This window comes from Talpa occidentalis, unplaced genomic scaffold (genome assembly GCF_014898055.3).
Source record: "Talpa occidentalis isolate TD23 unplaced genomic scaffold, MPIMG_talOcc4v2.1 talOcc4.7, whole genome shotgun sequence".
NCBI lineage: Eukaryota > Metazoa > Chordata > Mammalia > Eulipotyphla > Talpidae > Talpa > Talpa occidentalis.
The window spans coordinates 86924862-87048726 of record NW_023605083.1 but is presented as its reverse complement, the minus strand read 5'-3'; the positions used below and the strand labels follow the sequence as shown (position 1 = coordinate 87048726).

Below are 123865 nucleotides of genomic sequence, written 5' to 3'. Positions count from 1 at the left end.
GATTTATTCATTTATACAAGAACCGGGGTACAGGCCAGATGTACAGGAGGGTGAGAGGATTCACCAGAGACAGAGAGGGGAACAGAACAGGCAGATTGACTGAAATACACTGCTGAGGGGAGCAGCAGGCGAGTCAGGAGAGGCTGCGCCAAGTGGGAATCTCCCTGGCCAGCCAGGATCCAATCCGCACTGCATTGGCTGAGGACAGCTTCACAGTGCTAAGTTCAACCGCCTGCATCACCAGGGAGGCCCACTCTTTTATTTTTTAAAGCACTTAAATTTTATTTAGAATTTTGAGTGAGTACTAGAGCCACATGACTCAAACTTCAAAAAGTACAAAAAGGAATGCAGTGAAAGCCCTCACCTGACCCGGCACCTTGTTTCCCTTCCCAGACTACCAAGTTTACCGGTTCTTTTATATTCTTCTAGATAGACCTATTCTTTGTATACACAAGAACATGAGCATATATATATATCTTTCCCTTTTGTAACACAAATGGTAACATACTGTACCTGCTTTTCTTCATCCTGATTTTTTTATTTAATATATTCTAGAGATTGTCCTATATTAGTACAGAAAGAACTTTCTTGTTCCATTTTATGGCTGGATAATATTCCATTGTGTGATTGTACCAGAATTTTTTTTTTAGAAATTTTTTAGAAGATTTATTTATTTATGCATACAAGAGCTGGGTGCAGGCCAGAGGTACAGGGGTGGGGGGTGAGCAGATTCACCAGAAACAGAGTGGGGAGCAGAACAGGCAGAAGGACCCAAGTACACTGCTGAGGGGAGCAGTGGGCAAGACAGGAGAGGTCTGCTGCACCCTATGTGGGTTAGCTCAGGCCTTAGCAGTGATAGCTCTGAGACTTAACCCCTAGGCCACAAGGGAGGCCCCCTTCTTAACCTTTAAAGCCCACTTCAGAGTTGCCTCTCCCTGGAAATATTGGACACGACATTGCTGTGTGTACTTCACTTTATCCACTAGATAGAAACTTCGGGCAGGGACTGGGTCAGGTTCATCTCTGATTTTCCTGAGGCACTCAGCTCTTGCAAGTTGTGCTTGAAAGACTGAGTGAATCAGAGTTTACACTATCTAAAGTGCTTTGATGACTAATCTCATCCCAACTGCTAGGTGAGACTAGACAGAGGAGTGTTTTTATTTGTAAAAGGAAGCCCCTGAGGTTCTCTGAGGTGAAAGTCAAGGGATTTGCTCAATGTTACAAAATGAGACAAGTGGGATGAAGATCTCCAATTCAATCCCCCATTAGGTTTATGCATCTACCCTGACTGCCTGCCGTCCAACTATACCCAGTTAGTCGGATCTTGTTTTATTTCCAGGCTTCTTGTGCAATTGTCCAAACACCTTCCCCAGCCAGGCTCAGTCCCCTTTAACCTCCATACAACAGCCTAGACATTTTTCATCTCTTTTTCTCCTCTTAAGTGCTAAAAGCCTTTCAATAGCTCCCCTTCCTACCACCTGTACTCAGGAAGAGTCCACTTCCACTTTCCTTTGCCACTTTTACTTCAGAGGCCCTAACACCCAGCCCAGCCCAACTCTGCAGCTTCAGCTTCACATTTTTCATGAGATCCTGGCAAATGTCAGGACTATGCCTAACTGCTTCCAAATGGTTCCCCAGCCTGCGCCTTGAAGAACTCTGTCTGGATGGAGAAATTGAGCTCACTGGTTAAAACCTGGTAAAACGTCAGCTGAGCAGCATTCTCTGACCTTACTTCTCAGTCCCCAACAAGCACCAAACACCTGAAAATAGAACTTCTGTTAAGTGTCCAGGCTGTGGATTTAGCATGGCCCAATTCTACTTGCTCTCTGTGTGACCTTCATGTCAGTTTTCTCCACTGTAAAATGGGTATACTGTACCAGCCTGGAAGTGAAGGCACATCTGGTGGAGGCTGGAGGGCGGGGAGGAGAGGATCGAGGCCATCGGCCATCGGTAGGGAGCAGTCCCACTGCGGTTCAGGACAAAGTTTGGTGGGTCCATTTCTGACACCTCATTCCCATTAGCCACTTGCCACCCCTAGGGATGCCCTCCACTCTCTCTTTAACAAACCCCACCCCCTTCGGCGGGAAGCTTGGTAAACCGGGCACTGAGGGTCACGCTAACACCGCAGATTAGAGACCGCGTGGTTATCTGGCAGATTTGCAATAGGAAGCAGAGGGCCATTGGGGGAGGGGACGGTAAGCAATGGCAGTCCTAGACGAGTCTCCACCCAAGGTCAAGGCGCCCGCCCGACCGGCAGCAAACGGCAAGGACGTCTCTCCGAAGCCCCGCCCCTCGAGGGGGCCCGAAATCTCTTTCTCTCCCGAGTCTGGCTACGTTCTCTTTAAGGCGTTCGGGAAAGTCGCTCGGTTGGTGGATGGCCAAGGAGGCGCGGTGCATTTTGTCCCTGGCGGGCCACCGTGGGCCGAGCCGGGCGCGAGGGCGGGGCAGGGGAGCGGCAGTGGGGTCAAAGGCTACAGCGCGCACCACGTGGGCCGGAGACTCCGTCCTTCCCGCAGCGGCCGCGGCGCGCAGGGCACTTGGGTTAGTGGCGCGGCGGGCGGCGCGGACAGCCGAGCCGGACGCCCGCTCCCGCCGCCATGGTCATCAAAACGGACGAGTTACCGGCGGCCGCCCCGGCCGACAGCGCCCGGGAGCCCAGCTCTCAGGCCGGTGGCAAAGGGCGGCCAGGCGCGGCCGGTGAGCGGGGCCGGGACCAGCGGGCAGCGGGGTGGGGAAGCTGGACCGGGCCGAGTGGGCGGGCGGGTTCGGGGTTGCGCGGGGACCGCCGCGTTTCCTCCGCGCCGGGCCCGGTTGCATCTCGCCGAGCTCTCCACCGGGCCACCCCCGCCCTGAAGGTCACCTTCACTGTCGCCCCCGGTTGCGGCCCGGGCTTCGCACGTGGGGTCGCGGGCACGGCGGTGGCAGCGGGCAGCAGCTGTGGGCACACGCGCGCCAGGTGTAGGGGGCACGTGCGCGCACACGGTTTCGGGGTGCGCGGTCGCCGCAGACGGATGGAATCGACGGCCCCACCCCCTCAGCGCCCGGCTAGGGGAGATCTCCCGACTGGGGTCCCTGACACTTGCTTCGTCAGTTACTCTACCGTGACAGGGTCCCAGGTAGTTCCTGTGCACAAGTCTGCAGTCCTGAGAGTAAGGCTTAACTTGGGACTTCCCAGGTTTGGTCCGTGCGAAGAGTGGGAGTTGGGGTGTGTGTTGTGCGGGGGTTCTCTGTTTCACTCCCAGAGGGAACCTCAGATCTTCAGGCTCTGATCTCTCTGCTCTGCTGGGTGTTGGCCTAGTCCGCAGACCTAGGGGTCTGCCTTTGTATGAGGGCAAAGCCAAACTCCTTGGCAGGAGGAGGTGTTTGTGCTAGAACTTGATCATTAACCCGCCTTATTGCGAAAAGTGGGTCAGCCCAGAGTTGCTGTTTTAAGGCAAAGGTCAACAGTGTGGAGTCGGCTCCCCAGCTCTCCCCCATGGGGGCTGTGTGGCCGTGGCTTTAGGAGTGGCTGCAGCTTTTCTCCAGTGAGGGCTGTGTCTCCATTTTTCCTGGACTTCCTCTGTTCCCTCCATTCCTTCTATCACTTCTTATACTGCTGCCTTGGGACTGGAAGCCCCTTCCCAGCCCCTCAGTTGTCATCTCCAAATCTTAGGGTTGGTCCCTGCCTTGGGTGGTCATGAGAGTGCAGAACTACCCGTGTGTCCCACTTCACAACTCTCCATAACAGGAATGTGTCATCTTTATTTCCCGTCCCAATTTCTCCAGTGAGTCAGGACAGGAACAGCATTAGGCACGATCTCTGTGTTACCCATCACAATGGGGTTACCTTGCAGGGCATAAGTACTGTTGATTGCCCAGACAAGGCCACGGTTTGGGCAGAAGGACAGATGCTGATGACTCCAGCCTGAATCAGTAATAGGGCCACCAGATAAGAGGAGGTCGGGGCTGACCAAATTCCTCTCCAGCAAAGAGACATAAGGAGATGAAGTGACTTGTCCAAGGTCACACAGTGATTTAGTTGTTGAGAGAGGAACATTTTAATTTCTAGCTAGCGGTCAAGTCTATTCCAGCCTGTCCCAAAGGAAGCTGGCAGGCATGTTGGTTTGGATCATATACTGAGAAGGTGGAGGCTGAGGGGAGTCTTTGGAGGATCTCTGAGGGTGTAAGTGAAACCCCCTCTTAGCTGTGTACTGAGAGGCTATGTCTGGGTCAGCCGGGACCAGGCAAGGGCACAGCTGTTGATTTTGGGGAAACCGAGCACATTTGATTCCTGACTTCACTGGGAAATTAGGATAGGTAGCTAGGGCTTGAATTATAACCAGCCTGAACCTATTCAAAGGAGGGGGCCTTAATGGAGACTCCCAGCAGGCTCTCAACCATTCTGATCTCAGAATCCAGCTCTGGAAGGCTCTCTAGTCTATTTGAGGAAATGATCAAGGCCTTTTAGGGGGAGGGGAGAAAGCAAGGGTCAGTTACCTTCTTGAGAATAAAGTTGCTTTTAGGGATTAAGAGAACCGGCAGGTTTTTCAAGTTCAAGGTAGTGAGTTCCTTCTGCCTAGGGGAGGGTTCCTTGAGTTTGAGGCCCAGAGGGGAGGAGGACTGCAGCCTAGGGAGGAGCTTGGGGGCCTTAGAGGACTCCTCAACAGGATCCCGAAGGTTTCTCTTGGTAGGAAGAACAACTCAAGGAACATTGGACTATCCCTAGACCCTTCTGTCCTGGAGGGACAGGGAGGAGGCAAAGAGGTGCCCACCTCCTTGGGGTCTTCCATAGGCTGCCCACTTGCCCTAACTTCCTTCCCTTGAAGTCCTGGACTCTTGGGATGGGGTGTAGAACTTTTAGGACCTTATTTCCTGCTGGGGCCTCATCTGCTCAGAGACCTTGCCTGGGGCGGGGCCTGCCCTGGCACCTTCTACTGAATGCAGCACACAAAGGCCTCTCGTATGGTCCAAGTTTCTTTTTTAACGGCTTTTGCTGGCTATGGGCCTCCTGTGCAATTTCTTTATTTTGGACTGGCCAATAAAGACTGGTGTATGTGCAGTGCTATTTGGGTAACCCATTTCCATTCTGTGGAGGACCACCTTTCCCCCTCCCTACAACCCAGATCCTCAGGGCTCCTGGCATATGCGAGGAGGCGCCAACAGAGGGGTGTAGAGACTTGGGGGCTCCTGTGACTGGAGACAGATCTGCCTCCTGGACTGAGACTTGAGGCCTGGAGGAGGAAGGGGATACTGTTTACCAATGGGTTCTGTAGCCTAGGGGAGTGGCACTTGGGCATGGGCTTGGGCATCTGATGAACCTGTTTTTTTCCTTCATCTGGCTTAGCTTCTGTGGCCCTGTGGCTGTGGGAAACTTGCTTACTAGCATTCTAGAGCTTCAGTTTCCTCAAGTGAGGTCAGCTGGATGGGTTGATCGAGGGACCTGCTTTTGGCTAGTCCTAGAATGAGCATTGACTGTGGTAACCAGAGTGGAGGTGGCCATGCATACTATCAGATCATAGCTAGGCTGCCCTGCCCCACCCCCTTTTCCAAAGAGCTAGGGTATGTTTGGGGAAGAGAATAGGATCAGAGGGCCTCTGCCTGGCCCTGGCCCTTCATTCCATCTGGTCATTGATGAGGACTGGAACTGTTGGTGGGGGCTATGGAGAGGCTGTTGGCCTTGCTGGGAAGGATGGGATTGGAGGGGAGGGGGGCTTGGAGTGAGCCTAGTTCCCTACCCCCACCTTGGTTAGTATGGATGCCTGAGCAGTCCTGACTGGGCCCTGGCAACAAGTCAGAGGCCCTGGGAAGGCGCCCTGGCGAGGCTGGGCATGTTTCTTTTGCACAGCTGAACGGCCTTCGGCCTCTTGCTGCCAGCTCTGTTTTCCCCAGGGGAGAGACTTGGTTTTCTCCTGGCAGCACAGGGGCTGCTGGGAAGGGAAGCTGGAGCCTGCCAGCTTCTTGGTGGAGCTGGAGGCCTGGGGCATGGATGCAGTTGTCCTCTGGGAGACTGGAGGCCCCTCCCCCACTTCTACCAGAACCAGTGACTCTCAGGAAGGGGAGAGCTGCCAGGTCACCTGCAGGGGGCAGCATGAGCCAGAGGCCCAAGTCAGCTACTTGACCCAGGAGGCAGGCGGGGTGCTCAGTGTCTGCGACTGGTGGACAGGGCTGGCTACCTCATGGCCTGGGCCCGGGTCTGCACCAGCTGTTGCCGGCTGCTGGCTGAAGCGGTTCTGCCCACTCCCCCTGGGGTTGGAGCAGAAGAGAGGACCCCCTTGCTGGGCTCTTCCTCTGCCAGCCAGTGCCCAGGGCCCTCTATCCTGAGGGGCCCAGGTACCCCAAACTCTGGGCTCTCCTGTCCCCTTAATGACTTCAGCAGCAGTGACCCCCATTTGGGGCAGTCTGGGGAGGTGGATCCAAGTGCCGGTAGTAGCTCCACCCGGGGTCCTGGAGTTACCGAGGCCTCCTGGCCCACAGCCGTCCTTCCGGCCGACCTTGAGCAGGATGCGAGACAGGGGGAGTGTGCCCTTCCTGGGGCCGCCCCAGCAGGCCTGGCCCCACTGAAACCCGAAGCCAACCGGAGCTCCAGCCCAGGGCCGACCAGCTGCATGGGGGTAAGGGTAGTGGCAGAGACCGGAACGAGGGACACTGGCAGTGCTAGGCCTGAGCCTGAGAGCCGGCAGCCACACTGCCATGGCAGTCCTGAGACTTCGGAGCCCAGGAGAGGACAGCAGCCAACTGCACCAGGTGGGCTGTAGGGGAGTGGGAGCCCCACTTGGCCTTAATCAAGTGGTAGGGAGCCTTTCAGCTTCCCTTGGAGGAAGCTAGAGAGGGAGTCGGAGAGGGTGGAGGGTGGATTGTCCTGGGGGGAATGGAGGCCCAGGAAACCTGGGAATTGGAGACCTGGGGCAGGAACCTATACAAAGTATCTTCTGGGCAGGCTCCCTGGCTTGGGTCAGGGAACTGTGATCACCCTCACTTTGTCTCTCATCCCTGCTCCTTGGACTATCCTGGGAGTGCAGGCTGCTGGCCTGGGTCTGGGTCTCCGACTTCCCACCCTTGGGCTCTCTAACTGTAAAACTGCTGTTCTTTACTGGGTGGGAGTCCCTTACTGCACCTCCTGTCATCCCCCTGACTTACCAGCTAGCTAAGTTTTCTCAAGGGTCCAGTGGGGGAAGCGCCTCCTCATATCTGCCATCCTTTTTGCTGTCTTTTGAAAGCTGACCTTCTCCTTGCCCTCCTGTCCAGACTGCTTTGCATAGAATTGGCCACATTGTCCCTTTGGGCCTGGTTGCTCATTTTTGGGGACTTTGGGTTGCCCTGACTTGGGCAGTGGGGTCTGGAAGGAGAGATCCTTGTATGTCCTGTGGTTCTTGTGAGTCGCACTTCAGCTCTGGAGAGGTGTGCGGGGCACGGGCACGGGCTTGGGCTTGGGCTTGACGACAATCATGGAAACTCCTGAGGTGGCCAGAACTGAGGGCGGTGAAGCAGTGAGCTGGTGTGGACCCTCCGTGGAGAAACCAGGGCCTTTCTTGACTCCTGCCCCTGGGCAAGGCTCTAAACTTTTGTGGGCCTCAGACATCCTTATTTAGACAAAGGTGGGGAGGACTGTATCTGAACTCCTGGCGGCCTGTTTATCACAAAGTTAAGAGGGACACAGGGAAGAGGGAGGAGTGACTTCTCTCCAAGTCCCCCTGGCATGTCCTTCTGTGCTGGGCTTATCTTTTGGCCCAAGGCCCCTGCTCCTTGTTTCTTGTGGCTCTGAAGAAATGCAGCCTCTCCCCACTCCTAACAACAGCTGGGTGTAGAAGCAATGCTGGGGTCTAGAGGGCTGGTCTGGTGAGTTGATCGGTCCAAGTCCATCAAAGGGCCAGTTTGGTTGTCAGGCAGAAGCTGTGTGCCATATAGGCCTCTAGGCAGGCCTCTCTTTGCTGGTTTCTGTGAGGAGGTCCTCTGTTCCCTAAGGCAGGGAAGGGACTCCTTTGTCCCTCTTGGTGCCTGGACGAAATGGAAGGTTAGTTACCTGCCCCCCTTCTCTCCCCACAGCATATGAGTTGGGTACTGTTCACAAATACTGAACTCAACTACGTGTTTGCATAATTCATGAATTCAGTGCTTTTCTGTTGAGTGCAGGCAACACAGATGGAGGAACATAGGGTGCTGGCGAGCATGGCTGTCAGTGCAGCAGAACATGTCCTCCAGTAGGTGGTCATCCTGTCTCTGGGGGACAGCGGGGAGGTCATAGTTCTGTCAGGGGTCATTGGGCAGACTTTAAAGAGGACTTATTTCACCTAGACCTTGATGGCTGAATAGGAGTTTTCCTGATAGGATACCATGTGATAGAATGGTATGTGGGAACAGTATAAACAAGCACAGAGGAGGGGAGATGTGTGATCTGTCCTCAGACTTCCGAGTAGTTTGGTATAGCTAGACCTTGACAGGAAGCTGGGCTTTAGGCTGTTGCCTCAGAGTGTTGGTCTGAGAAGTTCCTATCTTGTGAGCACTGAGAAATATTAGGAAGGGGTCTCCCTGGTGGCGCAAAGAGGTGACCCACATGGCACAGCAGACCTCTCCTGTCTCACCCACTGCTCCCCTCAGCAGTGTATTTCAGCCAAACTGCCTGTTCTGTTCGCCACTCTGTTTCTGGTGAATCCTCTCCCCCTCCCCCCGCAGCTCTGGCCTATACCCCAGTTCTTTTTCTTCTTCTTCTTCTAGATTTATTTATTTATTTATACAAGCACTGGGTACAGTCAGAAGTGCGGGAGGGTGAGAGAATTCACCAGAGCGGGGAGCTGAACAGGCAGAAGGACAAAGCACACTGCTGAGGGGAGCAGTGGGCGGCAGGAGAGGTCTATTCGCCATGTGGGACCTTCGCCCGTGGCCGGGGGATCGAACCAGCGCTGCAGAGGCTGCGGGCAGCTTCGCAGCCCAGCGCTCAACCGCTGCACCACCAGGGAGGCCCTGTACCCCAGTTCTTGTATAAACAAATAAAATCTTTTTAAAAAAGAAAATATTAGGACGGTTTCAGGTGGTCCACTTGAGATAGGGGAAATGTCTTACGCCGGGGTTGTGGCTGCAGAGGCCAGGTTCTGTGAACAGTTTGGAGATTAGGTGGGGTGACAAGGAGTGAGGCAGCAGTCATAGAACAGAGGCTGGTTTGTAGAGGAAGATGAATTTGACCCCAGCAAGATGAATCTTTGGTAACGCCTAAGGGATGGTCACATATTAGAAAATTTGACTGAGCTGTGCCATGGGGGGGGGGGGGTCAAAGGGTGTTAAAACCATAGGGGAGGGGAGGTAACAGCGAGGAGAGGCTGGGGCGGGGCCGAGGGACACCTACAGCTTGGACCCCTGCAAGAGGGTGGAGCTGGAGAGAGAGGAACAAGAGAACTGATGTCTGTCAGGGATGAGGAGGAGGAGGAAGTGAGGAGCAGCAGGGTGCTGCTGAGTAGCCAGATGCCTTAAGGCCAGAGCAGACCTTTGGGTTTGGCCTTAGGGTGGTGTTGGTGACTTAAGAGGATAGTGGTTTGGGTGGTGTGCTCACATGGCAACCAGACAGTTAGACTGAGGAGTGGGTGGAAAGGAAGGGCCCGGGATGTTGAAGGGAAAGCGCAGTTACCTGCAGTTGGCCAGGGATAAGGGAAATTTTGAACCCGGGTTGAGGTGGTACTGTGGTGTCCAAGGTAGAGCCTCAGGGGGACATGCAGGTAGAGCCTCAGGAGGACATGCAGATGCCATTCTGTAAGGCATGTGCCTACTGAGGTGGGTGAAGCGGAGAGCCCCACCTGAACCAGCTAGGTTTGTCTAACTCATCTCCTTTCTCGCCACCCCCCAGAGCTGCCATCAGTCATGCTACTTAATGGGGACTGCTCAGAGAGTCTGAAGAAGGAAGAGGGAGCAGCTGAGGTGCCCCGGGAAAATGGACTGGATGAGGCCGAGCCAGGGGAGGAGACCACTGGGCAGGAAGTCATTGTCATTCAGGATACCGGCTTTTCTGTGAAGATCCTGGCACCGGGTATTGAGCCCTTCTCCCTCCAGGTAAGATGGGGCAGGGATGGGGGAAAACCAAGTCTTGTGCTTGCTCATCCTGGCCCTGTGTTGTAAGGAGGAAAGCTGAAGGCCCTGAGCCTTGCCCAGGTCACTCACCAGGTGTGGTGGACAAGGAAGTCCAGGTTCACGTCACTGCCCCATTGCTAGGGGCAGCTTCCAGCTGGGATTGCCAGCCCTGTTTGAGGAGAGGTGTGATAGCAGCTTGGTAGAGTGGGGTCCCATAACTTCCCAGCTTTCTGCTCTATGCCCTTAGTAAGTCAACTCTCTCTGGCCCTGGTTTTACCATCTGCCTGAGTGGAGGGTAGTATTGGAGGGTCTCCAAGAGCAGATCCAACCCAGAAGAGACTCCAGCTGGGTACCTCATTGGGGAACCAAGTAGACCTGCTTATGTCCTTTGTGCTCACTGACCTGGACCCCAAAGTACCCCTTCTGAAGGGGGAAGCTATTTGCCTGGGAACTTTGGCACTGGGCAAGAGAGGAGGCAAGTTACCTATTTTCTTTCCCCATTCTTATATGTCTCCCACTGCTGTGCAGGACTTGCTCTTGGTCTGCATAATAGTTTAGGCCTATGGGCAACAGTGCCAGACTTTGTCCCACAGACATGTATATACTCTGTGCACACAGACAGGTAGAGATGGGCATGCTATGTATGGGCAGGGCATTAATTCTAGGGACCCAGATTCTTTGGGCTGGAGAAAGCAACGTGTCCTTGCTCCTACCATATGGCTTCTCATCAGGGCAGTTGGGGCCTTCTTCCTGGCAGGTTTCCCCCCAGGAGATGGTACAGGAAATCCACCAGGTGCTCATGGATCGTGAGGACACTTGTCACCGCACCTGCTTCTCGCTGCACTTGGATGGCAACATGCTGGACCACTTCTCAGAGCTCCGCAGCGTGGAGGGGCTACAGGAGGGCTCAGTGCTACGTGTAGTGGAAGGTTGGTCTGGAAGCTGGGCAGCCTGTGTGGGAGGGCACACAGGCAGGGCTGTGCCACACTCCCCCACCCTGGAGCACAGGTCTGCTTTTAGTCTATTACCTGCGCACCCTCCAAAGTCATGGGTTAACTATCAGAGTCATGATTTAAATAAACAACAACGTTATTCAGCAAGAGCTTGAAATCAGTCCAAATTCTGTAGAGATAAAAGCTAATCTTCTAAGGAAACTAAAATTTCATGACTCTCGGGTGGGGAGGTCAGACTTAGTATGGGGCCATGGGCTTTTGTGTGGGACTATGGAGAACATGCTCGGGTTCCACTAAATGTAGGGGGAAAAAATCTGCTAACCCAACTGTGCCCAAACTTACTTGATCACAGAACCCGTCCCTTACTTCAAAGACTCCTGTTAAAATTCTACAAAACAATATTGGGGGCAGTGTTGTAGATTGGGGTCCTGGGAATTCAGGCTGCCCCTGAGCAAGGGCTGCTCTGAAAGAGGACACAAGCTACAGGGCCAGCAGCTCTGCCAGCCTGCTTGCCTGTGAGACTTGTGAACAGAGTACAGGTGGTTTTTGAGTCTCCTTGAGGCCTGTGTACATTTTTAGAGGTGTTTGCCAACATTTGGCAAAAGGTTTTTTGCAAACAGGATGCTTTCAAAGCAGACAGATGTGTTTGTTGCACCTGGAACTCCAGTTTGTGTGTTTATTCCGGAATTTGTACATAGAAGCCTACAATTGAACATTAAGATCACCCATGGCAAACTTCTCTATGCTGGGAAAGTTGTCTGGGGGTTCAGAATCCTGGTAACACAAACACCCTTCCCCCAACGCAGAGCCGTACACAGTGCGAGAGGCCCGAATCCACGTACGCCATGTCCGAGACCTGCTCAAGAGCTTGGACCCGTCAGATGCCTTCAACGGTGTTGACTGCAACTCCTTGTCTTTCCTGAGTGTCTTTACTGACGGTGACCTGGGAGGTACGGGAGGCACTGGGGCTGGGGGTTGGACAGAGGGCCTGGAGCAAGGAGATCAAGGGCTGGTGAAGGGGCTGAGGGCCAGCCCTTCCATCTGGTGGGGGCAGGGAACGCACGCAGGGAGATGGTTGGCCCCCGAGAGACTTGTGCTGACCACCCGCCTTTGGTCCCTCAGACAGCGGGAAGCGGAAGAAGGGCTTAGAGATGGACCCCATCGACTGCACACCACCCGAGTACATCCTTCCAGGGAGCCGGGAGCGGCCTTTATGTCCCCTGCAGCCTCAGAACCGTGACTGGAAGGTGGGACTTCTGGAGTAGAGCTGGGGAGTGGGTCTGGCAGGGTAGGGGGCTGCCACTTCAGGAGGCCTGGCCTGCTCATACTTGGCCATTTTTGCAGCCTCTGCAGTGCCTGAAAGTACTCACCATGAGTGGCTGGAATCCGCCTCCAGGGAACCGCAAGATGCACGGGGACCTCATGTACCTGTTTGTGATCACAGCTGAGGACCGGCAAGTCAGCATCACAGCTTCCACGAGGGGCTTCTACCTGAACCAGTAAGTTCCTGTGTGAGCCTGCTCCAGGGGCCAGAGGACAGGGCTTGGGACACCCTGTGCAGCCACTCCCTCTTCCTTCAGGTCCACAGCCTATCACTTCAACCCCAAGCCTGCCAGCCCCCGCTTCCTCAGCCATTCCCTGGTGGAGCTGCTCAACCAGATCAGCCCGACCTTCAAAAAAAACTTTGCTGTGCTGCAGAAGAAAAGGTAGTTAGTTCCTTTGCCCATATTTGTCCCTGCCTGGTCTCTTCCCCTGGGGGTATGGGGTGAACTGGCCAGCCTGAATGCCAGTGCTTCTACCCTAAGAAACTGTGTCCTCAGCCACCAGTGCCTAGGGCCCACTCCTGTTTATTTCTGTTGGTTGGTGAGACACTGGAGCTGGTGGGGACCTTGAAGGAAAAGGGTTCCAGGGCAGGCCCCTGGACTCGGCAACTGGAATTCTCTCTCCTGACTCAGGGTCCAGCGCCACCCATTTGAGAGGATCGCCACCCCATTCCAGGTGTACAGCTGGACGGCTCCCCAAGCAGAGCATGCCATGGACTGTGTGCGTGCAGAGGATGCCTATACCTCGAGGCTGGGCTACGAGGAGCACATTCCTGGACAGGTGCCTGCGGCCTGGCCCTGCCCTCACTGGGCACCTTACTTCTGCTCCTTTGAGAGGGGGTGGCTGGGCCGGGTTCCCTGTGCCTCCCTGGAAGCTCTGTTTGTTTGTCTTGTTCACTTGGGAGTGTGGAGGACTGTCCATGAGGAGGTGGAAGAAAGGACTGCCTAGAGCAGGTTGTGAGGCTCAGGCTGAGCTGGTGTCTCCTCCTTTGTCCCTCTCCAGACCCGGGACTGGAATGAGGAGCTGCAGACGACGAGGGAGCTGCCCCGAAAGAACCTGCCTGAACGACTTCTTCGAGAAAGAGCCATATTCAAGGTCAGTCAGGGTGCCCATGAGGTATCTTGCTAGCCCCTCCCACCTCCCAAAGACTCTCCCAGTTCCTTTTTCTGCCCCTCTAAGACTCAGAGTCCATGGGACAGGGAGGGACCTGCCTCCAATGTGATGGGGACTGACAGTCTTCCACTCTCCACAAACTGCAGTGGGGCCCTTGTCTGGGCACACATGTCCTGCTATGATTAGTACTTCTTTTTTTTTTTAAGATTTATTTTTATTTATTCATACAAAAACCGGGGCAGATGCAGGGGCGGGGGTGGTGGTGAGAGAATTCACCAGAGACAGAGTTGGGGAGCAGAACAGGTAGATCTACTGAAATACACTGCTGAGGGGAGCAGCAGGCGAGGCAGGAGATGTCTGCTGTGCCATGTGGGTCAGCTCCCTGGCTGGGGATCGAACTCAGGCCATGGCAGTGATAGCACTGAGACTTAACCCCTACCCACCCAGGAGGCCCCTATCATTAGTACTTTTGCTGCAATGAGGAAAAAGTAGTGCATTCAAAATATGTGTTTAAGATACATCTTCTTATCACTTAGATATAATAGTAAAGTAAGATCTAAATGTCTTAGGTGCTAAGAAGTATAACGGGGGCTTTATAGACAGTATCTCCTGTAAAGGTCAGTACTGTTTTATAGACATGCAAGCTGGTTTGGAGGTCCAAGTTCACCTAGTATATAGTTGGTGGATCCCAAATCCACTCCAGTCTTATACGCCTTGTTAATCACTAAGCTCTGCTGAGTTTATAAGTTTTGAGTTTGTTTTTTGAGTTTCCTGCCCTTTTCCAAATGTGAGAAAACTGAGACTAGAATCCCTTGGCCCAGAGCAGTCTGCTTGCCTGGGTGAGCTTGGCAAGCCTCTCACCCTCCCAACCTCGGCCCCACCTAGGTGCACAGCGACTTCACGGCGGCAGCCACACGGGGCGCCATGGCTGTCATCGACGGCAACGTGATGGCCATCAACCCCAGCGAGGAGACCAGGATGCAGATGTTCATCTGGAACAACATCTTCTTCAGCTTGGGTTTTGATGTCCGTGACCACTATAAGGACTTTGGTGGGGACGTGGCGGCCTATGTAGCACCCACCAACGACCTGAATGGGGTGCGCACATACAACGCCGTGGACGTGGAGGGGCTGTACACCCTGGGCACGGTGGTGGTGGATTACCGTGGCTACCGCGTCACAGCACAGTCCATCATCCCTGGCATCCTGGAGCGGGACCAGGAACAGAGTGTCATTTATGGCTCCATTGACTTTGGCAAGACGGTGGTGACGCACCCACGGTACCTGGAGCTGCTAGAACGCACGAGCCGGCCCCTCAAGATCCTGCGGCACCGGGTGCTCAATGACCGTGATGAGGAGGTGGAGCTCTGCTCCTCTGTCGAGTGCAAGGGCATCATCGGCAACGATGGGCGCCACTACATCCTGGACCTGCTGCGCACCTTCCCCCCTGACCTCAACTTCCTGCCTGTGCCCGGGGAGACGCTGCCTGAGGAGTGCACCCGCGCCGGCTTCCCCCGCACCCACCGGCACAAGCTCTGCTGCCTGCGCCAGGAGCTGGTGGATGCCTTTGTGGAGCACAGGTGAGAAGCTGGCCTGCAGGAGGGGCCGGGCCCGCTGCACCCAGCCAGCCAGCCGCTCTGGGGCCTGATGCTTCTTTCCAAAGCAGGAGGCTTTGGAAAGAATAGCCAGCTCTGGCCACAGTCGTTATAGCTGCTGCCCCCGTCTGCCACACCTTCAACCATCTTCAAGCTCCCCAACACTATAAGAGCTTTATGTTGGTCACAGACTAGCTACATTGGTATTTTTGAATGTCCTGGTGCCAAGGGCTTGGAGGAGGGGCAGGGTGTTGCTATTGTTGGCATTTAGTGCTTAGGAATCAGCCACACAAATGACCCACACCACAAATATTTTTCCCTCTCAAAATGTCAGTGGGGTTCCTGTCTCTCTTGAGAGCCCTGACCTGCATGTTGAGCCAGTTCCTGTGCCCCTAGCTGTCCTCTTTCCACATGGGGAGATCTTGGTATTTGCTAGGACCTGCTGCCGCCTGCTGGAGTTGCCGGGGTGTGCACGCACAGGCTGACACTTGCACACCGGGCAGGGAGAGTCCCCGGCTTCACTGTGTCCTGCCCCAGTACGCCTGGAGCCTGGGACCTAGTCTGGTCTCCAGTCAACAGGAGGTGCCCAGCCAGTGAGACTTGCATATACCCTTTCCTGTCTGTTACTCTGCCACTTTAGGTATCTCCTCTTCATGAAACTGGCAGCCTTGCAGCTGATGCAGCAGAAAGCCAGCAAAATAGAGAACCTCACCTCACTAGAAAATGGTGAATCTCCTTCCCTGGTGTCCAAGCCTGAGGATCCTGCAGGACCTGAGGCAGGAAATGAGGAGGAGGGTAGCAGTGCTAGTGGCCTAGCCAAAGTGAAGGAGCTGGCAGAGACCATCGCCTCGGACGATGGGACAGGTGGGGTTGCTGTGGATGCTGGGGTGCGGCAGTCCTGTCCTGGCAGCTGGTGCTTGCCTGGGGTGGCTCATGACCCAGCCCAGAAAGAGGCAGCCGCCGTTTCCAAGAGGGACCGGGGGGAGGCTGGGAGTAGACCAGCCCTACATAATGGTGGAGTTGGGCTGCCCCCCAGCCTGTCGTGTCTCCACAGCAGACCCCCGAAGCCGGGAGGTGATTCGTAATGCATGCAAAGCGGTGGGCTCCATCAGCAGCACGGCCTTTGACGTTCGCTTCAACCCTGACATCTTTTCTCCAGGCAAGTTTTGGGGCTGGGTGGGCAGAATACCGTGCACTTGTCTTGGGACCTTGCGGGCCCACCTGAGGGCCAGCATCTGTCTGCCATCCCTACATCACTTGCGCTTGGTTCAGGCCTGTGCTCTTCCTCCTGCAGGGGTTCGCTTCCCTGAGTCCTGCCAGGAGGAAGTTCGGGACCAGAAGCAGCTGCTGAAAGATGCTGCTGCCTTCCTGCTCTCCTGCCAGATTCCTGGCTTGGTGAGGGAGGGGAAGCCAGGGAGGGGCGGGGTGAGCGGAGGGTGCTATTACAGGCCCTGCTGCTTCATTATCTCCAACCCCAGAAGCTTACAGAACTTTAGCAGAAGTGATTTCCTTAGGCCTGTTGCCCTGCAAGGCAGGTGGGCAGAGTGCTCATCCCCAGTGTACAGCCGGGGCTGCTGACCCAGAGAGGCCAAGGAGGCATCAGGTGTTGGTTCTGCCCTGCCGTGCCTTCCATGTGGACTGACTGCTGGGTCTGGCGTGTGGCTGACAGGAGCAGAGGTCCAACAGAGGGCCTGGGGGGTCAGCTGGAATAAAGGGTATAAGAAGCCATGTCGTCCTCACCCTCACAAACTTTGTAGCTAGGCCCCATAGATGATGGGTGCACTTGTCCCTTCTAAGGGAGCCCTGTGGTCTGGTTATGTATTTGTCTCAATTTGAGCCAAGCCTGCTGTGTGGCTGCTCTGGTTCCCTGCCCGGACCTCCAAGGCTCAGCACAGGGGTGGGGCTGAATCACCTCTGCTCCTTCTTGTGTAGACAGAGGGGAGCCTGTGCTCTCTCATTTCATTATCGCGCTCCTTCGTTTCCCATTGGGTGCAGCTGGCAGTCACAGGGGTGACTGCTGTCCTGTTTTCCTTGGCTTGTGTAAAGGGTTGGGGACATGTTCTCAAGCCCTTGCTGCTGCTTTGTCCCCTTCCCTCTTCCTGACTGGAAGCTGGGGCTTTAGTCCACTCCTTTCCTCAGGGCTCCAGGAAAGCACAAGCTCCCCTGGGGAAGACCCAGGGCAGGAGGGGGCAGAGGGCCCAGGCTGGGGGTGCAGGAGAGGCCTGAGCTGCTGTAGCCCACAGGTGAAGGACTGCATAGACCATGCAGTGCTGCCGATGGACGGGGCCACGCTAGCTGAGGTGATGCGCCAGCGAGGCATCAACATGCGCTACCTGGGCAAGGTGCTGGACTTGGTGCTCCGGAGCCCGGCCCGTGACCAGCTGGACCACATCTACGTGAGTGGTGTCTGGGGTGGGCCGTGAGGCGGTGGGGCTGGGATAGAGACCAAGACCTGATCAAGGTTTTCCTCTTTGAATCTACGCAGAAAATTGGCATTGGAGAACTTATCACCCGCTCTGCCAAGCACATCTTCAAGACATACTTACAGGTACCAGCCTTCCTTCCCAACCTGGGTGGTGTGGTTTTTAGGGAAGAACCCTGGGTTGGGCCCTGAGGCCCTATGACTGATACAAACAACCCTCCAGGGAGTGGAGCTCTCGGGCCTCTCGGCTGCCATCAGCCACTTCCTGAACTGCTTCCTGAGCTCCTACCCCAACCCTGTGGCCCACCTGCCTGCTGATGAGCTGGTATCTAAGAAGAGGAACAGAAGGAGGAGAAACCGGCCCCCAGGGGCAGCAGATAACACAGCCTGGGCCGTCATGACTCCCCAGGAGCTTTGGAAGAACATTTGCCAGGAGGCTAAGAACTACTTTGACTTCAGTCTCCAGTGGTGAGTGCAGCTGGGGTGCAGCAGGCTTAGGGGGCTGGACTCCCAGAAGGCATCTGATGATACTGGCCTGTAGTCACAGGGCAGTGGGACAGGGACGAAGAGGGAACTGGATGACCACTTGTATTCAGGAGTGGGGATGAGGGTTAGAGTCCTGGCTCGAGGGAGAGAGCGACTGGGAGGGGCTTTCAGGTAAGGAGGCAGCATGGAGAGGGGGCTGAGGCAGGTGCTGGGCAGCTCAGGCCCACCTGCCACTTCACCCCTAGTGAGAGTGTGGACCAGGCTGTGGAGACCTACGGCCTACAGAAGATAACGCTGCTGCGGGAGATCTCCCTGAAGACCGGCATACAGGTGGGCCCGTCTCCCCAGGGCTCAGGTCCATGGGGAGGAGTGAAAAGTCGGGGGTGCTGACCATTTAAGTCTGGGGCTGAGGCCGCCTGTGGCTGTTGGACTGTGTCCCCAGATCCTGCTGAAGGAATACAGCTTCGACAGCCGCCACAAACCTGCATTCACCGAGGAGGATGTGCTCAACATCTTCCCCGTGGTCAAGCACGTTAACCCCAAGGCCTCGGATGCCTTCCACTTCTTCCAGAGCGGACAGGCCAAAGTACAGCAGGGTGCGTGGCCAGGTGGGGCTGGTGGGAGGGGGGTCCCCTGGCCGGCCCTGACCTTGCCACCCTTGGGGGTGCCCTGCAGGCTTCCTGAAGGAGGGCTGCGAGCTCATCAATGAGGCCCTGAACCTGTTTAACAACGTGTACGGAGCCATGCACGTGGAGATCTGCGCCTGCTTGCGCCTCCTTGCTCGTCTCCACTACATTATGGGTGACTACGCCGAGGTGGGCCTTGAGCACCCTCCGGGCTGTCAGCAGAGGCCCTGGGGCCTGGCCTGGCATTGGGGGATGGCAATTGAGGGAGCTGGGGCTGTGTTCTCACCCTCTACAACAGCAGGAAATAACAGTCCAGGACTGCAGAATTGGACCCCCTATCAGAAGGGCTTAGAATACTGCTCACCTCAGGGTCTCAGGGGAGAAGCAGGCAGAGACCAGGGAGACCCTTGGGAGAGCTTGAGAGCCTGGTGTGCCATGGATACCGTTGAAGTGATGGCAGGGCATCCCCTCACAAGGACATCGGGAGGTGTAGATTCTGAGACTTAGTTCCCACTTGCCAGTGCCTTGTGGAAGCTGCTAGCAGTGTCTCTGCTATTGTCTTTAACCACTATGAGCCTCGTGGTAATCACCTGGCTGGTCAGTCCCTGGGACTTTGAGAAGTTTTCATGGCGCAGGTGAGCTACAGGCGCCCCACTCCCTAACCCCCTCTTGTTTTCCTTTCTCTCTCTATGTGTTTGTTTAAATTATCATTACCTCACTTTTAGATTTATAGGTAATGTACTTACATAGATTTTGTTAAGTGGAAGAAGGCTTAAGATGAGTTTTTTCCCAAGGTGAAACCATCTCAAAGCATAGACCTTGTAGTCGCAACAGCTAAATTCTGACCCCTTTCCAGCTGTGCACAGTGAAAATAGAAAATACAGCTAGAGCTGCTGTGGGGGCAGCAGACTTGGTGTGGGGGGACCCACCTGGAATGACAGCTTCCCCCTCTCCCAGGCCTTGAGTAACCAACAGAAGGCAGTGCTGATGAGCGAGCGAGTGATGGGCATCGAGCACCCCAATACCATCCAGGAATACGTGAGTAGTTATCAGGAGTAGGGGCTGCACAGGGCTGCGGGGCCTGTGGCCCCCCCGGCCTGATGCAGCTGCCTCCACAGATGCACCTGGCCCTGTACTGCTTCGCCAGTAGCCAGCTGTCCACGGCACTGAGCCTGCTGTACCGCGCCCGCTACCTCACACTGCTCGTGTTCGGGGAAGACCACCCTGAGATGGCACTGCTGGATGTGAGTGCTGGGCGGGGGACAGTGGGACTAGCCACACCCCGTGGCAGTGGGAGCTGACCAGGGACCCTCTCTATTGTCCCCAGAATAACATCGGGCTGGTGCTGCATGGAGTAATGGAGTATGACCTGTCACTGCGCTTCCTAGAGAATGCGCTGGCCGTCAGCACCAAATATCACGGGCCCAAGTCCCTCAAGGTGGCCCTCAGGTGAGGCTGTGCTGGGGAGGAGAGAAGCTCAGCCCCAATACAGGGTCCTGGGAAGCACTTGGATTCAGGGCGGGCGTGGGATCCAGTGTTCTGTCTTCATCTGACGCCTGAGGGAATTCCTCTCAACTTCCATCTCCCCTGTGAGTCCTGGACTTGTTTCTCACTGGGAAGATTCTAGAGCGGGGTCTAGAGTAGTCTCCACACCCCCTGTTAAGACCCCATTACCTCAGCCCCACTCATGTCCCTCCTTTGCCATGTGCGCCACTTCTCCTTACAGCCACCACCTTGTTGCCCGGGTCTATGAGAGCAAAGCTGAGTTCCGGTCAGCTCTGCAGCATGAGAAGGAAGGCTACACCATCTACAAGACCCAGGTGGGCTGCAGCAGAAGCTGAGGGGGTGGAACTGGGCCTGTGGGCCTCGGGTAGTCCTGATCCCTTCATCCCTGTGCCACCTCTCAAATCCTGTAGCTGGGCGAGGACCACGAGAAGACGAAGGAGAGCTCGGAGTACCTCAAGTGCCTGACACAGCAGGCCGTGGCCTTGCAGCGCACCATGAATGAGATCTACCGCAACGGCTCCAGTGCCAACATCCCACCTCTCAAGGTATGTCCCAGGTGGAGTTGACTGGGTCCCACACCCCAGCCTCCTGGTACCTGCTCACTGACTCATCTTCCCTGCCCCCCTCAGTTCACAGCCCCCAGCATGGCCAGTGTCTTAGAACAGCTCAATGTCATCAACGGCATCCTCTTCATTCCTCTCAGGTGAGACCCGCTCTACCTGTATTTTACCCCACCTGTGATGCAAAGTTTCTTGTGAATCCTTCCAGAAACACTTGATGAGGAATCAAGCAAATGTATAATCCGCCCCCTCCTTTTTTCCGCAAAATTGCAGCAAACCATGCACGTGGGTGTTATTTTTCTTCATTGAACATGTCTTGATCTTTCCAGATCACTATATATGAAAAGCGGCTTCATTCTTTGGCTTCGTATTGTTGTAGTGTAGGGGTGTGCCTACGCCCCTGCCCTCAGGGGTTTTAGTGTGGCGCTTACAAAGTGCTGCCTTCGTGATCGCCTTGCTCCTGCCCCCTACCCGTGTGGGACACGGGTTTGTCAGCCACTATACTGTGGCTGTGCCCACTGTGAACCAGCCCTGCGCCGCTCCGTTTTCTGTGTCTGGGGTCCTCTGTAGGAGCAACCACAGTGCAGCCGGTTTGAACTAGGTGTGAAGACTGAGTGGGAGCAAGGCTGTGTCAGTTCTGACTTTTTAGCACTTCACGGGCCTTTCTGCTTTGGAGAGGGAAGCACTTGTTCAATGCACGTCTCTCTGATGAAAGCACAGGCCCTATCTTGTCACAAGTGTAAGCAGAGCTAGTGTGGTGACAGAGGGCCCAGCCCACACTGACGCCTATCCTTTATGCCCGTTCTTCTCCACAGCCAAAAAGACTTGGAGAATCTGAAAGCTGAGGTGGCGCGGCGGCACCAGCTCCAGGAGGCCAGCAAAAACAAGGAGAAGGCCGAGGAGCCCATGGCTACTGAGCCTGAGACAGCGAGGGCCCCGGAGGACGCAGATTCCTTGCCCAGGGCGGCCAAGGACCCTTCCCTGAGCTTGCAGGGGTAAAGGAGAGACAGATGGACAGTCAGCTGCCCCGATACCCAGTGATCCAGACTCCAGGAGAAGGGGGCATGCCCTGCAGATCGGGAGAGGAAACAAGTCCCCTTCCTCCAAGTTTCCAACCCCAACCCCACCCCCAACATCCTCCTGGGACCCTGACCTGGCCTGACTGCCCCCCGCCCCCAAGAAGTTTTTGCACTGGTTCAATGAATATATGATGCAGAGGCCTAATTGAAGACATGTGAATGGAGTATGTGGGCACCAGTTCCCAACTGAGGGGCAGATGCCCCTCTCAGACCCCCCCATCCTCAAGCAGGTGTGTGCGTGTGTCCTGCCCGTGCGTATCTTGATCCGTCCTTCCTACCTTGTACATAGCCCGATCCAGTTCTGAGTGGATGGTGTGCAGATGAGATTTCTCAGGTCATTTGTATGTTCGACATTATGGCTGCCGCTTTTGCTGCCACTACCCTTGGGCTCAACTTGGCTTAAAGTCTAGGTTTTAAGCCAAAAAAAGAGGGGAGTGTTCCTGCGTCCTGGGATGGAGAGCCAAAGCTCTGTGGTATGGCTGGAGGTTGGGGTGCACTTTAGCTCTGTGACAAGAGGAGAGCTGCAGCTGCTTCACTAATCCTTGTTAGGCCTGACTGCAGCTGGGGAGGAGGGGGGATGGGGTGGGCCATGTTGCCAGCCCCTGCCCGACTGCACACCCTTGGGCCCCAGCAGGATGTACTTGCCTCACCACTCCCTGCACCCCAGCTGGGCATAGCCTTTGGGGGGCTGTGGTCTGAATGTATCCTCCCTGTTTGAACCTGAGCTGCCTAACGCACAGTGGGGGTGGGGTATGTGAGGAGCTAGGGGAACCGGGGCTGTTTCATGGATTCTGGGGGGAAATTACCAGACATAGGAGTGATTGTCACTTTTTTGTGGAGCCCAGCTCCCCACCTGGACCTTGCCACACAAGCACTTCTACAGAGTATCTCGGCGGGGGGGGGGGGGGGGGCTGTGGGGGGAGGGAGACACATTGAAGGTGGTGGCCCCCACAGGCCGCCTGCTCCCTCTCCCCCTGCCTGTGCTGCTTCTCTGTGCCTGCTGTTGGAGCCCTAATGGGGGTGTGGGGGGGGGATGACAACACCCTTGTGAGCAGTAAGGGGATTGTTCACAGAACGGGGCCTCTGCTTGGGGGCTTTGCGGGGAGCTGCTTATGGGTATGGTCTGTCCAAGCACCTTGTTTCAAAGGGAGTGGGGCGTGAGCTAGCAAGTGAAGCATCCCCACAGCTGATCAAGAACTTTTTCTTGTTTTTAAACCATCACGTCTTCATTTCACATTGGAATAAAGTGAGTTTTTGAAACCTGCTGTCCCAGTCTCTCCTGTGTGTTCTGTACCAGTCTCATTTGATTGTGAGGGGAGAGTGTGGTTGCTAGTAAGAGTTTAGAACACATGAATGTGTATAAATTAGTTTAAATTCAAGTTTACCCCTAGCTAATATTTGAATAGAGAAAGGGGGTGGAGTTACAGGTAACCAGGTAAGGTTCACCAGTTGCTAGTTACTATACTGTGGCTGTACCCACTGTGAACCAGCCCTGCACTGCTGTGTTCTGTGTCTGGGGTCTTCTGTAGGAGCAGCCACAGTGCAGCTGGTGTGGCTTATTCACCTCTAGTTTCAGCTACCAAATCAAATAAAGCATGCGTAATCAGGATGCTCGTCGAGAACAGGTGGCTTTCCTCAGGTGGGAAGTGAACTACCCTCCATTAAGTAAGCAAATCCACTGATTAAAAAACACTGACGGGCCTCCCTGGTGGTGCAGGAAAGACAGTGCTGTTAAACGATCACCAGCCAGTATGGCATGACTTCGATTTATGGCCAAGCAGCTAACCCACATGGTGCAGCAGACCTCTCCTGTCTCACACCTCTCCCACTGCTCCCCTCAGCAGTGTATTTCAGTAAATCCGCCTGTTCTGCTCCCCATTTTGTCTGGTAAATCCTCTCACAACCCCCCCACCTTTGGCCTGTACCCCAGCTCTTGTATGCACAAATAAATCTTAAATATATTATGTGTGTGTGCGCACACATACACACACTGAGATACAGACCATTCAGGGCAGTTACCCTGAGAAGAGTTTCATATAGAACGACTATCAACCTTGAGTTGCAAGCATGCATTCCTAGTGTCCACTCCTAATGGTCACACCACAGAGGAATTAGCGCGATAGGTGCTAGAGAGGAACTCGGGCATGGAACAACTGTTCCTGCAATACTAAAAATTTGTTTACACTTACACTTACTACTATTGCACTTTAATTTTTTTTAATGCATACAAGAACTGGGGTGTAGGCCAGAGATATGGGGTAGGTGTGTGAGCAGATTCACCAGAGTGGGAACAGAACAGACAGATCTACTCAAGTATACTGCTGAGGGGAGCAATGGGTGAGACCGATGTCTGCTGCGCCATGTGGGTTAGAAACCAGATCAGGGGAAGAGCAAGTGCCTGGTCACCAGCTCACCCTTTCATTAGCTTCAGCCTTTGGCCTATGACCTAACCTCAAGTGGGTCTTGTTCTGTTCATGTAAACACTAATATTCACCAACATGGGCTATGTGAAAATAAATATGTTGAAAAAAGGCATCTTTGCACCTAATAAGCAGTGATATATTAGCTGTTTTTGCTCCCTCCACATTTGTGTGTGTGTGAGAAGAACCTGGGGTACAGGCCAGAGGTGGGGGTGGTGAGAGGGCTCACCAGAGACAGTGAGCAGAACAGGCGGATCTACTGAAATACACTGCTCACCTTAAGACCAGGTGGGAATAACCATGCATAATGCTGATTTAAAAAAAAAAAAATTCATGGTAAAGAGAGGGTGAAAAAGATCCAAATTCAAACGCCAGCTGTGGGGCCCAGGGCACAGTGACTTTTGTCCGTATTTGAGTAGCTGAATCATTTCAGATTAGTTCTCAAACTTCAGAACCTTGCATCAGAATCACCTGGCTGTTTTAAAACAGATTTGCCGAGTCTCACCCTGTTCCAGTGGGCCTAAGCGCAAGTATTGCTAACCCGTTCCCAGGTGATGCTGATGGCTCAGAGAACTACATACCTAGAGGAGCCTAGGGTCAGCTGAATCAGGTGTCACATAGCTGCCACACTTGGGCTGCAGTACTGTTCCTTCTCTTTTCCTACCCCTCATCTTACATGTTACAGACACAATCATGAACCTTCCATGTGCGTGTACACAGGTGACAGCTAATTGCACTTCAAGATAGTGATACAAACATGAGATCTCTCTCTCTCTGGAGTCTCTTGGCCAAGCTCCCATATAGGGGAAAAGTTACTCCCAACAAGACAGAACAATTGGGCTGTACGAAAAGAACCGCCATATCATCTGTGCACTTTATACATGGAAAAGGCTGAGACTTCACAGGTGTCCTAAGCATACTAGGGACAGTAGCTGAGCAGTCTGGTGATGAAAGGCAGGACAGAGCCACATTTATAAAACACATAAAAATGCTGGAGTTTCTGGGGCAAGGATGAAAACTTTTGGTATATTTCAACCCAAATTTGAAATAATCACCTAAGACCACTAGGTAGAAAGAGACATTAACAGAATCAGGCAGCCCTGATGACAAGTCTAGACTTTGTTAAGGGGACTATAAACCTCAGTTGTACAATCACTGTCAATAGGTTTGCTGGAGGGGAAAGGGGAGCCTTAAAATCCCCTATAGGCCACTCCTAGCTCCTTCCAATAGGGGAAGAAAGCAGGCAACACAGATAAGTCTTCCATCAAGGTCCTGCTATCAATTTGCATCTTACTCTTCCTGTGACAGGTAGGGCTGGACAGTCCTACTTTCAATTAGGATTCAGACTTTAAATCTGTGCACAAGGAGACCGCCCCCCCAAAAAAGAAAAATCACATCTAGTTTTATAGGCATTTAATAGTTTACCAATTGGTACAATAAGATTTTTTAATATGCAGAAAACATGAATAAATTTTGTTTTACACAGTCTGAGAGCAACAAATCTTACTGTAAAACACAAGAGCAATATTATATACATTCCTTTACTGATTTTTTAAAACTGTCAATATCTTCAGTTAACTCTTACAATCTGGGGAACTGTTTTCTCCAATCACTACCTCTGCAACGTTCATATGAAATCAACGCTTGCCTTCATGTCAGTGTCAGCATCAACTTCTAACTCGAAGATTTTTGTGTATATTTCTATCTTCTGAGTGAGCTCTAGGGATGCCTGAAGGATAGGCAGGACAAGAAAGCAGCTACTTACATGATATAGTGGAAAGATAAAAAGGCCAATTTAGTCCAGTTGACTTGCAAATCCAGCTTGCCCTCCCCCCACCCTACTGAAGAAAAAAAAAACTTTTCACCAATTTTGTACATTTCGCTTCTCTACCAAGAGATTCTTCTTTGCATCATCTAGATTAACACATTGGACTTATATACAGCTGGACAGAAAGAGTAACCATTTTAAGTGCCTTTCCCTTCAACAATTTCAACTTCAGTTGCTTAAGGATTATCAAGCCACCACTGTCAACAAAATATCCTCTACCTTTAAATAGTTTTTCTTTAAAGTCCTTTAAGAGACTTTTAAAGAAAAACTATTACTATTCATTGCGTGATATTACCTGGAAGTTCACATAGAAACAGAAAGAGGCAAACAGGAGAGCAGGGCACTGACAATAAGGAGACTGGGCTTGGTGATCTAAAGCCAAAGCTTCCAAAGACTACAGTGAGCGCTTCATAGCCCGGACAACTTGCTAACACTAGTGATTTTTAGGGCAGTGCTCTGGGCACACGATTGGTCACACCACACACAGACAAAAAAAAGGACGGTCTTAAGTCTCCTAAAGTGCAAGATGCCATGTGAAAAAGCAACTATTCTCCAAGTGATGTCTAAATCAGTTTCCATGGCTTGCACTTTCAAGAGTGCAGCTAGGACTTCTTGGGCACATTATTATATATAAGATGGCACTGGAATGTCTGTTTCACACACACACAAAGTCAATAATCATCTGAGGATGCAATTCTACCAGCTTTTTATTTCTTAAATAAGTGGCCAATTAAGAAAGTGACAAAGCAGCAGTGAACCTCTAAACCAATTAATAAATTCCTCTACTTACAATCCAAACCAGTAACCTCATCATTGTACTTATCCCAGGCAAGGCACAGGGTCAGACAGCAGACAGAGAAAACGAGGAAACAGGAAGAAAGGGCATCAACAGGGCAGTGTCAAACAACAGTGCAGGAAATCTCTGCAAATCTGATTCCCGATTGTGGATGGATCACTCTTGCCCACCCCCTTTCGTTATTCAAACAGGGCTCGTTACATGTGGATCCAGTTGCGGACCATCCCTGAGATTCAATATTCGCTGCTTCTCAAATGGAGGATATCTGGTAACTCAACTAAGCAGCAGGCTGTGGCAATCTCCCAAGTAAGGAAAACTTTGTTTACAGAGTAATAGTTTCTCCTCCTTTGTCAACGAAAGTCACTGTATGCTGCAGGGGAAAAACCCGGTGGACAGCAGCTTTGTTTCCTCCTAAATCGGTACCATTTTTTTTCCTTTATTGTTCATTATCTATGAGTGATTTCTAGATGTTGTGGCTTACCCTTAATTCGTGTTGCTACATGCTAAAAAATGAATTAAAATACATTTATACATGTACAAACAAATGTTAAGATGCACCATTTCTATGTATTTATATTTCTTAAAATAGGACAGGAAATAGCAGCAAACAAGAACAAAGATATTTTCCATAGCTTTTGTAGAAAAATCCAGTCAGAACAGTTAAAGGGAAACAAAAAAGACTTCTCAATGTGAGCAGGGTTGTGAGGCAATATTGTCCTGAAGTTATTCTACTGTATTTAAGGAATTCTACCAGCTTTTTATTTCTTAAATTGTAATTTTTGTCCTCAAAAAATAGCCATCAGTTCTCAAAAACACTTTTCCTTCCGGAGAGGTCTCTCAGGAATTATTAAAAAAAAAAAAACAAAAAACAAGCAAACAAAAAAGACACAAGCTAGACATAAAGCTGCTTCTAGTAACTATATGGCCTAGTCTCTCTGTGTGTATCTACAGGACATTAACTCTAACCCTTTGTCTTTTTCAGGAACCAAATGTCCATTAAGTACTAAAAGGGACATTTGGAATATCACATGTTACACAGATGAATAAAATGCAATTATTTTGTTAAACTGTTATTTCATTGTTCTGTTAACTTTTCAAATGACCCTCTTAAAAAACAAAACAAAACTATTGGTTAGCTAAGCAATGGAATTATTAATAATCTGCAATGGAATATTGTTTCCAAAGTCACAGACTACAAAATTCTCATAAACCTACTTGTAGTAACTTTGGATCACAATATACAATATATCAGGGATGTGTAAAATGCTAAACAGCCAAATTGCAGGGGTGGGGATCATAATGGAAGTGATTTTCCTTTAGGTGGGAACAATTTCCAAAGAGTCAGACCTAGTTTTAGAAGCGTTAGGATAAAAAAGGGTTTGTTTTAAAGCATGTAATTCCATAGCAAGATCTAGCAAGTTTTAGCACTTCTTCAAAAACCCAGGACCCAAGAACATGGAGGTTGTATGTGTGTGATAAACATATACAGACTTATCCACTTATAGATAGGCCCATATACTTAAAAACATTTACATATAAACAAAAAAAAAAGAAAACACAGTGTATTTTTACACACGCTCCATTAAACCCTGTTTTTAACTTGTAAGTTAAATACAGTTCAAATCGGTATCAGATCATGTGGAAAAACAACTGCTGTATTTCTCCCACTCCCTTAAATGGGTAGACATAACCTTTTCGATATTTCTGTCATTATGTAACGCACATTGCACATCCCTAAAAAAAACATCAAAAACAAATAGTGATTTGTACCATGACACACTCGAATGGAAGATTAAATTCTACTGGGAAGTCACATCACTAAACAGTCTAATATATGGAGAATACACCTAGAAGTGTGTCTAGTTGGAAAGAAGCTTAGAGTATTACAGTGTTTTTAAACCTGTTTACAAAGCATTAAGAACCAAATGAAACAAATGATTTGCTATTAACTGCTGAGATTTTTCTTGAGATTTACAGTCATTTGCATACATAAATATACCACTAGCCTTTGCTTGATAGGCTGCCAAAACAAATGTATCCTATTGATTTGGCAAATGTGTCATGACAAAAATTCCAACGTGTAATCCCCATTAATTACATAGATGGTTCAGAAAATTTTGAATTGTAGCCTTATTATCTAACATCCTTAAAGATTTATTAAGCACACTTAAGTGATGTTACATAGATACACATTTCAGAAAAAGCCCTAATAACCACCACTTTCCCCCAAATGAGGCCATCAAGTCAGGCACCAACAGATAGCAGAAAGAAAAACAGGAGTTAATAATTCAACATAAAATGACACTGTCAACTATTCAGTTTAGTGCCCTAATTCAATTTATTTATCTTCTGCCTTCTTAGGCCTGGTGTGACCAATGCCAGCCCAGGTTTGGAAACCCTATGGTACTTCTAGACAACGTATGTAAATTTACAGTATACAATTTGGATTCACCATGCATGAATACTTTGTGTGTAACATTTAATAAGCTCAATCTACATCCAGAATAATTTACATGAAAGGACAATATTTATTTAAACGGAGCTCAATGGGGTAACCATGGTATCATCAGAGTGCATCCAGAGGAAAAAAGGGAGGAGGGGCCAAATGAGACTCAATCAACGGCACTCCCACACCTTTACTGTTTGATCTACACTGCCAGTAACCACATATGGGGCCGTCTTATGGAAATCTGTAAAAAAAAACAAACAAAAAAGGCTTATTTTAATGTCAAACTGGGCCAAATACAATTTTTAATAAGCCGCAAAATAAGCCAGGTCAAGTACCAGGAATACCCATTTTTTTTCTACGCACACCCACATATCCAGCTCTAGAAGGTATCACACTTACCAACTGGGTTAGAGAGCCTAAAATTTAATTATTAAACCCTATATTAACACCTTAATAAAAACCCTGCCCCCACAACCCCTCTAAATCAACTGGGGTTGAACAAACACTCAAACTTAGAATAACAAGGAGAGCCTCAAAGTATTACTAAACACCTGCTATGTTTTAGGCTTCGTACTAGTGCTTTATATTCACATTTAATCCTTGTAACAATTCTGTGAGATAGTTATTAGCCTTATTCTTCATCATTCAAACCATCATACCCCAATGATATGTATTTTACTGTATACAACTATTTTACAGACTCAGGTCCAGTGACACAGAGGATGTTTATTAAAATTAAATACAATTCTCTGAGTTCCCAGGACATGATAGTAATACCTGTCAAAGGAATAAAGCTCAGTAAGATTTCCTCTGAGAAACGTACAAATTAGTCAAGGAGAAAAATTACCCATCAGAATGATCACTAAGTATCCTTTTCATAATGCTTGTTTCCAAAATCAAAGTTGTTCAACAGAGATTTTAATTTTTTTTTTTTTTTAATAGAGGCATGTTTTTTTATTTATTTATTTGTTTGTTCGTTCGTTTTGTTTATACATGCACTGGGTACAGTCAGAAGCGCGGGAGGGTGAGAGAATTCACCAGAGCCAGAGCAGGGAGCAGAGCAGGCAGAAGGACCGAAGTACACTGCTGAGGGGAGCAGCGGGTGGCAGGAGAGGTCTGCGCGCCATGTGGGACCCTCCTCCAGTGGCCGGGGAGCAGCCGGGGATCGAACCGGCGCCGCAGAGGTCGCCGGCAGCTTTGCAACCCAGCGCTCAACCGCTGCGCCACCGGGGAGGCCCCGAGATTTTAATTTTTTTACTATAAGGCTGATGATGGAGAGTGTCAAGGAGAATTTAAAAAAATGGTAACAATCCATAAAGTTTTTTAACCTGTTTTCTTCATTCTGTCCTAAATGCTAATGGTTGTTTCTTACCTGGAAAAGTCCATGTGATTACTTAAAATTTTGTTATGTCTAGTACTCCAAAATCTAATTGCTTAGAAATCTCATAACTCATACATACCCAAGGAGGTAACAAAGTGTTCATGCGCATTGAGGGTCTTCATGCATCGCTTATTCTTGTAATCCCATACACGTAGGGTCTTGTCATCAGCACAACTCAAAATAAACTTCCCCCCAGAATGGAACAGAACTCCACGTACCCAGTTATCATGACCCACCTGAAAACAAAAAAGTTTATTACTTAGTAAAGGAAAAAAATAATTTAAATATAGCAGTTGTGAAAATAGTAAATCATTACTCAAAGCACAGTGAAACTGCATGCATCAAAACATCAACAGCAGAGCCAAAAAAGAAAACTGGAAGTTAACAATATATAACCAGTAAATTCAATGCGTGAAACTTGACTGGCTCCTGCATAGATGTTATTTTATTCTTTTTTTTTTTTTGCATAGAAGAACTGGGGTGTAGGCCAGAGGTGCAGGGGGTGAGATGATTCACCAGAAACAGAGTGGGAAGCAGAACAGGTGAATTTACTGAAATACACTGCTAAGGGGTGCATTGGGCGAGACAGGAGAGGACCGCTATGCCATATGTGGGTTAGCTCCCTGGCCGGGGATCAAACACGGGCTGCAGAGGTGATAGCGCTGAGACTTAATCCCCAGGCCACAAGGAAGGCCCCTATAATTTATCTTTTCTAACAGCAATATACAGAAGTATATCTGAACTCAGCTCAGAATACCACTAAAGAAATTTAATTTCTATTAATTCTCAGTGATACTACCACATGTATCTATCACAACCTACAAAGAAGGTATGGTTAGCACCTAAAGAATCTCTAAAACATGAATATCAAACTATAAAAAATGCTAGTGGACTTATGTTCATAGTTCCCCCTGGAACTCCTATAGGCAAACAAGGAAGTACATAACCCTGTTAGGTCACTTATTTACCTACTTTACCACTTAATACCTACTGAAATCTAGGTATTCCTAATATCAAACAAGGATTTCCAAGTCAAAAAACTAGCACCATTAATTTCAGAAAGGTGAAACAAACCAAATAAACAGAACCATGTAAATAAATAGGCAACAAATAGTTAGGAAAATTCATAGTAAAGTCAAATATAACAGAAAAAGAGCTTCAAAAATACTTAATAGGTCCCTAGGAGTGGAATTGCTGGGTCATATGGCAGCTCCATTTTTAGTAGACTGAGGAACCTCCAGACAGCTTTCCATAGTGGTTGGGCCAGATTGCACTCCCACCAGCAATGTAGGAGAGTTCCTTTTTCACCACATCCTCGCCAACATTTGTTGTTGCTGGTTTTTTTGATATGTGCCATTCTTAATGGTATAAGGTGGTATCTCATGGTGGTTTTGATCTGCATTTCCCTGATTATAAGGGATGCAACATGGATGGAGCTAGAAGGAATTATGCTCAGTGAAGTAAGTCAGAAGGAAAAAGAAAAATATCGGATAGTTTCACTTATAGGAGGAATACAGGGGAACCAAATAAGACATCAGGAGAAAAAAATATCAACAATACAAAACAAAAACAATTATAAACCAGAGACATCCTGCAGGGGAGGAGGAAGAGGAAGTGGGATCAGAGGGAGGGAGGTAGGAGCACAGGGGACTGTGGTGATGGTGCATGGGTATATTAGTGAAGGAAATTCTATAGGGACTGTACCTGAGGGTGGAGGGGGAAAGTAAACATTGTTTAAAAATGAACAATGATGTAAAAAATATATAAATAAAATATATATAATAAAAACTTAGTAGGAATGACATTGTTTTTAAAGATAGAGTCAGTTAGGATCCTCCTCCTAGCACTACCAAGTGCCACATACCTGGATTTATAGATCCTTCATATACCATGACATTCTAAAGGAATTCTCTCTATAACAATGGAGTTACATAAATTTAAGAAAAAAGGATCTTTATTAAAAAGTTATTTAAAAACCTGGAATAATTCAGATTTATTTAATATCATTTACAAGGCATCTAACCCAAAAACATTTAAATACAATAAAGATGCAAAAAAACAGTGGGGCCGTGTAAACTTACAAGAGTCATAAGGCACATGCCAGTACTGACATCCCACATCTTAATAGTCTTGTCTCTGGATCCAGACAGTAAGAATGGCCCAGGCTTGCCACTTTTTTTAGTCTGTAGAAAACATAAAAATTAAGTTCCCATGTAAGAAGTTAAGTAAGAACTTTAGAGATGACTTCTATCTAGCAAACATCCATTTCCAATTCTGAAATATGCAGTTTTCTGGATATAATAATTGTATATATTTAAGGTACACAACTTGATGTTTTAAAATACATACATTGTAAAATTATCACCAAAATCAAGCTAATTAATATATCCACCAACTTACGTAACTACTACACCATGACTCCCCTGCCTTTGATGGTGAGAACATTCACACTCTACCCTCTCAGCACATTTCAGATATACAATGAATACAGTACTATAAACTATAGCCACCACACTGGGATATTAGATCTTCAGGACATATTAATTTCGTTTTACTCTACTGAAATACACAAGTCTTTGACAGCCTAGACTATACAGAAAGGACCCAAAATAATATAAAAAATAAAAATCTCCACTTAGATTAAAGATTCAGTTTCTACAATAACAACAGATGATATATTTACTGCTCAAGACCTGTAATCAAGGATTTCAACACTACTGAATTCAGTCTATATATGAAGTTCAGCTAGAATTAAATTTATGACATATGTTAAGTAACCACCAGCAGAGGGCAGTAAAAAAGAATTTGAAAATGCAACCAGCAGACCAAAATATTAGGTTGTCAGAAGTCATGACATATTTTTTCTGTTTTCAAGCAAAAACACGTTATGACTTTTCCAATAACCCATTATAAACTATAATGGAAAATTCATTTAGAGAGAAAATGGGGGATATTTTTCTCCATTGGTAAGTTAAAAAAGAAATCTACGATTTTGAATGTCTATTAAAAAAGTGTGGCTGATTTTGGATCATCATCTCATTCCCATAAACTATAATCCATGTTTTTTAAAATTTATTAATCATAAAGAATGAAATCACAGAGGACAAATTAAGAATCATTAAAAAATATAATAAAACTCCACACTCAGCTAATGCTTCTACTGATGAAGATCAGAGGTCTTCAAATGAAATGTTCTTCATTTAAAATAAATACTGAACTGTGTATCACCATAAATTTATAAACAAAAGAATTATTTTCACTAAAGGCTATTCTTTCGAAATACAGCTTTAAACCTCTCCCATAAATTTTATTTTGCATTAGCATACTCCTATAAACATGGCATTTTGATACTTAAGTGACTATTTTTACTATTCAGGAGAACCCCCACCCCACCAAGGGTCAGCTGACAGCAATAATTACCACTGGTTAAGAAATACAAATGCATCTGTCAAATGAAAAGAATAAAGGGTTTCAAGATTCAGAATGGTAGGGCACAGATTTTTTTTAATGCATTTAATGGCCTAAAATTGAGAATCAGTAAAGCTATATTTAAGGTTCTGATATACCAGCAAGAAAACATGAAGTGCCATGTAAATCACAGAGTACCTCAGATCCTGTTGCTTCAGAGATGGAAGAGTATGAGCTTTCGGGAGCCCAGGAAATGCATTCTACAACATGCTCATGTTCTCGAAGCTCAGCCTTGCATTCCTTTGTTGCTACAACCCATACACGCACAGTCTGGTCATTGGAACAGCTGGCTATCAGAGTGCCATCCTGATTTGGCCGCACCATGCGTACCCATTCTCTGTGTCCTGTAAATGTCTTCACACAGTAGCTGTTAAAGTAAGTAACAAATAAGTAATAAATTACACTGTAAGTGGTGGTCATTGGGACACTTCCCAGAAGTGATAAACAACTAGCTATGCACTGGAATGAAGAGAATGGCACAAAGTTAGAGAAATCATATGCAAGTCAACAGAGTAAATATGCACTCCTGGTTAATAAGTGATGAGGACAGGCTGGAAATAAAATAAGTTGATGAGAACATCATTAAGAAGCTATAACCAAATCAACAAAATCTAGAATATAAAATACAGAGAGAAATAAATCTTTCAAAACTAAGCACACACAATATATACCTCTAGCAATGGTGGGGAAAAGGCATGCTCTACTAATCTGGTAAAACCAGTAGGTTAGGTTTTATTATAACAATCATCTGTAACTGGAAGCACAACCAAATTAAGCCTAACAGAGGCATACCTGCACATGTTATTTACATTTTATTTCAACCCACAGAGAGATCACCTAAAAGAAGACCACAGAAAAAATAAGCCATTACACAGAAAATGGCTCTCAAGGAGATAGTTTCTTTGGTAACTTGTTTTATTTCTAGGGGATATTTAGGGGTCAAAATTTAGTTTTAAAGGATATAATACAACTGTCACAATGACCATACTAGGTTACAGCAAAAATTACTGGAACATTCAGAATACAAATTTTGTCTTTTTGCTTATTATCTCTTTAGCTAACACTTCATTTTTTTTAATAGCTAAGGGGAATGGGTATAGAAAGTGAGATTGAGGGCCTCCCCGGTGGCGCAGCGGTTGAGCGCTGGGTTACGAAGCTGCCCGCGGCCTCTGCGGCGCCGGTTCGATCCCCGGCTGCTCCCCGGCCACCTGAGGAGGGTCCCACATGGCGCACAGACCTCCCCTGCCGCCCGCTGCTCCCCTCAGCAGTGTACTTCGGTCCTTCTGCCTGCTCTGGCTCTGGTGAATTCTCTCACCCTCCCGCGCTTCTGACTGTACCCAGTGCATGTGTAAACAGAACAAACAAACAAAAACAAATAAATAAAGAAATAAACATGCCTCTATAAAAAAAAAAAAAAAAAAGAAAGTGAGATTGAGGCAAAAGAGGGAACATGAAGGATAAGAATGACATGGCAACTAACACAAGACACAAAAACCATGGAAGAACTAATTCATTAAAAGTAGAACCAACAAGAGTAGGAAGGGATACCGTAACACAACTAAACACAGTTTAGGGCCTCCCTGGTGGTGCAAGAGTTAAGACCCAACCTATGAATCTATCTGCAGCCACTGCAGCATGAGTTCAATCTTCAAACAGGGAGTTACACACATGGCACAGCAGACCTCTCCTGACTTGCCTGCTGCTCCCCTCAGCAGTGTATTTCAGTCAATCTGTCTGTTCTGTCTGGTGAATCCTCTCATACCTCTGGCCTGTACCCTAGTTATTGTATGCATAAATAAATAAATCTTTAAACACAGTTTAGTGCAGGGGAAGAAAAACTAGAACCACCTGCCTCTACTTTTTTTTTTTGCATACCAGAACTGGGGTATAGACCAGAGGTGCTAGGGGTGAAAGGACTGACCAGAGGCAGAGTAGGGAGCAGAACAGATGATCTACTGAAATACACTGCTAAGGGGAGCAGGGGACAAGCCAGGAGCGGTCTGCTGCACCATATGTAGGATAGCTACTTGGCCAGGGATCAAAAAATAGCTTGGCTGGTGATTGACAGTACCATAGAGGTGATAGCACTGAGACAACTCCTAAGCCACCAGGGAAGCCCTATAGCCACCTGTTTTTTAAATAAAGTTTTAATGCAAGACAATCATGTCTATTCATTTACCTATTGTACATGTCTGGTTTGCTTCGACAGCTGATGTGACAGTTTTAATAGGACTCAGATAACGCACAAAGCCAAAAATATGTACTATCTGACTCTTGAGAGCAAGTTCACCAACACTTGCCTGAGAAAAGCACTTTATTTTAGTACAGAATAGTAATGTTCCTTTATAGTAAACATAAGTTGAACAAGAAATGCTAAACCCTATTCATTATGTTTTAAAACAGCAGAAAAGGGGCCTCCCTGGTGGCGGAAGGGGTTAAGTCTCAGCACTATCAAGCTATCGGCAGCCAGTGAAACATGAGTTCAATCCCCAGCCAGGCAGCTAACCCACATGGCACAACAGACCTATGGTCTCACCTACTGCTCCCATAGCAGTGTATCTCAGTCAATCTGCCTGCTCTGCTTTGCTCCCCACTCTGTCTCTGGTAAATCCTCTCACCCCCCGCACCTCTAGCCTATACCCCAGCTCTTATATGCAAAATAAGTAAAATTAATCTTTAAAAAATAAATAAAATAGCAGAAAAATGCAGTCAGGCCGGAGATAAGAGCCAGATACCCCAACATGGCCCGGGTCCTGGGCAGGGGGCCCCAGCACACTTCCACTTGGTGTAAGCTACAGGTGGGGGTGGGGGCAGGGGAGCCCTGTGTCACCTGGATCTTCGGGTCTCAGGGTCTTGGGATGGGGGTATTCGCCCCTGCCTCCATGTGGGCCAGGGAAAATTTTTTTTAAACATATATAATAAAATAAAATAGCAGAGAAGTATGCACCATTTTCTAAGGAGCCTTACATGAAGAATAGTTTAGAAATAAAGTTTGATATTCAAGCATGATAGTACTGGGTAACACTGATAAATACTGCACAAATTCATTCATAATTTTCCTCAATATGCTTACTGTTACAGGTACCAGAAACCATAGGAAATCAGACTAGGAAAGCAGGGTAGAGATTTACAAGTCTAAAATTTAGCATATATCACTCTTCCGATTATAGAAATTATACATGCTCAACACAGGAAATCTTAAAAGGAGGCAGAAAGAACAATGCCCATTCTCACAAACTACAACTGCTAATATAATTCTGTCTTCTTCTTCTTCTTCTTCTTCTTATTCTTATTATTATTATTATTATTAAGCTTTTTAAAGAAGATTAAAATCACACTGCAAAGAAAATTTTGTATTCTAACTTTTGGTGTTAATATTATGTTTTTCTAGATTCCTTAAAAATATCTGTATATATTTTTAAGTAACTGAATAAGGATTTACCATATTTTATTTAACCATCCACTAATTTGAACACAAGTTTATCTCTACTTTAATAAACATACTATTGTGCCAAAAATATTAGTGAATCCTTCTACATTTCAATTTTGTTAGCCAAGATACCTTAAATAATTTAAAAACTTCTTCAGAAAACCTGTGCTCTTTTAATAACTCTCTAAAGAACCTAAGGAAGTGCTTAGGTCACTCAAAATATTCTTACCAAAATGACAATTTTGGCTATTTTACAGGCCTGTACCAATAATTGGTAAGAAAAACTATATGCATTTCTAAATCCTGAAAGCTATTAACTTTTTGACCACTATGCATTATCAACCTTTAAAATTAGTGCATTCATTATAAATTATTTTATAAATCAGTAAGCAATAATGTTATATATCAACCAGAGAATATCTCCCATATAAAGTCAACATTCAATAGTATTTTGCTTCTGGCCTCCCCGGTGGCACAGCAGGTTGAGTGCAGCTCTGAAGCTGTCCGCAGCCTCTGCAGTGCGGGTTCAATTCGCAGCCTGCCAGGGAGATTCCCACATGGCACGGTAGAACTCTCCTGCCTTTTCCGCTGCTCCCCTCAGCAGTGTTCTCGATCTGTCTGCCTGTTTTGCTCTCCGCTCTGTCTCTGGTGAATTCTCTCACCCTCCCACGCCTCTGGCCTGTATCCCAGTTCTTGTATGAATAAATCTTTAAAAAAATAATATTTTGCTTCTAATAAGTTCTATGTAGGTGGTCAGAAAAATCACCAAGTACAATGTCAGTTATAAGTACTGTTTCCTAACCAAAGCAATTTTATATCTGAGTAGATTGCCAGGTAAAATTATTAAGAGTCTAAAAACTATTTCCTTAATTTGGAGATATCAAGAATAAATATTTTTATAAATATATCTGTTTACAATGCCTTTTTTTTTTTTTGCATAGAACTGGTGTATAGACCAGAGTTGCAGGGGTGAGAGGATTCACCAAAATGGGGGCAGAGCAGGCAGATTTACTGAAATACACTGCTAAGGGGAGTAGTGGGTGAGATGTGTGTGTTAGTTCCCTGGCTGGGGGTTGAACTCAGGCCCTCATGGTGATAGCACTGAGACTTAACCCCCAGGCCACCAGGAAGGTCCCTACAAAATTTTCTTTTTTTTTTTTTTTAAAGATTTATTTATTTATACATATATACATACATACATACATACATACAAGCACTAGGTACAGCCAGAAGCGCGGAAGGGTGAGAGAATTCACCAGAGCCAGAGCGGGGAGCAGAGTAGGCAGAAGGATGGAAGTACACTGCTAAGGGGAGCAGCGGGCGGCAGGAGAGGTCTGCGCGCCATGTGGGACCCTCCTCCGGTGGCCTGGGAGCAGCCAGGGATCGAACCGGTGCCGCAGAGGCTGCGGGCAGCTTCGCAACCCAGCGCTCAACCGCTGCGCCACTGGGGAGGCCCCCTACAAAATTTTCTTAAGCATTCCTCTTATTAGCAAATGACTTAAGGTAAAAAGGCACAGACAAGGCAACTCCTTGGTTTATACAGGATTTAAAGATTGAACTCCTTAAGGAATGCAAATCCTATAATTAGACTTTCAACTTCTGCACCTTTATCATTTTTCTTCATCTCAATTACCACAAGAAAGAAGTAGTGCAGCTTTATACCAATTACAAATAAATTTTTAAAATTCAAAGAAATCTTTAAGTATCTACAACAAATTTCTCTTCAAGATGACATTGATCCTTTTCAGATTAAACTAAAGGCTCTCCTCCACCCCCAGCTATTTTCCCCTACACAATGGTTCACAAAATGGTTAAATTCTATTTGGTAGTTATTTCCTGAATTAGATGATTTTAAGGTAGACATACTTTCTTCTTCTTCTTCTTCTTTTTTTTTTGTGGGACCCTCGCTGGCGGCCAGGGAACGAACGGGCACTGCAGAGGCTGCAGGCAGCCTCGCAGCCCAGCACTCAACCGCTGCACCACCAGTGGAGGCCCTTCACTTATTTTCTTTTTTAAGGTTTTATTTATTTTGGTGTAGAAAAACTGGGGTGTAGGCCAGAGGTTGGGAGGGGGTGAGAGGATTCATCAGAAACAGAATGGGGAGCAGAGCAGGCAAATATACTGAAATATACTGCTAAGGGGAACAGCAGGTGAGACAGAAGTCTGCTGCACCATGTGGGTTAGCTCCCTGGCAGGGGATAAATCAGGCTTTAGCAGTGATAGCACTCAGACTTAATCCCTAGGCCACCAGGGCAGCGTGGCATACTTCTTTGTACAATAACATCTAGAAAACAAGTCAAACTCAAGAGGACTAAATTTACCATCTAACTGGTGCTTTTATTTAAACTTCATTTAAATAAAAATTAGTTACAGTTTGTTATAGATCATATATAGTTATATCAATAGCCGAAGAGATGCATATGGTTAGTACAAACATTAGGCAGAAAAAAAAAATGTTAAAATGTATGCTATGACTTGCCATTAAAGCAAAATTAAAACTCACTGGTAATTGCAACCTGGAAAAACAATTTTAACATAAAGGAAATCACACACAAAAAAGAAGGATTCATTGAGAACCGCCCCCCCCCCACAAAAATATACTTTCAATCTTGATTTTAGTTGTTTAGTTCACTGTTGTAAATCCATTATGGGATACTAACAGCATGTATCAACTATTTCAAAAGGTTCTACCTTTCCATTCCAAAATACATCATCTGTATCTGCCAAATACTGTCTCAATTTTATCAGTACATTACATAAACCTAATTCATTGTTTGCTGAAATGTGTAACTATTTCATCTTACTTTGAAATAGCTGACACTTTTAAACAAAACCCACTTACCCAGTTTGCACTTCCCACATTTTGATAGTTTTATCCCTTGAGGCAGACACTATATGATCTCCATTGGGCATGATGGCTACTGAAGAAACGTTGTGATCATGGCCTGAAACATAAAACATATGAATATATTTAAGTGATATTCTACCAAGAGCAATAAAGCCCCAATTTAACATGAAATTTCATTAGGGCATTTCAAATATCACAACTTTAAAGGTACTGGACTTAATATAAATTTGGTAATAAACTTGAATCTATACAAGAAGGAATTATAACTTAATAAAATTTATGATTACACTGCAACCTGCACAACTGTTTGAGAAATCACAAGATATCAGTATCATCAGTATTTTAGTACATTATTAACATGCTGAATGTTTATATGTGAACAATAGAAAGATACTATGTTCCCAGAGTCTAAGATATAAGATATACAAAGATAAATATACATTATCCACATTCCTAATTAGTTATCCTTTGTGGGAAAAGTCATGGAGGGTCCTCATAAATTTCCTATCATTTCAAAGAATATATGATTATTGAAAAGAACTCTTAAGTAGAGCAACAAGATATAGAGTACTTAAAGAAACATACTGTTTTATAAAAAGATTCAATAGAATTCTAGTTGGTAAGCTTTCCAAATGGATTTAATTTGGGAGGAAAAACACACCCTTCAAATTATACCCTCTATATAATCACATAGCTTACTCATATACTAACATTACAAGATAATCTATTTTAAAAGTATGTGTTGCTTATATGAAATCCAAACACTCAAATTTCATCATGCTTAAAGAAACAATAAACATCCTTATTTAGTGAGTCTTTCTATGAGCCAGGTACTAAACCAATGTGACTTAAGTATATGATCTCATTTTATCCTCACAACAATCCATACAACTTAGTAATGTATTACCTCTACCTTGGAGATGAAAGTTTAAAATTTCCTAATACCATAAGTAAATAAGTAGGAATCTGAACCCATTCCAAAGCCCATGTTCTTCCCATAAAGCTAGACTGCCTCAGAGAACAGTCTCTGTGATAAGATCCAAGAAAGCAATGTAACAACCAGACGACAATATATATGAAACATTTAAAAGTGAGCAAGGAAATGTGGGTTCCAGTTTTTACTACATCTATTCTCTCTGGACTTCACTGTACTAATGGAGAAAAAATTTAAATCTACTAACTTCATTTTCTCAAAGGTACAAATATCTTAGCAGTTTTTCTTAGCCCAAAATAATTGTGAAAATAAACTTGTTAAAAGATACTTAAAACCTCTCAACAGAAACAACTCTCAACTGCTGTGGCTTACCCATGAACTACTATTATGCATCACATTCTATTTCACCAACACAGACACTAGGGAACCTGTTACTACTAAAAAACAATACTCTTTCCTTCTCTGGAATATCACGTTAGAAATCAGTATCAGAATACTATTATTTTCTATCCTTACCATGCATGGTTCTGATGCATTCAAAGCCCTGAAAATCCCATAGTTTAATGGTCATATCTGCAGAACAGGAAGCCAGAAGCTTGCCACTATGATCAAATGAAATATCCTGTACAGAGTCTGTGTGCCCCTTAAGAGTTCGTTCAAAATCTCCAGTCTCATAATCCCACACCTGTCAAGTGAAAAAAAAAATTGGTTAACATAAACCCATTACTCTTTCTTGATTTACATAAGTAACTCAGCAGGCCAGTATGGCACCTTACTAATTAATTGAGCAAATGACAAAAGGTAAATAAATATCTTAGAAATAGCATATCCTCAAGTATAAATTGATCTTTACAGAGAAAATTGGTGTTGCAATTACAGAGAAAATTGGTGTTGTAGTAGACCTCTACTACCCTATTTACGATAAACATCTACTATATACCTATTTATGCCAGTGACTAAGTATATAAAGCTACAAGAAAGGCAAAAGACATATAAATAAATTTAAGCGTGGAAAAAAAAGTCTCAGGGTGCTATGACAGGCATTTTAAAATGTAGACTCTAAGACAAATGGTGAGGAGTATTCAATTCTACAAGACAAGCAGGATTTAGAAATTTAAGAAACCAAGGAAAAATTTTATGAATAGCAAGACTGCAAAAGCATAAATCATTCTAACGCAAAAACATGAAGTCATAATCACATTTTGAAGATAAATTTCCTAGGACAACAAAATAACAAGCCATCAAGAATAAGTATTAATGCTAATCTGAAAATCATGTTCTAAAATCAAACAACTGATTTTATTCTTTCCATAAGTTCAAAGTTTTCTGCGGTAGGATATATATGAACCAATAAAGAAACTAGAGAATGCATCGTGAAAACTGTGTAAACAGCCACATTTGGGTAATGGTTAAGTAGATATAACATCTACAACCTTAAAAAATGTGTTTATGGCACATAATAATGTAAAAAAAGAACACAAAGTTCACACATATGTGATCACAACTACATAAAAAACTCATCTAAGGAAAGTATCTTTCATAAACAATGTTTTACAGAAAACTTTCTTTCTTTTCCTAATATAAACAGATTTTACTCGAACATTTAAATATTCAAGTTTTTTTTTTTTTTAAAAGATTTATTTACTTATTTTATACAAGCACTGGGTACAGTCAGAAGCGCGGGAGGGTGAGAGAATTCACCAGAGCCAAAGCAGGGAACAGAACAGGCAGACTGACGAAATACACTGCTGAGGGGAGCAGCAGGCAGCAGGAGAGGTCTGTGCACCATTTGGGACACTCGCTGGTGGTCGGGGATTGAACCAGCGCTGCAGAAGCTGTGGACAGCTTCGCAGCCCAGCACTCAACCGCTGCACCCCGGTGAGGCCCAATGTTCAAGTTTTACATGGAAGTGATTACTCAGTTTAATTTTGTGTACATTTTGTTAAGATTGATCCTTAAGGGGGCCACCCTGGTGGTGCAAGGGATTAAGACACAGCATTATGAAGCTATCCGCAGCCACTGCAGCACAAGTTCAATCCCCACCCAGGAAGGTGACCCACATGGTGTAGTGGACCTCTCCTGACTCATCCACTGCTCCCCTCAGTGTATTTCAGTCTATCTGCCTGCTCTGTTCCCCACTCTGTTTCTGGTAAATCCTCTCACCACCCCCCCACACCTCTGGCCTGCACCCCAGTTCTTGTATGTATAAATAAATCTTTAAAAAAAATTGGGGGCCTCCCTGGTGGCACACGGGGTTAAGCATCTCACTATGAAGCAATCTTCAGCCTCTGCAGCACGAGTTCAATCCCCGGCCATCCAGGGAGCAACCCACATGGCGAAGCATACCTCTCCTGACTGGCCCTCTGCTCCCCTCAGCAGTGTACTTCGGTCAATATGCCTGTCTGTTCCCGGGTCTTTCTCTGGTGAATCCTCTCACCCCCCTGCATCTATGGCCTGCACCCCAGCTCTTCTATGCATAAATAAATATTTAAAACAAAAAAAATTGATCCTTAAGTATTTTGGTTTTTTTTTAATGCTACTATGTCAGTAGCATTTTTAAATTTCAATTTTCAGTTATTCATAGAAATATTAGTGTATAGAAATGCAATTACTCTTTGTATATTAACCTTACATCCCGTGATTCTGTTAAATTCATGTTTTTTTTTTTTAAATCTTAAAAGAAATAAAAGATTTATTTATTTATACAAGAACTGGGATAACAGGTCAGAGGCACAGGAGGGTGACAGAATTCAGAGACAGAGTGGGGAGCAGAACAGGCAGATGGACTGAAGACACTGCTGAGGGGAGCAGGGGGCGAGGCAGGAGAGGTCTGCCTTGCCATGTGGCTATCTCCCTAGCCGGTCGGAAATCAAACACGCTGCAGAGGTTGTGGACAGCTTCCCAGCATGGCGCTCAACCTGCTGTGCCACCAGGGAGGCCCCACATTGACTGATTTTTCAAAAGTGGATCTAATCCTGCATTCTGGGGTATACCCAATTTCATTATGAAGTATTAATTATCCTTTTTAAAAATTGCTGAGTTCAATTTGCTTATAACTTGCTACAGTTTGAATCTATGTTGTATTGTATCTAGTATTGTATCAGTCTGTAGTTTTACTGTAATACCTTTATTTCATTTTGGTACTTAAATGTTTTATTTTGACAGGAAAAGTTCAGGTGAATATTCTACAAACTGAAAATAAGCATTGGTATTTAACGTCTATATTATTATAAACATAACAAATGCTCACAATGAAAAATCCATAATCTACTGATACAAAGACAATCAAAAATATTTGTAATCCTACCAATGGTATCGCTTTTCCACCTTTCTATGTTCTTCAAGTGTCACCCACCATGTATATTCATTATCCTATTTCCATGCCATTAAAACCTTAGCATTCTTTTAAAAGGCATTAATTTCCATTGCTAGGAGGAAAATTTTCTAAATTTTTTATTATATAAAACACTATAAAAATCTGAGTATTAAAAATATCCTAGTTTTGCAATACTTAGGTCATAATGATGGTGAAAAAGGGTTTGGTCAAAAGCATAAACTTCTGAGTCCTTCATATGTTTGGCTAAATAATTCTCCCATAAGACTGTTTCAAATATATTAAGGATCCTGCTTCATCAAATTCCTGTCACTACTGGGAATTCCTTTTTAAAAAGTGAAATATCGGGCCTCCCCAGTGGCGCAATGGTTGAGCGCAGAGCTGCGAAGCTGCCTGCAGCCTGTGCAGCGCCGGTTCGATCCCCGGCCGCCAGCGAGGGACCCATATGCACACAGACCTCTCCTGCTGCGCCTGCTGCTCCCCTCAGCAGTGTACTCCCTCACTCTCCCTGTTCTGCTCTCCACTCTGGCTCTGGTGAATTCTCTCACCCTCCCGCACTTCTGACTGTACCCAGTGCTTGTATAAATAAATAAATAAATCTTTTTTTTTTTTTTAAGTTTTATTTAAAAAAAATAAAATAAAAAGTGAAATATCTTAGCAAATTTAATATTGTAATTTTAGTTTGCATTTCTATTATTAGCAGCAAGGTCAAAACTTTTATTGGAGTTGGTTAGTCATTTTTTTCTTCTCTAAATTGACTGTTCATGTCCTACAGTTCCCTTTGTGTATTGAGATATTACTGTTTTCCACATTTGAACTCTTTATTAAAGCTAGCAATCCTTCATATTCTTTATTACTTGAACTTATTTTTCAGTTTTAATAGCTGTTGCTAATTTTTTAACATTGAAGAATTAGTTACAAATAACAAGCAGAAACAGTATTTCAAAAATGAAACTAAACTACAGTCATGAATTAGCTCAAATATTTATTCATTACCATTTTTCCCTAAATTATCATAGTTTAAATGTTGATAAATATAAAGAATGTTTCTAAAAGGAACAAGGCTGTAGTATTCAGACGCACAAGAGATATTATTTAATATAATAAATATTTTAATTTTGTTGTTGATAATGTAACAATTAGCTAGGTTTGAGACCTTATCTGTCAGGCACTATACTATTATGTATACTTCGTTTTAAGCGAAGGACTTTTTTTTTCCCCCCAAAGAACTGGGGTGTAGGCCAGAGGTGCAAGGGGTGAGAGGATTCACCAGAGACAGGCAGATTTACTGAAATACTATGCTAAGGGGAGCAGCAGGCCAGATGAGAGGTCTGCTGCACCATGTGGGTTAGCTCTCTGGCCAGGGATCAAACCCAGGGCATAGAGGTGATAGCACTGAGACCTAACCCCCAAGCCACCAGGGAGGCCCCTTAAGCAAAGTACTCTTAAGATATAGGTTGTTTTTTTTTTTTTTTCCTTAAAAGATTTATTCATTTATGCATACAAGAGCTGGGGTATAGGCCAGATATGAGGGGGGTGAGAGGATCCACCAGAGACAGAGTGAGGCACAGAACAGGCAGACTGACTGAAATACACTGCTGAGGGGAGCAGCGGGCGAGACAGGAGAGGTCTGCTTCGCCATGTGGGTTTCTCTCTGGCTGACCAGGGATGGAACTCATGCTGCAGAGGCTGCGGATTGCTTCACGGTGCAGTGCTTAACCCCTTGCGCCACCAGGGAGGCCCAAGACATAGGCATTTTTAATCCCAAGTCCCATGAGAAAATTGAGCCTTAAACATACCAAGCACTTTGCTCAAGATGATCACAAAATTTAAAAAGTTCTTTGTTTCTTCTTTTGAGTTATGGAAAGGAGTTCTACCAAAATGATAATTTAGAAATCACCAACTTTACCAAAAATGAAGGGAAAAGCATGGAAAGGAATAGAAACTTTTTTTTTTCATTTCAAGCAAAATATCCAAGGTCATTTTTGAGGGAAAAAAAGGCTTTATGTATAAAAATGAATACATTATTTATAATAGCTGATTGTAAATAACTCAAAAATTCCAAAGAAAGATTTGCTAATGATGCTGAAACAACTGCTGACACTGCACTCCTTTATTGTTAGCACTGCTTTAAGTAGTTTCTATATATTACATCATTTAATCCTCTGCAAAACCCAGTGAGTAGGTATTAACTATCTTCATTTTACAGAAAAAAGGAAGCACAAAAAGTTAATTTGCCCATGATCACATTCATTATTAATTGGCAGGGTCACAACTTGAACAGAGGCTTTGCTCTTGACCTTAACTACCCTGTAGTCTTCATAATTGTTTTTAGTTATTAAAAATGATAAATCACTAAAAACAAAGAGGTATTTAAAAATTTAATCCAGGGCCTCCCCGATGGTACAGTAGTTGAGCGCTGCGCTGAGAAGCTGTCTGAAGCCTCTGGAGTGCCGGTTTGATTCTCTGCTGGCCAGGGAGAACCCCACATGGCCCAGGAGACCTCTCCTGCCACGCCCACTGCTCCCCTCAGCAGTGTCTTCACTCTGTCTGCCTGTTCTGCTCCCCGCCCTGGCTCTGGTGAATTCTCACCCTCCCACGCTTCTGACCTGTACCCCAGTTCTTGTATAAAATAAATAAATCTTAAAAAAAAATTTAATCCAAAAGGAAACAAAACTAAATACAAATGCTTTTCATTATGAAACAAGCACATGTGCACATTAAATATAAACTGAAGGGAGAACATTAGTAGTCGTGAGGTATGCGGCATAATTTACAGATTAAAAAATTTTAAACTTTGTAGTATTTTAAAGTTGACTTAATAGATATTTTAAGTTCATAATTTACCATTTTGCTTATACTTTTACACTACTGCTACAAAAATCAAGGCTGGGTTTCCAACCTACAAGAATGTTTACCTCCACCTCTATACCTTGTGATAGTAAACAAGACCATCACAAAATCAACAATTTAAATACAAGTCTATGTACATTTGAAAAATAGCAATATATAAATGTATTAGGTATGTATTTGTCTTAGCCTGCAGATACATGAGAGTTTAAGACTCTTTTCCAATTACTCTGAAGTACACCCCGTGGATCACCAAGAGTCCACAGGATAGAGGGGCACCGAACTACACAGAAAAAGTATAAAAAATAATTTTAAAAACAGGCTAAGTACAGTCACATTAAGTAGTTCTATATTTTACAGTGGATTGGTATGTGATCTGTATTTCACATTTTCTTAGTTATACCCCTAAGAATGAAACTGAATATCTAGAACTTAATTTGAAGTGTTAGAATAGAAAAATCTTCCCAGAGCTTTTAACTCTATTTTACTTATCTTTAAAAAAAAAAAAAAAAAGATTTATTTTATTTATTTATACAAGCACTGGGTACAATCAGAAGCGCGGGAGGGTAAGAGAATTCACCAGAGCCAGAGCGGGGAATAGAACAGGCAGACTGATGAAATACACTGCTGAGGGGAGCATCGGGTGCCAGGAGAGGTCTGTGCACCATGTGGGACCCTGGCCAGAGGTCAGGGATTGAACCGGAGCTACAGAGGCTGCGGGCAGTTTCTCAATCCAGCGCTCAACCGCTGTGCCACCATGGAGGCCCTATATTTTACTTATCTTACTGCAGGTGGTTTGTACAACTGTTCTTCTATTGTGTCTGGATCAAAGGAATTATGAAAATATTTTTACTGATTAAAAGATAAAATATTAAAGAATATATATTTATAAAACATACAAAATATATTTTATAAATATAAAATATATATTTATAAAACATACAAAATGTATTTATAAAACATACACGTAATTTATAAAGTAAAAACCATTTCCACACCCATGGGGAGAACTATTTAGCTTGGAATCAACATTAAATACATAAAGTCCAATTTAAAGGTGTTTTTCCACTGAGTTCTTTTGCTGATTCTAGTCAGTCCTTGAATTATTAGTTTTGAAATTCTATATTTTCATCTATTGCCTCTGCTGAAAAGGCACACACTTATATTTAAATCTTCACTGTCCAAGCACAAAAATTATTAAGGCAATGAGTGATCTATTGTTCAACACTAAATTAGTGAAACCCAATTTTCTCAAATTCATCAGTGAACTTATGTGGCAGCTGTCCTCTTGGGAGTGAAAATGAAACATATGCTAATTCTGTCCTTCAAAGTTTAGAACCAATCACAGTTTCAAGGAATCCCTTCTATCTCTCTATGTAGGTCCTCATTTTTAGGATCCTTTTATTTCATTCACCAAATTAGTGGTCAATCTATTTTTAATAATTATCCTGTTGTATATCTTTCAGTTTTGAAAATACTACCTTAATTGTAGCATCCTCTGAAGCAGAGACCATAACACTGAACACAGGATGGAAAATGACTCGAGTGACTGGACTCCTATGACCACTCAATGCATATTTTTCTGGTGGACGGGGAATCCATTCTTTTGGGTCTCGTTTCTGACCAAGAGGTCCACCCGACGTAAATTCTTCTTTTGCTTCATTTAGCTTTGATTCTAATTCCATAACCTTGAGAAGGAACACACAGTTATGTACAGACAGATTCCAATAAAAGATAGCATATTTGGGGGTTTTTTTAGCACTGCCTTTACTTTCTCTATATGCAGGATACTTGGGAAAAAAAAAAGTCAGTAATTTACAAAGCATTTGTCCCATATTTAATTGAAAATGATCAATTATTTCACCACCGAAATTTTAGTGGTGTGACAAAACTGCATATTGAGAAATATTGAGTATAATTATATCTTAACTATTTAATTCAAAGAAAAGTTCATTTTTTTGAATCAATTTATATCTACTAATTAGATGAAGAGCACTGTACCTGTCTTGGTCACTTGAAGTGTGCTACTCCGAGTAAACGCCTTCCAAACCACAATTTTCATTATGTATGCTTATAATAACAAACACATTCATAATAAAAGCTAGTATTTATTGAGCATCTACATGTTAGGCACTTCTGTAAGTTTTTATGGATTAATTCATGTTATAACAATGTTATTTATTCATTCATTCAAATTTTCTCTACTGAAAGTTTAGAGTTTAGGACCAGAATACTATTATTGCTTTCATTTTGCAGATGATTAAAAGTTCAGAGCTGACTGATCTGAGACTGATCAGAGAGCATCCTGATCTGAGAGCATCCTTTTAGTTCTCTTTTCCAACATCCTATAGGCTCCATGTACCCTTCTCAGGGAAATCAGCAAATGAATTCTTTCAGTATCAACTCTTGAAGTCAGGGCTGTGTTGATTCAACCCAGACAGTCCCAGGGCTGCATGAGTTAGCAAAGACTGCCTAGATCAAAGTTTTTTAAAGCATGGAAATGTATTTTTATTTGCCTTTTCAAGATTAAATATAATTAATGCTGAAGAATGTCAATATTTTAAGAAAATTTATCTAGAACACTCCCAACATAACTTTCAAGGGGAAAAAAAAAATTCAGTTACCTTCTTTTGTAATCTAATAACTGATGTCCATTTTTTTTCCAAAAGACCAGCATACTTCTTATCTAGTTCTTCATTCTGGAGGAAAAAAATGAGAACATATAAAAATATGGCTCGGGCCTCCCAGGTGGCGCAGCGGTTGAACGCCGGGTTGCAAAGCTGCCCGCAGCCTCTGCAGCGCTGGTTCGATCCCCGGCTGCTCCCCGGCCACCAGAGGAGGGTCCCACATGGTGCGCAGACCTCTCTGCCACCCGCTGCTCCCCTCAGCAGTGTACTTCGGTCCTTCTGCCTGCTCTGCTCCCCGCTCTGGCTCTGGTGAATTCTCTTACCCTCCCGCGCTTCTGACTGTACCCAGTGCTTGTATAAATAAATAAAAAGAAATAAAAATAAAATCTCTTTTAAAATAAATAAATAAATAAAAATAAAAATATGGCTCACCTATGATAGTTCAAACCACCCAGCCTGTTCATCCCTAAGCTTAAACATTACTTTAAAATAAACTAAAAAAAAAATGAAGGCTACGTTCAATGCCACCATAATAATAGTAAGATTGGAAATCACTATGGTGACTTATAACTACTGACACTTGAGTAATATCCACTACCTATGAATAATTATAAAAAGTCAAACATACCATATCTAGTTCAGCTTCCTTTTTAAAAACGGAATATGCCTCTTCATAGCCATTTGAACGAAGATAATCTGCTATAGCTCGATTTCTGAAAGAAAACAAATTCGAATTAACTTCTAGCAAAATCTCATTTCCATTTTGAGTGTTTTTAAAAAAATCTCCAAGGTCTTAAGACACACTTGTTTAAAGAGTAATCCCTTCAAAATCTTACAATTATTTCATATTTACTGGAACCCCTCAAAAAGCAGCCTCTAAGACATTTAGCCCTGTCATAGTACATTAGTAACATATTACTCTTGTATACAAGCTTACAAACTATGGGCACTCTATAGACCAAGATATGTCTTATAAAATTAGGTTTCCATTTGTTCCAGTAATCATCAATTTTGTATTATATCTAGCCTTCCCTTACTGCTCATTAGTTAAGAGACACTCAAGTACTAGCAATTAAAATTTATTTTATAGAAAGAAATGTACTGATAAAATTGAAATCATTTTTTTTAATATTACAGATAACCTTAAACCAATACAAAAGTGGGTGAAAAATAAAAGGCACAAACTATCTTAGCACCCTATCACAAAATGAGTCATTCATTCAGAATAAAGAACATGAAAGTTAGAGAAGCTGAACTAGCAGATGTGTCTTCATGTTCTTGTATTTTTTTTTTTAATTTTTTTAAAGGACAGGTTTATTAGGAAAAGGAGAAAAAGAGGCACTTCACTAGCACAGTCACAGGTGGGTGGGAGAGTTGGCCTCCTTCTATTCCTTCAAAGAGAAGATCAGCTACCTCCTTCCTAAGGTACCCTATTTCAGTAACTCAAATTCTTTAAGGCTTAAGTTCTACCATGATAAAAATAGTTGTCCATTTCGCTGGGATTTTCTTTAAATTACTTTAAAGGTAATATATACACACATCTAAATGAAATTTAAATATATGTTTCCTTCCCACCAATGACCCCTAAATATTCCATCGCTGAGGCAAACAGTCTAACCAGTGGTTTTTCAAGTATTTTTTTCAGATCAATCTACCTATATAAACACACATCTGCATAGTCTTCCAGAGATAATCATTATTTGTCTCAAAAACAAACTATAGTGTGCATATATTATATTGGATTGTCAGAAAAGTCATGACATTTTTTCTATGCTTTTCAAGCAAAAATGTGTCATGACTTTTCTGACAACTCAATATAATGTCCTATACACAATGTCACATAAATTCACGTAATCTTAGCAATCTAATTATCAGCAAAAATTTGCTTCTTTCTTGGGATAAAATATTCCATCATAGAGACATATAATTTAACTACTACAAACAACCCTGGTATGATTATCCTTGCATAAATGCCAATGCTACTACCAACTTACTGCTTAAGGCAATATAAACACTCTAGTAATACTGAAGAATTGGTGGGGTTAAAGTTTTTTTTTTTTTTAAGATTTATTTATTTATGCATACAAGAACAGGAGTACAGGCCAGAGGTGTGTTGGGGGGATGGATTCACCAGAGACAGAGTGGGGAACAGAACAGGCAGATTGAGTGCAATACACTGCTGAGGGGAGCAGTGGGCAAGACAGGAGAGGTCTGCTGTGCCATGTGTGTAGCTCCCTGGCTGGGGCTTGAACTTGTGTTGCAGCAGCCGCAGACAGCTTCATAGGTTGCATCTTAACCCCTTACACCATCAGGGAGGCCCGGGATTAAGTTTTAATTCTATGATATTTTAAAAACTAAGAAAAACTAAAGATAATAGAGGATTGAAACAAAAATACTTTATATGCCAGATAATTACTAGCATGCCAATGATTAAAATGTATTAAGTAGCAGGAGACTGTTAATGCATCATATTTGTGAACATGGGGGTTGAGAAAAGATAGAATCTTACTGATACTGTGAGTCCTTGTATGTAGCGCTTATCACAGTCTGTACCTCCCTGCCTGTTACACTAATGGATAACTTGATTCATTAAGAAGTTATCTTCTTTACACAGAACTGAAATCTGTTTCTTTTTAACTTCCACCAAGCAGGTATATTTGGGCCCTCCAAAACACCACAAAATAAGAAGGCAACGCTCTCTCAAAATAGTCCATCCAATATTTTGTGTTCTCAAGGCATGTATCACAAACCCTCAACAAAAATAAATTTCCCTTTGGTTAGAATATCCTGAATAATAAGGGAAAACAAAGAGGCTAAAAGGTACTTTCTTAGCCTTATTCTCTGCTTTATATAATCTAGAAAAAACCAACAGCAAGCAAATAAAAGGGAAATGTCAAGGGTAAACAAATCATATATAGTATTTGCCGATACTTAATGTTTCCACCTAGTTCCATTCCTTGACAAGAGGGTTAAGTCCTAAATCCTAAAACTTTGCCTAAATACACTTCAAGCAGCACACACAACATCCAAGGTCATGTAACAGCTGATACACATGTAACATGTGCACAAATTATAACAATTATGGTTTCCATGGACTGGAAAATGGAGATGTTTCCAGATAAAAATATTAAAAGGAGAAAAATGCAAAGGACTGTGCCTTTATCCTTATTTTTAAAAAAAAGTCCAACACCGTGAAATTGTTACTACTAAACCTTTTTAGTATAGTCTTCTCATACCATGTTCACATCACCATGTATAGTTTTTAATCAAATAGCTTGGCATGCTGATTTCATTAATACATTATGAAAATATTTCCTTGTCAGTAAATATTCATTCACAACATTTATAGTTACTAATACTCCACTAGTATTCCATATATAGATGTAACAAATGGACTTTCAGGTACTTTCTAACTTTTCAACATTTTAAACAATGTTGCAAACATACAATTCATATAGAGGGAGCCTTCCTTACATTTTCCTATTTGAGTCAAAAACACTATCTGAATGCTTGTGTCCCCTCCCAAATCCCCCACATGATAGTAATTAGAAGTGATATCTTTAGGGGTGAATAAGTCCTGAGGGCAGGCTCCTCACAAATGGAGTTAAGTCCCCTAATAAAGACCATGAGCCAGGAACAGACACCAAATCTACTTATGCCTTGATCTTGGACTTCCCCGCCTCTAGGACTCTGAGAAATCTCTGCTGCTTTTATTTTTATTTATTTATTTATTTATTTATTTGTTTGTTTGTTTGTTTGTTTGTTTATTTGTGGGAGCCTCGCAGCCCAGCGCTCAACCGCTGCGCCACCAGAGGGGAGGCCCTCTGCTGCTTTTATTTTATTTTTTTTAAAGATTTATGTATTTATTGATACAAGCACTGGGTACAGTCAAAAGCGTGGGAGGGTGAGAGAATTCACCAGAGCCAGAGCGGGGAGCAGAGCAGGCAGGACCGAAGTACACTCCTGAGGGGAGCAGCGGGCGGCAGGAGAGGTCTGCGCTCCATGTGGGACCCTCCTCCAGTGGCCGGGAAGCAGCCGGGGATGGAACCGGCACTGCAGAGGCTGCAGGCAGCTTCGCAACCCAGCGCTCAACTGCTGCGCCACCGGGGAGGCCCCTCTGCTGCTTTTAAACCACTACATTTATAGAATTTTGTGGTAACAGTCTAAGCAGACTAAGGCAAAAGACACATTCATTTTTGGGACACTTTGACAGTTACTGTCAAATTGTTCCCCAGCATTATTCCAATTTATAGTACCACTACTTATACCTTTATCATACCTTTAAGTATTTGGGTTAGCACTTACTGACTTGAAGAAGACGGATAATAATCCTTGGTTTTGCTTACCTTTATTTTCAAAATTTCTACAATAGGGGTCCCTGGTAGCCTTAGGGTTAAATCTCAGCACTATCACCTCTACAGCCTGAGTCTGATCTCGGCAGGGAGCTACTCCACTTATAGGCCAGCAGACCTTTCTGTCTCACCCCTTGCTCCCCTCAGCAGTGTATTTCAGTTGATCTGCCTGTTCTGCTCCCCACTCTGTCTCTGGTGAATCCTTTCACTCCCCACACCTCTGACTTGTACCCCAGTTGTTGCATGCATAAATAAATAAATCTTTAAAAAAAAATAAAAACTTTCAAATAAAGATTAAATATAACACAAATTTAGAATGCTTTAATCTTCTTTTGAAGGTTCAGAGACCCTCTAAAGTCTTAACTCAAAGCAAAAATTAGAAACACTAATCATTGCACATAAAGTGGTAACAGACAATAGTTATAGGTTTCATGATTACATTTAAAAGTTTAAAAAGTAGAACCTCAATCATAAGCTGGATGAAACCAATATTTTAATAAGTTTATGAGTATATATATACACACACATTTATAGTAATTCAAAATATGTTGTCATTTTAAAAATATATAAAAACCTGAAATTGAGAGCATGTAAATTATAATTAATCTCATTTCTGCTCAAGCACCCAATTCATTAAACCATTTTGCTTTTGTTACCCAGTATTAAGAAACTTCTAATGCATAAAGGTAGGTAGTGCAAACAGTAGAGGATTTCAATGCAGTCTCAGAGTATCCTTTAGTTAAACTAAGCGAGAAGATCTAAAAAGGAGTGTGAATACCTGTCTGAAATCTGAATCACTAACAAGAGCTAAACAATGCTCTCATTGCTTATTACAGATCCTAAAAGTAAGACAAAAAGCACCCCAAACTTTAAGGCCTAAAACTAGTTGTAACAGGATAATGCCGCAAGATATTATGCCCACACTTGTCTCTACAACTACTTACACCATGATGACAATGAGTGTATATATGCCAGATCTTGTCTGGTATTTAACTCAATTCCATGAACATGTATCACTACAGTATATTCTTACAGACAGTTTCAAAAGTGGTAGGCAAGTACGATCACTATTTAAAAAAAGAAGTCAAGGCAGAACTACTTTCTAATCAATGCTCAATATATACAGTGTTCAAATATATGCACAGGAGAATTAAAACACTTCAATTATAAAGACAAAACACTGCTTAAAATACATTATAGTTATGGAAAGATATAGGTGAACCTTAAATGCATATTGCTAAGTAAAATTCTGAAAAAGATATCTGCCATATGGTTTCAGCTTTCTGGAAGTGTCAAAATTACAGACATAGTAAAAAGATCAGTGGTTGCCAGGGGTTGAGAAATAGTGAGGGATGAATAAATGGGTAAAGTACAGGAATTTTTAGGACAGTAACACTATCTACTCAAAGAGCAGAATTTAGGAGAAGGATAAAGAAAATTAGCCAGCACATGTAACAGAAATACACATTAAATCATCCATAAAGATTTGACTGAGATCACTTTAGGAAGGTGTGCTCCCTGCTGAGGGAGAACTGGGAAGCTGAGAGGCAACATGCCCCAGGACAAAGGACTGTACTAAGTGATTAAAAGGTGTTATAAAACAGCACACCTGATTTCAAGTTATTTCATTTCAGTCGTTCTTTCCCACAAACAGAACTGTCCTCAAAGATGACTAATAGGGGGCCTCCCTGGTGGTGCAGCAGTTGAGCGCTGGGTTGCGAAGCTGCCCGCAGCCTCTGCAGCAATGCTTCGATCCCCGGCCGCTCCCAGGCCACCGGAGGAGGGTCCCACATGGCACGCAGACCTCTCCTGCCGTCCGCTGCTCCCCTCAGCAGTGTACTTCGGTCCTTCTGCCTGCTCTGCTCCCCACTCTGGCTCTGGTGAATTCTCTTACCCTCCCGCGCTTCTGACTGTACCCAGTGCTTGTATAAATAAATAAATAAATAAATAAATAAATCATTTAAAAAGAAAAAGATGACTAATAGGATGAAGGAAGGAAGCAACATAGGAATCATGCAAATTTTCTTAAGGTAAAAAGTAACAAAGCAAGTAAAATAGAGAGGAAAGCATGTTTTACAAAGGAAGGTTAACTACAGGGAGCAGCAGGAAATTATAAATGAATTGTCTTACTGAAATAAAATTAACGCAACATAAAACTGAAAATATCCCACAGAATGGATGTACCATATTTAACATATCCCTACTGATGGATGAAAACTTTAGGTTGTTACCAGTTTTTGATTATTTAAAGCAAAGCAATAAACATCCTTAAACACAGCTATTCCTAGAGTCATATTTGCAGTGCTTAAAAAAAAAAGCTCTTTATAAATATAACTGTTAGATCAAGTAACATGTTAAAAAACACCACCGTCAGATTGACCTTTAAAGAAATTATACTAATAACATAAACGCACACTTGGTTGCTAGCACAATTATCATCAATATTATTTCCACTATGCTTAGAGAACTTGTTTTGTTTAGATAAATAAATGCCATTTCAGTTTACTGCTCAATTCTTCATGTTTTGTTGTGAATGGTCTTAAAATTATCTTTTCCTCATTTTGCTATGTTGTCTGTGATAAATTTTCTCATGTTAAAAAGTTTCTTCACAGGGGCCTCCCCGGTGGCGCAGCAGTTGAGCGCTGGGTTGCGAAGCTGCCCGCAGTCTAGGCAGCACTGGTTCGATTCCCCCACCAGGCGAGGGTCCCACATGGCGCGCAGACCTCTCCTGCCGCCCACTACTCCCCTCAGCAGTGTACTTCGTCTGTCTGCCTGTTACGCTCCCCGCTCTCTCTCTGGTGAATTCTCTTACCCTCCCGCGTGTACCCAGTGCTTGTATAAATAAATAAAATCTTTTTTAAAAAAAAAAGTTTCTTCATATATTCCAGTGTCATTTCCTTTGTTACATGTATTGCAAATACTTTTTCAAGTCATACTAGTATATTTTAATTTCATTTGAGGTCTTTCTTCATATATAAATTAGTTTTAATATTATGAAACATCACTTTTCCATTCAGTTTCCACATTTGGTATCTTTAGGAAGTTCTTTCTTACCAAAGGCTATATTTTCTTTTACCACTTCTACATTTTCTTTTTCTTTCTTTTTTTTTTTTTTAAAAGATCTACCTACCTATGCATACAAGAGCTGGGGTACAGGCCAGAGATACGGGGGGTGGTGAGAGGATTCACCAGAGACAGAGTGGGGCACAGAATAGGCAGACTGACTAAAATACGCAACTGAGGGGAGCAGCGGGGAAGACAGGAGTGGTCTGCTGCACCACGTGGGTTGCTCCCTAGCAGGCAGGGGATCGGACTCATCCTGCAGAGGCTGTGGACTGCTTTATAGGCTGCGTCCTAACCCCCTGCACCACTAGGGAGGCCCCTCTTCTATATTTTCAATGTGTTCACTAACCCTTTGCACTCCGAACCATTTTACGATATTTTGATTTAATTTCTTGTGCCATTTCAAGATAAAACTTCAGGGAAACATGCATGTCTCAAAAAGTTGCGTTGAAATAACCTCAATTCCCCGTAATCACTAATAAATTGCAATGTCCCCTGAGAGGGGACATCTGAGTGATATGCTAGAATTCCGATGTCCCCTGAGAGGGGACAGTGGAGTGCAAAGGGTTAACATCTCAAATTTTCCATCTCGTTTCAATTTTATTTTATCTAGCACAAATGGCTACAATAACAATTTGCTGAACTACATATATATTTTCCCAACACTACATGAAATGCCACTTTATCCTATGCTAAATTTCCATATAGGTAAACGAGCCTGGCTCTGAACTTTATCTCCTTCCCTAACTTATTTGCCTATTCCACAAATATTTTACTTACTACCTTTATAGTAACATTTGGATGTCCGATACAATCAGTTTCTTTCTCACTGCTGTTCTAAAAGTTTTTCTTAACTGCTTTCCTGCATTTTTCTTTCAGGTAATTTCAGAATTAATAGTCAAATTCATAAAGATTGTTCGAATTTTGACTGGGATTGTACTTTATTTTATTAACGAGAGTTCTGACATCTTCCCATAGTTCACCTGCAGAGCCTTAATTAAGAGAAAACAGCCTGTTTATTTTCTAGAGGTTTTTAACAATCAGTAATGAGTATTAAAGTACTACTTCTGTATCTTTTGGGTTGATCATATGGTTTTTCTTCTATTTATTAATATAGTAATTATATCAGTAGGTTTTGTAATTTGAAAAACCTTTGTATTACTTGAATAAATCATACTTGGCAATGATTTAATTTTTTTCATACACTACTGAATTCAACTGTTATTATCATTCAATTCAACTGTTATTATCATTTAGTTATCTATATCTGAATTAGAAATTAACTTGTAATGTTCTTTATTATTTTCCTCTTGACTAGTGTTGCTATCAAAACTATTTTAGACTCATGAAATGAACTCTTAACTTTTCCACCTCTTCTTTACACGTGTTCTAGAAGTGACAATGTCATAGGAAGTTACCAGTCCCTGAAGACTTGACAGAATTAAGAATTCTAAGCTTGAAAAGCACATATATTTGAAGTTTTTAAAATTTCCTCTAGGGGCCTCCCCAGTGGCGCAGTGGTTGAGCGCTGGGTTGCAAAGCTGCCCGCAGCCTCTGCGGCGCCGGTTCGATCCCCGGCTGCTCCCCGGCCACCAGAGGAGGGTCCCACATGGCGCACAGACCTCTCCTGCCGCCCACTGCTCCCCTCAGCAGTGTACTTTGGTCCTTCTGCCTGCTCTGCTCCCCACTCTGGCTCTGGTGAATTCTCTCACCCTCCTGCGCTTCTGACTGTACCCAGTGCATGTATAAACAAAACAAACAAACAAATAAATAAAACATGCCTCTAAAAAAAAAAAAAATTCCTCTAAGTGATCTATTCATGTATTCTATTTCTTTCTAAAACAATTCTATCATTTATATTTTTCTAGAAAACAAAGTGATTTTTATTTTCAAACTTAATAGAAAATTTTCATGATTTTGAAAAATCACCTGAGTTCATTTGTGTCTTTATTAATCACAGTTTTGCCTATTTTGCAGGCCTTCAAATGCTAGTTTCAAATTTTACTATCAAGTTTAGCAAGTTTTTCTTTTCTATTTTATTAATTTCTATGTATGTTAACTTTTTATTAATTTCTTCTGTTTATTTTGGGGTTTTTTGGGGGGTTTCTTATTTTTACACTGAAATTGTAATTACTTCTGATCTGATTTTTATTTTTTTAAAGGTTTTTTTTTTTTAAAAAGATTTGTTTATTTATACAAGCACTGGGTACAGTAAGAAGCGTGGAAGGGTGAGAGAATTCACCAGAGCCAGAGTGGGGAACAGAACAGGCAGAATAAATAGAACAGGCAGATGAAAAATGCTGCTGAGGAGAGTAGCAAGCGCGGCAGGAGAGGTCTGCACGTCATGTGGAACCCTCGCCCAGTGGCCGGGGATCGAATCAGCGCTGCAGAGGCTGTGGGCAGCCCAGCGCTCAACTGCTGTGCCACTGGGGAGGACCTGATCTCTGATTTTTAAAAAAACTCACTGAGGACTATCTAATTTTCTGTATGTTACATTGGCTATAGCTCACAGGTTTTGTTATGAGTATTCATTGTTGATTTCTTTACATCCCAAGTTTTGTTTTGTTTTTTTAAAGATTTATTTTATTTATACAAGAGCTGGGGTACAGGCCAGAGGCACATAAGGGTGAGAGAATTCACTAGAGACAGAGGGGAAAACAGAACAGGCAGACAGACTGAAAGGACTGCTGAGGAGAGCAGTGGGCAAGACAGGAGAGGTCTACCACGCCATGTGGGTATCTCCCTGGCCAGCCGGGAATCAAACACATGCTGCAGAGGCTACGGACAGCTTCCCAGCACAGCGCTCAACCCACTGCACCACCGGGGAGGCCCTACATCCCAAGTTTCACTTTGATTTCTTAATTCCAGTTATTTGTAAGTATATTTTAAAATGTCCACATGAATAAGATTTCTCTTAGGTCTTCTTCTGTTATTAATTTTCATTTTACTGCATTTGGTTATCAAGTGATACCTATGTGACATCTGCTTTACAAAATTTTAGATTTTCTTTGTAGCCTAATCTACATGGCAATGTTTTCCTTAATATTCATAATTGAGGGGCCTCCCTGGCAGAGCAAGGGGTTAAGTCTCAGCACCATGAAGCTATTGCTAGCCACTGCAATATGAGTTCGATACCTGGCCAGGGAGCTAACCCACATGGCGCAGACCTCTCCTGTCTTGCCCGCTGCTCCCTTCAGCAGTATATTTCAGTAGATCCGCCTGTTCTGCTCCCCACTCTGTCTCTGGTGAATCCTCTCATCCCCCCCAACTCTGGCCAACACCCAAGCTCTTGTATGCACAAATAAACAAAATAAATCTTTAAAAAAATATATTTATAACTGAGTGGGGTGGTGAGGAGTGTAATCTAAGAATTAGCCGCCTAACTTCTACTTGTCATTATTTATGGGAGCAAGAAAAAATTATTTCCTAGCATGTAAAGATTCATTTGAGTACATCAAAATTAATTTCAATTCTACCCCAAAACTTATGTAGAAGGCCATTTTGAAATACTGCCCTTATAAAATCCACCCAATTGAGTACTCAAAGTAAGAATGTAAGAAACTAGATGGAAAATCTGAGATGTTAATGAACACATAGTGTTCATAAAGGAAATGATATAAAATGTTAAAAACAGATAGACAAAATAGTGTATATATGTAAATACTGTAAATATTGTGGTAATCTTACAGCTTTTGTAGAAATGTGAAATTATTTCCAAATAAAGTTTCTTAAAAGACAGTGGACATTTTAAAAATATCTAGAACATGGAAGTCAAAGATTTTCCCCTGCATGTTTCACCTACAAAAGCAGAATGCTCCAAAATAAGGGATGCTAGAAAATGCTATACATTAGCAGTGGGCAAAATCACTTCATGCCTCTTTCATTAATGAATTTGCATCCAATATTCTAATTTACTACTTTATGAGAAAATTTCTTTTAAAATAAAAAGTACAAAACAGAGAAACTTACAGTTCATCTCGTTGTCTCTGGGACAGCACCATTTTGGCTGCAATGTTAAGCTTATCTGATATAGTGGTATGTCCTTCCTTTGGAAAAATCAAGAAACTTTGCAATCCGTGGATTTATAATTAAATATGCCACTAAGTGGCTTCCACTCGGTGTAAAATGATCCTTTTACAAGTGAATCCAACTAGTAACCAGATGTTCAACAAGTAGCGTTCATTCCACCTAAGGAGAGAGGAAAAAAGATTATTTCACTTAGAATTTAAATTATTTCTAAATTATTATTTGCCAGTGCACACTTTCAAAGATGAGTGTGCTGCAATGCTAATGAATATTAGATGCTTTCCACCTACCATGAAAATTAGTGCAAAAATATGTAGTATTTAAGATGTATTTTAAATTATCTACAGTTTACGGAGCCCAGTTTACGGAACACTATTTCTTAATTTACCCACCCCTGTTAGGTCACCTGCCTGATACAGATACCAATTCTATTAAATTTCAAATGTTGACATACAACATGTCTAGAATAATTCTCCATTTAAAGGCAACAAATAAAGTTTTCTAATTTATAAAAAAGGTATAACCTGAAAAAAGATAGAGAAGGACTTCACAATCTTTCCACAATCCAAAAGGTGCAATCATAACTGAAGTAAATTTCAAGGCTGAAAATCAGTTACCAATCTTAGAATAGTTGATATTATTAAAATGTAAATAAATTATTTAGCAACTTCATGTTCTTTTAACCACTTAATAGAGATAAAATTTAAGCATGTTTCAAAATAAAAAACTGAATGAACTACCTTACTTTTTTTTTTTTTAAAGATTTTTTAGTTTACTTATTTTTGCATAGAACTGGGTGTGTAGGCCAGAGGGGGTGTGGGGTGAGAGGATTTACCAGAGACAGAGTGGGGAGCAGGGAGAAAGATAGGAGAGGTCTGCTGGGCCATATGTAGGTTAAGGTCCCTGGCTGGGGATCGAACTCACGCCATAGAACTCAGGCCATAGCAGTGACAGCACTGAGACTTAACTCCTAGGCTACCAGAGAGGCCCTGAACTACCCTACATTCTGTGTGCTCTAACCTAGATTTTAGATAATATAACTTAGTATTTCAGAGCCCTTTAAAACTGCAACACTATAAAATCAATTTCTACACAATATCTAAAAAGTGTTGTGATCAGCTCAATGAGAAAACATAAGGTACAAGAAAAATCAAGACTTGTTTCTTAAAGAATTATTCTTCAAATCTATTTTAGAAAAAACATTTAAGGTTAGTCTATCTTATCACATTGAAAAAATGTGATACAAAATTCAACTGGATGAGATATTTCAAATAAATAGGAAATCATTCTCCAAATGAAATGAAATTAACATGTAACAAAGAGCCTGTGGGACCACCTACGAAGCCATACATCATGGACAAAGAAAACAAACACCACTTCCTGAGTATCCTTCTCAGGCAATGCCAGGCACTATTTAGGTACTGAGGGATAGAGAGTGGTAAGTCAGTAAGGAAGAATAATGAGAGAGCAAACTCTGGTTTTAAGTAAGTGCCCTGAATCAAAAAGTGAACACTTATTTATTCCCAATGAGAGCTGCTGATTTCAATGGAGATCCTTCTCCACTAAGCAATTCTAAATATAAGGATTTACTTTACGGTCTTTAGTGATTCTTCTAACCTGAAAGCCCAGATAGTTCAAAATGACAGTTGAAAGCTATTATTACCATTACCATTCTCTACATCCAGAGAAATATGACTGACATGAGTGATAAACAGAGGACTTAAAATGAAACAAAATGACAACCCAGAAAACCATCCACTTTTGTATTTAACAACTAATTATTTAAGCTTCTTTTGTAAGTCTGAAATGTCACCAAGCCAAAGCGAGTAGGGATTCATATATTCTCACAAAGGTCACAGAAGAGTAAGATTATCTAATAGTGGTGACTATCTGAACTGTCTACAGGCTTATATTATTTGGAACAATAATCCACTTGACAAGAGAATCAATCATATAAACTAAAGTGGAAAAGGAACATGACAAAAATTCCTATCTATTCAAAAAATTCCAATATATTATCTATATTACAGAGTCCAATTCAATTATGGAAGGGACTGCTGTTAGTCAAAAAAATTAAATCATTGTACAAGAACAACAAGAGTACTGGAATACCAAGATAATCTACTAATGGTAAAAACAAGACATAGCAAATCATTCTGATATGCTACACAAATTATTCATTCAATAAACATGTACAAAATGCAATGGCAGGCACTAGTGTGTTTTGAAAAGAAAAGACTTAGTCTTTACACTCAAGAAGTTAGTCTACTAGCAGTCAAGAAATGAGCATTTAAAAACAGTGTGACGGGCCTCCCCTGGTGGCGCAGTGGTTGAGCACTGGGCTGCGAAGCTGCGCGCAGCCTCGGGAGCACCGGTTCGATCCGTAGTCACCGGGCGAGGCTCCCACATGGTGCACAGACTCTCCTGCTGTGCCTGCTGCTCCCCTCAGCAGTATATTTTGGTCCATCTGCCTGTTCTGCTCCCCACTCTGGCTCTGGTGAATCCTCTCACCCTCCTGCGCTTCTGACTGTACCCAATGCTTGTATAAATAAATAAATCTTTTTATTTATTTTTTTTAAATCTTTTTTTTTTAAAGGGGCATGTATTTTTATTTATTTATTTGTTTGTTTGTTTGTTTGTACATGCACTGGGTACAGTCAGAAGCGCGGGAGGGTGAGAGAATTCACCAGAGCCAGAGTGGGGAGCGAGCAGGCAGAAGGACTGAAGTACACTGCTGAGGGGAGCAGCGGGCACGGCAGGAGAGGTCTGCGTGCCATGTGGGACCCTCCTCTGGTGGCCGGGGAGCAGCCGGGGATCGAACCGGCGCCGCAGAGGCCACGGGCAGCTTCGCAACCCAGCGCTCAACCGCTGCGCCACCGGGGAGGCCCTAAATAAATAAACCTTAAAAAATAAAAATAAAAAATAAATAAAAACTGTGACAAATGTGACAAATACCAGAAAAATAGCAGGAAATGGTTTAAAATGGAGCTGAGGTAAGCAGGACCAGATCATTGAATGAGCTCAGTCTTTTAAATATGTTCTAGTGGAAATGGGAACCATTCAATACGGTTTTTAGAAAAATCACTCTCACTTACATAGTAAGGAATGAGCAGGAGGTTCTCCAACCCGCCTATGACTATACAGGTGCCTTTTTTCCCCACTCCTTTTCCAAATAAACCTGCCCTTTCAAAATGTTAAAAAAAAAAAAAGGGGGGGGGTGGAGACAGTGAAAGTGAGAGAGAGCGATCAGAAAGACTGGAAAGGAAGAGACTAGAGGACCTCCCTGGTGGCGCAGAGGGTTGATCGCAGCACTGTGAAGCTGTGCTCAGCCTTTGCAGTACAGGTTCGATTCCCGGCTGGCCAGGGAGATACCCACATGGCATGGCAGACCTCTCCTGTCTCGCCCGCTGCTCCCCTCAGCAGTGCTTTCAGTCCGCCTGCCTGTTCTGCTCCCCACTCTGTCTCTGTGAATCCTCTCACCCTCCCACGCCTCTGTCTCACCCTCCCACGCCTCTGACCTATACCCCAGCTCTTGCATAAATAAAATAAATCTTTAAAAAAAAAAAAAAAAGGAAGAGACTAGAGAACAAGTCTGCAGTAATGAAGGTGATAAATGATGGGACATCACACTAACATAACAGCAGTAAATGAAGAGAATTAGATGCATTTAAGTTATCTGCCAGGGTTGGTAACTAGATGTGGGCAGCAAAGTGAGAGAGAATGGTCAGTCAAAACATAAAGACGCGTCTCAAGAATTCTGGTTTAGAACTATGTTGAACAGGAAATGTATGTGTGAGGGAACGATGACAGTAAGAATGATTCATTCCATTCCATTTTGGATATGTGGATTTCAAGATGCCTATGGAAGACAGCAGGAAAGTTGTACAAACAAGTCAGTTGTGAAAAGAACCAACTAATTAAGAAAAAAAAGATTAGTATTAGCAGTTCAGCTGAAGACATGGACTAAGATGATTCATGGAGGGCCTTCCTGGTGGCACAAGGGGTTAAACACAGCACTGTAAAGCTATCTGCAGCCAAGTTCAATCCCCAGCAGGCCATGGAGATACCCACATGGCACAGCGACCTCTCCTAGTGAATCACCCCCACTACGTCCCTGAGCAGTATATTTCACTCAGTCTGCCTGTTCTGCTCCTCACTCTGTCTCTGGTGAATCCTCTCATCCCCCACCCCATGCCTCTGGCCTACACCCCAGTTCTTGTATGCATAAATCAATACAATTAATCTTAAAAAAGAAAAAGAGTACAAACTGAGCTTGAGAGGAAGCAGTTATGGTAAAGGTAGAAGCCACAGAAGCCAAGGGAGTATTTCAAGGACAGGCAATCAACAGTATCCAAAGCTAGCCAACAACTAAGCAAAATAAGGTCTGAAAAGGGTATGCTCCATTCCAGTGAAGAGCTCACTGATAACCTTCATGAGAATGGTTTCACAAGACAAGACACCATATTTAAATGGCTAGTGAGTGCAAATTGATGAATCAGTATCAGAAATGTTTTAGAAATAATGATGTTGAAAGCACTTTTTCTCAACCAAATGAAATGTATAAACGCTAATGGTGGAGAAAAAGGGAAAAAATTTTAATTTAATATCACATTTTTACCCTTAATTAACTAAAGGCTGCGAACATAATAATCAGATATGCTGTATCCCTTGACAAAGTACCACTAACCCACCTATAAAAATATTCTTTACCACAAAATCAAATTTGAATTTCCACAAGTCTCTGGCTCCAGCTACCAATTAGCAAGTAGAGGGCAAAAGAATATGTAAAAGGCACCAGGGGAATATAATTGGTAATATCCAAACTGTGAAAAGCCCTAAGAAATAATCAGCCAGTTTCTTCAAATAAACTTCAAGAAAAGAAAAAGAGGTGGAAAGGAACCCTGTAGATTAAAAAAGACAAGTAACATATTAATAGGTTACTTTTATTTACGATTCAAAAAATTGTAAACGAAACAATAAATCATAAAGACAATGAGCAAGTATTTGGGGAAATTTGAACACTGATGACATCAAATAAAAATTGAATTTTTCAAGTGATAACAGTTTTGTGGCTATTTTTAAGTCTTTTACAAATATACAGTGAAAAAAAACATCAGTAAAATGAATGTCTGGCAACTGCATCAAAAAAATTTGGGTTCAGGGACTCCCTGGTGGTGCAAGGGTTAAGTTAAGTCTCAGCACTATGAAGCTACTGGCAGCCACTGCGGCATGAGTTCAATCCCAGGCCAGGAAGCTACCACATGGCGCAGCAGACCTCTCCTGTCTTGCCTGCTGCTCCCCTCAGCAGTGTATCACAGTCAATCTGCCTGTTCTGTTCCCCACTCTATCTCTGGTAAATCCTCTCACCCCCTGCACCTCTGGCCTATACCCCATCTTGTGTATGTATAAATAAAGTAAATCTTTCCAAAAAAAAAAAAAAAAAAAAAGGAGGGGAGTTCAAAGAGAAGGGAGATAAGTAAGGCTGGCCTTGAATTGATAATTACTGAAGCTGGGTAACAGGTACATGAGGTTTCTTATACCATTTTCTAAACTTATTTAAAGGTGTGATTTTTTTTTTAAAGATTTATTTTATTTATACAAGAACCGTGGTACAGGCGAGATGCGCAGGAGGGTGAGAGGATTCACCAGAGCCAGAGCAGGGAACAGAACAGGCAGACTGACGAAATACACTGCTGAGGGGAGCAGCGGGCGAGGCAGGGTAGGTCTGCTCGCCATGTGGGTTCCTCCAAGGCGGGCAGGGATGGAACCAGCACTGCAGAGGCTGTGGACAGCTTCACAGCACTGCACTCAACCGCCTGCACCACCAGGGAGGGCCTAGGTATGATATTTTCCACAATGAAAAGTTGTTTTTTTAAAAATCAGAAGAGGAAAATACTGGATGGAAAAACACCTAAAAGGGGTAGAAGGGGGTGCAACTCTCTTTTTATGTTTCAGGGGAAAATGGAAAGTGAGGGTCATTTGCTGAGCAGGGAAATTAAGGAAGATGGCATTCATTATTAAGAGATTTGAAATACTTGCTATGGAGAATGAGAGCAAAGAAGTGGAACAGTAAGTACAGAAAGGGCATAACTTGGGTTGGAAATCATGCATTTTTACTGACATCAGCCTTCAAAGACATGTCATTTTTCTTTAATGTCTGGCAGCAGACAGAGGAAAGTTACACATTTACAAATCTAGGGCTGAGATGAGTATCTGCAAGTATTGTGTGATGAATACATGATGAGGGAAGTTGAAAGACTGGATCACTGAGCCTAAACTGTATCGTGCAGAAAGTGAAAACAGGAGAGGCAAATAGAAAATAGAAGGAATGGGGAACGCAGAGGTCTCTGTCCCGGGAAAACATCTGCAAGTATTCTATAGTCAGAGTACAATAATTAAATTTAAGAACTTCCCATTTATTGTGAAGTATTATTTACTTTATGTTATTAACTAAATGCTAACAATACTCTTACTACAACTATTTTTATTTTTTTTAAAGATTTATTTTTATTTATTTATACAAGCACTGGGTACAGTCAGAAGCGTGGGAGGGTGAGAGAATTCACCAGAGCCAGAGCAGGGAGCAGAGCAGGCAGACTGAAGTACACTGCTGAGGGGAGCAGTGGGAGGCAGGAGAGGTCTGTGCACCATGTGGGACCCTCCTCGGGTGGCCGGGAAGCAGCGGGAATTGAACCAGCCCTGCAGAGGCTGCAGGCAGCTTCGCAACCCAGCGCTCAACTGCTGCGCCACCAGGGAGGCCCTCTACAACTAAATTTAAATTTAACATATATGGTAAAAAGAGACAATGAATAGGATGAGCATTAGATGTAAATTTAAGCAAAATGTACATTCAAGTCTTTACCAACTCTTTAACCCTGAGTAACCCATCTAACCTGTGAAAAGTGGCTAACAATTAGGGTTCCTTTTAATTTCAATACAACTTCATCCTCTAACAAATTCCTACCTTTAAATTTTCTACCTTTATTATTTTATTCTGCTATTAAAAAGAACAAGTATGTGAATGATGGGCCTCCTCTGGTGGCACAGCGGTTGAGCACTGGGCTGTGAAGCTGCCCGCAGCCTCTGCAGCGCCAGTTCGATCCCTGGCCACCAGCGAGGGTCCCACATGGTGCGCAGACCTCTCCTGCCGCGCCTGCTGCTCCCCTAAGCAGTGTATTTTGTCGGTCTGCCTGTTCTGTTCCCCGCTCTGGCTCTGGTGAATTCTCTCACCCTCCCGCGATTCTGACTGTACCCAGTGCTTGTATAAATAAATAGATAAATAAATCTTTAAAAAAAAAAGAACAAGGGGGCCTCCCCAGTGGCGCAGCGGTTGAACGCTGGGTTGCGAAGCTGCCCGCGGCCTCTGCGGCGCCAGTTCGATCCCTGGCTGCTCCCCGGCCACCGGAGGAGGGTCCCACATGGCGCGCAGACCTCTCCTGCCGCCCGCTGCTCCCTTCAGCAGTGTACTTCGGTCCTTCTGCCTGCTCTGCTCCCCGCTCTGGCTCTGGTGAATTCTCGCACCCTCCCGCGCTTCTGACTGTACCCAGTGCATGTATAAACAAAATGAACAAATAAATAAATAAATAAATAAATAAATAAATAAATAAATAAATAAATAAAATGCCTCTATTTAAAAAAAGAACAAGGATGTGAATGAGCTGTTACACTTAAGAATACAGAGAATATAAGGCATTTCTCAGATTTATAGTAACTCTTAGGTTAATACTTAACATAATTACAAAATATCATGACAACAGAAATGGTTCTCAAATAGAGCAAAAGACAGTCTAGAATATTTTACAATGAACAATCCATATTTATAGCCAATCAGAAAACTATACCAGGCAGTATGTTCAAACCACCTGATGAAGGAGTTCTTAATCTTTTTTATTTTGGGGGGGCTTCCTTTGAGAATGTGATAAAGGTTAAAACCTCTTTCCTCAAAGAAGCATATATGAAGATTAACAAAATATTACATGCAGAAGGAGGTACACAAATCCTTCCTAAGACACATACTGAATGAAAAGATATATTTGAAATGTATTTGGGCAGCACTTCAATAATTCCTTCTGAGCTACTTGTATACATTACAAATACATTTCTTTTTCTTTTTTTTTAAAGATTTATTTTTATTTATACAAGAGCTGGGGTACAGGCCAGAGCTGTGAGTGAGAGGATTCACCAGAGACAGAGTGGGGAGCAGAACAGGCAGGCGGACCAAAGCATCGGGCGAGACAGGAGAGGTCTGCCTTGCCATGTGGGATTCTCCCTGGCCGGCCGGGAATCAAACCGGCGCTGTGGAGGCTGCGGACAGCTTCACAGCGCTGCGCTGAACCCTGAACCCGCTGCACCACCGGGGAGGCCCCATTACAAATACATTTCAAAGAAAAGGGGCCGCCCCTGGTGGCACAGTGGTTGAGCACTGGGCTGCGGATGCGAAGGCTGCCTGCAGCCTCTGCGGCTCTGGGGTTCGTTCCCCAGTTGCCAGCGAGGGTCCCACCAAAAAAAAAAAAAAAGGAAGAATCCTGAGTTATTCATTTGCATGTTAATATCCAGACATTCTTTTTTTTTTTTTTAAGATTTACTTTATTTACACAAGAGCTGGGGTACAGGCCAGAGGCAAGGGAGGGTGAGAGGATTCACCAGAGACAGAGTGGGGAGCAGAACAGGCAGATAGACAGGGAGCACTGCTGAGGGTAGCAGTGGGCGAGGCAGACCTCACCACATCATGTGAGTATCTCCCTGGCCGGCCAGGAATTGAACCGGCGCTGCAGAGGCTGCGGACAGCTTCACAGAGCTGCGCTCAACCGGCTGCACCACCGCCACCAGGGAGGCCCAATATCCAGACATTCTTAAAGATTGGATCTGTGTTGCCTAAGTACAAGGAACAGAGGCTTCAGTATGCTTTTTGGAATGTAAAATTCTTAAGCATCCTATATTCTAATATTATATCTACCTGTCTGTTACAGAAATGCAGCTCTCCTAGACAACAGTGTTTATTGCTTGAGTAATACCTCACACTGCAGAAAGTGGAAAAGTAAAAAAAAAAAAGAAAAAGAAAGAAAAGGAAAAGGAATAACAAAGTGTTAAAACACAACCTTATAGCTTAGTTCATCTTCCCATTTTAGGTACCTGGGCAACTAAGGACCTCAATTCAGGGCACCAGAGGTAAGTCCAATCAGTGAGCCCCCGGCCCTGATCTCCACTCGCCTCCAAGTGTAGACATGGCCAAATACAAAAATCACATCACATACAATCAGTCTCAAAAACGGTATTAAGAAACTCCAATCACAGGGCCTCCCCAGTGGCGCAGCAGTTGCGCGCTGGGCTGTGAAGCTGCCCGCAGCCTCTGCAGCACTGGTTCGATCCCTGGCCGCGGCCGCTGGCAAGGGTCCCACATGGCGCGCAGACCTCTCCTGCTGCGCCCGCTGCTCCCCTCAGCAGTGTACTTCGGTCCTTCTGCCTGCTCTGCTCCCCACTCTGGCTCTGGTGAATCCTCTCACCCCCCACACCTCTGGCCTGTACCCCAGGTTCTTATACGCATAAATAATCTTTTTTTTTAAGGTTTTTTTTTTTGGTTTGTTTTTTAAAGATTTATTTATTTATTATTTATACAAGCACTGGGTACAGTCAGAAGCGCGGGAGGGTGAGAGAATTCACCAGAGCCAGAGCAGGGAGCAGAGCAGGCAGAAGGACCGAAGTACACTGCTGAGGGGAGCAGTGGGCAGCAGGAGAGGTCTGCGCGCCATATGGGACCCTCCTCTGGTGGCCGGGGAGCAGCCGGGGATTGAACCGGCGCTACCGAGGCGGCGGGCAGCTTCGCAACCCAGCACTCAACCGCTGCACCACGGGGGAGGCCCCGCCTAAATAACCTTAAAAAAAAAAAAAAATCACATGTCATAATCATGAGTCAATTCCTTAAAATCTCTCCCCAAACCCTCCCACCTCACCAGAAAGAGAAAGAAACATTAGGAGTCACCTTTTTATTTTAAATACATACACACACACACACACACGCACACGCACGCACACACATATCCTATTGGTTCTATTTCTCTGGAGAACCCTAATATACCCCCAAAAATCCAATTCTGTTATAACGTATACATAGCAGCCTTTACTGCTGAAGACTTAGTCTGTTACTAAACTCAACTAGACTGAATACTCTTCACCACCCACAATGTTTAAACTCTACTTCCTGGATACCCTACAACAAACAAGACAGATGTCCTGAACATGAGCGACTGAGATTAAAACAGGTAAACACATAGTCTCCCCTTATATACAATATTTTCAGAGACCACATTCACACTTTTATTATAGAATATGGTATATTATTAAAATTGTTATTATTATTATTATTTTTAAATACACTGCTGAGGGGAGAAGCAGGTGCGTCAGGAGAGGTCTGCTGCACCATGTGAGTTGCTCCCTGGCCAGCCGGGGATCAAACTCGTGCTGCAAAGGCTGCGGGTTGCTTTATAGTGCAGTGCTTAACCCCCTGCGCCACCAGAGAGGCCCACTGTATGTATAGAAAAAAACAGCATATACAGGGTTCAGTACTACTGTGGTTTCAACATCCAAAGAGATCTTGGAACACATCCCCTGAAGATATGGGGGCTCCACTACCATAACTGAGAATCATCCTTAGTTATCCCTCTCCCCAGCATGAGTTTCCAGTATTCTAGTTTCTAGTTGTTATCACAACTCACAAGAACCATCTTGTTACTGTTCTTTCTTCTCTTGTCTCTTGTTTCTTCCTTCTCGGCCTATCTACATCATCACTTCTTGACTCTCGCTTCATGGAAATTTATCATGACGTATCCTCATTCCCATGGCGTGCACATCAAATACATGCTAGATATAATCTTTGTCCCAGGTAAAGTTCGCTTGCTCATGCATGCTCAGAGACTGCTTCTTTATTGATTTAAGTTTCCCCCTTTTCTTTGACTTAAGATACAATGTCATTTTGAACACCAGAAGGTTGCAAAGAAACTCAACACTACCTTGCTTAGAATTTGCTGTATCTGGCTCTGCAGTGTTTGCTTGTTTTTTCTTATCTCAAATCAGTTGGTTTGAGATCTACTTATTATATAGTTATTGTACAGACATGCAGTCAGACAGAAACAATGACAAAGCAAAATGGTTTTGGAATATAAACTAGTCCTTAAAATGTTGGGTTTCCTGTTTTCTGCCTCATCAAACCCATTATTTTCAGATTCACTGGGATTCAAGGACACAAAATAACTCACAAAAATGAAGGATATTAAGTTATATTACTTGTTGCTTGACTTAAATTCTGTTATTCCATTAGTTGACTGACTTCAAAAGAAAAAAAAAATTCATCAAACTAACACTCCTGACCTCTTAGTTTTCTAAGTTTAGGAAATGACTCAAAATGAAAAATCCCTCCAGTATTTTATATTTTTTTTTCCCAAAGTAAATTTACAAAAATAGTTGAAGGAAGTAACTAGGGTACACATTACCATCACCTGAGCAAGGAACTTCCTGAAAATAATGGTGAGACTTCAACCTCATCGATTCTGAGTAGGCATCTGAATGCTTATTAATTTCCCCAGGTCATTTTGACACACAACCTCATTAGAGACTCACACACCAAAGTGTATAAACCACAACTAGTACTAAAGGGTAAAAGAGCAAAACTACTGAGAAAGGGAAATGGAAAAATTTATGAGTGCTAGAAAATATTACTTGGGCTCCAAAGGCAACAACCAGATTGGACATCCAAGGTACTCAAGCTTCAATAACTGTAACACTGTCACTCAAATTCAAAGAAATATCTACAAAATCCCTCAGATATAACCTTGATAAGATGCTATATCAAGGGGTGGGGGAGGTCAGCCAGTATTTTGAAATTAGCATTTTTCATTATTGTTAAGCTTCTATTAAAGATGTGTTTTAATTCTTCAGACTATACATAATGCTAGTCTTCCTTCTATGTTCTAGTAAGATACATTCTTTCTGCATCTTCTTTAACTTTGTTGCCTATTATCTTGATTGTATCTTCTTCCCTTTGTCCCTCTGTATCTAGACCAAAGTTCAGGAAATTTTCTATATACAGAAGGTCAATGGGGAGTATTTTAGCTTTTGCTTTATAGGTTGGTTATTAATTTATAAATTTAATTTTATAAATTATTCCACATAAATAAATTTAACCCCAAAAAATTACAGAATACCATCTGACAATATTATTCTTTTGCATTTTTTCATCCACTGAAAATTATCATCATTGATGTCTGCAGGACAAAACAAGTAGCAATTTGGCTTGCCAGTCATAGTCTGCAAACCCTCTTAACTAGACAGTTATCAGAACAGGTACTTTAAAAAAAAAAAAAGAATGATTTATTTATGCATACAAGAACTCGGGTATAGGTCAGAGATGCAGAGGGTGAGAAGATTCACCAGAGACAGAGCAGGGTGCAAAACAGGAGATCTACTGAAATACACTGCTGAGGGGAGCAGCAGGCGAGACAAGGAGAGGTCTTCTGCACCATGTGGGTCAGCTCCCTGGCCAGGGATCGAACTTGTGTTGCAGAGGCTGCAGACAGCATCACAGTGCTGTGCTTATTAACCCCTTGTGCCATCAGGGAAGCCCTGGAACAGTTATCTTTTTTTTTAAAGATTTATTTATTTTATTTATATAAGCACTGGGTACAATCAGAAGTGCGGGTGGGTGAGAGAATTCACCAGAGCCAGAGCGGACAGCAGAACATGCAGACTGACGAAGTACACTGCTGAGGGGAGCAGCAGGCAGCAAGAGAGGTCTGCGCACCATGTGGGATCCCCGCCCAGCTGCCGGGGATCGAACCGGCGCTGCAGAGGCTAAAGGCAGCTTTGCAACCCAGCACTCAACCACTCTGCCACCGGGAAGCCAGGAACAGGTACTATTAATGAATATCTATGTCAGGTTTTTCAGGCATATCAAGTGTTTGATACATTTTAAATGTTTAGAACAGTGCCTGGCACACAGTAATGTACCATTATATATATATGTGTATGTATATACATGTATGTATATGTAAGCATATATATTGTAGTCATTGTAATGCTATGCTTAAAATCTGATATTATAAAAAGAGAAGACTGGTCATTGCTGAGGTAGAAAAAATATTCAATTACGATTCATTGATTTTTCCTAGAAACTAACTTTCTAATTTTCTCAAAAATCCAAAGTAAATATATCCACCTGCAATTTACCCACAATAGTAGGTAGCACCATTAATTTATATCTAAGGCCAGAAAAACTTACCTATCAACAAAGACCCTAAAAGAACATAAAAATTTCCAATTTTCAACACGAATACAACTGCATTTAGGATGGAACTGTATATAAATGCATCATGTGCCTTACAAATTCAGGTCTAGAGTACTTTTTCCCTTTTAGTGAGTCAATTTAATTAGTCAAAGAGACTTTCACCTCAGCCTGGTCCAGCCTAATACTAAATTGCAAATCAAATAATGCACGGAAAAGTTGCCTACAGGAGGTCATTTATCTCCAGAAAGGAATAATAAAAGGGCATATGTCTATGTCTTCATTATTAAATTTTCACTTTGTGTACATGCTCCTCACCCATTTCTTGCAGTTTTCCATTACCCTTTAAGATTTGACCTGAAACCTCAGGTCACTCCCTAGACAGAGGTAGATACTCTCTTTCTTTAGTCTGTGTCATGAACATATAATCCTAATAGCTACCCTTTACTGTCGCGACAAGAGAGGCTCCTTTCTGATGTTTAATTCTTTTAACACCCAGCAAAGAAACTGTTAGGGGGAAAGGATGTCCTAAGCAAACTCCATACAGACTTTGTGGATTCCACCCCTACTCCATCAAGACACTGGGAACTACAAATCCCATTATCACAGAAGGGAGGATTGTGAGGACCTGAGGGTGGAGTTAAGCAGCCAGGTTCTCTATCTGAGTATTTAACCAGCCATGTGGGGATGGGGGGATGGAAGGTGGGGGGTGGGGGGTAGAGTCGCTCTCTTGGTCTGAGGGCACGTGGTTTTTCCCCAGCTCGGTGGGTCATTGGGATTCCAGATCAGCGGAATGGGTAGGACGCATTTATGAACTTATCTCCCTCTTTTTCTCCCTGAGTTATTCATTTCCCCATCCCTTGTAAACAAACCTTTTATTAACTGATTTTTACCTTGTGCAGCCTCCAACATTCAATGTAACTTATGTACATGTCTCCACTACCGTAGAGGTCAGTCTGTACCAGGCACAGTGCCACACTTAACAAATATTCGTTGGAAATCAAACTTTAACAAATATTTGTTGGAAATCAAACTTTAAATCAAACATTCCAAATTAAACAATTATATTTCTACAATTAGAGCTAATTATAGAATAACATAACAACACAGCAACTTAATTAAAAAGAAACCAAATTGAACTCTTTAAAACGTTTTCCCAAAAAGACACTATTTATAAAAGATTTCTTTATTTATATGCATACAAGATCTGAGGTGTAGGCCAGAGGTGCAGGAGGTTAAAAAGGACTCACCAGAGACAGAGTCAGGAGCAGAACCGGCAGATCTACCAAAACACACTGCTGAGGGGAGCAGCAGGCAAAATAGGAGAGGTCTGCTGCACCATGTGGGTTAGCTCCCTGGCTGGGGATCGAATTCTTGGGGATCAAACTCATGCAGCAGTGGCTGGCAATAGCTTGATTAACAAATGCTAAGACTTTAATCCCTGCACCACCCTGTAGGCCCCAAAATAGCACATTTTAATAAAATAGCAATCATTCAACAACTAAGTACCATTAGGGTTAAACCACATAAAATAGTCAATTGCAATTACACAGGTTAACCTAATATTCATCGATGGTATACAGTATTAGAAAAGCTCTCAGCAATGAGCATAAACAGCAGAACTTGAGGGATTTATATGCAAAGAGAGTAACTTCCTCCTCTGTGATTTCATAGTTCTTTGTACATAACACATATAACACTTTTCATACTGCACTGCTTGATAATGCCTCATCAACAACACTCCTCCAAAGCTACAACCTTGATATACAGACTTTTGAGCCCTCATGGTATCTCTGATAAATATCATAGTTATTAACGCACAGTAGGTAGCTAGAAACTGTTTCTAAATAACTACAAGCATCACAGTAACTATGATAAACATTTACCATGTTTCTAGAACTAAAGAATTACATTTCTTTGTTAAAATTTAACAAAAAATTCTGCAATATGGGCAATAAGAGAGATCAAAGTCCAACTGCTTGGCACTGATCTGAGTTTTTCTTTTTAAGACTGAACACTGGGGCCTCCCTGGTGGCACAAGGGGTTAAGCACCACACTATGAAGCAATCCAAAGCCTCTGCAGCATGAGTTCGATCCCTAGCCATGGCACAGCAGACCTCTCCTGTCCCGCCCACTACTCCCCTCAGCAGTATATTTCAGTTAGTCTGCCTGTTCTGTTCCCTACTCTGTCTCTGGTGAATCCTCTCACCCCTGCATCTCTGGCCTGTGCCCCAGCTCTTGTATGCATAGTAAATAAATCTTTGTATGCATAAATCTTGTCTGCATAAATAAATAAATCTTTTTTTTTTTAAAAAAAAAAGAAAGACTGAACACTGGGCCTCCCTGGTGGCGCAAGGGGTTAAGCACCGCACTGTGAAGCTATTCACAGCCTCTGCAGCAGTAGTTCGATCCTGGCCAGGGAGCTATCCACATGGCACAATAGACTTTTCCTGTGGTGCCCGCTGCTCCCCTCAGCAGTGTATTTCAGTACATCTACCTATTCTGTTCCTCATTCTGTCTCTGGTGAATCCTCTTACCCCCCACACCTCTTGCCTGTACCCCAGTTCTTGTGTGCATTTATGCATAAATATTAAGGGGCCTCCCTGGTGCCACAGGAGTTAAGCACTGTACTATGAAGCAGTCTGCAGCCTCTGCAGCACGAGTTTGATCCCTGGCCAGGGAGCAACCCACATGGCGAAGCAGACCTCTTCTGTCTTGCCCACTGCTCTCCTCAGCAGTGTATTTCAGTCAGTCTGCCTGTTCTGTTCCCCACTCTGTCTCTGGTGAATCCCCTCACTCCCCACATCTCTGGCCTGTACCCCAGCTCGTGTATACATAAATAAATAAATCTTTAAAAATATAAATATTTAAAAAAAAAAACACTGAACATTAATATATAGCAGAGAAAGTAATGCCATTTTAAAAACCCTTTAGAAAATCAATGGGTAATTTCAACTTTATATTAAACCTTCAAAAAGTAAACGTTTTTACTTTCTAACATGCACATTACTCTTTTGGTTTTGTTTATAAATGCTATATAGCCAAGTAACAATTAAACAAACAAAAGCTCTATAAATCTGATTTTTTTTTTTTAGAGGCATGTTTTATTTATTTATTTTATTTGTTTGTTTGTTTTATTTATACAAGCACTGGGTACAGTCAGAAGCACGGGAGGGTGAGAGAATTCACCAGAGCCAGAGCGGGGAGCAGAGCAGGCAGAAGGACCGAAGTACACTGCTGAGGGGAGCAGCGGGCGGCAGGAGAGGTCCACGCGCCATGCGGGATCCTCCTCCGGTGGCTGGGGAGCAGCCGGGGATCGAACCGGTACTGCAGAGGCCGCGGGCAGCTTTGCAACCCAGCACTCAACCGCTGCACCACCGGGGAGGCCCTAAATCTGATTTTTTAAGTCAAACTAATCACACACACACACAAAAGCCATTGCCTTATAACAAGGAAAAGGCTTGCTAATACTTTCAAGCATACAAATAATAGAAGACATGCTGTTCTGTGTGTCCCGCTTTTTACAGTACAAGGTAAAGTGAGTATTAATGCAGATAACCCCAAAAAATTATGACAATACAAAAATCACAATTCTTAGTGAGGGAACAACATTCTAAAACTGGTATTTCCGTGGTGATTGTTTTGGAAATAATGTATAGGATGCATTAAAGCAAGAAAAGGTTGGAACTAGTAGATAACAGAGGCCAACAATAGGATGGAAGCACTGGGAATAATATTTTTCAAAAAAAAGAGCTTTATGGCCAAAACTTGCCTTTATGAAAAAGTGCAAATTTTTTCTGACATAATCCATTATTTGATCTTGGTCTTGAAGACGATCTTCTCTAAGGTAGATCTCCTGTTTACATATAAGCACAACCACCCATGTGTTAGGACCACCCAACTTCTGGAAAGCCTGCAGCAACTCAAATAAACTGATTTCTAGTTTACTATTATCCGTGCCAATATTTGCTTCAACTGAAATAACTGAAAAACAACGATTTTCAGTGTCAAAAACTTATTCACTGAGGAACTACCAAGTACTCAGTGTTTAAAATCAAACAATAGGTATTGTGTCCCACCTGTTAGCAGAGTCAACTATAGAAAAATACAAATCACCTGTAAGGGAATATACAATCTAGTTAGAGTGGGTTGGGAGGGTGGGGACTAGAAAAAAAGGTAACCAAGAGAATATAACATGAGCTGAGGACTGATGCCAAGTGAGTTTTATAAACTGAAAAACTAAAGATGAAAATGACTGGCAATTTTAAAGGCAGATTTGAAGGAAAGTAACATACTGAATATAACATGACAACAAAATATCCAAATGCAAAATTATCCTAAGCAATTGGAATGCAGAACAGTGCTTAAAATTTTAAATGAAAGATAGCAAACTAAGAAATACAAAGAACAGCCATCAATAAGAAAAACAGAGTGTTTTCAACTGTATTTACAAGAGATTCAGCAGTGAAGATTACAAAATAAAGAACTGTAGTTCCAGTAGGATTGAAAAAGAAAATCTTGGTTTTTGTTTTTTTTTTTTGGTGGGCCCCTCGCCGGTGGCCGGGGATCGAACTGGCGCTGCAGAGGCTGCGGGCAGCCTCGCAACCCAGCGCGCAACTGCTGCGCCACCAGCGGAGGCCCAGAAAATCTTGTTTTTAAGTGGAGTCTTGAGCACATGTAAAAAGGCAGAGCTATATGTAACTACATATACTAGTATGCGTCTTGAGGGTACACACCATACTTATTGCAGACATAAATAAAAACAGTATCTCTTTACATTTTAATCTATGACAAACTGAGTCCTGATACATAGGAACTGTCTTCTGCTGAAGCAATTTATTTCCAGGAGCATTAAACGGGGTAATGTGCATTACAGGTCCCTTTTCTTCTTTCTAATTGGTTCGCCTTTTTATAGAAAACTAAAGAAAAATGATTTTTACTATTTTGGCTACTTGAATTAAACAAAAAGACAGAGTCAAAATATTTTCTAATAAAAATCTTAACCTGCAAACACTCCTATAAATTATACTTGGGTAAAACTATGTATTCACAAAAATTTTTAAATCCTATATGTGAATGGCAAACATCCACAATTTAAATATTTGCCAAAGAGCTTAAGCTCAACATTTACCAAAAAGAGGGTTGAGGGAAACTATATCCATTGATCAGATGGATAATTTACCCACTTATTCACACTGACTCTCAATGATGGGGTTGTTCTTCCCATATTGAATGTTGTCAAGTACTAGATATCCTTCTACCTTAATGATGTTGATGAGGAAAAAATGATAATCACACATAACCTTCTTTATGAAGATCCCCATATGAGAAATTTTATCTGATAATGTCGGGTGGTTTGTTTTCTTTCTGAACTAATTGGTTCACCTTTTTATTTTTTTTAAGATTTATTTATTTATGCATACAATAGCTGGGGTGTAGGCCAGAGGTGCATCGGGTGAAAAGGATTCACCAGAAACAAAATGGGGAGCAGAACAGGCAGATCAACTGAAATACACTGCTGAGGGGAGCAGTGGGTGAGACAGGAGAGGTCTGCTGTGCCATGTGAGTCACCTACCTGGCCAGGGATCGAACTCATGCTGCAGTGGCTGTGGATAGCTTCATAGTGCTGACAAACCCCCTTGAGTCACTGGGGAGGCCTTAGGCTGGGTGTTGTTTTTTTTTTAAATAAAGATTTATTTATGCATACAAGAGCTGGGGTACAAGCCAGAGATGTGGGGAGTGAGAGGATTCACCAGAGACAGAGTAGGGAACAGAACAGGCAGACTGAGATACACTGCTGAGAGGAGCAGCGGGCAAACAGGAGAAGTCTGCTGCACCAACTGAGTAGCTCCCTGGCCAGCTGGGGATCAAACTGGTGCTGCAGTGGCTGTGGACAACTTCACAGTGCTGTGCTTAACCCCTTGCACCACCAGGGAGACTGGGGTTTTTAAAAATAAGTCCAGAATCACTTAGTAGGCAAAATATGTTTGCAATCTCAATCCTAGATCATTCATTTGTAGTCTCTGCACAAGGCACCAAAATTTAAAAATAGGTGATAGGTAGGATGGTTGAGGAGATTAAGTCAGTTTTCAATGCCACTGCTAAAATCTTTCTGGAACAAGGGTATACAAAACAGCAAGAAGAATAGGTGAATACTGTGCGCTCACTCAAAACTTCATGTTTTACAAACTGTCTCTATCTTTTTGATCTTCAGCTGCACTATTAGGCAGACCTCACAGCTACTTTCACAAAAATGCACAGACCAAAAACTCATGCTGACAGAGAACAAAGCAGGTGATATAAATGAATGAAGCAGGCAAGGCTGTAATCTTTCCATGTGAGACTCACTTTGTTTCATTATTAATCACATTTTTAATATAATCATATTATAATATTACTTTCAGAGAAATACACTCTGTTCTACTCGACTACTGCAGTTGATCTAGCTACACTTTATCCATTTTTTAATAGAATCATCAATAGGGAAGCATTTCTTCACTATAATGAACAGTGCAAGGGCAATAATAAACAGTAATAAGGAGTGGTAGGAACTTGTTATGCCCATCTAAAGGAAAGCAGCTGTGACTCAGCTTGGACCAACTGTTGCCATGGGAAAATGTGGTCCCCACCATCGCCAGAACTGCTAATTTTTCAGGATAATCTAAAAATAGAGGCTCTACACAAAATAGCTAGTTTTTACATATTGACTAAAAAAAAATTAGCCATGCAAAACCAAGAGAAATGCATTTACAGGCTTAGTTTGGCCTGCAGGCTGCCAGTTTACAACCTCTGGCTGGGTAGTGAATAAAGTAGCTTTTTAAATAGCTGTAAAGACTGAAGAAAATAGGACAAAGCTTAGGAATTTATGTTCTAAAATCAATTCCAGCAATAGTGTACATTCCATTTATTCAATTCAAAGCTCTAAAATTATTGAAGAAAAAATATTTAATTAACCTTAAGATGAATTCTGCAAAGAAAAACAAAAATCAAATTTTATTACCTTATCTACAAACATGTTCATTTTCATTGCAATATTATCTACATTGGTGAAAATTTGGAAATAATTTCACTGCCCATTTCTGTAGTAAAGATACTAAAAAAAAAAAAACCCATTGTAACATTACATAGTGCTACATCTAGAAAATGTAAGGTTAAAAAAAGCTATAAAATGATATACAGTATAACATTCATGTAAATTCTAAAAAATTTTTTTTAAAGATTTATTTATTTATTTATACAAGCACTGGGTACAGGCAGAAGGGTAGGAGGGTGAGAGAATTCACCAGAGCCAGAGCGAAAAGCAGAACAAGGCAGACTGATGAAGTACACTGCTGAGGGGAACAGTGGGCAGCAGGAGAGGTCTGCGCGCCATGTGGGACCCTCGCCAGGCAGCCGGCCAGGGATCGAACCAGGGCAACCCAGCACTCAACCGCTGCGCCACCCTGGGAGGCCCTCTAAAAATTATTGTACATTGTTAATGGATACACATTTGCATAGTAAAAGTATTAAAAAAGAACAAAAGGATGTATCAATTTTAGGAGGAGGTTTACCACTGGGAGCAAGGAGGGGGGGAATGGGAATGGCAAGTGACACAAAATGGACATCAATTGTAACTACTTACTTTTCTTTAAAACACTAAAGCAGGGCCTCCCCCATGGCCCAAGGGGTTAAGATACAACCTATGAAGCTATCCACAGCCACTGCAGTACGAGTTCAATCCCCAGCCCGCCAGGGAGCTACCCACATGGCGCAGCAGACCTCTCCTGACTCACCCACTGCTCCCCTTAGCAGAGTACTTCAGTCATTCTGCCTGTTCTGTTCCCTACTCAGTCTCTGGTAAATTCTCTCACCCCCCCACACCTCTGGCCTGTACCCCAGTTCTTGTATGCATAAATAAATCTTTAAAAAAAAAAACACTAAGGCAAATATGACAAAATGTAAACATTTGTCATTTCTGGTAGTAGTTATGTGGACTTTTTAGATTAATGCAGGTATATTTTTCCTGCATATTTGGTATTTTCCATATAAAAATAAATACATAAAATAAAATTTAAAAGAAACAACAAAAAGCACTTTTCTGATATAGGGCCAAATGATAGACCCTCTGAAAGTAACTGAATATGTAGATGACAGGAAAGTACTGAAAGAATAACCCAAACATTTAAGGTTCTATTGTGTAGAATTTTTGGAGTCAAGGAGCAGAGATTCAAGTATCAGCTTAGTCACTTAAAACGATGTTACTGCAGGCAAATGTTCAAACTTCCTAAGCCTATTTGCCCATTTACTAAAGGGGCTAATACTGCTACCTACCTCAAACAGCCATGGTGAAGCTTAACAAAATAATCAGTGTCATGGCCTTGTCTATCATTTTACTTCCCTAGTAGAGCAAAGGAATAGTAAAGACATACAAAGACAATAATTTCACTCTGAAGTTGATGATATGGCACGTTACCTTTTGCACGTTTAAAGACATAAGGAAAGAGATACCACTTTTCTGGTGTCCAAAAATAGAAAACAAATTGGTCTTGTCATAACAAGAAGGCAGGCAGAAGAGAAGGCAGATGCCCTGTTACTAATACAATCAATTCATCCTAATCACCTTCATCAACAAAGACCAAATTTTACTGTTGCTAGTTACTGTTCTCAGCTCTTTTAGTGTATTAATTCATTTTATACATCAGAAAAAATTACATAAACTGTATAACAAGAGAAAAAGTGATACATGCCATAAGATTATGAATTCAGAGAAAAAAACATTTCTTTCAGGTGGAAAAAAATCAGGGAAGGCCACCTAGAAAAGGAGAAATCTGAAGATTGGTCATGACTAGAGCAGAAGAAAGTGATTAAATACCATGAGGAACAGAAACTATCTTCATAAAGCTGAATCACAAGATACACCGAAGGCAATAAGAGAAGATTAACAGGTAAACCAGAACACATAAAAAATGTCCTTGTATGACCACTTAGGGTTAAACTAATGCCTAACAAATACCATGCTTCTACTAATGTGCCCTTTCCATTTTCATCTACACAGCTTACCAATGATAGAAGAAAGCTGGCAATGGGTTTTTGGCAAAAAAAAAAAAAAAAAAAAAGTGACATGAGAACTGTGGTTCAGGAACATTAATGGCTGTTTTACTGTAATATCCCACACAATTTCTCCTCTTATTCTCTATATGGCTAATGGTCCCCAAGTCGATCGCCAGCCAGGGAGATAATCCACATGGGGCAGCAGACCTCTCCTGTCTCACCGCTGCTCCCCTCAGCAGTGTATTTCAGTAGATCTGTCTATTCTGCTCCCCACTCTGTCTCTAGTGAATCCCCTCACCCCCTGCATCTCTGGCCTGCACCCCAGTTCTTGTATGCATAAATAAAAATCTTTTGGAAAAAGAAATACTCAGTCACCCAGCTACATATCTGAGTTGTCCTGCAACATTTCTTTGTCCCAATCACACTACTCACAATTCTACTTCCTATGGCTTTCTCCAGTCAAGAACCTTCACTGTCACTATCTTATTTCAAGCACTTATTCTTTCCCTAAAATCACCTCCATTCCAATCAATATTCCTCACTGCCACTCATAATCTAAAACACTCTGATGAGGGCCCCCCCTGGTGGCGCAGTGGTTGAGCACTGGCCTGCAAAGCTGCCCGCAGCCTCTGCAGCACCGGTTCGATCCCCAGCCACCAGCGAGGGTCCCATATGGCGTGACAGACCTCTCCTGCCGCCTGCTGCTCCCCTCAGCAGTGTATTTCGTCAGTCTGCCTGTTCTGTTCCCCGATCTGGCTCTGGTGAATTCTCTCACCCTCCCGCGCTTCTCACTGTACCCAGTGCTTGTATAAAATAAATAAATAAATCTTTAAAAAAAAAAAAAAAACTCTGATGACCTCTCACCTTTGCTTGAAATTATTTCCAAATCATCTACAAAGTATACACAATGTAATTTATAAATTCTATCAATATCACTGACATGTACCTTTCCAGACTCACATCCAAGTATACTCTACAATCTCTTCTGCCGTACTGTCCAGCACAGTCTTTCATGTTTTACAAGTATGTTGCTAGTCCTTCCACCTAAAATGATCTTCTCCCATGTCAACTCCAATTATTCATTCAAGATTCAATATTCTCAAAATACTGACAAATCTAGGCCTCCCAGTGGCATAGTGGGTTGAGAGCAGCACAGTGAAGCTGTCCACAGCCTCTGCAGCGCGGGTTCGATTCCAGGCTGGTCAGGGAGGGACCCACATGGTGCAGCAGACCTCTCCTGCCTCGCCCACTGCTCTCCTCAGCAGTGTCTTTGGTCCGTCTGCCTGTTCTGCTCCCCACTCTATCTCTGGTGAATTCTCTCACCCTGCCTTGAACCTGTATCCCAGTTCTTGTATAACAATTAAAATCTTTTAAAAAAAAAAAAATTCTGACAAATCTAGAAATAGGGAGGGGAGCTAAGATTTAGCCAAGGAATAAATAAGTGAGGAAACATTCCCCTTATCAAAGTTTATTTATCACATATGAATAAACAACAAAAAGAAGTGGTTATAATTAACATTTTAATATTTTTAATGATTCAGACATCTCAGATTTTTAAAGTTTTCTGTTTTTTGAAATTTTTTTTATTTTAATTTTTGTGGTCCATATTGAGTTTTGGATCACGTTTGTTTGTTTTTTTTTTTTTAAGATTTATTTATTTACACATACAAGAACTGGGAAATAGGTCAGAGGTGTGGGGGGTGAGAGGATCCACTAGAGACAGAGTGGGGAACAGAACAGGCAGACTGATTGAAATACACTGCTGAGGGGAGCAGCGGGCAAGTCAGGAGAGGCCTGCTGCACCGTGTGGGTAGCTCCCTGGCCGGGGATCAAACTTGTGCTGCAGTGGCTGCAGATAGCTTCATTAGTTGCATCTTAACCCCTTGCGACACCAGGGAAGCCAGCCATGTCTTTTTTAAACATTTATTTACTTATGCAGACAAGAACTGGGGTGTGTAGACCAGAGATGGGGGAGGGGGATGGCGGGGACAGGGGGCGGTTGTTGAGAGGATTCACCAGACAGAGTGGGGAGAACAGGTGGCTCTACTGAAATACACTGCTGAGGGAAGCAGCACATGAGGCAGGAGAGGTCTGCTGTGCCATGTGGGTTGCTCCCTGGTGCTGCAGTGGCTGGTGATAGCTTGATAGCACTGTGTCTTTAACCCCTGCACCACCAGGGAGGCCCCCTTCAGATTTTTAAATGTGCTGTATTACATGGTGTTATTATCTTTATAGTCAGAAATCTCAACATAAAGATATAAAAATATAATAAAATCATTTAAGGGTCCCAAATGGCGCACAGACCTCTCCTGCCACGCCCCCTGCTCCCCTCAGCAGTGTATTTCGTCAGTCTGCCTGTTCTGTTCCCTGCTCTGGCTCTGGTGAATTCTCTCACCTTCCCGCACTTCTGACTGTACCCAGTGCTTATATAAACAAAAAAATAAAATAAAATCTAAAAAAGAAAGAAAGAAACATCCCATTCCTGTGGCGGGGGAAAAAAAGGGAGAGAGAGAAATTTATCTTTATGTACTGAGAAAATAAGCAAAGACCTATGAATTTCAAAAATTAAAAACTATTTCAGGTCAGTAGATCTCACTTGCATGGAAGCACCGCAATAAAATGTGCCCCCAAAGCCTCAATATCACCAGCACAGAGGGCACTAAAAAACTAAAGAGAGAACTTTGAAGGGCCTCCCCGGTGGCGCAGCGGTTGAGCACTGGGCTGTGAAGCTGCCAGCAGCCTCTGCAGCGCCGGTACGATTCCCGGCTGCCAGCGAGGGTCCCACATGGCGCGCAGACCTCTCTTGCCATGCCCACTGCTCCCCTCAGCAGTGTATTTCATCAGTCTGCCTGTTCTGCTCCCCACTCTGGCTCTGGTGAATTCTCTCACCCTCCCACAATTCTGACTGTACCCAGTGCTTGTATAAATAAATAAATAAATCTAAAGAAAATGACAGACAGACAGACAGACAGACAGAAAGAAAGAACGAACTTTGAAGAGATAACTTTAAAAATGTTAGAAACAATATACTATGCAAGTCAACCTTCACTCTTTTCATTCTTTTTCTATATACAACCAATTACCTTGATCTGCAAGTTTACCTTCTCAGTTTGATTTCCTTCTGTATATCTTTACCACTACTACCATAGTTCACACATCACCTCTTATCTAGAATAATTAAGAGGTCTTGCCTTATGTCTGGTCTTAACCAATTAACATGCATCCCCTACACAGCCTGCAGAGTCATCTATTTATAATACAGTCTGACCATATCACTTATCTGCTTTAAAATATTGATTTTTAACGGGGAAGGTTCCCTATTTTTATTTATTTAACAAATATTTATATAGTACTCACTACATGCTAGGCACCTCTTTAATGTTTGGCAAGTGCTCACTTACTCCTCATAATTACGTATAAGAATTTAAGTAGTCTATAGATATATACACGCATATACACACACACTACACACTATATATACATAATATAACACAGCTGCAGACGTGGAGAAGGTGAACTGGCATCTAGGCTCCAGGGTCAAGGCTCTTAACCACTGTACTGCGTGTGCTGCCTCCCCATTTCTTAAAGTCCACATGCTTTATTAGTTTAAAAGGTCTTTGATTAGTATCTGGTCCCTGCCCAGATTTCAAGTTTTATTTTTAATTAAGCCTCACTTTGCTCACACTCCTGGAAAACTGAGCACTTAAAGTGTGAGCCTTCCCTTTCCCCATTCTGACTTAGGATTCTACTCCTGCTGTGACAATAATAAAATGTCTTTTCCATTATTAATTACACTAGTAGACATATAAAACATGAAAATACCACGTTTTAGAACTCAACTCTCCAATACCCCCTTAATGATTATGCTGTTAAAAGACAAGCAAAGATAACAAAAATAATCTGGGTCCCCAACCTGGATCCTCCCTCAACTCTTGATTCTTCACAAAGACCCACAACCACTCCATAGCCCAAACCAAAGCAAAACAAAACAAGAAAGAAAGAAAAAAAAAAAAGTAATTCCTCAATGTCTACATTCTTCCTCTCCCTCACTACTAATTTTGAATTTGGTTACCACTAATTTTTGAATTTTATTCATTCAACTGGTTACTGAATCACTCAAATCCATTCTTTCAACCTGCATTGCGTCATAGATCTATCGCCAAACACTGCAGTTATACCTTCCACAATGCTGACATAATGTAATAAATGCAATTTTCAAGAATTATCTTCTCTCAAATTACAAATTCTCCTTAGTGTAAAATAAGTATCGTTCAGGACCTAGCTCTACCAATTCTATTTTTAAAATAAGAGTAAAATCAATAAAAATTATTTCATTTTCTGCTGCAGTATTTAAAACTTATTTGAGAGAAAAGAACAAGATATTCAAATACTAGCATAAAAACAATGAATAAGATGCTTTGCTTCTCAGATCACAGGAGCCTTTAAAAAAGCCCCAAAATGAGCTTTATGAATAATTACTAGAAAATAAAATTCACTTAAATGTAGCTTCTTCAAATGTTATATCCTCATTCTCCAAACAACTCCTAAACATTTTTTTGAAAATTTGAGGACTACTTATATTATTAATATTTTAAATTCTAGATTTTCTTTTGGTCTCTTTGGTCACATCTGCAGAGGAAGAAGACTAAGAAACAAAATCATCACAGTAACGCCCACATATTGTGCAGCCTTTATGGCTCCAAGACCAACCACCTTTAAAATTCAACCTGTGTTAAATTTGGCTATCCTGCCAAGTAGAAGAGCAAGATAACTGCAGTGCCAAGACAGAAGATGAAATACCACTAAGAATGATCAAATGAAGCACCTAAAAATTGCATACCACAGGTTCAGGCTTGGATTCTGTGATGGATCAACACCTAAACCCAAGAGGGCAGCTGTTGCAGCATCCAGTTCTGAAGGATTTCAATGATTAATCACACAATAAATGTTGCCTAGTTTAAAAAAAATTAAAAATAAAACTGTTCTAAGTTAAAAAAATGTGAATTGTTTTAATAAATTGCAGAGAGAAGAAAAAGCCTTACAGAAGAATTCCAAATAATATACATGGAACTTGAGTCACTTCCAAAGGATAAAGAAGCAGAAAGGAAAAATAACTTTGTGGTATGGAAACATCAACCAAGTAATAAAGATTAAAATCACCAGTGATGGTCTGTGAGTATCATGTAGCCCCTGACATGATGTAATGAAAATAACTTTATCTCTGTAGTATTTTTCCTCAAAATCCATAACACCAATCTAAGAATGAAAAAACACTAGTTTAGGAGAACATTTCACAGAACACCTGACTAGTACTATTAAAGATCATCAAGATTATGAAAAATAAGGAAAGACTGAGAAATTGTCATAGACGAAAGGAGACTGGTGAGACATGACAACCAAATACAATATGCTACCTTGGATTAACTCTGAAACAAAAAGTATGAAATGAAAATAAAGTCTAAAGTTTACCAATAGCAAACAGCAAGAATGACAAGTGCCAATCTTACAGAAGTTTAAGATGTTAACAATGGGGTAACTAGTGCAGGGTATATACAAGAACTGTCTGCATCATCTTTACAACTTGTCTATAAATCTAAATTATTACAAAATTAAAAGTTCACTTAAAAACACACATATAGAGGTAAAATATGGGGCTATTTAAACTAATAATGTTTTAAAAGTACGTTTTCTGATTAAAATAAAGATGTAAATTATACTTAAAGTTTAGATAAAATGCTTACTAGCAACAGAAGTTTATGTTAAAAAAAAAAACAACATTGAATATTTCAATTTGGCATTTACAATGAAACTTTGAAACTATCAGTAGTTTCAGATAAACTAGTTTCCCCAAAGGGTAAAGACTGAATCCTTAATACCAATTCTTAAGAAATGCACTTAATTCCACTCCTAGGTATTTATCCAAAGAACACAGAAACATTAATTCAAAAGGGCACCTGCACCCTTATGTTTATGGCAGCACTATTTACAATAGCTAAACTATGGAAACAACCCAAATGCCCAAAAGCAGATGACTGGATCAAGAGATGTAGTACATAGACACAATGGAATATCACTCAGCAATCAAAAAAGATAAACTCATGCAATTTGCAGCAACATGGATGGAGGGGAAGGGATCATGCTCAGTGAAATAAGCCAGAAAGAAAAAGAAAAATACCAGATGATCTCACTCATAGCAGGAATTTAGAAAACCTAAATAAGGGACCAGGAAAAAGACCAATTAAAATAAAATCAAAATCAACAAGCAGCTATAAACCAGGGACACACTACAGAGGAGAGAGACGGGAGTAGGATCAAAACAAGGGTGGTGGGAATTGTATGGGGACTATAACAAAGATGAAAATGCATATATTGTGTGAAAAATGATGTAAGAAATATATAAGATAAAAAAAGAAATGCAGGGCCTCCCCTGTGGCGCAGCGGTTGAGCGCTGGGTTGTGAAGCTGCCCGCAGCCTCTGCAGCACCGGTTCAATCCCCGGCTGCTCCCCGGCCGGCCAGCGGAGGAGGGTCCCACATGGCGCGCAGACCTCTCCTGCCGCCCACTGCTCCCCTCAGCAGTGTACTTCCGTCCTTCTGCCTGCTCTGCTCCCCGCTCTGGCTCTGGTGAATTCTCTCACCATCCCGCGCTTCTGACTGTACCCAGTGCTTGTAGGTATGTATGTATCAATCAATCAATCAATAAATCTTTTAAAAAAAAATGCACCTAAAACTACAAAAGCTATTTTAAAATGTTAATGCTGCTTATTTATATGATTAAACTAGATGCTAAATCCTTTCTTTAAAAAGTCCAACAATAAAAAGCATGTACTGATATATTTACACGCCTTTCATCATTCAATATTAGTAAACACTCTATGAGCTAGATACTGTCAAAATCGTCCATTTACATGTAAGTGAGGTTTTTGCTCAAGGCACAGAGTTGGCAAATTGCAGAGTCCAAATTAGAATATAAATATTCAGGGCCTCCCTGGTGGCACCAGTGGTTAAGATGCAACCTATGAAGATATACGCAGACACTGCAGCACAAATGCAATGCCCAGCCAGGGAGCAACCTACATGGCGCAGCAGACCTCTCCTGCCTCGCCTGCTGCTCTCCTTAGCAATGTATTTCAATCAATCTGCCTGTTCTGTTCCCCACTCTGTCTCTGGTGAATCCTCTCACCCACCACACCTCTAGCCTGTACCCCAGTTTTGTATGCGTAAGTAAATACATCTTTTTTTAAAAAAAAAAAAAGAATATAAACATTCACTTATGTTTTGGTAGTTTAATTTAATTTTTTCAGATAATATTAAAAGTATAATTTTTCCCCATCCTTAAAAAATGTTTGACAAAACTAATTAATAAAACTGACTCATTATCTTCACCTTCCCTTCTGCAGTCAGCATGTTTTCAATAAAATAAAGGAGGAAAGATGAAAGAACAAAACATGCTTTATACACACAAAACACTAATTTCATAAAACATATCCTTCTGTTTTTGACATAGATTAAAAGTACATTAATCAACTAGGTAAAAAAAAATCTTAATAAACTTATACAAAGCTTTCAAAAATCAAATTCCTTAAAAATTTCCCAGAATTTTAACCTTACTGTTATCTAGACAGTCACTCAGAGAAAGTTAATAGCCTTAGTTAATAATTCTTGTCAACACAAAAGAGCTCAAAGAGCAGATAATCAAAATGAAAAGAACACATAATTACAAAATGCAAATATAATTTGTCCATTGGGTTAATTCACTTCTTATAGTTGAAACTTTATGAACCTGATAGAAGTATGTCAGAAGTGTAACCCATTTCCTTAGGACAACGTAAAATCTCTGTAAAAGAAGTGTAAACATCTTAATTCCTCAGGTCAATGAAAGTTAACTATTACCAAGAAATATAGAATAGCACATTTCCTTTCACATAACCCCACATTCAATCAAATGCAACAAGTATTTAATTACTTATTAATACTACTGTAAGGCAGTATTAGGCACTTTCTGGAGTCCCAACTCAAATGCCTTAAGCAAGCAAAATAATACACAACCGTACGTTAATAAACAACAATTTAAATGATGCAGGTAATAAATGCCAACATTTTTTACAATTTTAAAAAAGAAATAGTTATAAAAAGAAGTCAATTTGTCAAAAGAAAAACGGAATGTTTGTTTCATCATATAAGGCAATACCTAAGCATTCCAGTGACAGTAATATATGCACCTCATTCTAGTTACAAACTTGTGACCTTACGGGAAAAGTTATCTGAATTTTAGTTTTCTCATCCCATAAAATACCAATTTGCCTCAAAAAGATCTGACAGAACAAATGAAGTACCTCATTTAATACACTCAAAAAGTATTAGGGAAATAAATGTTTATGTCAATGTGAAATAACAACTTTAAAGGATACTTTTCCAGAAATATCCTTGACAAGTGTACAGATCAATCCTTACCAGGTATGTTTCAACCAAAAGCCACCATCTTTTAAAGAGAAAACAATAACTCAAAATAATAAGCATTTATGATGCCCACATCCAATGAGTATAAAGCATTTCACAAATATCAATTAAAATGTATAGCTGCCGTAGCAAGGCCAAAAATAATACACACAGGGCCTCCTGGTGGCAAAAGGGATTAAGTCCCAGCACTATAAAGCTATGGGCAGCGCTGCAGCAAGAGTTCGATCCCCAGCCAGGGAGCTGACCCACATGGCGCAGCAGACCTCTCTTGTCTCCTGTCTCGCCCACTGCTTCCCTCAGCAGTGTTTTTCAGTAGATCTGCCTGTTCTGTTCCCCACTCTGTCTCTGGTGACTCCTCTTACCCCCCGACACCACATCTCTGGATTCCACCCCAGCTCTTGTATGCATAAATAAATAAATCTTTAAAAAAAAAATACATATAGCAGAAATTAAACTAAGATTCCATTTAAATGACCAGCCAAAGTGTCATACTAAACCAGCAACAAAGCCGAAACAATCCAAAAACCTTCACTGCAGTTAACTTTCAGGCTTATGTAATACAACATCTTTGTTGGGAGGTACAAATTTCTTAAAATACTTGGCTTTCCACAAACACGATTCATTCTTCAGCTAAGCATCTTAAGGAAAACCGTAGGTATGATTTTTCTTTTCAGAACCTGTATTATATGTCATTATAGTTTTATTTTAAATAGAACAACTTTTAAAAAAGAAAATTATAGTTGTATTGTAGACCTAAAAACAGTGGCAAAGAATTTTCACTTCAAACTTAACTCTTTCTTTCCAAAGAAAATGAAAACAAATTACCTATCATAATGAAACAGTTTCACAATAAAGACTTAGAAGCATGTAAAAGAATCTCTTAGGACCACAGCCGACATGGTCCTCTGGGTTTAAAACCATCTGAGCCTCAAAAAACCTTCTGGCAGGGCCTCCCCGGTGGCGCAGCGGTTGAGCGCTGGGTTGCGAAGCTGCATGCGACCTCTGCGGCGCAGGTTCGATCCCCGGCTGCTCCCCGGCCACCAGAGGAGGGTCCCACATGGCGCGCAGACCTCTCCTGCCGCCCGCTGCTCCCCTCAGCAGTGTGCTTCGGTCCTTCTGCCTGCTCTGCTCCCCGCTTTGGCTCTGGTGAATTCTCTCGCCCTCCCGCGCTTCTGACTGTACCCAGTGCATGTATAAACAAAACAAACAAACAAACCAGCAAACAAATAAATAAAGCATGCCTCTATAAAAAAAAAAAAAAAAAAAACCTTCTGGCAAAAGAGTGCATGACTCACTGCTTTAGAAAGCAATGGGGAGAATTGGTAAGTTCACTCTGACTGCCCTAATATTTCACTTTGGGTTTGTTTTTTAAGACATCTCTATACTAATCGTGACAATTTCTATAGCTTATCAAGATGATAAGTTGTCAGTGATATGAACTGCATGTAAACAAAAAGGCCCTGTTTTATTCTGGATACTTAAAATATGACATATAAAGGTATACAGTATCTATAATCCTACCTGTTATATAACAATTTTATATATATTACTTAGTAAATATGAAGGAAACATTTGTAGTGAACAAGTAAAATACAGACAATGAAACATGGATATTCTAGCTAGAAAACCGAAAATTATAACATACTGGTTCTTCTCTTCCAGAAACATCTCCAGATCTCATATATTATCGTTACTTTATCTGGAAAAAAATATACCAAGCAATTTTACTAAAAAACGAAACCCATCCCAATCTCATTAAAACTTTTTAAATATATAACATTATGAAGAATTTTAAAAAGTGATCCCCAAATTAAGCCAAAAGTCTGCCACGTGTTTCAAACATATACAGAAGTTTGGAATAAAGCTCTCTTAGTCAAAAGAGCTTTATGTTTCTAATCAATTAATAATCTGAAAAATCACAACTCTTAAGTGTGCTCTTACAGCTATAAATACTAGGAAAGGAGATAATGTCAGACACCTAACAGTAAATTATCATTCCTAACCTTACTCAGGTCTTACCCAAAACCCTTCTAGTTTCTATCACACTTTAAAAAAAAAAATGTAAAAATATATCATACACTTACAATCATAAAGCTCATCAAAATTACATTTACATGATTTTGACATTCTTTTGATGAAGTCTATTCACATGAATGCATGATACAAACATTAACATGACCTACCCTCCCTTATGGTAGTTTCTTACAAAAAGGTTCCTTTTCAAGGGAGAATACAAGAGAAAGGATCTACAGAGTGTCTTTAACACAAAATAGCTCACCCTTTTTCACTTAACTTCTGATGTTTATTATTTAAAAATCACAGATTTACTATTGGAATGCAAACTAAAGTGAAAGAAAACATCTGTAGTTATTATATTTTGGCAATATTTCTACTACTGTATTTCTGGCATTCATTAATTTACACTTGCGTACAGATGTGTGTATGTATATAAACACAGAGATCGACAATGTATCTATCGTAGAGCAGGAACACTGCTTTTTACCCTAATCATTCAATACCCACCTTGCAAAAAGGGTAGAAACTAAAAACATGAGATTTTAAGATTTACTACAGAGGAATGTCTTTGTTGTAGCGCCTGTTAGCATCAAATAACCTTACAAAACATAAGAAAAATGCCAAGAAAAGGCAATGGAGCATTTCACAGCTTCTGCTCTCTTACTCCACCCAGTTTCCTCGGTTCAATGGCTGTTCATAGCATTCACAAATATTAGCCCATTTTTTTAAAAGGTGGTAGGGGGGGGGGGGTTGGGGAGGCCAAAAAAGGCTAGCTCCATGAAAACCAATATATACAGAAATAATTTTGTGGAAAATTGAGTCCCTCTTATTTAAAAAAAAAAAAAAAAAAACCTTCATATTTGAAGAGATTCTCTCCTTCTGAACAATCCAAACAATCCAAACAATGATCATTTACAATATAGAACCTGAGAGAATAAAACATCCTAAACACAAATTACTCTTGTGCTTTAATAAAAACTGCAATTTGCAACTGCCAATTATTTTGCAAAACTGTGTGTCAAAGATGCCCATGAAAGATTTAATCTTCCTCAGAACCAAAGCAGAATTTTTTAAGGAAAAGCCTTTCACAAACGTTCACTGCAAACATACCCAAACAGGAAATTTTCCTGATTGAGACTGAAGCCCGCAGCAACCAAGCCCTGCTGCAGAGAGAGAGAGACAGACAGAGAGAGACAGAGACAGACAGAAAAAGAGGAGGAAAAGGAGGCGGATGGAGAAGAAATCAGCAAATACAACTGTGGCAAAAGGAGAGGAATGTCATTATCACTGGTATGAAAGGCCCAAACACTGTCTCCTCCACCCTGGCCTCAAAATTAAATTCACACAAAACAATCCACCTCCCACCAAAAATAGAATTACAAAAAAGGCACAAAATTTTTGTTTAGAGTTTAAAACGCTATGAATTTCAAGGATTGTGTGTTAAAGAAGAGGTCAGAATAACAGTAAAATCTTTATTCTCTCCCGGTTGCCTCTTAAGGAAAGAGGGAGGGGGAGACCTTGGCATGACATCGCCCATTGAGAACGAGACCACAAATCTGGTTCTTCTCTTCAAAAGCACAATTTCTTAATCAAAAGAACCCAAATCAATTGAACCCAAATCCCAACAGAAAAATGTCCTACCCTCCTCCCAAGGAGTTTCTTGCTAAGTCATTTAAGAAAGGAAGAATAATAAAAGCCAAGGCACCTTGCTCTCTCTTATCTCAGCTATAGAAACCTACTCTTCCTCTCTACTCTCACGTTTAGTTTAGAGAGCAGGAAGAGTTAAAATCTGCCCACCACCTCAAAAGCATTTTCTCACCTGGGAGGATAAAGAAGGCACTGCGTTTCCTAAAGGAAGGGAGAGAGAAGATGAAGGGGAATGGTTGTGGGCCTCGAAGCTCAGTGTTACAACGTCAAAAGGCAACTCCCGTTTGAGAAGCCGGTGGCAGAAAAGAAAAATCGGGCCTGATTTAGTGGGAGGATGCTGCAGATGCTTCGGTGGGTAGGGCCGCTCCTCCTTATTGGGTGTAGACCCTGGACCAAAGCACAGGGGCGCCACGGGAGAGGTGGGCCATCCTCCTCAGGTCAGCGCCCTGCTAAGGGCAGGAGGGGGTCCGAGCCCCCGGAAGGCAGGTCGGTGCCGAGGCGATGCGGGACTGAGCCCGGGCTCCGAGCTGCCAGCAGCGGGGGGGGACTGCGGAGCTCGCCTTCCGCGCCCGGAGAGAGGCGGGCCGTCCCCTTTCCCCAAGATCAGAGAGCGACCTGCTCTCCACGCCCTTTCTAACCAAGAATACTTTTCTTGCTAAGTCACCGGAGGAGGAGGACGATCCCGTCCCAGGGAGGGCCGCGGGTGGAGTCGCAGCGTCCCTGGCACCCCCCGAGCCGGAGCCGGGAGAAGGAAGGCGAAGGCAGCGCCCGCCCCAGCCTGTCCCCCCTCCTCCCGAGTCTCTCACTCAACGGCCGTCGCGGCCGCCATTTTGAGAGCGAGGAGAGAAGAAGAAGGAGGAGGCGGCGGCAGGGGGAGGGGAGAACGGGAGGGAGGGGACCGGCGCAGCCACATCGTCAGGCCGCCGGGCCTGGCCCGCCGCCGCCCGAGCGCGGTGGAGAAAACACAAGGGAGGGCGGGGACCCTCGCCGCCTTACCGGAGCGCTGCACCGCCGGCTCCGCAGGGCCTCTTCCGTCCTTCACTCCCATCCACCGGGGGGAGGGGGAGAGGGAGAGGGAAGGGAGGAGGAGGGAGGGAGGGAAGGAGGGAGGGGGAGGATGGCGCGCTGGGCCCGGGCCCGGGGGGGGAGGGGAGGGGAGCGGGCGGGCTCCTCAGTCGTTCCGGGGCTCGAGCCCGAGGCCGGCGCTCGCGGTTTCTCTGGCTCGCGCCTGGGCGCTCCCCTCCTTCTCTTTCTTGCTCCCTAGACCTGGGGGCCGCTGCTCGTTCGCTCGCTCACTAGCTATCTCCGCCGCCGGACTCCGCCGCCGCCCCGCCGCTCCAGCTCCGTCTGTCACAGGAGCTGCCCCAACGCCCTGACGTCACCGCGCCGCCGCCGCCGCCCCAGACCCGCCGGAAGAGGGAGGGGAGGGGGCCGGGAGCGGAGGAGGGGCTGCGGCGCATGCGCCGCCGGGGCCGGGCCGGGCGCCGAGCTGCCTTCCGCTTAGCGGGCTGGCTGCCCGTGCGGCTCCGCGGTACCAAGGGGCCGGCCGGCGAGTTTCCGCGGGAGGCCCTCCTCCTCCTCGCGCTCGCACGCTTTTGTAGCCTGGGAGAAAGGCTCTCGGCTCCCTTTTCCTGGACCCGTGTCAGACTGTTTTGTCCCCTCACGAACGCCGGCTCTGTGTACCCCTGCTGTGCGCTTGCACACAGGGCAGCGCGCCTCTGCCTTCGCTAGGCCGGTCGCTGGGACTGTGGACGCCGGCCCCACAGGCTCCTGAATAAAGCAGAGCCGGAGCCAGGCGAGGCCCCACTTTCCCTTCGGCTTTCGGGTTTATTTCCCAGTTCGGAGCGAGGGGGAATGGAGGGGAGTAGTTTGGGTTGACTTGGGAAGAGCTACTGAGGTTAAAAGGCTGATGAAATACCTAATTGTCTTCATTTTTGTTATAGATTTTTAAGTGGGAGGATTCGCTTTTAGATGTGATTCAGCTATTCTTTTCCTTAGTCACAAAAATATCCCAGACTCTCAAAGTCATCCAAACTGACGCCCAAAGAAAAGCCTGGAACTGTATCCCTGCAAGACGTGTGTATTTTCTAAATGATGGTCTTAATGGCAGTGAAGCGCTGGGAATTTGTAGTCCCTTTATTCCATATAGATACATTTCACTTAGGAGCCCAGAATTAAGGATCTAAATTATTCAATAAGGAATAATCTTTTAATAAGAGGTCTCTTATGATTACCTCGTCATTAATTTGTTTTGTCCAAAGAAACTCCCTGAAATATAGGCTAATTCTTAAATTTATTGTCTTTTATTATTTCTCTTTCTGTAGATAAACACATTATCTTTGAGAACCTACTGGGTTAATGAAAGAGAACTTGGATATGAAACCTGAATTAGCCACTTATCAGGAGTATGACCTTAGCTATTTTATTCATTCTGGCCTCGCTTTCACTATAAAATAGACCATATATGATAGATGTAATATATGTATTACTAACTGCAAGACTTTTGTGAGAATTAGAGGAGATGCACTTCATGCGTAAAGTCTGTCATCTTAGTGGGGAATTGTAGGTAACTCATAACTATTATCGTTGCTTGATACGAAAACAAGTTTCCTTTTATCAAGATAGGTTGTAAGTCTCTCTCCCTGGAGTTGTTTAAAAAGTACATAAGCCAATTGTCTGGAGAATCTGGCTATTCTCCTATAAAACTTGAATTCATTGACTCCTGTGTTTAGAAAAAGTTAAAATCTGTATTATGTAATTATGCATGAAATTGAGATCAGGTTTTATTTCTATAGCAATCCTTCAAAAAAAAAAAAAAACCCAATAAACTCCCTTGGGAGTAATAAAACTTTCTCCCTGGCTTATAATTTTCCTGAACAGACATAAAATTGTGTTATGTACTTGATATGAAGCAATGTGTTATGGTTCTGTGCACTTTTCAGTTACTAAGATGTTCAATTCATCTTAATAAACACTTGTCTGTTGAGAAAGGTGAATTAGGACATCTATGCTATCAATCACAGTTCATTAGGACTTATACAGAAGCTACTACATATATCCATTCAAGAAACATTTAATAATGAATAATTTGGTTGACCTTTTCTGAAAAAAATTAAGTATACATACCCATTATACTTAACCACAGTCTAACAATCTCCACATCCATTTGAATAGAAGTCTTTATTTTACCATCAGATATTTTCAAAATGCAATATTTGTTTCAATTGATGCAGTAAAATTAGCGTTTGTTTAAATGCTTCTGCAAATAAGCTGTCTGGAAGAAACACTCCAAAAATACTGCTACTGGGAGAAATCAAAATGTTTCTAAAAGAACCAGTGCAAAATATAATCTGCTTACAATGAGCACAAATATTAAAGCATTATTTTGAGAATTAAAATGCCCCCTATTTACAGGGAAACATACATGGTTTTATGTGCATATTTGATAGAAAGCAATTAGCAAGTGGTGAGAAGGTAGCTTTCAGGCATACAAGTTATATGAATTAAAAGAGAACTATGACCCAACTAGCAAAAGACTCACTCTAGGAACTTGTAGCTAATTAATTTGTATACCTGCCTTTTCCCCAAAGCAAAGGCAAGTCAATGAGGACAGGTCCAACTAGACCAGTCATTCTTCATCTCAGCATCATGGCATCTTCATGTGTCATGAACACTAGGGAAGCCATAGAAACTAGGGCTATTAAAAGAGGTGAAACTCTCAGCCTGAATATAGAAAAAATGTTTAGAAACAACATGTTGTAATCTCAAGTTAATCTGAAGTTTCTGAAAAAGGTATAGAAAATAAGACTGAAGCACTGATGTAAAAATACAAAAGGCCGTATTCTGTATATCATCACAATAGATCAGGTAAAGGTAAAGCAAACTTTCATCTCTGTATGTCTGTTTGTACACCTTAGGGAGCAAAAGATTCGTTCTTTCCTAGAGGACTTAAAGAAGGCTTTATGAAAGAGGTGATTTAAAGCAAACCTTGAAAAATGACAAATATTTATTGAGTGCCTTCTATGTACCAGAACTTGTACTGGGTGCTGAGTTTACACAATGAACAAAACAAACAGAATCCCTGAGCTCCTGGAGTTTATATTCTAGCAGAAGACACACACACACACACAAAAGCTGACACAGCTACACAGGCAATAAACAGTATTGAGATGGAGAAATATAGGAAACACTATATTAGTGAGGGTGGTAAGAGAAGACATTTCTGATGAATGAATGACATTCAAACTGAAACTTGAGTGACCAAGAGATTTCAGATTATGGAACAGATTAAGGACAAAAACCTTGAGGCAGGAAACTGCTTTCTGTATCCCAGGAAATGAAAAGGAATTCCAGGCAGATGGAATGAAATTATGGTGTAGAAGAAGGCCTCTTGACTGCACTGATCAAGGGGACACCATTCACATATTATTCTTCGACTAGCCCCAGCAAAGGAAAGTAGCAGGAAACAAGATGAGCTTTGAGAACATAGTAGGGTGCTTGGATTTTATAGATGTGGATAAAGGTAAGGTTAAAAAAAAAAAAAAGCACATTTAGATCCTGCCTTTTGATCTTAAGAATGTAAAAAAAAAATGTGCTATTATTTTACCAAAAGGTAGCATGGAAATTTTCAAATTATACAAAGGTTGACAAAATGATATCATCAACATTTATACACACCCAACTCGACAATTATAAATTCATGGCTAATCTTTTTTTTAAAGATTTATTTATTTATGCATACAAGAGCTGGGGTACAGACCAGAGAGACGGGGCGGGGCGGGGTGTGTGTGTGTGTGTGTGTGAAAGGATTTACCAGAGACCAAGTGGGGAACAGAACAGGCAGACTAACTGAAATAAACTGCTGAGGGGAGCAACGGGCAAGTCAGGAGAGGTCTGCTGCACCATGTGGGTTGCTCCCTGGCCTGCCAGGGATGGAACTCCTACTGCAAAGACTGTGGATTGCTTCACAGTGCAGTGCTTAATCCCTTGCACCACCAGGGAGGCCCAGTTTGTGGCTAATCTTGTATCATCTATGTTACCACTCATTTCCCCCTCCATATTTTTTTTGAAGATTTTATTCATTTATACATACAAGAACTGGGGTACAAGTCAGAGTTGTGGGAGGTGAGAGGGTTCACAAAAGACAGAGTGGGGAACAGAACAGGCAGATCGCCTGAAATACACTGCTGAGGGAAGCAGCAGGCAAGTCAGGAGAGGTCTGCTGCACCATATGGGTTTCTCCCTGGCCGGGGATTGAACTCGTGCTGCAGTGGCTGTGGCGAGCTTCATAGGTTGCATCTTAACCCCTTGCACCACCAGGGAGGACCTCCCCCTCCGTATTTTGAAGCACATCCTAGCTGTCACATTATTTCACTCATTTATATTTTATATGTATATCTAAATGAAAAAAAAAATTTTTTTAGAGGCATGTTTTATTTATTTATTTGTTTGTTTGTTTTTGTTTATACATGCACTGGGTACAGTCAGAAGCGTGGGAGGGTGAGAGAATTCACCAGAGCCAGAGTGGGGAGCAGAGCAGGCAGAAGGACCGAAGTACACTGCTGAGGGGAGCAGCGGGCGGCAGGAGAGGTCTGCGCGCCATGTGGGACCCTCCTCTGGTGGCCAGGGAGCAGCCGGGGATCGAACCGGCACCGCAGAGGCCGCGGGTAGCTTTGCAACCCAGCGCTCAATCGCTGCGCCACCAGGGAGGCCCTAAATGAAAATTTTTTTTATAATTTTTTTAAGATTTATTTATTTATGCATACAAGAACTGGGGTACAGGCTAGAGGTGCAGGGGGGAGGGGGTGAGAGGATTCACCAGAGACAGAGTAGGGAACAGAACAGGCAGAGTGACTGAAATACACTGATGAGGGGAGCAGCGGGCAAGCAGGAGAGGTCTGAGGTGCTATGTGGGTAGCTCCCTGGCTGGCCAGGGATCAAACTTGTGCTGCAGTAGCTGCCGATAGCTTCATAGTTTGCATCTTAACCCCTTGCGCCACCAGGGAGGCCCAGAAAAAAATACTTTTAAAACGTACTCACAGGGGCTTCCCTGGTGGCGCAAGGGGTTAAGTTCAGCACTATGAAGCTATCGGCAGCCCCTGCAACATGAGTTTGATCCCTAGGCCGGGAGCTAACCTACATGGCGCAGCAGACCACTTCTGTCTTGCCCACTGCTCCCCTCAGCAGAGTATTTCAGTCAATTCCACCCATTCTGCTTCCCACTCTGTCTCTGCTGAATCCTCTAAAACTCTCAAACCTCTAGTCTGTACCGCAGTTATTTATGCATATAAGAGCTGGAGTGCAGGCCAGAGGTGCAGGGTGGTGAGAGGATTCACCAGAGACAGAGTGTGGAGCAGAACTGGCAGAGCAACTGAAAATACACTGCTGAGGGGAGCAGCCCGGGAGGACAGGAGAGGTCTGCAGCGCCATGTGGGTCACCTCCTTGGCCAGTGGCTCCAGATAGCTTCATAGTGCTGCAATTTAACCCCTTGCACCACAAGGGAGGCCCCTAAAATAAATCTTAAAAAAAAAACAAAAAAAAAACCATAATCACAAAACCACTATTGCACCGAAAAGAACAGTAATTCCTTAGGGACATTTTTATCCTATCCTTTGACCTTTGCCTTGCCAAAGACATGTGGTTATCAGAAACAATATAGCTACGGGCCTCCCTGGTGGCACAAAGGATTAAGATGCAACCTATGAAGCCATCCACAGGCACTGCAGCGTAAGTTCTATCCCTGGCTTGGGAGCTACCCACATGGCACAGCAGACTTCTTCTGGCTCACCTGCTGCTCCTCTCAGCAGTGTATTTCAGTCAGTCTACCTGTTCTGTTACCTATCCTGTCTCTGGTGAATCCTCTCACCCCCTACACCTCTGGCCTGTACAGCAGTTCTTGTATGCATAAATAAATAAATCTTAAAAAAGTATAGCTAAACAATCTTGGACAAAAGAACTATCCTGAGTTGAGATCTGCCCACAATTTTCTCATGAATAAATTTTAAAATTAATATAAATGATTTGTCTTTTATTCAATTAAAATGAATGTTACTAATAGAAATTATTTGCACAGCATTTAAGTGGCAATGGCTAAAACTGCACACAGCAAAAATTATCTGCAAATTTTGACCCAGGAAAACTGTCTGCAGTCAAAATCATGACCACAAATGGGTACTCCAAGTAACAGAAAGCAAGAAAAAGAGACTTAAACAAAGCCTGATAAATGAGTCAAGTTTCCTTTATGAAATTACTAGAGGATGGGTCTGACCCCAGTGAAAATAATTTTATGAAAATAGAAAGATTGGTAGCAGTTTAACTCTTTTAAGTAGAGAATTGCTCGAATGATTAAAGAGAGCTTGTTCTGATAAGCATGTCTTCCAAAAAGACTCATTGAAGTTTGTGTAATTCTGGGCCTCCCTGGTGGCGCACTGGTTGAGCGCTGGGTTGTGAAGCTGCCCTCAGCCTCTGCAGCGCTGGTTCTATTGGTTCTATCCCAGGCCACCAGGCGAGGGTCCACATGGCCAGCAGAACTCTCCTGCCGCCCGCTACTCCCCTCAGCAGTGTACTCCCTCACTCTGCCTGTTCTGCTCTCTGCTCTGGCTCTGGTGAATTCTCTCACCCTCCCGTGCCTCTCACTGCACCCAGTGCTAGTATAAATAAATAAATAAACCTTTAAAAAAGAACGAAGTTGTGTAATTCTGATTAAAACACTTGGATTCACAAATGCTGGGCAATGTTTCCCTATGGATTATATATAAGGGCCAAAATCTCATAGACTTAGAGATATTAATATAATTTTAAATTTTGTAGTAGCCACATTTTAAAAAGAGGTGAAAATAAATTTATTTTCCATTGTACTCTTTGAAATCCACTGTATATTTTATACTTCTAGTATATCTCAGCTCATACTAGCCACATTTAAAGTGTTTCATAGTCTGGAGCTACAATATGATCCAGCCATTCCACTCCTAGGGATCTACCCAAAGGACACAAAAACGTTGATTCAAAAGAATACCTGTACCCCTATGTTTATTGCAGCACTATTTACAATAGGCAAAACTGGGAAATAGCCCAAATGCCCAAAAATAGATGACTGGATCAAGAGGATGTGGTATATATACACAATGGAATATTATTCAGCAATCAAGAAAGGTAAACTCGGGCCTCCACTGGTGGTGCAGCGGTTGAACGCTGGTCTGAAGCTGCCCGCAGCCTCTGTAGCACCGGTTCGATCCCTGGCTGCCAGCGAGGATCCCACATGGTGCGCAGACCCCTCGCCCGCTGCTCCCCTAAGCAGTGTATTTCATTGGTCTGCCTCTTCTGTTCCGGCTCTGGCTCTGGTGAATTCTCTCACCCTTCTGCATTTCTGACTGTACCCAGTGCTTATATAAATAAATAAATAAATCTTAAAAAAAAAAAAGAAAGAAAAAAAGAAAGAAGGAAAGGTAAACTCATGCCATTCGCAGCAACTTGGATGGAACGAGAAGGAATTATGCTCAGTGAAATAAGTCAGAAGGAAAAAGAAAAATATCGGATGGTTTCACTTACAGCACAAATATAGGGAAACCAAATAAGACAACTTTGTAAAAAAAAAAATAATAATAAGGGCCTCCCCGATGGCGCAGCGGTTGAGCGCTGCGTTGCGAAGCTGCCCGCGGCCTCTGCGGCGCCGGTTCGATCCCCGGCTGCTCCCCGGCCACCAGAGGAGGGTCCCGCATAGCGCGCAGACCTCTCCTGCCGCCCGCTGCTCCCCTCAGCAGTGTGCTTCGGTCCTTCTGCCTGCTCTGCTCCCCGCTCTGGCTCTGGTGAATTCTCTCACCCTCCCGCGCTTCTGACTGTACCCAGTGCTTGTATAAACAAACAAACAAACAAATAAATAAATAAATAAATAAAACATGCCTCTATTAAAAAAAAAAAAAAAAGAACACAGATGTTTGACTGACTAGTTATAAAAAAAAAATAATAACAGTGCAAAACACAACAAAGCAAAAACAGACAATTATAAATCAGAGACATACTGCAGGGGAGGAGGAGGGAGAGGAATTAGAGGGAGGGAGGGAGAAGCACAGGGGACTGAGGTGATGGTGCACGGGTGCATTGGGGAAGGAAATTCTATGGGGACTACACCTGAGAGGGTGGGGGAAATCAAATATTGTTTAAAAATGAAAAATAATGTAAAAAATAAAAAATTTAAAACATAAAGTACTTCATAGTCTGTGTAATTAGTAGCCACCATACTAGACATTACAGGTCTCTGGGAAAGCTAATCTATCAGTAGATGGACAGAATGGCTTAAGAAAGGCATAAAGTGGGCCTCCGTGGTGGCGCAGCGGTTGAGCGTTGGGTTGCGAAGCTGCTGGCAGCCTATGGGGCGCCGGTTCGATCCCCGGCTGCTCCCCCGCCACTGGAGGAGGGTCCCACATGGCGCGCAGACCTCTCCTGCCGCCCGCTGCTCCCCTCAGCAGTGTACTTTGGTCCTTCTGCCTGCTCTGCTCCCTGCTCTGGCTCTGCTGAGTTCTCTCACCCTCCCGCGCTGCTGACTGCACCCAGTGCTTGTATGGATAAACAGACAAACAAATAAATAAATCTTTAAAAAAAAAAAAAAAGGAAAGGCATAAAGTTATGAATATAGAAATCAAGATCTGAACAAGGAATGGTTCCAGTATAGCCAAAAAGAAGTATATATGAGAGGGAGTGGAAGTAGATGGAAGGTTGAAAGAGAAGAAGGGACAAATATGGACTATTAGACTGGAAAGATTATATGAACTGGAACACTTTGAATACCTAAATTGCTATGGGGCTGCTTATATAAGATCATGAGCCAATCTTCCAAAGGCAACTTTCCCCACTTCCTTCAATAACACATTCTTTTCCCCAAGCAGTTGCTATTTCTACTGACTTCCTTATCCTATTTGCCATACAGAGAAAGGTAACCCTGAATTCCAGGTCTCCAAATGATGGTCTAGAAAACCACTGATGCTAAGTTTTATCAAGACATACAGTAAATCATGGTTTTCTTTTCTTTTTTTAAGATTTATTTATTTATGCATGCAAGAACTAGGGTACAGGCCAGAGGTGTGGGGGGATGAGAGGATTCACCAGAGACAGAGCCGGGAACAGAGCAGGCAGACTGACTGAAATACACTGCTGAGGGAAGAAATGGACAAGACAGGAGAGGTCTGCTGTGCCATGTGGGTCACCTCCCTGGCCAGGGATAGTAACTCAGTGGCAGCTGATAGTGTCACAGTGCTGCCTCTTAACCCCTTGTGCCACAAGAGAGCCACGCCCCCTCCCCCCACCCCTGACATCTTTTAATAATCTTCAAAAACAAGATTTTTTAAAAAGATTTATTATTTATTTATACAAGAGCTGGGGTACAGTCTGAGGTGCAGGAGGGTGAGAGGATTCAGCAGAGACAGAGCGGGGAGCAGAACAGGCAGATGGACCGAAGACACTGCTGAGGGGAACAGCGGGCGAGGCAGGAGAGGTCTGCCACGCCATGTGGGTATCTCCCTGGCCAGGAATCAAACTCATGCTGCAGAGGCTGTGGACAGCTTCACAGCGTAGCACTCAGCCTGCTGCCCCACTGGGAGGCCCAAAAACAAGATCTTTTAATGGTCACTAAGTAGCCCTTTGCACTAATGTTTGTCACTGGGCTACTATTGTCATTTTGAATAGGACAATATATTTTCGCTTTTTTTTTTTTAAAGATTTATTTATTTATTTATACAAGCTCTGGGTACAGTCAGAAGCGCGGGAGGGTGAGAGAATTCACCAGAGCCAGAGCGAGGAGCAGAACAGGCAGAAGGACCAAAGAACACTGCTGAGTGGAGCAGCGGATGGCAGGAGAGGTCTGCGCACCATGTGGGACCCTCACTGGGCGGCCGGGGATGCAGAGGCTGCAGGCAGCTTCGCAACCCAGGGCTCAACCACTGCGCCACCGGGAAGGCCCTATTTTCGCTTTTTAACTTTCTTAAACTTTTTATTTTGGGCATCCCTGGTGGCGCAGGGATTAAACTCAGCGCTATCACGCTATCACCAGCCACTGCAGCATGGGCGTGAGTTCGATCCCTGGCCAGGGAGCTGACCCACATGGCCCTGCAGACCTCTTCTGCCTTGCCTGCTTCTCCCTCAGCAGTGTATTTCAGTAAAGCTGCTTGTTCTGTTCCCCACTCTGTCTCTGGTGGATCCTCTCACCCCCGCATCTCTGGCCTGTACCCCAGCTCTTGTATGTAAAAATAAATAAAATCTTTAAAAAAAAAATACTGACCGATTTGTACTCATGAGATTTGACAACTTTCATTTATTTTTATTTATATTTTCACCCACACTGAAATATAAATTCTTGCAACTTTTGCCTCTCTGGTAGATGAAATAAAAATCAGAGATGGTTATTTGTAGATTTTATGATCTTTTATCTAGAAAAAACAAGAAACTTAAACAAATAAAGTTTATAGGGAAGAGGAGTGTGTGTATTTGAAGGAAAGCATTATTATATTTATAAGAAGAATAAATTACACTCTGGAGGTCAATTTCTCAGTTTAAGTCAAAAAACATTAAAAATATGCATCTCTTCTGAGTTAGCAATTAAAATCCAGAATTTTCCCCTACAAAAATAAGAAGATATGTGAAGATTTAGCTATGATAATTTTTACTGAAACATGGTTTATAGGTAAATATTGAAAACAATCTGTATGCCCAACAAGAGACTAGTTAAATAATGAGGGTTCATTTATATACATTACACATTCACTGGAAATTATAATGTAGATTAAAATTTGTTGACTAACGGTTTCATACTCTATAAAACTTCAGTAAAAAAAATCACAGAATAAAACATACAATATGGTACCAATAAAAATGTATATAAATAGTTCTAAACTGCCTACCAAATTTAATTTGGTTAAATTTAGTCTGTTCTAAAGGTAAATTCTTTTTGAAGTCCAAGCTAAAATACCATCCAAATGTGAACTTAGCACCTGACATCCCAGCCAACCAGTCATAAAATTCTGACATAAAATCCTTAAAGTTAGATTCCTTAATAAAATTAATGGTTGCTTGAATAACCTCTCTCTGCTTATTTTTGAAAGATCACAAACTGCCATTGTATCTCAGGATTGTTTCAAGTGTCCCCAAGGACCCTGAGGAACCCCCCCAATATTGTGTCTGTAATTTAGACGCTTATCCACTGATTGGAAGATGATTTTAGCTAAATGTTACAGTGTCCCCACAAAAAGGAGAGCCAGTATTTGCTCAGACAATTCCCTGTTTTTCCCAAACCATGAATCAACCCCATTGTTCCACTAGCCTCTGCACATCATTCTGTTCATCACAGCTGATGGCAAAGGCAGGGATAAGGCCAAGACACCAAGACTGCACAAGGAACAAGCTACCAGGCCACAGTATTTAATTCTACTTACAAAGAAAGAGTCAGGATTTCACAAGGGCTGCTTCAGAGAAATAGAAATGTGTCAGAAGGCTAATTTTTTTTAAGATTTATTTTATTTATTTATGCATACAAGAGCTGGGGTGTAGGCCAGAGGTGTTGGGGTGGGGGTGAGAGGATTCACCAGAGACAAATGGGGAGCAGAACAGGCAGACTGACTGAAATACACTGCTGAGGGGAGCAGTGGGAGAGAGGAGAGGTCTGCTGCACATGTGGGTAGCTCCCTGGCTTGGATCTAACTTGTGCTGCAGTGGCTGCAGATAGTTTCACAGTTCAGAGACTTAACCCCTTGCACCACCAGGGAGGCACAGAAGGCTAATTTTATGGATAGTATCTCATTTACAAAATAATGATTGACAGTTGATGGGCATTTTTCATCCAAAAGGAGTCACCAAATGTGAATGTAAAAATATTTTCTGGGTACCACACCTTCTCAGACTTTTCCTTCCTTCCATTGTTGGCTTCCCTTCCATGCATTTCTTTTCTCCTTCCCTCTCCACCCACCACTTCCCAGTTGAAAACAAATGATAAATTAACTTTGTTAAATGATGCTTTCCGTGTTCTCCTTGTACAAGCTGATGTTCACTTAGCTGGTTTAAACCTTTTGTGTGTAATTTATCTTATAAAGAATTAAAGGGATGGGGTCTCCCTGGTGGCACAGCGGTTGAGCGCTGGGCTGCGAAGCTGTCCGCAGCCTATGCAGCGCCGGTTCGATCCCCGGCCACCTGCGAGGGTCCCACATGGCGGGCAGACCTCCCCTGCTGCGCCCACTGCTGAGCAGTGTCCTCTGTCTGTCTGCCTTTTCTTCTCCCCGCTCTGGCTCTGCTGAATTCTCTCACCCTCCTGTTGTCCTCTGTCTGTCTGCCTGTTCTGCTCTCCGCTCTGGCTCTGCTGAATTCTCTCACCCTCCTACGCTTCTGACTGTACCCAGTGCTTGTATAAATAAATAAATAAATCTTTAAAAAAAATTAAAGGGGTAAGATTCTGTCTCCAGGTCATTGCCAAAAAGTTAACTCCCTTTTTAAATCTCCATAAGCCAGTTTAATGCCTGTCTCTCTACTCCACAGTAATTCAATAAACCTCCGTTGCCTTAATTGGGACTCTGGTTGCAGCTAACTTAAGAAAAAGGGGGACAATTTTATAGGATAGTGAGATACTTACACAACACCAAAGGACAGATATTCAATAAGGCCACTGAAGAGCTGCCAGGTCCACTGAAGGCAACCAGGAACAATAGAGCAATCTTGAGTCCCTGCTGTACATTCTTCCCCTCCTCCCGCCCCATCCCTGCCCCCCATACCTAGCTTTCATTCTCTCTTCCTATCTGCTTTTTTTCCTCTCCTTTAATCTACTTGACAGGCAGAATATGGTTATTGTGTAGCTCACTGTGCATATGTTAAAATTCCAACCAATGGCAGACTGATTACATGTTTCTCAGTCTAACCTTAAATTCCCCCAAAGAAAAGATCTAATTATCAACTAGGCAACATGTCTACTTCTGGTCCAAAGAGTCACCGCCACAGAGACTGGATGAGGTGGTAGCAAAATGGCTCCCAAGAGCCCACTCCAATGAGCCATGTGTGGGTAGGTTTCCCAGAAAAGAAGGGGAGTGGCTGGGTGACTGAAGAAAACACCAAAAACATAAACCAAATTAGTTTAAGACTTTGATATTGGACTGTTTGGTAACAGATTTTTTTCTTGTTGAAGCCCAGGATTATTCTAAAGAAAAGATTTCTAATTACTTTTTAATAGAATGGAGTTTATAGGACCATGGCCAGTTCACTGAGAAGGGAAGAGATGTGAGCTCTTCTGTTGGGTAGTCCCAATGACCACCCTCTCAGATCCCAGTTACACCAAACCTCTTCATCTTTCCAGTTTTCAAGGACAAAATTTCAAACTCAAAATTAAAAAATGAATATTGACTTTTTTAAAGATTTATTTATTTATGCATACAAGAACGGGGATACAGGCCAGAGGTGTGTGTGGGGGGGACAGGGGTGAGAGGATTCACCAGAGAGAGAGTGGGGGAACAGAACAGGTGGATCCATTGAAATACACTGCTAAGGGGAGCAGCAGGCAAGATAGGAGAGGTCTGCTGTGCCATGTGGATAGCTCCCTGGCTGGGGATCCATCTTGTGCTGCAGTGGCTGCAGACAGCTAAACAGTGCTGCACCCAACCCCTCTCACCATCAGGGAGGCCCCTGTACTTATTCTATTTGAAGAAATTGAGGAACTGAGATATGGTAGAGACAATGTTCCTCAAAAAGTTCTACCTGTTCCCCCACATTTCCCAGCCCCTAGCAGATGGGTGTGGTCAAAAGCACTGACCGAATAAAGCCTGCGTGTGGTTCCCTAACTCTTATCTTCCCTGCATAAAAGCCACATGTCCAGATGGGGTGGTGGACAGGGTGGGAGGACCTCCATCCACCTGGTACTTGAAATGTTTTCTGGAACAGAGTCCCCTCCACACCTCCTACAAGTCCACATTGTATATTGGATATACACTGTAAATTAGAAATAAAGCTGTATTTGTTGATCCCCCAAGATTTTAATGTTTGTTTATTATTCTGTTTTCACTGCAGCACAACCTGGCTACTCTAACATATTTGAGATAACTTTCTCAAGAGGACACAGGATACATGGCAGAGACAATGGTTTAAACCCAGATTCATTTGCATTCTTTTTTAAAAAGTGTGGCAACAGATACATAACGTAAAACTTATCATTTAAAACATTTTATTTTGGGCCTCCCCGGTGGCGCAGCAGTTGAGCGCTGGGTTGCAAAGCTGCCGGCGACCTCTGCGGCGCCAGTTCGATCCCCGGCTGCTCCCCGGCCACTGGAGGAGGGTCCCACATGGCGCACAGACCTCTCCTGCCGCCCGCTGCTCCCCTCAGCAGTGTACTTCGGTCCTTCTGCCTGCTCTGCTCCCTGCTCTGGCTCTGGTGAATCCTCTCACCCTCCCGTGCTTCTGACTATACCCAGTGCATGTATAAACAAAACGAACGAACAAACAAATAAATAAATAAAAACATGCCTCTATTAAAAAAAAAAAATAAAAAAAATAAAACATTTTATTTTAGGACCTCCCTGGTGGCACAAGGGGTTAACTACAGAACTGTGAAGCTATCTGCAGCCTCTGCAGCACAAGTTCCATCCCCAGCCAGCCAGGGAGCCACCCACATGGCGTAGCAGACCTCTCCTGACTCACCTGCTGCCCCCCTCAGCACTGTATTTCAGTCAGTGTGCCTGTTCTGCTCCCCCCTCTGTCTCTGGTGAATCCTCTCACCCACTGCACCTTTGGCCTATACCCCAGTTCTTGTATGCATAAGTAAATAAATCTTTAAAAAAAATTTTAAATGTTTTTTTTTAAGATTCATTTATTTATTCATGAAAGAACTGGGGTGTAGGCCAGAGTTCAAGGGAGTGAGAGGATTCACCGAGAAAGAGGGGGGAGCAGAGCAGAAGGATCTGCTGAAATATGCTGCTGAGGGGAGCTGTGGGCAAGACAGGAGAGGTCTGCTGTGCCATGTGGGTCACCTCCCTAGTGGGGGAACTCAGGCCGTAGTGTTGACAGCACTGATACTTAACTGCTAGGCCACCAGGGAGGCCCCTTGGATCTGCTTTTGAAGGTGTCTGATATTGCCTTTCATATCTAAAAAATAAATCAATTTGGGGCCTCCCTGGTGGCAGAGGCGGTTGAGCACTGCACTGCAAAGCTGTCCGTAGCCTCTGCAGTACGGGTTCAATCCCGGCCCGCCAGTGGCAAGAATCCCACATGGCGTGGCAGACCTCTCCTGCCTGGACCGCTGCTACCCTCAGCAGTGTATTTCGTCAGTCTGCCTGATCTGTTCCCTGCTCTGTCTCTGGTGAATCCTCTCACCCTCCCATGCATCTGGCCTGTACCCTGGTTCTTGTATAAATAAATAAATCTTTTTTAAAAAAAAGAAATCAATTTGCCTCTATCTTATCCATGTTATTTTCTGATCAGAAAAGCAAAGGAAACCTTCTGGAAATAGCTCAAGTAAAGTGAAAATTTAGTGTAAAGATAAAGACATCAGAGACCAGGCAAAATGAACCAAAGAGCCTCAGGGAGGACAGGAGCCAGTCATTCAGGAGCCAACAATTCTCTGTCTCTTGTGATGATGGTTGATCTGCTGCTGTAGGTGCAACTCCCTGTTCACTTATCTTCTAGCTCTCCCATGTTCCTTAGGGGCTTATTCATTCCTAACTCTGTTTTTCAAATGCCAGCAAACAGGCTGCTCCATTCTTGATTCTTCATGGTGTTTCCATTCAACTGGGTTCCTTGCACTGACAACACTTCCCTCTGTGTTATTTCTTATGAGAGGAACTTGTTAGGTCAAGCTCATCTTTTCCAACTTAGATATAAACCACAAATAGCCAACAGTTTGGTGGACTGACTCCCTTCAAGTAAGGTGACCATCTCTTGACCAGTATAGCCTTTGTTCCTTCATATTTTCTGGTTCCATCAAGTGACTTGCTGATCAAGGGCTAGGGATGAGAGCGGATTATCTGAAAATGGGAGGTGAACCATGTAGACATTGAAACACATGCTTAATAAAAGAGAATATGGGGCCTCCCTGGTGGCGCAGGCAGCTGAGCGCAGTGCTGTGAAGCTGTCCGCAGCCTCTGCAGTGCCGGTTCTATCCCCGCCGGCCTCAGAGCAACCCACATGGCAAGCAGACCTCTCTTGCCTCGCCCACTGCTCCCCTCAGCAGTGTCTTTGGTCCATCTGCCTGTTCTGCTCCCTGTTCTGTCTCTCATGAATCCTCTCACCCTCCCGCGCATCTGGCCTATACCCCGTTCTTCTTGTATAAATAAAATAAATCTTTAAAAAAAGTGAATATGATCATAAAACTTTATCATTCTAGGGCCTCCCTGTGGTGCAAGGAGTTAACATGCAACCTATGAGGCTGTCTGCAGCCTCTGCAGCACAAGTTCAAGCCCCGGCCAGGGAGATACCCACATGGTGCGGCAGACCTCTCCTGTCTCACCCACTGCTTCCCTCAGCAGTATATTTCCATCAGTCTGACTGTTCTGCTCCCCACTCTGTCTCTGGTGAATCCTCTCACCCCCCACACCTCTGGCCTGTACCCCAGTTCTTGTATTCATAAATAAATAAATCTTAAAAAAATTTTTTTAATCATTCTATGCCAGAGATTGCTGGTAAAGCACCAGAAAATAGGAAAGAGGCCTGAAACGGATTCTTGCTCACAGCTCTCAGAGGGAACCCTGCCAACACCTTGATCTCGGACTTCTAGCCTTGAGAACTGTGAGACAATACATTTCTGTTGTTTAAGCAACCCTGTCTGTGGTATTTTATTATGGCTGTTGGAGGAAGCACAGCGTGTGATAAGTACAAATTAATATTAATTGTTATTAGCCCTGTACACTTTAATCTAATTGTACTGAGGCAGCAATAATTTGCAGCATTTCGACTGTCAATTAAAGAGCATTTTCCAGCTTAAAAAAAAACCTATCTTTTTTTTTAAATTTATTTATTTATGCATACAAGAGCTGGGGTACAAGCCAGAGATGCGGTGGCGGGGGGGGGGGGGGGGGGGTGGGGGGGGGTGGGGGGGGGTGGGGGTGGAGGGGGGGGTGGTGAGAGGATTCACCAGAGCGGGGAACAGAGCAGGCAGATGGACCGAAGTACAATGCTGAGGGGAGCAGCAGGTGAGTCAGGAGATGTCTGCTGCGCCATGTGGGTTGCTCCCTGGCAGGCCAGGGACTGAACTTGTGCTGCAGAGGCTGCGGATTGCTTCATAGTGTGGTGCTTAACCCCTTGCGCCACCAGGGAGGCCCGAAAACTTTATCATTTTAACTTGATCAAAAATGGGATTCCATTTAAATTGGTATTCTTTATTAAGGAGGTTAAATATTTCCCTACTTATGTATTTGCAATCTCTTTTTTTTTTTTTTTATAGAGGCATGTTTTATTTATTTATTTATTTGTTTGTTTGTTTGCTTGTTCGTTTATACATGCACTGGGTACAGTCAGAAGCGCGGGAGGGTGAGAGAATTCACCAGAGCCAGAGCGGGGAGCAGAGCAGGCAGAAGGACCGAAGCACACTGCTGAGGGGAGCAGCGGGCGGCAGGAGAGGTCTGCGCGCCATGCGGGACCCTCCTCTGGTGGCCGGGGAGCAGCCGGGGATCGAACTGGCGCCGCAGAGGCCGCGGGCAGCTTCGCAACCCAGCGCTCAACTGCTGCGCCACCGGGGAGGCCCATGCAATCTCTTTTTTGCTTATTTGTTAATGTTCTTAGTGCATCTTTCTATTGCTGTATCCCTCTTTTCCTTGTTGATTAGTAAAAGACTATTAACCATTTGTCTATTGCATATATTACAAATATTTTCCCCAGTTTGCCATTTGTATTTAAATTTTGTATGGGGCCTCCCCGGTGGCGCAGCGGTTGAGCGCTGGGTTGCGAAGCTGCCCGCAGCCTCTGCAGCGCCAGTTCGATCCCCTGCTGCTCCCAGGCAACTGGAGGAGGGTCCCACATGGCGCGCAGACCTCTCCTGCCGCCCACTGCTCCCCTCAGCCCCTCAGCAGTGTGCTTCGGTCCTTCTGCCTGTTCTCCTCCCCACTCTGGCTCTGGTGAATTCTCTCACCCTCCTGCGCTTCTGACTGTACCCCGTGCTTGTATAAATAAATAAATAAAAATAAATCCTTAAAAAAAAAGAGATTACAAAAAAAAAATAAAATAAATTTTGTATGTGGTGGGATTTGGCATAAGGACATTTTTTTAGGGGGAGGTTGCTCTTTTTTTTTTTTTGTAGGTATAACTGTTACCTTTTATGTTTTTTGTCCTTAGGGCCATATTTAGAAAGTCCTATTCCCCAAGATGATCATAATGCTCATTTATTTTCTTTCTGGGATGTTTATGGGCTCATTTTTACATTACTTTGTATATGTTAGAGGGTAGAAATGATAGTAGCTAGCATTTATGAGGTACATTCTGTGTGATAGATACCATTAAAAAAATTTTAACACCCATTATCTCTTTTAATCCTCGCAATATTATGAGGTAGTCACTTTTAATAACTTGTTTTAAATATGGGGAAAATGAGGTTTAGGGAAGTTTAACTATCTTCCTTGCAATTTCACTGGCAAAAGTGGAAGAATAAATAATGAAGAAAAGATCAGAAAGTGTTGAAAAGAAAAGGATTTAGAGGAAACTAGCCTACCAGGTAATATAATAAACAATGCCACAGTCATTATAATAGCACATTAGTGGCACAGGAATAGACAGAAAAATTAACTGAACAGAAAAGAAAGGACAGAATTAGAATCAAGCACTTAGCAAAAGCTCTTAGATGATAAGAATGACATTTCAATCAATGAGGGAAATATTACCTTTTACAACAAATGATTTTCGAAACAACTAATGCATGATTTTTGGAGGAATAGCTTTTGGTTTTACTAATCCACGCTCTCTAAATAATCCTTTTTGTTGTTTTTTTAACTTTATAATTTCCTTCTTTTTTATTTCTTGGGGCTTACTCTGATACTTTTATTTAGCTATGTCCTATATACTTTCATGTGTATTGTGAATAAATTCTGGACAGGCAAAAAATGAGACAGCCTCTAAAGGTATAGAAGGGAGAAAAATTGCATGAGGGAACTGGCACTAACAAAGTATCTTTAATGTCAGTTATCTATTACTGCATTATAAGCCACCCCTAAACTAACTGGCTTGTTCATGATTCTGTGGGTCAGCAGTTGGAACTGGTGTTATCTGGGTAGTTCTTCTGCAGGTCTTAGTTGGAGTCATTCATCTGTCTATAGTGATCTGGGATTATTTTTAAGATTTTAATTTATTTATGCATCCAAGAACTGGGGCCAGAGGTGCAGGGGCAGGGAGGGGAGAGGACTCACCAGAGACAGAGCAGGAAGCAGAACAGGTGGATCCACTGAAACACACTGCTTAGAGGAATAGCAGGCGACAGGAGAGGTCATGTGGGTTAGCTTCCTGGCTGGGGATCAAACTCATGCTGCAGTGGCTGTGGATTGTTTCATTGTGCTGAGACTTTTTATATATATACATATATATTTTATATTTATTATATCATTCTTCATTTTTGTACGAAGTATGACTTCCCATGAAATTCCCACCACCAAGTCACCTGTGCACCATAACCATACTCCCCGCCACCAAGAAGGCCCGTGATCTGGGATCTTAAGTAGAGCTGGTGGCTTGAGATGGCCTCACTCACATGTGTGGCAACTGGACACTTGTTCTCCCGCATGGCTTCTGTGTAGAGCTGCTCTGGATTGCTTACTTCTTAGTCTTGGGTTTTAAACCACAGTGAAAAGGGTTAAACCTTTTTGTGCAAGCACCTTTCAAACCTCTACTTGCATCACATTTGCTATGTCCCATTGGCCAAGTCTAGATTCACAGTATGAAGGAATAATCTCCACCCCACCCCCATGGGATATACAAAGTCCCATTGCAAAGAGACTTCCATAAAGGGGTAGGGGAAAGTATTGTAATCATCTGTGTAAATAATGACCACTCTTACCATCTATTCAATGTATTTTTATTTAGCAAATATCATATGCCACATGTTAGGCTCTAGGTTCAAAGATATATTTTCTGTCCTCATATAAAATATCTGAGTTATGGGCCTCTCTGGTGGTGTAGGGGTTAAAAACACAGCACTATCAAGATATTGCCAGCCACTGCAGCATGAGTTTGATCTGGCCTGCCAGGGAGCAACCCACATGGTGCAGCAGACCTCTCCTGGCTTGCCAGCTGCTCCCCTCAGCAGTGTATTTATAGTGGATCTGCCTGTTCTGCTCTCTGGTGAATCCTCTCATTCCCCCTCCCATGCACCTCTGGTCTACACCCCCATTTCTTGTATGCATAAATAAATAAATATTTTTTAAAAATTCTGAGTTAGTGAAGAATCCAGACAACTAGACTAACATCACAATGCAGTGTAATTAGAACCATAAGTTTGGAGGGTTCTATGTAAGTAGGGGAATGGCACATGATTCACACAGGGAGAGGAACATAGGAAGGCTGCCTGGAGGAAGTGATTGCTATGAGGAACAATCTACTTTTTGTTCTTAATGAATGGAGAGGGAGGAGAAGAAGAGAGTAACATGTGAGAAATGAAGTCAAAGAACTAGCATTTAATCAACTTTCAACCATCCCCTTTATTTTACAATTTTTTTAAGATTTATTTATTTATTTGGGCCTCCCCGGTGGCGCAGCAGTTGAGCGCTGGGTTGCGAAGCTGCCCGCAGCCTCTGCAGTGCCGGTTCGATCCCCGGCTGATCCCCGGCCACCGGAGGAGGGTCCCACATGGTGCAGCAGACCTCTCCTGCCGCCCGCTGCTCCCCTCAGCAGTGTACTTCGGTCCTTCTCTCTGTTCTGTTCCCCGCTCTGGCTCTGGTGAATTCTCTCACCCTCCCGCGCTACTGACTGTACCCAGTGCTTGTATAAATAAATAAATATTTAAAAAAAAAAAAAAAGATTTATTTATTTATTTGTAGAAGAACTGGGGCATAGGCCAGAGGTGCCGGTGGGTGGTGTGAGAGATTCACAGAGACAGAGTGGGGAGCAGAATGGGTAGATCTACTAAAATACACTGCCAAGGGGAGTAGCAGGCAAGACAGCAGAGGTCTGCTGTGCCATATGTGGGTTAGCTCCCTGCTCAGGGATCGAGCTCAGGCGATAGTGATGATAGTGCTGAGACTAAACCCTGGGCCACCAGGGAGGCCCCAACCATCCTTTTTAATCATGAAATCAAGACAGAAGCCTGAAGTCATGCAGAACAAAAGAATATGCCAAGACTGTTTTTCCTGAGGCTCCCTGTCTCTTAGTCTCCTCAGGTTACATTCTCCATAAAAGATGTTTTGTTAAAGTGATTTTCCTAGAGGAAGTTTGTGGGCAGTTTGGCTACTGCTTATAGCTTTGAATCTGGAGCAATGCCTTCCATTCGTTCTCAGTAATGGCACCTGCCACAAATTTCTGGATGAAGCCCATGATCAGCATCACAACCAAAATGCCTTAAAGCACAACAGAAGAATGAGGATGAAAATGTAACAGTGGCACAGAGGACGCGGTTGTTGCTCAATAAATGACTGTTGAGTTAAGAAAAAAAAAATGTTTGAAAGGATACATATCTCTCACAGTTATCTGTGTTTATCTCTGGCAAATATCTTCCTATATTTGCTTCTATGTTGTTTGGATATTTCATAATCATCATATAGTAACGTTAGTACTACAAGTTTAAGAACTTTGAGAAAAGGGCCAAGATCTGAAACATTTCTGAAACTACTGCCACCATTAATAATAAACTTAGTGAATAAGTGCTAAGCATCTTATAAGAAATTAACATATAGCAACTCTATGGGTTTGATACAATCACTTTTCTTATTTTACAGAGTGGGAAGTTGAAACTCACTAAGGTTACATGATTTGCCCAAGATGACAGAGCTAAGACGTGTCAGAGCAAGTGTTCGACTCTGGGTTACCCAGTTTGAGTCTATTAATAATCACTTTTTTTTTTTAATTTTTTTTTTATAGAGGCATGTTTATTTATTTATTTGTTTGTTTGTTTGTTTGTTCTGTTTACACATGCACTGGGTACAGTCAGAAGCACGGGAGGGCGAGAGAATTCACCAGAGCCAGAGCGGGGAGCAGAGCAGGCAGAAGGACCGAAGTACACTGCTGAGGGGAGCAGCGGGCGGCAGGAGAGGTCTGCGCGCCATGTGGGACCCTCCTCTGGTGGCCGGGGAGCAGCCGGGGATCAAACTGGCGCCGCAGAGGCTGAGGGAAGCTTCGCAACCCAGCGCTCAACCGCTGCGCCACCGGGGAGGCCCAATAATCACATTTTTATACCAAAAACAAACTTGGGGGAAAGGGATAAAGGGAACTCTGAGAATGAGACCCAAAGCAGAAAGCACAATTAATTCAAAACCTCATATTTTATTTTATTTTTTAAAGATTTATTTATTTATGCATATGAGAACTGGGGCACAGGCCAGAGGTGCAGGGGGTGAGAGGATTCACCAGAGACAGAGTGGGGAACGGAACAGTCAGATCCACTGAAATACACTGCTGAGGGGAGCAGCGAGCACAATAGGAGAGGTCTGCTCACCATGTGGGTAGCTCATGCTGCAGAGGCTGCAGATAGCTTCACAGTGCAGTGCTTAACCCCTTGCACCACAAGGGAGGCCCAAAACCTCATATTTTACCCTGACACTTCATCAATTACTTCCTATCTCTTAAGGCAGGTAAATTTGTTTATAAATAAAAGAAAAGAAATTACCTCCTATGGAATCGAATGAATGTTCCAGGAAGAGGCCCCATGTCTATCCTGGGGTGTCATGTGTCCTGGGTTGTATATATTCAGAGAACTGTTTGCCCTAGGTTAAGAAGCATAGACAAGGGCCTCCCCGGTGGCACAGCGGGGTTGAGCGCTGGGTTGCGAAGCTGCCCCCAGCCTCTGCAGCGCCGGTTGGATCCCCGGCTGCTCCCCGGCCACCAGAGGAGGGTCCCACATGGCGCGCAGACCTCTCCTGCCGCCCGCTGCTCCCCTCAGCAGTGTACTTCGTCAATGTGCCTGCTCTGCTCCCTGCTGTGGCTCTGGTGAATTCTCTCACCCTCCCGCGCTTCTGACTGTACCCAGTGCATGTATAAACAAACAAACAAATAAATAAATAAAATAAATAAATAATGCATGCCTCTTAAAAAAAATCATTTAAAAAAAAAAAAAGCATAGACAAAATCAGTTTTGTGTCTGGCATTTGCTCGTAGACGAACTAGGTCAGAATGTTTTCCTAAGATCCTGGAGAAGAGCAAACATAAATTAACTCTGCTCTCTACTCTGGTTCCAGTTCATGGGATAAACTTTCCCTCTTAAGTAAAACATACCAAGTGACCTACCCAGTGACAGCTGACAGAAAGGCAGATCTGCTGGCCTGGGTGTGACATTCCTCAGGCTGACCCAGCTGTCTCTGCCTTGGTCAGCTCCTCCTCACAGCCCACAGCCCACTTTCTAGGAATTCACACACAATGAGTGTTGCAATGACATGGTTCAACCCAACACACGGTTGTTAAAGGATTAAGAAGTGCAAAAGTTTATCCACACACACAAAAAAATTGAAAATATGGGGTGGTAATCCTTATACAACATTATGCATGTAATTAAAGTCATAGATTTGTATACTTTAGATAGTTACGATGGTGAATTTTATGTTATATATTTTATCACCACAACAAAATAGTATAACAACAAATTAATTTATCTGTAAGAAAACAATATATTGTCCTGGTGCCAAGGATATTCTGGGACTGGGGCATGGTAACTGTATTCCAGGTGGGTAAAACTACTAAATAGTGGTGAACAAATCTAATTCCATAACCTCTCACTGAAAACCCTTCAATGGCTCGCCATTACTCTTGGGATAAAGCCAAAAGCCTTGGCTGATTCTAGAAGTCCTATGGAATCATTTTTCCATCTTCATTGTGTACTTCTTCCCTCATTTATTCTTTCTTTTCTTTAAGATTTATTTATTTACACATACATGAACAGGGTATAGACCAGAGGTGTAGGGGGGGTGAGAGGATTCACCAGAGACAGAGTGGGGAACAGAACAGGCAGATCAACTGAAATACACTGCTGAGGGGAGCAGTGGGCAAGACAGGAGAGGACTGCTGCGCCATGTGGTTAGCTCCCTGGCCTGAGATCTAACTTGTGTTGCAGTGGCTGCAACTTAACACCTTGAGCTGAGACTTAACACCTTGAGCTTAACACTTTGAGCTCCTTGTGCTGCCAGGGAGGCCCTCAACTTCTTCTATCTTCTTGTTCCACCTCACATGGTCTTCATTCCCATGATCACCTCACAGTTCAGACAACTGCTAGAACTTCAGCCATTATGTCCACATCCCACAAGTGAAAAGGAAAAAAAGGGAGAAAGAACATTTCTTACAAGTTGCATTTACCACTTCTTTTTACATCCCATTGGCCAGAATTGGTCTAATGACCACATTTAGTCCCAGAAGACTGGTAAATGTGGTCTTGACTCAGGGTAACCATATGTCTAATTGGAAATGAAGGTTGGTCTGACTTATAAAGAAGGAAAGAATGGACATTGGCAGACTACTAGGGTCTCTGCCACAGTCACCCTTATCTTATTTGGTAATAATGCATGCATCTAAAGTGATTATTCAACTCAAGTCTCTCTCCCTGACTAGACTGATAATTCTATGGGAGCTTGTCCTCATCTGTTTTTGTTCATCGTTGTATCCCCCGTGCTTTGCTTGGTGCTTGGTGCACATAGGTATTTCATAAATATTTGTGGAACAAATGCAGATAGGAGGCCATCTTGGTCAATTCAGGTTGCTATCATAAAATATCACAATCTATGGGGGCTCCCCGGTGGCGCAGCGGTTGAGCGCTGGGTTGCGAAGCTGCCCGCAGTCTCTGCAGCGCCGGTTCAATCCCTGCAGCAACGGTTCAATCCCCGGCTGCAACCCGGCCACCGGAGGAGGGTCCCACATGGTGCGCAGACCTCTCCTGCCGCCCGCTGCTCCCCTCAGCAGTGTACTTCGGTCCTTCTGCCTGCTCTGCTCCCTGCTCTGGCTCTGATGAATTCTCTCACCCTCCCGTGCTTCTGACTGTACCCAGTGCTTGTATAAATAAATAAATAAATCTTTAAAAAAATATATATATCACAATCTATGTGGCTTTGAAACAACAGAAATTTATTTATCATCATACTGGATGCTGGGAAGTCTAAGATCCAGACACTGGCAGATCAGTCTCTGGTGAAAGCCTCCTTCCTGTTTCAAGGATGGCTGTCTTTTCAGAAAGAAATCTTAGAGTCTATTTTATAAAGACACTAATCTCATTCTCGAGGACTCAACCTTCAGACCTAGTCACCTACCAAATACCCCACCTCCTAATAGTATCACCAAGCCCCTCTTCCTCTCCCACCACCAACTGGCAAACTGCTAGACTCCACTGGGATGTACTAGTACAGAGTAATTACTCACTAGAGCCTTACCTTGGGTTTAACAGGTGAATTTTAAGAGGACACAAACAATCAAATCATATCAGGGACCTTGGTGCCAATTGGGTGAATCTAAATGCTGTTAACACTTCCTAGCAAAAGTTAACACAATTAGGACCTCCCTGATGGTGCAAGGAGCTAAGGCTCAGCACTATGAAGCTATTGGCAGCCACTACAGCACAAGTTCGATCCCCACCCAGGGAGGTGACCCACATGGCACAGCAGACTTCTCCTGTCTCTCCCACTGCTGCCTGTTCTTTTCCCCACTATGTCTCCAGTGAATCCTCTCACCTCCCACCCCTCCCATCTCTGGCCTGCACCCCAGCTCTTGTATACATACATAAATAAATCTTTTTAAAAAGAGTTAATACAATTAGGTAACATTTACTGAATCTCTACTATGTTCTGGACATTGTCACTCAAATCTCAGACAGTCCTAGAAGGGAGGTTTCAGTGTTAACCCATTCATCTAGAAGAGGAAGTTATGATTTGGAGAGGGAAATTCCTTACTCCAGGTCACAATGCTGGGAAGAAGCTGGAAACCATGCTCTGGCTCTGAAGTCTGCTACTAGCCATCACTCAAGTGTGTTTCAGAAATAGGATGTAAACTGGTAAATTCCATCTCCCCTAGATCTACCTACCAGTCCCAGGCTAGTTCAACATCACCCACTGCAGCCTTTGCTACTCAATCCTAAGTCAACCAACAGTCTTCCATTATAACTAAAACTGTCATATTGAGAGAGACCAGAAGAGGAGAGGAGAAAAAATATAAGTGCTCACACCCATTAGGATGGCTAGTATTAATAACAACCACCAAAAAAAAAAGGATAAAAACCAGAAATAACAAGTGTTGGCAAGGGTGTGGAGAAGTTGGGACTCTCATGCCTTGCTGATGGAAATGTAAAATGTTACCATTGGGCCTCCACGGTGGCGAAGCGGTTGAGCGCTGGGCTGTGAAGCTGCCCGCAGCCTCTGCAACACCGGTTCAATCCCCAGCCGCCAGGCAAGGGGACCTCTCCTGCCACGCAGACCTCTCCCGCCATGCCCATTGCTCCCCTCAGCAGTGTATCAGTCTGCTCCCCGCTCTGGTGAATTTTCTCACCTTCCTGCGCTTCTGACTGTACCCAGTGCTTGTATAAATAAATAAATAAATAAATAAATAAATAAATAAATCTTTTTAAAAAATAAAATGTCACCACTGTGGAAAACAATATGATAATTTCTAAAATAATTAAGTGCAGAATTACCATATGATCCAGCAGTTCCATTTCTGTCTAAATATTCAAAAGAAGTGAAAGTGGAACTGGAACCTGTGTTTGTCTACCTGTGTTTATAGTAACATTATTCACGATAGCTAATAGGTCGAAGAAACTTAAGAGTCCTTTGAAATATGAATGGATAAACAAAATGTGGTATGGCTGCACAATGGGACCTTGTCCACATTTAA

The 123865-nt window shown here is 43.2% G+C and overlaps 2 protein-coding genes across 9 annotated transcripts; one reads left to right on the top strand and one right to left on the bottom strand.

The window, feature by feature from the left end:
• Nucleotides 1–2570: 2570 nt before the first annotated feature.
• CLUH (clustered mitochondria homolog) lies at nucleotides 2571–22583 on the top strand. 5 transcript variants are annotated; one of them, XM_037492086.2, is made up of 26 exons: nucleotides 2571–2697; nucleotides 9812–10014; nucleotides 10790–10961; nucleotides 11792–11935; nucleotides 12108–12232; nucleotides 12330–12484; nucleotides 12566–12691; nucleotides 12941–13088; nucleotides 13311–13403; nucleotides 14307–15001; nucleotides 15657–15880; nucleotides 16074–16175; nucleotides 16311–16411; nucleotides 17260–17412; nucleotides 17502–17564; nucleotides 17662–17906; nucleotides 18170–18254; nucleotides 18367–18520; nucleotides 18600–18739; nucleotides 19508–19588; nucleotides 19669–19794; nucleotides 19878–19999; nucleotides 20277–20370; nucleotides 20467–20601; nucleotides 20686–20759; nucleotides 21432–22583. In XM_037492086.2, the coding sequence occupies exons 1-26, from the start codon at nucleotides 2598–2600 to the stop codon at nucleotides 21613–21615; spliced, it is 4044 nt and encodes a 1347-aa protein (XP_037347983.1). In that variant the 5' UTR covers nucleotides 2571–2597; the 3' UTR covers nucleotides 21616–22583. The 5 variants fall into 5 exon arrangements, with proteins under 5 accessions (XP_037347983.1, XP_037347982.1, XP_054545443.1 ...); XM_037492085.2 differs by having other exon boundaries at nucleotides 16071–16175; XM_054689468.1 differs by lacking the exon at nucleotides 2571–2697 and adding an exon at nucleotides 3017–3149 and having other exon boundaries at nucleotides 16071–16175.
• Nucleotides 22584–25513: 2930 nt separating this feature from the next.
• On the bottom strand, nucleotides 25514–97275 carry PAFAH1B1 (platelet activating factor acetylhydrolase 1b regulatory subunit 1). 4 transcript variants are annotated; one of them, XM_037495149.2, is made up of 12 exons: nucleotides 96922–97074; nucleotides 93908–93961; nucleotides 61445–61663; nucleotides 50689–50773; nucleotides 50058–50132; nucleotides 48915–49121; nucleotides 41766–41934; nucleotides 40310–40412; nucleotides 34176–34404; nucleotides 32651–32752; nucleotides 30649–30805; nucleotides 25514–29429 (listed from the first exon to the last, which is right to left on the bottom strand). In XM_037495149.2, the coding sequence occupies exons 3-12, from the start codon at nucleotides 61474–61476 to the stop codon at nucleotides 29356–29358; spliced, it is 1233 nt and encodes a 410-aa protein (XP_037351046.1). In that variant the 5' UTR covers nucleotides 61477–61663; nucleotides 93908–93961; nucleotides 96922–97074; the 3' UTR covers nucleotides 25514–29355. The 4 variants fall into 4 exon arrangements, with proteins under 4 accessions (XP_037351046.1, XP_037351045.1, XP_037351044.1 ...); XM_037495148.2 differs by lacking the exon at nucleotides 96922–97074 and adding an exon at nucleotides 96098–96411; XM_037495147.2 differs by lacking the exon at nucleotides 93908–93961 and having other exon boundaries at nucleotides 96922–97275.
• Between the last annotated feature and the right edge of the window lie 26590 nt (nucleotides 97276–123865).

Bases quoted from the DNA above. Each gene is read 5' to 3' on its own strand.
- CLUH (XM_037492083.2), top strand. From the start codon at position 6,156: ATGGCCTGGGCCCGGGTCTGCACCAGCTGTTGCCGGCTGCTGGCTGAA. The intron at 10,962-11,791 runs GTTGGTCTGGAA...CCCCCAACGCAG, and splicing joins AGTGCTACGTGTAGTGGAAG to AGCCGTACACAGTGCGAGAG. The intron at 12,692-12,940 runs GTAGTTAGTTCC...CTCCTGACTCAG, and splicing joins GCTGTGCTGCAGAAGAAAAG to GGTCCAGCGCCACCCATTTG.
- PAFAH1B1 (XM_037495147.2), bottom strand. From the start codon at position 61,476: ATGGTGCTGTCCCAGAGACAACGAGATGAACT. The intron at 49,122-50,057 runs GTAACTGAATTT...TTCCTTCTCAAG, and splicing joins TTATTAGATTACAAAAGAAG to GTTATGGAATTAGAATCAAA. The intron at 29,430-30,648 runs GTATGTATGAGT...TTTTTTTTACAG, and splicing joins ACACTTTGTTACCTCCTTGG to ATTTCCATAAGACGGCCCCA.